This window comes from Phragmites australis, chromosome 20, assembly GCF_958298935.1.
Source record: "Phragmites australis chromosome 20, lpPhrAust1.1, whole genome shotgun sequence".
Lineage (NCBI taxonomy): Eukaryota > Viridiplantae > Streptophyta > Magnoliopsida > Poales > Poaceae > Phragmites > Phragmites australis.
The window spans coordinates 2,677,314-2,799,209 of record NC_084940.1 but is presented as its reverse complement, the minus strand read 5'-3'; the positions used below and the strand labels follow the sequence as shown (position 1 = coordinate 2,799,209).

The window sequence follows — 121,896 nt, the reverse complement described above, 5'->3', positions numbered from 1 at the left end:
GCATCTCGATTCGCGGGGGAAGGCGTGGCACCAGGAGCCTGGTTCTTCGCCAAACTCACGCGCGTTGTCACAGATGCCGTAGCCGCCCTCGCTGCTGACGTGCTCGAGCGTGCCGCAGCCGCCTTCTCTCGTGAGCACCGTAACTCTCGCGTGTTGAACGAACCGATTATTTAGGGATTATGTAAAAAAAAGATTGTAATACCCTTCGATGATATGGTAGCTAAATATTAACGTTATTGTCGTAATTATAGAAATATCCAATCACATAGACGGTCAGATTAAATTTAAACTACCTCCTGTCTACATATAGTATATACCACCGTAAAAGGGCTCAAAGATTAGTAGCGTCTTTCCAGATGTAGAACGCATAATAAACTTAATAAAAAGCGTTTTCAAGCTCTCCACATCGTTGTGTGTCATGTTCATTTCAAGGAAAAATACTAGGGTGCAGTGGTACAAGGTTATTCCATATATACGAGTCAAAGGGTCCCAATATTGATCATTCCGGGTTCCCAAAACTAGAGAGGAAATCTGAAATGTTGATATCCGAGCTGCCACCTTCGCTCATGGCCTTTCTTGCCCTGTTGCTCCAGTCCAAAGCTTTCTTCCTGAACTCCTTGCGCATTTCCCCTTCCATCACCTCCCGCACGCGCCTCTCCACCTCCTCGCTCCTCACCACCCCTTTGGCGTCTGGCTGCACCCGCACACCGACGCACCACACATCTTGGATGTACTTGGCATTCGTTGTTTGGTCTGACCAATTCGGCATCGCTACCATGGGCACGCCGGCGCTAAGCGCCTCCACCGTCGAGTTCCAGCCACAATGCGTCATGAAGCAACCGATGGACGGGTGCGCTAGCACCTCCAGCTGTGGGCACCATGGCACGATGAGCCCCCTAGACTTAGCTTTGTCAGCGAAATTCTTAGGCAGCTTAGCGGTCTCCTTGGCTCTGACAACCCACAAGAAGGGCTTCCCGCTGCTATACAGGCCCTCGGCTATCTCGGCCATCTGCTCAGAGCCCAGGGAGGCCATGCTGCCAAAGGAGACGTACAAGACAGAGCCGGTGGGGTGGGTGTCAAGCCATGCCTTGCTTTCCGCCGCCATTGGGGTGTGGAGGTGGACGCCGTAGGATACGTCGTCCGGGAGGCGGTTGTCGAGGTACGCCGAGGGCACAGTTGGACCCACTGTCTTGGCACCCCACGTAGACGCCAAGTAGTCCGCTTCCTGTGTGAATGTATTGGAGAATGGCTCAATATATGCACACTGTCCAAACATATGTTAGCATGCATCCATGTCATTTTCAGTCGTGCATTTGAGCTCACTAACCTGCGGCTCCAAGTCATAGAACGAGTTGATGAGCACATGGTCCACGGTGTCCAACCCCAGGAACTGGTTCACCAACAACTCCCGGAAACACGGGGGGTAGTTCGTGTCAGCCAAGAACGTCGGCATGTCGGTCAGTTCGAGCTTGGACGGCAGCCCGGCCAGCTCCGGGAACTCCCCCGGCCGCAATGGCGGGGGCGGTATACGTCCGGCCCACGCGTGCGCGTACAGCGCGTCCACGGCGCACGTCTGCGTGAGGAACGCCGCACACGCCGCGCCGCGCCGCCTCGCCACGCCCTGCGCCCACGGCAGGAACGCGTCGTACACCACCACGTGCACCGGCCGGCCCCGCTCCGACTCCGACCGGAGGAGCTCGTCCAGCGTCTCGGACCCGGCACACTCGAGCCGCTCGAAGTAGGGGCCGCCTATTCCTCCTAACTCGTCGGGGCCGCCGTTGTCGCAGCCGTCGGAGAAGACGGCGACGTGGACCGAGCTTGGGGTCGGCTTGGTCGAGTTGACGACGAAACGGGTCGCCGCGAGGGTGCACCGGACGCCATTGCGGCCGGCGAGCCGCTTGCCGAACTGGAGCAACGGGTTGATGTGGCCCTGGACCGGGAACGGGAGGAGAAGGACGTGGATGCTTTGGTCGGAGCTCGCCATGCTCATATTAATGTAATAATATTATCAGAATTGCAATGTCGATGTTCTTAGGAATTGCGTGTGACTGTGTGAGTGCCTGTCTCTATATATAGACGTCCTTGCATGCTCTTCCGTGGCACAACCAAGCTGATGAAGCAAAACCCAAGTCGACAAGGGTGTGATGGTTTGTTTGTATGTCATGTTTTTTTATGGATCGTACGTATAGTTTGAGGAAAGCAGCTTGAGCGGATGTAAGACTCTGAAGAAAAAAAGAATTAGCTATTTATCTCTGTCTGTACAGGTTGAGCTGAGTTTCTGTTTGATTGATTGAATCTGAGAACATATAAATGGATGTAAGAATTAAGATTATGATTGATTGCTCGTATGAAGGTAATTTTGTAATATTGATAAGTAAATCTATTTATATAAATAAATGTAATAATCTATAGAGAGAAAGCTTCTCTTTCGAGATAGACTATGAGTACATTTACATCTGTTGAAACTAACTAAAATAATATATACAAATAACTAAATACAATTCTCGTTAAAATTACAAGAAGCCGCCAAACTAAAATCCCTGATTACGGATAATAATGACGCACAGTGTTTCGGCTAGAAATCAGTCTCTGGATCTGCCATCCACATTCAATTGACAAGTGCACGTGGGGTCATGCACCTTGTTACAACAATGACGCACAGTGTTTCTGCTGGAAATCAGTCCCTGGATCTACCCATCCACATTCAATTGACAGCTTCACGTGGGGTCATGCACCTTGTTACGGGCCCCAGCCAGAATAACGAACAGGTCACTTCTCGCTCCAGTCTCTCCTACCTGACAACTGCACGGGGGTCATTGCCCTCCTACCCGACAACTTCACGTGGGATCATGCACGGTGACTTTTCTTTATCTCCTGGTGCTTTCTCTTGCTCCCGGTGCTTCACTTAGCACCTCGCCTAACAAATTGCTCCAACGCATTGCACCACCACCAGTTTTTTTGCTAGAATTAAGAAAGCCCTATTAAACGATAGTTTTAAATTTTTAGTTTTCGAGTAAAATTTATCGAAGTGATTCTCTGAAATGAACTAAAAAGTTAGAAAGCTGAAAAAAACAGTTTCCTCTGATTCACTTTTCGTATAGAATCACTTCCTCTATATATTTTATTTTAGAGAATCATTTTCAGTCATAGAATCACTTCTTTCAAAAAAATCACTCTCTGTAGAGAATTTAAATCAGAAAAAACTCTAACAAATAGACCCTAACTCTCCTTCTAGCACCCTTAAGGAACACACGGTGGAGCTGCCCTCGGCACATCTCAACTATTGGGCAAGTTTAATTTTTAACCATAAACTCTCAAGTAATAAAATGAAAATTAAATGTTGTAGGACCAGCTTAATTCTTATTTATAATGCTGCCTCTAGTCACAAATGGCTACCATTTTAGACAACTGACGGTCTCTAAAAATACAATTCTGACCACTAGTTTCTACAATATATTATTTTATAAAACTAACTATAATTACAATATTGGATTTTTTTTTTGTCTCCAGAACACTAAAAGAGTGTGATTTGATATAAGAACACCTTTTAATTCGATTTCGCCCGTAGAACACTACGATTACGTGGTTCTGATTGTAAGACATATGGGGCAAAAGACCATTATGCCCAAAGCTTCATTCTGAAAAATTTCGCAAATCTGAGGAAAAAAATGCACGGATGAAGAATAGTGTATTACAATATTCTGCAAAGTTTTCAGGATGAATTATAATCTACGTATGGAGAAAATAATTTCAGAAGGTGTGGAGCTAAAGGCATAATGATCTTTTAGAAAAAAAAATTCATAAAATCACATTGTCCTACAGTCAAAATCAAACTAAACGATATCCTAGAGAACAAATCATACTCTTTTAGTGTCCTACAGACAAATATCTCTTATAATATTATGAAAGTAATTTTTGAGATAAATCTATATGAAAATTTTGAAGGTTTGACTAGAAGTATGTTAAAAAGGACAAATTATGAAAGTAATAACAGAAATGCAGGATAGCCCGCACAATTTGCGCAACTATGTTTATTTGGAAATTATAAAAGTGGAGAAGTTGGTGTAGTAATTATAAAACTGGGATGAACGACGCTGTGTTTTCTTCTCTGTTTTTGAGAGGATGAGTAACGATTTCTTGAACACCGGCCAGCACTTCCGCACCTGGACGCAATGCGTAACGTCGTCGACAACTCGACATGGTGAAGATGCTGATGACGCCATGACACGCATGTCACCACTTGCGCTCGACGAAGCTGCTACGTCATCGGTGACGATCGAGCGCGTGCTGTCCATGGAGGAGAGCCACAGAGCCAAGTGTGAATTCTCACGCCCCAGAGAAACGGCGCGGATGCCGTCTAGGTCACTGAGAAGTTGACAGACAGCACAGCTCGATCGACCTGGCATCTTCTTCAGTGTAGTTACAACTTTAGAAGAGATCTCGGCACATCTTGAAAGCGATTGCATTTACGAGAGGTTCTTCTCAATCTGAGTGATTAGTACCACCCACTTGATAGAGCTGCTTTTTTAATAAAGGAAACAAGTTCCGGTTTTTGCATCGGACAATGCATGCAGCCCAATTCATTATTACAACATTTCAAATTTATGAGCCCAAGCATAAAGATTATAAAACATTAAACACATAACTTATAATTATACAGTCATCTATTTTTGACGAAGATTTGCATTATCACTACTTTAAACAGTGACACGCCTTCAAGATATCCTCCCATTCTGATTCATTTTATAGCAACCTCCAGAAACACAACCAAAAAGTACCCTGAAAATTTCATGCATAATAGTCATAGCAATTTTTTATTAAAAACAATATCATTACTGTATAGTCAAATAGAACAAAAAATGACAGCCATGCCTACTAGGAGCGATCTATTAGTACCTATCATTGGTCTGAGTTAATATCTCATAATATGTCATATACTTATTGGTTTTTTTATTCCTAAGGCAACAATGATTATGTGCCAAATGGACCTAGCAAAATGACATAAAAAAATCAGATGATGAATGCTTTCGTTCTGATTGCAAAAACAACATTTGAGACTACCTTTCCAAATTTTTTCTAAGCTATCCTTAGTCAAAATAACACCTCTACATAAGTACCATAAGAAAACCTTGATCTTGAGTGGAAGCTTAAGCTTCTATAGACCCTTTGTTGTGGTGAAAATAGGTAGAGCTATCATTTGATTATATATAGAATGAATTGAAAATAAATCATTCTCATACAAACCCCATTTAAAGGTATCTCCTCCATTGCATAGTTGAAAATGTAACAATTTGAGCATCATATCATGCTAAGCCATTAGCTTGTCCCCAATAATAGGTCTACGGAAAGAGAGGTTTAGCGGTAAGGAATGTATAATTTCTGTCACTTTAGTTTGCTTTCTTCTAACCACATTATACAATGATGGATACTGTTCACTCAAAAGGAAAGATCCTAACCATATATCATTCCAGAATCTAATCTGGTATTCATCCTTAACTTGAAAAATCCTCTATCTAAATAACTCATGTTTTACTTTCATTAGACCAGACAAGAAGTGAGAATCTCTTGATTTGCCTTGTACCTGAGTGATAGATTTACCATCTAGATATTTATTACTAAGCATTTGTTGCTAGACTCATCCTCATTAAGCAATCTAAAAAAGTCAATTGTTGAGCTGGTCCAAAAGCTCCATCAAACAGACATCAAGTTATCATTGTTCACTAATACGGCCGGCCACGTTATCGGCCAAGTTGACCCTCGAGCGCCTCTCAGTTCGTTCGCCCCCATAAGGCCAGCCCTGATGATTACGCTCATCTTGCTCGTCACGTCGTAAGCTCATATCGCAGGATCCTCGCGGTTACATGGAGGATTCACGTGGGAGGAAGAAGCACACATAGGGCATGTTTGGTTTGTGCCTCTATTAGCTCTACCAAAATTTGGTTATGATGGAAACAGGGCATGATCAAAATTTTGTTAACGTAGGTGTTTGGTTGTAGGCGCCAGGGCCGTACTGCTAAATGTAGGGGCCCTGTGCCAAACTGGAATTGTGCCCTCTATATGAAAAGGAGCAAACTATTTTTATTGGATACAAACATAGTATCATTTACTTTCATTTGAAATAAATGTTTATCTCTAGATGTAAGAGGAATATTCGAGAAATACCCAAAAATGAAGTAACGTGCAGCCAGCAATTTGGTAGCCAACCATTAAATAATATTGGTACAATAATGCAGCCTAAAAATCAAGTTTTGTTCGGTTGTGGTCCGTGAAGAGTATATGTTCTACGCCATGCTATGTTGACTTGTTCTCCCATTAAATTGACAAAAAAAAAACCTTTAGTTTATGCTATTATTTTTACGTTGACATGTCCAACTGAACCGGTAAAAGAAACTTTAGTTGCATCGATCTTATATTTCTTTAGCTCTAATATCTAATAATGCGCTACTTAGACACTATTAATTAAAATTCTTATTGCATCTTTTGGCATTATTTAAAACATAGTTTGCTACTATATTTTGATATATAATTAAAATCTATTAGACACTTGACAATGACTGTTGTGTAATTGCCATATCACCGTATTTTAGGGTTGCTCAATATTTTTGGAGCATATCTCTATCTCTGGGAAGGGGATTCCTGAATGAATAGAAATTGACAGTAGGTATTTAGAATATCTCGTAAACAGGAAAGTTTATCTTCAAAATAGGAAGAAAGACTCTGACATACGACGCTCTTCCTATATATACGAAGTCTGGGAACCCTGTGGATGATAAGTCACACAAGCTACAAGACATTAGAAGCCTTTCACAGCTTGATCTTCTTTGACTACATACAGAGAAGCCGTCGACTAGATTAGATTTATCTAGGTTAGTCACACTCCCACTTTGTAACAATCAAAAATCAATATAAGATAAATAGGACGTATGGCTATTATCCTGAGGGAGGTTTGAATTTATATAAAAATCTCATGTGTATTCTTTTGATTCGTCTACTCAAAATATCCCCTATCTCTCCTACAAATTTATTAAATTGGCGGTGCATCAATCATCAATAACATTATTATTCAAGTGTTTAAGCAGGAATGCACTGGGCGGGGGTAGAGAGAGATTGTGCAGTTTTCAAGAAAAGCCTGCGAACGGCTGATTTGCTAAGTAATGGAGTGTGGACTTGATTAGTTTATACTAACTGTAGAGATTAACTTAGTATTACTGAGCTAAGCAGAAAATCGGGAGCCCTAAACCGATGGGGGCCTGTTCCGTCGCCCACCTCGAACATGCTGATCGACAGGCCTGGTTGTAGCCATGCCAATACCATCAAAAGTTTCTCAATTGTGTCTATGGTATGTAGGCTCCACATGATAATAATCTTTTTAGTGTATAAATATATTCAATATGAATCTTGATTTGGAGATTTAATTAAAAAAATGTGATGCATCAAACGGATAGTAAATCTGATACAGGGTTTAGAAGAAAAAAATCATTTGAAGCACACATAACCAATAGGCTCAAAAGTTAATGCAGTCAATCACATGCTACCACCTCACCCAGGACCCTCCGGTTGGCAGCCAATTTTTTTACGGAGGTTATGGGCGCCTCCCACTTTGCCTTTGTTTTGGCGCAAAGACAATAGGGATGTTAACAAAATTGGTTTGGCTAGTCAATTTTTTGGTGTCCAGCCAAACAACGGCCAAATATATTGGCATTACTATTTTTCTTGGTAGGGCTAGCATTAGCTCAAAACCAAACATGCAAATAGTCCCCATGGCCGGCAACGCAAGTGACCAAGTGTTGCTCGGTTGGACCAAACACCACCCCATCCATAAATCCCGATTTCACGGCAGAGCATACATCCAAAAATCCTAGAAAAATTCATGGTGACAAGGAGTAAATTTCCACCGTAGTGTTCAAAATTTCAGGTTCTAATATGATGTGTAGGTGGAGAACTGAAAAAGAGAAACGACATACTCGGGTGGTCGGTAAATGAAACACCACGACCACCCTGGTATCCCTAAAATTTTCAATTTGACAGCGCTACAGATTCGAAATAATCATGAAAAAAAATCATATAAACGATGCACGAAGATTCTAAGCATTGTGCAAAATTTCAAATTCCAAAACTACTTCTAGCGGGAGGAATAAAAATAAGAAATGTGTATAGGGATGGTCGTTAATTGAAATAACGACCACCCTGGCTCGCGCAGTGCGGTTGATCTCGTCCGCATAGTGGTTTTCTTATTCTCGCATTGAGGATTAATTAATTTTTTACTACTTTAGTCAATGTCACACTCTCAAAGACCACTCTCTTAAAATGATATACTAAAATACCACACAAGCCTACAGAACCTTGCTCATTTACCATTTTGAGATATTTTTCTCCACCACTTGGTAGATTTTCTTTTTTGCACCTGGTAACATGGAACTGAGGGAAAAGACATTTTTGCCGCTCGGTCCCTCGCGCTGGCACCTCAGTGCGGTTGGACTTGGTCGCGCCTCTCCCGTGCACAGTTCCTGTCCTCAGGCTCGCCGGAGCTGTTGTCCTCGGGCTCGCCCATGTGCGGTTCTCGCCGTTGCCGACCACCTAGACGCGACGGAGCTGCGCTGGGACTCCCAGTTGGCACGCGGCATGGTAGGACCCGAGGCGACGGCGTAGCAGGGAGTCGAGGATGAGGAGGCGACCGTAGAGGCGGGAGCTCGCGATGCGAGAGATGGCCGCCAGCGCCGGTCCAAGCCGTGGCCCTGTTCGTGGCATCAAGCTCGAGGCCGCCGACCCCCGCCTATTGAAACGGCCGAGCAGCAGTCGACGATGGCGAGTCCCGCCGACGATTCCTCCTCTTCCGCCACGTCTTCCTCATGTGCGTGCGAGTGGCAGCCTGCCGCTCCAGCCCTACCAGATCGGCCCCACCTCGCCGCTCGTTCGACGGCACCCGATGGTTGTCCACACGACGAACATCGTGATGCTCCCACCCAAGCTCTTCGGCGGCGCGCTGGACTAACCAGCTGTTGGATCAAGCCCTTTTAAACTCACGCTATTACTGGAACTCGACGCGAACACGAGGAAGAAGAAGGCAACTCAAAGCGAAGAACACGCAGGAGCTTGACAAAGCGCTGCTTACTTGCAAGCAAGCCTCTCTCTGTTTTTTTATTTTATTTTTACATGCATCTTCCAGAACTGAGTAGCTCCTTCTCTAGATTAGTCACCAGTCGAGTAACTTCTTTTTAGGCTGCTAGTCAGCACTACACAGTACATATTAATATATTACAGAAACTGTAACTCCTATGCTACAGAGTAACTCATACCAACTTCGTAACTTAAGCTTAGACTACCAGCTGAGCACAAAATCAACAACTAGATTACATCTAACACATCACCCCCTAATCTAGTTGTTTTTCTTTCACATCTCTTACTCCAAGTTTTTGACGCAGTTCAACAAACTTGGCACGGCTGAGTGCTTTGGTTAATAAATCAGCCAATTGATCCTCTGTTTTGATGTATTCCACTTCAATTCTTCCATCATCGACACATTCACGTATAAAATGATATCTAGTGTCAATATGTTTGCTCCTATCATGATAGACTGAATTTTTGCAGAGTGCAATCGCTGACTTATTGTCCATCAATAATTTGACACTCCTTGGTTCTTCTCTCTTTAGATCAGCCAATAAGCGACTTAACCATATTTCCTGACATGCAGCTGTTGTTGCAGCAATATATTCTGCTTCACAGGTTGAAAGTGCCACAATTCTTTGTTTTTATGACATCCTAGTAATTAGACTTGAACCAAGGAAGAAAACAACTCCTGTAATGCTTTTACGATCATTTATATCACCAGCAAAATCACTATCACTGTAACCCACAAGTTTGGCCTCCAATTCGCCATTTTTCTCATAACAACATCCAAAATTTAAAGTGCCTTTCACATACCTCAATATGTGCTTTACTACTGCTAGATGTTCAGTGGTTGGAGCCTCCATAAATCTGCTTGCAATGCCTACTGCATATGCAATATCCGGTCTTGTATTCACTAAATATCGCAAACTTCCAACTATTCTTCTATACTCAGTGGCATTTGTTGGTGATGCTTCACTTTTCTTGCTCAATTTCAGACGATTCTCCATGGGGGTATGACATGGATTACATTCTTTCATACCTGATTGCTCAAGGATTTTTGCTGCATAACTAGCCTGACATAAGGTGATCCTCTCCTTGGTTTGTTTTACCTCAATTCCTAAATAATAATCAGCAAGCCAAGATCATTCATACTAAAGAGTTTCTTCATCTAACTCTTAAATTCAGTAATATCATTAACACTTGATCTAGTAATGATCAAGTCATCAACATACACACCAACCAGCAAATCAAAATCACCTTTGACCTTTCTATATACAGCATGCTCAAGTGGACTTCTCTCAAAACCAAGTAATGTTAATGTCTTGTCCAACTTGTAATTTCATGCTTAGGAGCTTGTCGAAGCCCATAAAAAGCCTTTCTCAGCTTTAGCACCTTCTTCTCATGTTTGCTGTCAATAAACCCAGGTGGTTGTGACACAAACACTTCCTCACTTAACTCCCCATTGAGAAAAGTAGATTTAACATCCATATGATATACAGTACTTCCCAACCACTATGAGCTGCCATTGCAATTAGTAGCCTCACATTTTCAATTCTTGCAACCGGTGCAAATATTTCATCATAATCCACCCCCTGACGTTGAGCATATCCTTTAGCCACTAATCTGGCTTTATGCTTCACAATATTTCCTTGTGAATCTTTCTTCGATTTGAATACCCATTTCAACCCAATTGGTTTACACCCAGGTGGCAAATCAATAAGTTCCCATGTACTGTTTTCATGGATAGATTTCATCTCTTCCTCCATAGCTTCCTTCCAACATTTTTCTTTCATGGCTTCATCAAAAATTGCAGGTTCTTCTGACCCCACAAAATATAATTCATCAAAATCAAGTTCAACTTGAGAGGTTCTGTCAAGTACCTCTTGAAGAGGACGGAATCCTTGTGGCCCATGGGATTGAGGCGTTGTTGATGAAGATGATGTCTCACTAGCTGCTGAAGTAGCAGCATGCGGTGTGCTTGCTGTAGGACTTTCCTCATGTGAAGCAGTACTAATTGGTGTAATTGTCTGTGTTGCAGCACTAGATGACGGACTAGTTGACTCAAAGTGTGGCTCAACTCCTGTGTTCTCCAAAGGTATATCACCTGTAGGAAAGTTAGTTTCATAATGCACAGTAAAAGATTCTCCGATACCTTGTTCGTCATCACTTTGCACTGACTCTGTCTCTCATTGCCACTCTTTATCTTCTTCAAAAATTGCATCTCGAGTCACATGTAATTTATTTGCCTTGGGATCATATACTCTATAAGCTTTTGTTCCTGGCTCATAACCAAGAAACACCATTGGACAACTCCTGTCTTCAAGCTTTTTCAAATGAGGCTTTACCACCTTGACATGCACCAAACAACCAAATGTCCGGAGGTGGCGTATACTTGGCTTTCTGTGAAACCAGGCTTCAAATGGCGTCTTTCCTTCCAGGCTTTGTGTCATACCTCGATTAAGCAAATACACAGCAGTTGTTACAGCTTCTCCCCAAAACCTGTTGGGCATATGCTTGTTCTTAAGCATGCACCTTGCCATGGACATATGCAACACCATTTTGTCACTCTGCAACACCATTTTGTTGTGGTGAATATGGTGCAGTAAGGAATCTCTTGATTCCCTTTGCTTCATAATAGCTCTTGAACTCCTTTGACATAAATTCACCGCCTCTGTCAGTCCTCAAGCCTTTTAACTTGTGACCTGACTCAAGTTTATCCACTGCTTCAATCTTCTTAAATGCCATGAATGCCTCATCTTTGCTTTTTAGCAGCATAATCCATATGTAACGTGAATAATCATCTACCATTAATAGAAAATACTTCTTGCCTCCTGGAGTTGCTGGTGTAATCGGCCCACAAATATCAGCATGTACCAACTCTAATGGTTGTTTAACTCAGTAATGCATGTATTATGGAAATGGGATTCGATGTTGCTTGCCTGCCAAACATGCTTCACCCAGCTGCCCAACATGGTTGATAAATGGCAAACCTTCAACCATCTATGACTGAGACATCTCTCTAAGTGCTCGAAAATTCATATGACCATACCTTGCATGCCACAGCCACTCCTTCTCTTTGTATTTAGCCATAAGACAAACTGGTTGTGTGTGCTCAAGATTGAGCATGTACAGCCTGTTTTTTCCTCTCTTTACCTTTATAAGAAGCCTGCCGTCAGTATCATAAACCCTCAAGTAATCATCTCCAAGCACAGATTTGCAACCATTTTCCTCAAGTTGCCCCAAACTGATAATATTGCTCTGTAGTCGCGGTATATAGTAGACATCAGTGATGGCCTTGTGCTCCTTCTCAAGACTCTGAAACAGGACAATGCCACGTCCATGAATTTTCACCATCGACCCATCACCAATCTTCACAACACCTCCAACTGACGTATCCAGGTTCACAAATGCGTCACGGTTGCCGGTCATATGATTACTCGCACCGGTATCAAGATACCAAAGGTGTTTATCTCGGCTCTCTTCATCATAAAGCATTGGCATCACCTTCTCTTCATTAAGCAGTACACTCTGCATCACCTTTTCCAAAGGATATATTAGTTCACATGTCTCAGCAAGTAATAGTGCAGGTTCATTATCTTCCTTCTCCACTATAAGTGACTTCTCTTCTTTCTTTTTACCGCGACACTCCCATGAGAAGTGCCCGAAGTTTTGGCAATTATAGCAGCGCACTTTCTTCTTGTCGAATTTAGGCTTCTCCTCTATGGTCCGCTCACCATCGCTACGACCACGGCCTCGTCCACACCCACGACCCCTGTCACGGCCACGAAAACCTCCTCTTCTGGTGCCACTGCAAGATGCATCACTTCTGCTCTTCTCCTCCGTAGCTCTCCACTGAGCTCTTGTGAGCAATAGCTGCCCACCCTCACCTTCATCAGTGGTACGGAGGCGCTTTTCATGCACTTTAAGATGCCCAATCAGCTCCTCCACAGACATGGTTTTCAGATTAGCAAATTGCTCAATTGAACTAACAAGTTGAAAAACCCTGTTAGGAAGAGAACGCAGCATCCTTTTCATCACATAGCTATCTTCCAATTCATCTCCAAGCTCCCTGATTTTGCTGACAAGAGTGCCAACCTTGAGAGCAAAATCCTCCACGGTATCACTGCTCTTCATCTTCAGGCTGTCTAGCTCCTCACGAAGCGTCTGCACCCTTGCTTCTCGAACGCGATCAGCCCCAAGAAACATAGTTTTCAGAGCTGTCCAGACCTCCCTTGCACTCTCCTTCTTCGTGATAAGGAAGAGCACGTCTTTCGGAATGGCGCTGAAGATGGCTGCACGTGCCACCCTGTTTTTCTTCGCATCCATCGTCGCCTTAGAATCTTCGGGATCTACAACATCCCACAAATCATTTGCCTCCAACACGGCCTGCATCTTGATCGACCAAGCCAAAAAATTGCTTCGCGTCAACATGGGATACGAAATCCCACATGAGCTCTCCTTCGTAGCACCACTGCCTGATATATCTCTGGTCGCCGGCTGGTACTTGAGCTTCGAATGCCAATGATCACCTCTTCACCAGCCACACCCGGCTCTGATATCAGATGTTGGATCAAGCTCTTTTAAACTCACGCTATTACTGGAACTCGACGTGAACACGAGGAAGAAGAAGTCAACTCAAATTGAAGAACACGCATGAGCTTGGCAAAGCGCTGCTTACTTGCAAGCAAGCCTCTCTCTTTGTTTTCTTATTTTATTTTTACACGCACCTTCCAGAACTGAGTAGCTCCTTCTCTAGATTAGTCACCAGTCGAGTGACTTCTTTTTGGGCTGCTAGTCAGCACTACACAGTACATATTAATATATTACAGAGACTGTAACTCCTATGCTACAAAGTAACTCATACCAACTTCGTAACTTAAGCCTAGACTACCAGCTGAGCACAAAATCAACAACTAGATTACATCTAACACTAGCAACGTGCCAGCGGCAACCCCCACTCCTAAAGCCTCCGCATCGGCACACTCCCCGCCCATGCCCTCGGCTGAATCATCCGACATGGCACCTGCTGACGCGTCGGCGAGTGACGAGGCGGACACCAAGAAGAACAGCGCCACCGAAGTGCCGTCGAGATGGGGATTGGCCACCAAGAGAGATGAGGGAGAAATGAGAGAGAAGGGTAGAGTGGCTATTTCCTGTGATAATCCATGTTGGTAGGGGCCTAAAAAAGAAAATCATCAAGTGGCGAGAAAAATACCTCAAAGTGGCAAAATCGAGAGGGTGGTTTTTAAGAGTGTGCTATTGGCGAGTGTGGAAAAAAAAATCAGCCCCTCGCAACGTCTCGGTGACGGGCACGAGGAGCTACGGCGCCGAGATCCGGAAGGGGATCATGCGAGGGGAGATGGGAGGGAGCGCAACGAGATAAAGCAGATCAAGAACCCCACGCAGCGGCAATCCACTTCTACAAGAGTAGGGACAGCCTCTTAAGGCTGGGGAGCTCTCCGTCCTCTGTGACGTCGACCTGCTCATCCTCCTCTTCTCCCCCTCCGGCAAGCTCTACCACTACCTCTCCCCCACCGTCCCGCTCGTCAAGGAGCTCGTCGAGAGGTACGAGGCCGCAACACACACTAAAGTTTGGACAGATATACGGCAGGAGAGGCGCGCCGTGCTGGAGAACGTGGGCAGGATGTGCGAGCTGCGCTGGAGAAGGAGCTGAGGTTCATGACGGTGGCCCACGAGGAGCAGTACACGGTGCCATCGCTGGAGGTGCTGGAGCGCAACCTGGAGGCAGCCATGTACAAGGTGCGCTGCGAGAAGAACCGCAAGATTGGGGCGAGATCAACTACCTCGAGAACATTATCAAGGGAAGGCAAGAGGAGCGGTACGGATTGTGCGACAAGCTTGCTCATGCTCAGACCATGAATGATGTGGAAGGCGGATCCACCTTCAAAGAATCCAAGAGAGGATGGATTGGCAAGCACACCAATCGAGAGTGGATCGTGATCTCTATTTATAGCAGCAGGATTACAAGGTGGTCGTTGAAGATCCGATATACATGCGCACGTTCACGCACGACGCAGACACCGCGCTTGCCCTGAGACACGGTCGCCACTAACAAACTCAACACACGCGCCCACTACCGACCTGACCGTGACACGCTACAGGAAACGAAAACGAGTACAACACTGAGTACAACACATCTTCTAACACACCTAGCTAAGCAATGGCTTGGACCTCAAACTTGGGTTCAAGTAGCAATGGATGGCGGATCGAGTACAGATGATTCTGTGGGAATTAGTTGAGCGCGAGCCGGCCGAGCTCTAGCCCCTCGCGCGTGCCGGCCCACGCCGCCGCTCGGCTCATCTCACATTCTCACTGGACTACTTGTGGACGGTACCGGAGAGGCCGAAGCACGGTGGCTGCCGTTGTTTCGTTGTGCTGCCATGGACGGACTCAGCGTGTAGCCGGCGAGGGCAAAGACCCCGTTTAAATTCTTGTTTTTCAGTGAACTTAATCCTGTTTTCGTTAAGTTACAAAGATCCGCACGGCGTCGAGCAGCACGCCTCCCGGATGATGCATCCTACGGTTTTCACCTCAGTCCGATGACGGCGGAAAGCAAGGCTTGGTTTTCACCTCCGTCGTGTACGTCTCCTTTGGCAGCCTTGCCGCACCCAGCCAGGGCCAGATGGCCGAGGTGGCTGAGGGGCTGTACAATAGTGGGAAGGCCTTCCTATGGGTTGCCAGGGCCTCGGAGACTTCCAAGATACCCGAAGGCTTCGTTGACAAGGTGAAGGAAATGGGCATCATCATCGTGACATGGAGTCCGCAGGTGCAGGTGCTGGCACACCCCGCCGTTGGATGCTTCGTGACGCACTGTGGGTGGAACTCAACCATGGAGGTGCTAGGAATTGGCGTGCCGATGGTGGCGATACCGCAATGGTCGGACCAGCCGACGAACGCCAAGTATATTGAGGATGTTTGGCGAGTCGGCGTGAGAGTGCATCGTGATGCAGATGGGATGGTGATGAAGGATGAGGCAGGTGATGGAAGGAGAAACGAGGGAGGAATACATGAAGAATGCCCACAAACTGGAGCGAGAAGGCAAGGAAGGCCATGAGTGAAGGTGGCAGCTCGGACAGCAACATGCCAACATCGTTGAGTTCCTCTGTAAACTTGGATGGAACTAATGATGACAGCACAGAAACATCTGGAGGAAATAAAGATCTTATACCTTGGTTTGGGAGTTCATAGCTGTGATGCCTCATATGGCCATTTCAACAGTAACATTCACTCATCCTAGTTTGTCAACCCACCCAATCTTAGTTTAATTGTTTTTTCTACCATATCAATCCTATTTGTCACGTATAAAGTTCTATCGACGCAGATTCTTAGCTATCACCTCAATAAAATACATCACTGCCACTTCTATAGAGGTTATACGTTTTCAGGAAACAAGATATAAAATAGTATATCCAAGTTCAACTACACTTACATTTAGCATCAAATAGCTGCGAAGGCAAAGAAGCCCTCACATTCATGGTCGTATCACAAAATAAGCCACAGAATCGTGAGACATACATTTCCCCCCGGTATTCCAATCAGGAATACCTTCAGTCCACCAAAAAATCTAAAAGGAGAACGAAATCTCCCATGGGCCAAAACTACCAAAGGCCAATGTATGTATTAGAACTAGTGTACACGTTTTGTACCGCAATTAGTGTACACCCTAGATCCTAGTCCTAGTGTTACTAATGCACACATGTTACATGAACTTACAAGAAGGATGTGGAACACCGTTTCCAGGTTGCAGGCAAAGGCCGAACGCTGCTCTGTTGGATATGTACCTTCGGTGAAGCATCCAGGATTTTCATTTTGTTTGCAATCAGGTGCTCGGAGCTGAACTGGGTATCTTGAATTGCTTCTTTACATAATGTGATGCCTCTGAATCATTTCTGTGACACAGGACCCTAAGCAGAGTTTTGGAGTCAGTTCCGAATTTGCTTTTGCTCCCTTGAGTGACTTCTCGCAGGTCATCAATGAGCACACGGGTCTGCAAAAATGTGGAGAAGAACAAGAACATAAATAATGTCATATAACTTGTCTTAACCATGACCCTCTTTTATGAAATCACCGAGTTTCTGATGAAAATGATAAAATTTAACATCATTTTGGCTGATTTTTGGGGAAATCACGTTTGAGTGAGCATACAGGGCCCCAAAGGGTTTTAGGCCCTCTAGAGCTAGGCGACTATGGAGTCACTGCTTACCACAGCCGATGTTCCATTCACTATTTCTCTACAAGTATCATGAGAATTAATCCACACTTTACCTCTTGTTTGATCAGATTTATTACAGGACGTACACGTGAGACCAAATTCTCAACAGTTCCCCGAGGCAATCCATCTCCACCAGATATAAAGAATTCCTACAGCAAATGGACGATTACTAAGATAATAGTTTATTGTTTGGCCAGCAGACAGCAAAAACAGAGTTCAATTATGGCAGGCGTAATTAAAATGCATCAGTTACAGAATGGTAGCCACCATTCTAATCTCTCTTAAGAAAATAAATTACAACAAAACCGGCAAAGATAAACTATGCAAAATGATATAACCTTCAGAGTTTCAAGATCTTCCTCCAAAAGAGGGGCATCATTTGGAGAGAAGACACGCGTAGAACCTCCATCCAGTATCACACGAAGTAGGCCATCCTGACAATCAAGATAATTTAAAAAATACGTAGTCCAGAACTTGTTATGAAACCCCATTCTCAAATTAGTAGCTGAAGAGAATACCAGGGACGCTTGCAGAAGTCCCGTAACAACACGATCCCGTAGTTGCTCCACAATAAAGTCACAAAGTTGATTAAGGACCTGAAAATTGGGTGGCAGCATAACAAAAGGTGTGCCGCAGTTCACAAGAAATTTATTAACCAAATAGCAGATATAATTTTTTTTACCAGTAACTACTGTTAGACAAAGGTAACAAATATGCATGTTCATGTTTTTGAGGTAAAAGATGCTTCACACTTTCGTCGGATAGAAATTGTAGCGTAACAAGATCATTCATGTTCACAGTCATCACTACAGACAAATATGGGCACATCATTGCATGTTCACAGTCAAACATGATCTTTAGCGGTTGGGGTGCACTCACATATAAGAGTGCCCACAAATTGTACAGGCAAAACATGGCATGTCAATAGTCAAACATGATATTTTGCATGCTTATCAGTTTGAAAGGAACAGAAAGAATAGCAGAGAAAGTGCATTCCATACAAAGCTGGTCAGCTAAACCAAAATAATGGAACAGATAAAAGTGAGGCACATGCCAGTTGTTAAATAATTCAGAGTTTGTTTTTTCAATTATATGTACATGAAAGATTGCCAAACTTACTGAATCAAGCACTTCCATTATAGTGTCCAATCGAGCTTGGGAAACACTATTTTTGTATAAATTGTCAATAAATGGCTGCTGCAGGTCCCAGAATATAACCTTTGTCCCTACGAAAGAAAAGAAAAGCTTCAAATTTTAATACCAAATAGTGATCAGCTTCCAGGGAAACATTGATTTTACATATTTCCTTACCAGTAAATTCACACAAACGATCAATAGCAGTATTGATTTCTTTTCTACAGCCATCAAATTGATTTTTCTGATTGGAGATAACACCCTTTGATTTTTCACTTGTTGACCGTCCTGACAAATAAAATACAAGCATATATGATTGGATTTAATGTACAAGGACTGGACAAGGAAGATCAAGTAATATATGAAAGTCATCCGACTATCAAGCAGATAAATAGTATGAAACTACTAGAAAAATTCAAAGAAGAGAACATACTGATGTTAATTTTTTCAGTTTTCTTCCGAGCCCACCGCTCATTAATGCTGTCCTCCAACTTACTTAACTGGCTGATACCATACTGCATAAAAACGTACTTCCGGTTGGAAAGTTCTAATGAAGATTAAGACTTAAAAAAATAAAAAGGGAAGAGTGGAAAGATTAGAAAGAATGCTGCTGGCTCCATCAATGTAAATTCTGGCAAAAGCAAATACACTACTGACACCATGATAAAATACACGGTGTCATGTCCAGAACTCTGAATTGTAGATGATATCATGTAAATTACTGATATTAAACCAGGATATTCCTGATAATGCACCATATTAGTTGTAGCTAAGTTCAAAAGGGAAGTAACATCTGACTAGGAACCATGAAAGACATAACTAACTACAAAAAACATATATAATGTGACTATAACAGAACAATTGACTATATTTGAAACCAACAACAGAAATATACAGAAATGCTTCTCCTATGCCAATGTTGATCGTTCCAAATGCATTTTTAAGAAGATTTCTGATTCCCATGTAACAGGAGACCTCATTTTAAATCTGTCAAGAAAATGACCAGGACTTGTCATTCTGTTGTAAATAGTCGCGATCTATGGTCAATAAAAAACTCACGTATAGACTGTTGAGCCGCACACAGAGCTTTGGCATTGTAAGTTGAGTTATTTCACTTGCTTTCCTCTCATCTACTGTTCTAACTTCTTGGACTTGGACCTCTTTCTTTATAAAAGACTTGATTCCAAGCTCCTTTTTATATCGAGTAAGAACAGGAGCAGGTGGAACTAAATCTTCTTTATCAACTGCAAGCAGACAAAACCATCATCACTCGACGGCTAGAGAAATGGAGTGGTTTGAACTAAAAAATCTGTTAGCAAAATTGAAATGAACACTTCTCTGTTCATACTGAAAAGCACATATCTATCTTAAGTATACATTATTGAGCAGGCGTGCACAAGACAATATTTGCCTTTGACGTCAACAAGAAACACCATGAAGGAAGAAAAGAAAACACAAATAGCAGTATGAACATATAAAGAAAAAGTATTTCTTTAGAGAAAAGAACATGATCGTGCAAACCTATTGGTGCAGTAACAAGCTGTGTATAAACTTGAAATGCCTTGTCAAGACCACGGCAGAGACCATTTAATTCTCCATCTCGCATGGGAACCTTAAATGCAAAAAATTGATCTGCAGTCTGCAATAGTTTGCAAGGATTCAGTGTTTTGCTCTTTAGAGACGGGTGGAAAGCAATTTATAAACAGCTCAATCATCAGGAAAAAATAATATGGCAGTTGAGTTATATATATGTTGTACCACAAAAAAAATAAACTTAGGAAGGAAAGAACATGGAGAACATTCATGGAGTGTAGGTATAGTAAATTTGGCAAACTCATTATTTCAAATGCTTTAAGACACAAACATATCTTCATGTACACAAATCAAACCCAAGAAAATTGTCATTTATCGAATATTTAGTGTCTAATTTTCTTTTCAATTGACTGAATTTGTTATTTTTCAGTCACTTTTTCGAACCACTACATCAACATCTAACAACTCACATAGTTTTACAATTATTAGCTATGCAATTGTAGTTTAGGTGAATGAGAGATAAGAAATTTCAGGATATCGGGCAAACCCTCTCTTTATCTATTAGAAATTCTAATTACGTAGCCTTTAAGTTAGATTGATTTGTTAAGGGCATGATTAGATCAGATTTGCTAGATTAGTGATTATATCAGATTTCATTAGATCCACTTGATAGTGCTGGCTCTATACATAGGTGACTAGCCATGGTGCTGCATTAACGTGCCTGCTACAGTGCCACAACGGCCCAAAGCCTGACCATGACAGAGAACATTACATTAAGTTGTTGGGCATAGTGCAAACAAATACAACAACAGCCTTTGTCCCAAGCAAGTTGGGGTAGGCTAGAGATGAAACCCACAAGATCCAACTAAAAAGCATAGTGCAAACAAATAAACAAATAATTTTTGCAAAAGGTAAGCATGCAAGATAACACTTCGCCAAGGATATTCTTTAACAAGTACTACTACTAGCCTATGTGTAGATTTAAAACAAAAAACAAAAAACTATATGTAGGTGCTCTAAGGAATTGGAACTCCAAAACTGCTCATATTTTACCTAGACACCTTACTGTTATGCCGCGGCATGGGTATCTTGAGACAGTTTATTATTGATAACTGAATAGCTAAGTTATAATTAAACAACTAAATTATTTCATCTGAATCAACATTTGTTTACAGCACAGCATTGCCAACAAAATATCAAAACAAACTAGGAAGTGCAAATAAAATAATTTCGAGACTATGGCATAAAAGATCTCTGTTTGAATCAAAAAGAACCTTTAGCACGTCAGGAGAAATTACTGAACGGAATTTTGAAGCAATAATGAAGGACAAAAGGATCAAAAGAAGCACCTCTTCTATGATTCTATAGACTTCCACAATAGAACTCCCATGGCGTTGTTGTGGGGATATAGGGTCCCAAACCTGTCAAGCATAAAATTTAGAATAGAAAAGATAGAACACAGAAAACAATAATTATAGTTTGTGTACTAAAATAATGTTACGAAGAAGCTAACAGAAGGAAATGTAAGCAGTGATCAAAATAGCTCAGACCTTTAGACAAACTCACAGACAGAGAAGTGCAATCATATATGTTATATAGAACTAGACTAAGTCATGAGCTTCAAAGATTCAAGAAATCCTTCAGTTCTGGACTTATTCATAACTGGAATGGACATATATTCAGGCAGGAAAACAGAACCCACAAATAAACACACAAACTTGCAGTGTCAACTGAAGAACTATATGCATGTGCAGAAGCACTTATGTATTTAATATTTTAATGAACGCCTTAGAATCATAACAGGTTCACATATCATAAACGTTATATTGTCAACCTTTAAAACATAAAGCTCAAGTAAACATGAAATAAACTTGTCACTAAACAGATATGTTTTTACTTTGTAGAACTCCCAACAGCTAGAACAAACAAACAGGCTGAAAGATACCTCTAAAGATATAAAGAACTTAGATATTTTAAATCGTATGGTGAATGGTTGGACTAGTAATAATACAGAGTTGGTGCGAGGGAAATATGCAAATAAAACAATACAAAAATAAACTTTAGTCATAAATGTGTTACCTCTTGGTCAGCAGCCCTTTTCACCCAAGTTTCAATTCTCTCAAGTTGTCCATTGACCCAGCGTAGAACTAAAGTGCCAGATTTATTTTCAATCTGAGAAAAAACAAAAGCATAGAATTAGGATAAACAACTCTACAACAACAACGAACTTCAAGACGTAAGAAATTATCTATCCTTTACTGCACAGCACACATTGGTTGATAAAATGGCAAAGAATGGAATGAATATCTCATGTCAAGGAAAACAATCAAGCAAAGACGTGGATGGTTTTTTGCGCTTTTCTGAGCTTTAGTAGTTGAGGAAGGTCGAGCTGACCTGATATGGAGCTAGCTTTTGTCTGCATATGCTATCCAAACTATCATCTCCCACAACAGAAGCCATCACAGACATTATGTACTGCTCCAAAGCATCAGCTGCCGGAAATACGGAAACCACGTCCTCCGTAAGGTGTTCGGCATGCTCAAGAAACGGTCTCTGGCACAACATTTCTATGTAAGCATGCAGAATCACAAAGTTATAAACTCATGGTCATTAAGAAAATATGCCAGATATAACCCACCAATTTGTTTCCATAAAGTTTATGGACAAGGGAAGCAGAAACAACTGCTGCCTGCGGATGCCATTTTGACAAAACAGGCGTAAAAATGGTTGAATCTTTCTTCAGAAGCTTCTTTGTCTCCTCGGCTAGAGATGCTAAAACATGTTCATGTGTTGTGTCCGCTTTGAACTCTACAGAATGCGCCATCTGAAAGCAAAAGAGAAGAATGTTTCTTCAGCCAATGTAACAGTAACATATCTCTCGTAAAAAAGGACATAGTGAGTTAAAAATATCAGAAGGAACTACACAGGTCTGTGCTAATTCCAGATGGTGTTATCTGAATATGAATGATGCTGTCCAGTTCAGGTTTAGACAGCATCTAATCCAGCATACTCAGAAAATTAACTGGGTACTCTGATAAGGCCTGCCGGGGAAATTTTTATGAGTTTTCAGTAGTTAATGCAAATTGATCTGTGTGCACTAAGGTGGGTGGATGTAAAAGAAATAGCAATTGATGATTTTTCTAGTAGAATAGATACTCAACAGCATGACCAGTCCCGGAGGAGACAAGCCAACAAAGATGAATCGGCGGTTTGACGATGATGGAGATCGATCCGATGGCAAATGAGCTGAGACAAGGACGCTCCAATCGGGCCAAGGAAGATGTGAATGTGGTGGGTGTTTGCATGCAAGTGCAACATGCATGGAAAAAAATGCCAAATGCAGCCAGAGAGAAAACAAAATCTAGTTTGGCTGTTATGAATAGCACTTCTATTCATCACAGGGCTCTAGGGCTGTATACATGCAGCCATACAGGTATAGGTGGGGGGCAAATATGCAGGAAGCCCCTTATACAGGTATGGGAAATACAAAGGACTAAAAGACAATATACATACATACATATATGTATATGTGTGTGTGTGTGTAACAAAAAGCACCACTAAAAATCCTGTAGACCAAATGCCAAGAAGTATCTGCAGAAATGTTTAGGCAAAGATACAAAAACAACCATCCAAACCATACATCTCCCAATATTTAGGCTTTTATAAAAAAAATAAGAACAATTGTCTAATATCTCCAGCTGCAAAGAATCTTGCCAACATTAGCAAAGTATCATATGATGTTTCCCTAAGAGTCAAGGTGATCAAATACAACACAATAAAATGTCAAAAGCAATGTACGGGTGCAGTGATAACTGATAACAATTCAAGGTTTCACGCATGAGAAAGCAAAAGTGTGCAAGTGGTCTATAACCATCTCATGGTAAAATGGGGGAGGGGGGGGGGGGATTTCAGATAGGAAATGGAACGCATAGGAATTAGAACTACACTACCGAAGGGATAATTGCAGCTGCAAAGAAGAGTCACCTTCACGAAAGCACTTTTAACTGAAGAAGTGATGTAACGGTCAATCTGATCTCTGTCAGGAGACTCCATTGCCTGATGCACAAAAGCAAATGTGAGCGCATAATTAGAATTTTCTATAGGTGCAAACAGTGAAGACAGTTATGTTCTCTATATTCTGCGGTGGTTGTATTTACTACTCGGAACAAGAAATTGCTAATGTATACTGCCACAGGTGAGGGCACGAACTGTGATAAGAAACGAAGGTAAAGTATCGGGTATCGGCACCTTGTCATTTTCTTCACCAAGTATCCGCCTTGTAAGCATTGCCACTGTCACAATATCGGCCATCATGCTGGGACCCTGTAGATGTAAAGAAAGTCTTAATGAGGAAAAAAATAATGATCTGTTGTTGCAAGCAAAGGAGAGATCAAAAGGTCCAACACGATTTATAATGTATGAAACTAGTGGACTGGCATATGACAGATGCTGAAGTCTGAATAAAAATAGCAACATGCATACATGGAAGAAATGGTGGATTAAAAGAAAAAGCATGTGCTAAAACCTATGCATAGGAGCGCAACATAATGACATATGAAACATAAAAGAGACCAATATGAACAAGAGATGAAGATCATAAGATTAATAAAAGAAATGATGGAATTACGGAATGTGGAGTTTCTTATTAGAGTATGAAATCTATCATTGTAATTCAGTCATGATTAACTTAGCTCTCAGCAATAATGATGAGTAACTTTATGCATCTGCGTGTTGCGCATTTAGTAGCAAATAACAAATGAACAAAAGACTACAGGACGCGGGACATGTTACACCAATGATCTCCAGTGAAAGTGACAGTAAATATTTGCTACATAACGTAACCAAATTAACAAACCCAAACAAATTCCTTGTCAAAACTACAGGATTAGCTTCCAAAGAGTAAAAGATATATTTTCCATGGCATAACTGCTCATGCATGCAATGGAGCACATGACCAAACTTGTAGGTGGGGAAACAAACCTCTGAGAAATGTAGATGGTAATCATTCAGTTTCTTGTCCACCCATTTCTGAATTGGAGACAGGAAAGACTGGAAAAATGTGAAGTCTTGATAGCTACCCTCAGCATCAACAGAACTACGCAAACTTTTCAAGTGTAACCTTTCCTGCGGACCACGCTGTTCTTTCAAAGGTATCTTCCTCAAATGGTCGATCACAACTTTCAGGAGTCCTTGCTCACCTGTAAAAACAAACTGTGTTGCAGAACCTACATTAATTATCATACTCTTATGGTGGCAACTTATTTCATGAGCTAAGTCAGTAGCACAGTATAGAGCAGGAAATCCAGTTCAGTGACCTATTGTTATGAAAGGGACTCTATTGGTCTCAAGAGAGACAAATAAGTGAACATCCCAATGGTTAACATTTTTGGGTTTGGTTCTACACTAATTAATTATCCTACATCATGACAGACTTAACTTGAACTACACTACTAGGAAATGCATCAATTTCCACAAACTGGCAAAGTCCATTGGGATTTTGCACGAAGGGGGTCGTTTTCAGATAAATGTGTCTGACGTATGAAAGCAAAAAAACTTGAACTTCCATCGTGAACAAACTCCTTCCTGCTTTTGGCTGATGTGGAGCTCTTAAGAAAAGGCACAAGATGCTAAATTAGGCTCAAGTCAGTGAGCAGTTGATTGTTGTTGTAAAGATGTTTAGGGCCCAACACAGATAAAAACACATAATATTCCACAAATGTAGCTTTAATTGAGACTTCTTAAATATGGATTTACCTGTCGAAATAATACCCATGCATAGCATGTATCATGAACTGTCTCTGTGATTCCTAATATCCGCCAAGTAGATTTTAAAAGCTCAAGGATTTCTTCAACCTCCTGGTGGATTAAAGCAAAAACGTAAGAGAACTATCGCAGCTAATGGTGAAATTAGTCAATGAAAATCTGCAAACATGGATTTGAAGTACTGACCTCTGTAAGTTTTCCCTCATCCAAGATGTCAAAAACACTGCCAAGCATCTTCTCATACAATGCTACATTCAGATGGTATCCATCAGCCCAATGACAAACCTCACCAGTAAGATCACCCCGAGCAGGCCTTTCAGAGAGAGAAGTAGCAACTTCTCTCAGTGATCTTAGGCATTCTGTACGTTGAACCTCCGCAGCAGATGGTGGCAGGGACTAGCAAAAATACATCAGGATAATCATCCATTTAATGGAGAGTTCATACAGTGGCTATAAATACTCAACCATAAAACTTTCATTGAGTAGACATAAAACCTCAGATTCTTCAATCTTTCTGAAAAGGTTCCTTGCCTCGTTGACTTTCCGACCTAACTCTCCAAATCCAACAACTGGATGGTTTATAAGCCCTTCCTCCAGCATGTTTAACTAAGCAAAAAAAATCAAATGAAGCATATAACATTAAGAAATGCAGATATACAGTCCAGTTCAAGATCATTTAGAAACAACTGCACAAAGGGATGGCTAACCTGTCTCTTCTGCCAACGAAGATATGCTTTCATGTCAGAAAACTCAGCTCTGGATATGCAGCACAATAGTTCCAATGGAATCAAGAGATTGTCCATCCGTTTTCCAACTTTGCCAACCATAGCATTGAGTAATCCTTGTCTAGTTCGAATATCCATAGACTCTGTTATCTATCCAAAAAAACAGGGCGAGAAGGGGGTCAACAGATGTAAGATTAACATGTTCAAAATCTTTAAGAAACCTGAGCGCACATAAATACAACATAGGAACTGTAGTCTTAAACTTATTAAGATGTACACCATAACTTGAAACATCTTGAATATCAAACCAGGCGCCAGATTGGATTAGCCACATTAGCATTTTTAATATATTGAGTAATTTTCCTATAAAATGTTCAGGTGAGTTGTGACCTACTCAGGAAACAGTTATCTCTCTTTGATTAACTGTCAAAAAGAAAAAAAAGAAAACTTTGAGGTGCAAATATTTCTTCGTTAAAATAAGTTAGTATTTGTTATTTGCGGTATTGAGTTACTCCCTCCGTCCCAAAATATAAGGCGTATTAGGATTTGGAAAAGTCAAACTTTGTAAATTTTGACCATCAATTAGTCAAATTATACACGTTTTAATGTACAAAAGTTGTATCAATAGATCCGTATCTCATAAATATTTTAATATGATATTGATTTTGTAGCAATTGATAATATATTGCAAAATAAATTAATGGTCAAAGTATACTTTCAAAGATTTTTCCAAATCCTAATACGCCCCATATTTTGGGATGGAGGGAGTTTGGAAGTTCGTATTAGTAGAGATATTTTAGGAGAGTAGGATTAGGAGAAGTAGGCAAGTTGGATTCGGTTAGGATAGGTTAGCATAATTGAGTTCGGTTAGGAGAAGATAGATTTGGTAGGAGAGATTGTAATCGGATTGGATTGTGATGGAGTCTGTTTAGGAGTCGGGCTGATGCCATATAGAGTCAGTTTAGGATTCGGCTGAAGCTCTATATATAAAGAGCAGCTGCCCCCTTCACGGAATTAAGCAATAAATAAATCTAGTTTCTCATCCCTATTCTCTAGTTCTCATCTCCCTGTTGTTACCTCTGTTCCTCATCCCCTTGCTGCTACAACCGACGCCCAGACATCCTACCTTCCACCACAAGCAGGAAACCGGCCAAGGAGCAGCTGGCCACCTCCCACAGCTATCCTATCAGGTCATTACCTCAAGGTCGTGACAATATTGTATGGCAACTATGATATATCATATGGGCACTAATGACAACTATGACATATCATATCATATGGACAAAATAAAAGAAAGAAAAATGGATCAGACATACTTGACCAAATTACACTTCAAAAAATATTGACGGAACTACGAAGTTCTTCGTGAAGTCTTGTGCAGCCCTCAAAAGGAAGTTTAGAAGGTACTAGTGTTCAAATGTAGTAATATAATTTAAATTGCTTGAATTAATTAGTAAAGAACATGAGAAGACACAAAGGTAAAATGAAAAGCTGCCTGCTAATCTAGTCATCAGGAACAGAAAGTTAAGGCATCATACCTCAAGTTGGGCTCGCATGGTTTCAAGCAAACCAACTAAACCTGGTTGCCGTTGAGTGTGAGATTCAACACTTTCACTCTTACTACGACCAAGTTTCCTCATTAATTTGTTCTTCTTCTCTTTCTTCTTTTCTTTCTGTGGAACTATAAGCCCCCTACGTGTACAGAAATAGGCTAGGTTCTATCATACTCCAGGAAGACTTGCGATCCTGTAATGAAGAGAACTATGTGGATGTAAAGAATTACAAAGGCCTACCCTGAAGCACCAGCAGCAGCAACAAGGATCTCATATGCTGTCTCACGAAGATCATCAATGGTGATACCTGAAAAAGTAGCATATATGCCAATAACTTTCTAGTTCAAAGTTGAACAATGTTCAAGAAGTAACTGATCAATAATGACCAAGTTATCCCAATTGACTAAGTGAATGCATTTATTTAATTCAAAAAACTAAAGTAAGCATACTACATGACTTGCATGCTACAAGGAAAACACCAACAAAATACTCAAAAGGGAAAAGGAGCAGATGGAAGATCCTCAAAGCATGTAATTCCACCAACATGATGATTATCTAAACGAACATAAGACATAGCTACTTTACTTGTATCTGTTATTGAACATGTAATATCATGATAGCTGTTCATCAATTCATAATTATTACCTGTTTCAAATAGTGGTAACCGCAATGAGAGATCACTGGCATCAGTTTGATGTCTTCTAGAAGCCATTCGGCTATCAAATTCGTCTTCTTCATCCTCAAAGTCTTCGATGTCATCTATGGTTAACTCCTTATCGGTTGGAGAATCAAATGATTGTGATTTTGCTAAGTTTGTAGTTGCATCTGGTGATGACACATTAACTGGTGATGATTCCACAACTGGCGGTGGTATCACAACTGGTGATGGTGCAGTGGCAGGGACATGGGGTGGTTCTCTTGTTGGTGCCGGTCCTGAATGTTCTGGTTTTGTAAGCAAATAGAACTCCTCTACAGCTCCAGTGTTATTCTGACCATAAATAAATAAATAGATGTTAAGGCGTATGGATGTCATATGAATTTTAATGCATGCTCTGACTTTCTATATCAAAACTGGGAAGACAGGAAATATCAAAATGTTCATAGAGATGCAGTTTAATGGAAATAACTAAACAAACATACTTTGCTAAAAGGCAAGAAAACTTCCAACAAATAAGAAAAAAGAAAGTTCTACGGGAGTGGGCCAGGCGGTACCAGTACTATCCAAGCCCATAACAATAAGAAAACCAAATACAAATCAACTCACCACATATGGGTAATCAAGGCTATCATGGAAAAGGCGGATGGCGTCTCCAAGATCAAGAGGTTCACCTACATTATCAAATCATTCTCAGAATAGATGTGATAATACAAAAAGAACTAAACTCTGACAAATATATATTTCACCTTTCTTAGCACAATTGAGGACATAATCAACACTGACTTGATCTATATCAACATCATCCAAAGAGATTGCACCAGGTGGCATTACAACTTTCTTGATCAAGTTGCCAGAAAGAATGTAGTTGAGTAATACTTGGCGGTCACGGCGATAACGTTGCAACAGCTCAACAACATTTTCTCTGGTTAGGTTGAAACATAAAAAAGTTACTTCACAATTGAATGTAAAATCCCTAAATGAAAGAAGGCTCATTCTGTGGCAATCATTACTCATCCATATTCTGTGCAGGGAACACAGCACTCTGAGTTTTAAAACCCTGATCGCAGTGCTACCAAGTTGCTTGCAACCAGCATAACTGCCCTGGAAAAAAACAGCAGCATTATTGGCAATTATTTCCAACATGTTGTTCACTGTTATATTAAACAACCACATACAGCATGGTTACGAGAGATGTACAACAAGCAGTTACAAAAAATAAGTTGAACTATTGAAGTATTGCATATGTGTGAAAAATAGTCAGTGAGCTGCAAATATCATCCAAATATCCAATGGATAGTACATCTGATTTTATGGGTTCAACTTCACTAGTTGCCACGCAGTGGATGTTCTTGTGCATATTGAGATGATTCGCATGGAATTCCACGCTGACAGATTCATCACTGTCCTCACTAAACAAGTCAGATATTCAGTATCCATGACTCGGAAACGGAGATTGCACCGCCACAGCTCTCAGAACACGCTCGATCCGACCAAATTTGCCCCGTCCAGATTGCACCAGAGAACTCGAGCCAAAACGAGAGGAAGTACAGAATGCCAAGCTAACACCGCACCCTACTCACTCTGGAACGCGCACAAACCCCCAATGCCCAACCCACTCGCCCATTCCAGCCCCGCGCAAGCGCCCGAGGCTAAGCGACGAAGCCGAGCTAACTAGCCGGTTCCGATTCGAAACCACGGCAGCTCCAATGGGGGGGGGGGGCGGGACCGCGGGAGGCGGGGATGGATCTGGATGGAGAGAGGTGGGACACGAGGCGGGTCGGGGTACCTGTGCGCGGAGCGGAGATCCAGCAGAGCTTCTCGTGGAGATCTCGCCGCTTGCTCGCTCGCTCGCTCGCTTGCAGCTAGGGAGGCGGGACTGGAGCGCGGCGGGTGGTGGTGGGCGCGACCGCGCGAGAAGTAGGCCACGGCGGGGGAGTCGATCGGAGACGAGGAGAAAGCGATACAAGATGAGCTGGCGGACGTGGACCGGACCGGTGTTGGATTTGGATGCAGCGCCCGGGACGAGCGCGACATTCTTCTCGACTTTTTTTTATTTTTATATTTCGAAAATTAAAAAAATTACAAATTGACGTCTGTTAGAAAAAATTGCAGAATTAGCCTAAGATCGCCAGATGAAACGACGATAGAGTAGATTTTTCATGACTATTTTGATAGTCTTTTTAATTTTAAGAGCATCGAAATATTGTATTTTTATATTTTTACATATTTCTATTGGAAGTACGACATCTTTATTTTTGGGCGATAGCAGATTAGTTCTGCAATTTTTTTAAATGAATGAGTTTTGCATTTTTTTATTTTCGAAATATAAAAATAAAAAATTCCAGACCTAGCCTACGCGGGCCGTGTATCAGGCCTGAATCACGGCCCAATGATCTGGATCGCGTGACTGTGAATTTGGGCCCAATATAATAGGGACAAGGCTGTCTGTATATCTTTTTCATTTTTCGGGAGCACTGGGAGATGAATCGAGCCACACTGCTGCAGCAACTGGTCCCACAACACATAATGCCAGACTTGGGTCATGATCTGGTCGTCTGGGCGAGCAATTTGCAGAGATAAATGGGGAGGATGAAAGGCTCCCTTGGTTTCGGAGGCGAAACCAGCCATGGGCCAAGCACCGAGCTAGCTCATTTAAAATTAGATTAGATCTCAAAGATCTATCATTTGTACGATAAATTTTAATAAAAAATTGGATCCAAACATCATGCTGAAGCCCATGCTGTTATTATAGGTCTGATTGCGCTCCTGCTTAGTTTTGTGTGCAGGATAATCTCGCATTTTCATAATAAAAAAAAAATCTCGCACGTAGAAGCCGGGCCTTGGCTGGCCGAGAACCGGTAGCTGTGAAGGGTCTTCTAGAAGTTCTAGGCCGATCAGTGAGCGAAACGACGCATTTGTGGTCAATGGAAGCCAAACGTCAGATGCTGAAACGGAGAGCTCTGACAGAGAACCGACCGGAGAGTCTCTGAAGATCACTGTCGGTATCTCCTGATTCAAATTTTTTAAAGAGAGTAATTTTTTAACAAAAGTGATTTTGTAGCCGGGAGTTACTCTATAGTGATTTTATAAGATAAATTTTAGGGAGAAAATAATTTTATATAGGAATTTGTCGCTGAATCAGGAACCGAGGGTCCCCGAATTCCGAGGTCAGGCCAGCAATCCACCACATGGCGCCATCCCGCAGAGTCTCCTCCGCGAGGTAAAAAAGATTAAGTCCCGGGAGAGGATGCTCGGGGCCACAGTCGGTGTTCCCCGAGTACCCAAGTTCCCCGATGATCTGCGAAGTCTAAGTGCCGGGAAGAAAGTGCTCGGGAAGGTGTACGGTGGTCCCGAGCACCCAAGTCCCCCGACGGTCAGGAAAGCTAAGTACCGAGAGAAACGTGCCCGAGGCCGCGAGCGGTGGCCTCCTGGGCACTCAAGTATCCCGAGGACCCACGGAAGGAAGTTCCGGGAGAGAGTGCTCAGGGCTGCGTGCAGCGGCCCTCGAGCACTCAGTCCCCCGAGGATCCGTACAAGCGTGCCCGGGAGAGAGTGCTCGGGGGTTCACCTCCCCGAGCACTCGGTTCCCCGAGGACCAAGAAAGGACATTCTCGGGAGAGAGTGCTTGAAGAGAAGAGCAGTGACCCCCGAATACTCGGTTCCCTAACGACTCAGAGAGCCCCCTGGCATGGCCCCCGAGGGGCCCACTGATGAGGTGTCAGCCAGTCAAAGGCCCAAGACCGCATTTAAAGAGCGCGCGTAGCCTGTCACCTCCAACTGCTCCCGCCACGCTCGGTGTCAGTTCCTGCTATATTCTGGCTGAAGGCGTGGGGTCATTGAATGCACGGGTCCCATCCCGTGCCATCCGGCTCGTCTCGGGATAACGTCGTAAGGGTCGAGGCGTTCCATCTGCCGCGCTGCTGTGGTAGGAGAACAAGACAGGACGGGCACGCCGGGCCGCTCCGCGGCTGCCCTGTGGGCCCTCTCCACTGCGGCCGTTGCCAGTGCATTTATGGTGACGGATGACCGGGCGTGGGACGCATTTTCACCTCCGATCACTTCGCACAGAGGCTATAATGACGCCCTTTCTATTTATAGTGTCTTGGAACTCGTGCCCTCCTCCCGTTCAGGGCACGCTACTACCGGCGGGTATTTAAAGCTGCCGGCAGCTCAGACAAAAGGGGGGAGCTCTCAGGCAAAAGAAGTCTTCGAGGTAGCGAAGAGAAGATCGAGAGCACCCAAAGCTAGCAGCCACGCAGACCGAAGAATAAGGAGCCTCAGGCTCTAAGATAGATAGATATTTTTGTAACCAAGAACATCATTGGGGGATATTTTTAAGGCATTTATAGTATCCATACAGGAGTAGGGTGTTACGCCTCCGTGCGACCCGAACCTGTCTAAACACTAGCGCATTTACTCCGTTCCGCATTAGATCATTCCACCCCACCGGTCATCGTATTCATACCCATTTATTTCTCCGGCGAACATATTCAGGATCATCCCCCCGGCCGAATCTCTAAAAAGGGGTCCCCAGGATCCCTGCGACAGGAGTTAACCCTCCGACAGAAATGAATAGAAGAAAACTAATTTTTTTTTTCAGCTTTTAGCGTTTAGTTTATTTTTTTAAAGAATCACTCCTACGGATTTCACTTATGGAGTTAAAAATAAAAAATGTTGTTTGACTGAGCTTCTCTGATTTCACTTGGAGATCTACTCTGTGAGCTCTGCCAAACAGGTCCTAGAAGTGTGTCTCTTCTTCTCCGTATGGGAGAGATGCAGATATATTTAACTATTTATCATTTTTATTATATAACAATTTATATTTTACTGACATATGAGATCATCTAAATCACTGATAATGAAATAAAGTAACAATGTCATTTAACAAATAGTTAAATGTCCCTATACAACTGAACAACTGTACGAGGTCCTGCAATCACGCATATTTCTGAACACAGGGCTATATGAGTGCGCTGTAGAATTGAGGGACGAGATTAAAATGCCCGGCTGTAAAAAAAATGAAACAGGGTGAATATTTTGGCGGCAGATATGATCATAGATAGGTTGACGATGGGGAGCTGAACTTCACTGCCGAAGAGAGGCAGCAGTGCACTCCTCTACAACCAAAACCCATGCAAGCACGGAGGGAAACGTGTGCCGGATTGCCCAGAACCTGGAAGGCAGGCAGTGAAAGTCCAACCTCCTTTCTGCCTGCAGAGTTCCCTTTACACTATTGTTTTCAGTGCAGTAAATCGATGAGCATGCACCTGGAATTCGACTAGGTCTGTGTGATCTACTTGAAAGATGCCGAAGCAATCTCAGCCATGCCCATTCTGGGTCTTGGGGCTTGGTGATTGGCTTGGCTCGTGAAAAGCCACGGTTTCTTTTGAGGAGTCCTTGGAAAGCAGCTTTGAGGAAGATGATGGTGATCTCCATGTGTCTGACTCAGTGTAACTTTTGGAAGCATAAGTGAAGCCTTCTCCTTTTTCTGGTCTAACGGCAGAAACGAACTTGGGTTGCAGAGGAACCATCAGTGAAGCCTTCTCCTTTTTCTGGTCTAACCGCAGAAAGAACTTGGATTGCAGAGGAGAAATTCTTCGCTTCAGAGTTTAGAATGTTGGAATTCTTAGTGTGACAAGGTATGGAGCGGCAATGATGGATCCGACATTTTAACAATTGATATATATAGTTAAAAAATTTATTTGATAATCAAGCTGTGTTGCACATTTGTGACATTAAGAGTTAATTGTGCTTTGAGATGGTAGAGTTTGATAATGATGAAAGATTCAGAAGAGTATAAATGATCTGTAGAGTTAAAATACATCACGTAATTCTAAAAATATAACAACTACTGACATCTACGTATATTAGATATGATATTTGGTCAACTTTTGCAAAAAAAAATTATATCTGTACGTCCTTGTCCTAATGTGTGCAGGCCACTGCGCAGCGGTTACTACATAAAGTTACTGGGAGCAGTAAGGTCGCCGGCTTGCTAGCAATTGACTTTCGCTGTCAGATTAAAACCAGGTCAACAAGTGATAATGAAGGCAGGCTAATTTAATCCAGAGTCACCTAACCGGCCGCTCAAGTCCTGATGCGGATGCAGCAGTTTAGACACTCTCTGACATCTTTGCTTAGTAATGGCAAATTTCAATTTCGTTTTAATTTTTTTCGTTCACCGACAAAAAGATTCAAATTCGTAAAATTTCACTGAAGTTTCGATCATTTTTCATCTTTACCCTGTAAGTCTCACATATCAATAAAAGAATATTATAAAATTAAATATTTCGCTCCCTTTAAAATTCTCGACATTAATAAAATTTCGATGAATTAATCCATAATCGCAAGTCCCCTTCTTTGCAACTGCTACGAGTACATGCTACTACTATATTTCCTTATGCATTCTCCTTTTTCTTTCTTAAAGCTTGCAATGGTTCCGGAAAATCAAATAATTCCATTTTCCCCTCGTAAATAAAAAACATATATAATTTGCGTTGCTTGAGCTCAAAATGCCCACGGAGTCCACTTTTAGTCCATCAATAATGTTTGTCAACATAGATTACCATCACGTGTGAGGCCTCGATATTTTGGAACCGAAACATCGACATCGAAAAAATTAACGTGTGGGGTTCTTGGTGTGCCTTTCTTTTTTGCTTGCTCGCACCAGTGATGTTGAGAGCCATGGCTGCCATCATCACCCAACCGCAAGACAAAAAGGAAAAAAAAAAACAGCGTGCATGTGCGACTGGTTCCATGCATATGTTATGTCGCCACCAGACGAATATAGAAAAGGGTTTGAGTGAAAAGAAGAATTTTTATCCTTATATCACTCACTTTATGTGGGGCGCTGTCCCTTCGTGGCACGTCTCTGTTCTTGGTGGTCATCACTTACCCTCGAAGCGTCTCCAACCCTTTAAAGTTGAGATATGAATCTCGTTTGTGAAAAAAAAAATCACTCACTTTATATTCTTCCGCTATAAAAATTTGTCACGGCTCTTTATAAAGAACTAGGGGTAACTTACTGCTTGCTACCCCTAATCCTTAGAAATAACATTTGTTTGTGACAAAGCCAAATTTGGCTAGCTAAAATTAAGGTGTTAGCTGAGTTTTACCCAAGTTTGCCATACAAAATTTCCATCCAAATTTTTCGGGGTAGGACATTTCTCCTTTTGATGTGTGCATCTTTGGATGAAGAGGCCAAAAAAAAATTCCATTATCAAAAAGATAAATTTCACCCGAAACCAAATGGAGCTCAATTTTCTAGACATTGCTAAAATCTGGCTTGGCAATAGCATAGCTGTAAACCAAAGATGTCTTAGCAACGAGATTTCGTAAAAAGAGGGGGTAAAACGAAAGAAAAGATTAAAAAAAGAATTTTTTTACAATGATCCATACTACTTAGAGGTAGAATATAGTATAAATTTAATCCGACGATTCATGTAATTAGATATTTTAGTAATTATGATAATTTTGTTAAGATTACTCACATGCCATTCCGACACAATCGTGCGCCGACCCCTCACCTCCGGCCGTGCCGCTCCCGCTCCTACCGCCCCTCCTTGCGCCGCCCCCTCACCACCGTGGTGGGCACCGTCGACACGCCAGCCCCGCCCCTCCCACTCTCGCATCAGCCGCCGATGCGCCAACCCTGCCCCTCCCGCTCCTGCATCCGCCACCAAATCTCCCCTCGTCACCGTGGCCAAATCATTTTTCCTGTTATTTTCTCTAACTTGGATTCGTTAATATCTGTTGACATGGGCTTGGTCTGTACCTGCCTTTCCAACTCTGCTAATTTCAGATATAGAATCAGTGATTGGAGTTGAGATTTTAACTGTCTATGAGTCTATCGTATCTCATATCTCATGCTATAGGTTCAGCTTGTTTTGGGGGTTTATGCACTGTGCGCTCTAAACAGCATTTTGTTTTTCTTTGCGTTAGACTGCTTAATTATTTTTCTACATCATTTGTTATTGCTTCGTTGGGACTCTTTGGCCACTTGATTCGGCTGTTTAGCCTGTCAAGTGAAGTGCTGCAGCCATGTCTACTTGACTGAAGTTTTTTACTACGATTCTTCATGACCCCATGTTCCTTTGCCCTGTAGTTTCATGAATGTCATGGTGCACATCTGACCTGGAATTTCGGCTTCTGCCTGACCTTTTGCTACGCTGAATGCCTTATTAACCATGGCCATTAAATAAAAAATTATAGCGTAATTCTTTTTGTGGATACTTAATTGCTGTTTGGTGCCACATCTGAATTATTCAGCAAGAATGAGAGTGTATAATTAATCATTCAACGTTTTGCACAGCTTCATTGCTCGCTCAAAATTCAAAATAAAGATACATCTATTAGTTAAAAAAATTCTTTAGGTGATCCTGCATTCCTGCTCTCCATCTCCTGAATTAAACCATGATAGAAGTATGGTATACTCATATTTTACTACTAGATTGTGTATTTGGCTTTTATCCACAACTTGCTTAAACCTGTCATGATTAATTATAAAGCAGGGAAGAAAAAGACAGCAAAGTCACACAGTTATTCCCTCACGGGTGAAAAATCAAGAGTCGAAGGCTACCGAACGTGCGCTCACTCGTTCGACCATCGTCCTCCTCGATGATAAGCAGGGGTGGTAGAGCACTCGAACCTAATAAGTGAGCTTCCAGGTCGCGGAGAGGGACCGGCGGAAGAAAAGGTTAGAGGTGGCCATCTTCCAAGATACCCACTAGCGCGTCCATTTCCCAACTTCTTTCCCTTGGCTGGTGCAAGAAAGATGGGATTTTTCGAGCTCTGAGACCACTTGTTCATCTGATTCTTGTGCTGTGGATCCCGCTCGGTTCCCTGCCAGTTCTGGATTTTGGCTTCTCGATTTGTTGTCTGTTTTCTCGTGGTGAGGAACTCTTTTTCTCACTTCTTGTGTGATAAGTGTTTTTTTTTTTCATTTTCCGTAGGAGATTTCTTTGATATTCCTTCGATTTGTTGTTCTTCATTAGGATCATGTGTAAAAGACAGTCTATGTGCTGATTTTGCTGATCCTTTTTGCAGTTTGGGGTGACATGTGAATCATCCTTTCGTGCCTTTGAAGGGTAGACAAAGGCCTTGAATCCAAAATCGGCAAGCTTCTTCTGCCTGTTGGCCTGGTAACCGCTGTAGGATACCTATATGGACAAATTTGGGAACTATCCCTAGTCTATGTGCCAAGCAGCCAAAGTGGTGTTCTTGCAGATCAAAGCTAAGGGGGCTGCAGCAGTTGGTGGGGAGACAGGAGAGAGGCTTGTTGGATTCTGCAAGAGCATGCTAAACTACTGGCCATCTTGTTGCGATCTGAAGGCCTGATAATTTTCCATCAACCGGAACTGGATTTTCCAAGTGAACGGATAGAGGGGTTTCTTGGATTTTACCGGAACACCTGTCAATCTTGGGATTTGTCACAACACCGTTGAAGTGAACAAGTAGTTAATTCTTCTGTTCTTCCTTTTGGACATGGAGAAGCAACCCAGCACCCGGCATGGTGCTCTGGAAAAATTGAAGAGCTTCCGAGGGATAGAGAAGCAAAGAAGCTTCAAGTTTCTGTCCATGGAGAAGCAGCAGAGCTTCAAAAGGAACAAGGACAGCCCTGGGAAGCGGGGTGACACCGCACTCCATCTCGCGGCGAGGGCTGGCAGTGTTGCCCATGTCCAGAAGATCTTTGCGGAGTGCGATCCGGAGCTGGTAGGGGAGTTGGCTGCCCGGCAGAACCAGGACGGTGAGACTGCGCTGTATGTGTCTGCTGAGAAGGGGCATGTCGAGGTTGTGTGCGAGATATTGAAGATGTGTGATGTGCAGTCAGCAGGGATCAAGGCCAGTAACAGCTTTGATGCGTTCCATATTGCAGCGAAGCAGGGCCATCTGGGTTAGTTTTCTTTCCTTCATCATTAATTGTAATTTATTATTGAATTTGATCCCAGTGAGTTCGATGTGCCGAGTCAACTAGTTGATGATTAGGCTAGTGTGGATTCTCTGGCTTGAACTTGCAGTTCTATGTGACCATACATATTAGTTCATTTGTACTTGCAGTTGGTATGCTTATAAAAATTGAGTTGCATCTCATTGTCTTCTGCAAGTTTCAATGATCTTGAAGGATTTGGTCTAGGTTCCAACCTACCATGTCTATCTTTCTTGGTTTGACACACAAATTGTTGATGTATGATGCGTTGCAGTTTTCTAGGATCTTGCTGAAAGTATTGTCGATGTGATGATGTGTCTAAAAGAAAGAAGTGGCAATCCTTTTGGGCACCAGATATAATTTACTTGGCTTTTAGATCTAGCGATGAGATTACACAATTGTGCTCCCTAGTCCCTACTACTTGTTTGGTCTGCCAGGAAGTCAGGAACTTTCACTGAACCAATCAGCCTATGTAATTTCAAATATTTGGGTTAGTATGCTGCGGTGAAGAGCAATACCGTTTTAACTCATAACCAATCAATACGCAGGCTATTTTATTTAACCTTATTTTTTTTAAAAAAAACATTTCTGATCATTTTTTTTTAAAGAAACAGATTCATAAGTCAGTTCAATTTGTTGGTCTTGCAGATGTTTTGAAGGAGCTGTTGCAGGCCTTCCCCGCATTAGCTATGACAACAAATTCTGTAAATGCCACAGCTTTGGACACTGCTGCAACTCAGGGCCACATTGATATTGTTAATCTTCTGCTAGAAACGGATGCAAGCCTTGCTAGGATTGCAAGAAATAATGGCAAGACAGTATTGCATTCAGCAGCAAGAATGGGCCATGTGGAGGTGGTCACTTCACTGTTAAATAAGGATCCAAGGATTGGTTTCAGAACAGATAAGAAGGGACAAACTGCATTACACATGGCTTCAAAAGGTCAAAATGCTGAAATTCTGCTCGAGTTGTTGAAGCCTGATGTCTCAGTTATCCATGTGGAAGATAGCAAGGGGAACAGACCATTGCATGTTGCAACTCGGAAGGGAAACACCATTGTAGGTGATCTTATCTCAGAAAATCTTCTATTTTCTGTCCGACGTTCAGTCTTCCGGTGTAACATTGTTAACACTTTGATGTTGTGTCCTATTTATGGTTGAAGTTATGTTGCTCAGGAGAAGTACTAAAGTAAAGTTGATTAGATACATATATTCGCGAGAAATCGCTTGCCTAATACCGACAGTGTCAAATGTTTTAAAAAGAATTCTAAAAAGAATCTGCATCTTTTCCAGGAATAAAAAAAGTTTAGTTCAGGATATACTAAAAAAGTGGGATTACTTTCTTCCTTGGGACCTAAAGAACTTCTAAGCAGTTTTGACTTGAATATTGCTTGATTTTTAAGAATTGTATGCACTTAGCATTTCAAAGAACTGATCACTAACTTGTACTATATCTGATATTTGTCTATTCCTTACAGATGGTTCAGACCCTAATATCAGTTGAAGGGATTGAAATCAATGCGGTTAATAGAGCTGGAGAGACTGCTTTTGCTATTGCAGAGAAAGTAGGTAATGAAGAACTCGCTAACATCCTGAGAGAGGTTGGTGGAGTAACTGCAAAAGAGCAAGTAAATCCTCCTAATCCAGCAAAGCAGCTTAAGCAGACAGTCAGTGACATTAGGCATGACGTCCAATCACAGATCAAGCAAACACGCCAGACCAAGATGCATTTCCACAAAATCAAGAGGAGAATCCAAAAGCTCCATATTGGTGGACTAAACAATGCAATCAACTCCAATACCGTTGTTGCAGTGCTTATTGCCACCGTTGCCTTTGCAGCCATATTCCAACTCCCTGGTAATTTTCTGCAGGATATGTCTCAAGCACCTGATCCGGACATGACCTTGGGGCAAGCATTGGTAGCCAGCGATCCAGCCTTTTTAATATTCTTGGTCTTTGATGCCTTGGCTCTCTTTATCTCGCTTGCTGTTGTCGTCGTCCAGACCTCTCTAATTGTTGTTGAACAGAAGGCGAAGAAGAAGATGGTCTTTGTGATGAACAAGTTGATGTGGCTCGCATGCCTGTGCATCTCGGCAGCCTTCATAGCACTAACCTATGTTGTCGTGGGCCATCATGATGAATGGCTGGCGTGGTGTACAATGGCGATCGGCACTGTGATCATGGTGGCCACTCTTGGTTCCATGTGCTATTGTATTATTGCTCACAGGATGGAAGAGAAGAACATGAGGAAGATCAGGAGGTCATCCACAAGCCAGTCATGGTCCATATCGGTTGACTCAGACACGGAGCTACTGAACAGTGAATATAAGAAGATGTACGCACTTTAGGATAACGACCATGCTTGTTGTCGAATATCGACACCCATTTGCCTGAGACCACTCCATGCATTCAGTGGGATTGACTCGAAGTATATTTAGGCCTAGAACATGGCAGCTATGTGCAACTGCAGCCTCCTTGCACAAACGGAGGACTGAATTCCAGTTGATAGGAGTAGCCACTTTTGCAGGCAAGATACGAGTATTTGCCAAGCAAGATGTCTACCTCTTATGCTTACTATGGTGGATGACTATGAAAACCATAAAATTGTATCTGCATAGTAGAATAGTATAGAATAATTTGCCCTTCTGTCATAAGTCAAGTGGTCATGGATATCTTGTGCAACATTAGACTGGAGAAAACTGAGGCCAAAAACAGTGATCACTAATGACTTTCTGGACTTGGACTGGAGAAAATTGGAACAGCCTAATGCTGATTGTTATTTGTTTGAAACTTTGTTGGCTGTTGTGTTTATGCGGCATTTGCAGCCGTTGTGTCGAATATTAATGGAGCTAATATTACCCGGTTAAGATCGGTTAAGATATGACCAGAAAATCGACAAAGTCACCGCTCTTCCCCTGAAAAATAAGCAGATATTTAGTCAACATCTACGCATCTGAAGCTTGTTCTTACGTTTCCAGCCGGTTAACCGCTGCCTCAACGGCACCACCAGATCGCTGAAGCTACCTGGACACCTGGTTGCTTATTCGCCGTAGTCACGTAGAGCAATTGAACACTGCGCACGCACATAATGACTTCTCGAATTGACGATTGGACCTGATCACTTCAGTCCCAGCAATCAGTCGGTTAGACTTCTGCAGACAACTCCGCTCACCGCAGACGACAGGCGCCGACTAGATGGTCAGGAAGAACAAAGCAAGAATTTTTTGTGGAGAGCATTGGATTCACATCTCGATCAGTTCCAAGTTTCAACCCTTCTTACTCGTGTAACTGTCTCCAGTGTTCTTCATCCTTGTGGTACTCGTCAATCTTTGTACTCCTATTACACAGATACTGACAAAGCTGTACATTCAGATGCTTCTATGGAAGTGAAGTCCCGATGAAGATGTAGACGAAACCATGAGTTGAAAATTAGCAGAATTTGCGCAGGTTAAGAGTAGATTGGTGCGCAAGTTGCTATCTTCTTCTTTGCTGCAAGGGTCAATTCCTTAGACTAATTGCTTCCAATATTTCAACTCCTTGGCCCCTGTAGATTAGGAGTTATGTTTACTGAATGTATGAACGATTTAACTTATTGAGTGACGAAATCTTTTGTGTTGCAATATGGTTCTCAACATGTGATTGTGCATTCACACAATGTGAAAACCCCCCGTGATTTAACACTTGGTAAAAACATCAAGAAATTACATAGTGTACATCACTAGAAGAACTTTCAAGTTACGCGTGTGTTCATAAATAAGGCAACTAAGTGCAAGTTTATCAAATAAGTGTATTTGAATATATTGGGTGGAAATGGATGTTACTCTCTCTGCATCCCTTCCTGAAATAAGAATGCCCCATCTAATCTTATCAGCTGAAACCACTGTCCTCACTTCTTTGCATGCCTTCCAAGCTTTGGCCTCTGCTCCTTCTCTCCTGCTCTCCTTCCCTTCGCTACCGCCTCGGTGGCGCTGGCACCCTTACGGGTAGCAGGTACCGCCTCGGCGGCGCTGGCGCCCTTACGGGTAGCACGCACAATGCCGGTGGCAGCTCTATTCCTTCCTTTCGGTGCCACTGTATCCTGCAAGTTGTCTACCTGCAGCTCGCCGTTGCCGCCCGTTGTTGCAGCAGGTGGGCATGACAGTCTCCTGGCGATGCCAACATCTGCCTTCTGATCCTTTGCACCAACTGAAGGATCTTTCGACTGAGCTTTCACCGCAGTTGCTGTAACGTTTTTCAGTGCCTTGTCCGGTTTGGCCCCATTCTTAACGGCATTCGTGCTGCCCGGGCCTGAAGATTTGTTGCCTGAGGTTTTCCTGCATGCTTTGTTGACTGTGATAATTGTTCTAGCTGCAGGAATTGCATTGTGTTGCCTATTTATCAGAGGTGTATAGCTTGACCTCTTATCTATTCTGTAAGCTGTGTCCTCCTCTTTGGATAGAACAGGAGCCCCTCTGGTGAGGCTTTTCTTTGATGAAGAGCTGGGTCTCTCCGTGGGAGTTACAGATTTAGAGGAGCTAGAGGTTGGGGATTCAGACCTTGTTGATGTAACTGTTGCGTCAGGCTTGCTTGAGAACTGTCAAAATTTCACAATATAACACTATCATGAAGGAAAAAAGAAAACAACATCCTCTTTTTTACAAAAAATGGTACTATGTACAAAAATCAAATATTCTCTTTTGGCTTCATAATAACTTGAGCAAACGCAATATTACAACGGATATTTGCTGAAAATGTTAGGTACTACTGCAAACATTCCTCATACCCTTGAAGTTCTGACTGGCTGAAGTATAGGCAGCTCCTTCTGAAAAATCATCTGGGAGGAGTTAGCTTCCATCTCAAGGGAGGGAAACAGTGGTGTGGCTGGAGGAGTCTTGAGCCTGAAATGAACTGCTGTGTTTTACAACACAATTGAACCAATGGGTGCGTGTGGATATGATTTAAACTAGGGGTCTCGATGTGTACCAATCATAATCATGCTTTTCGCCATCTGGCAGGAGGTAATTTCTCTTTCCTGAAGGGAGCTTGAACATGCGACCATCTCCTCCTATATTCAGTCATCGGAACCACAGTTCTAGTCAGATAGGTGATTCTGGAAAGCTAACTAAATGCACTCTTTCTACATGTTTCGAAGCATATGCTGAATCAACCACTTGAAATTTCTTATTTAGTCAAACGTTTTGAAAATCTCTACTAATGTGAGCTTTAAGCCAGCACTGAAATAGCTTCATTTCTTACCAACATGAATAGGTGAAGGACTAAAAAGAGTAAAGCCTCACCTTGAATAGCTTCGAACTCCACCGAGAACATTGGTTCAAGAAGGTTTACATCCCTCTCTTTCTCATGCTTGTACAGCTCCCCAAACAGAACCAAGCTCTCATCTTCATCTTTCCGGACCGGGATCACAGATGTGCCCTTTGCCATGCCAGTGAATCTCTTCACGCGATCCATCTTCGGGGACACAGGGCGTTAATCACAAGGACTAAAAAAACCCACCTAGACGCTGAGATGGAGAGCAGGCGCATATATCACCATCTTGGACAGAGGCTGCCGGAATACTCAAAGCACCAAAAAATTGTGCCGGCAATGCTGAAACTTTCCATGAAGCTCCACACGATGTGTACAAATGTAAGAGATGTGTTAATGAAAGGGACGGGCGTATGTGACCAAATGGAAATATTGTCAGAGCGAATGATTCATTTGGTGCGATGTTTCTTTCTCCTTGGCCTCCATATGGCACAGATGTGTTCAGTTTGGCCTTCCCTGAAGACCATCTCCAACTCTTTCTTTCTTGTACCGACTGTTTTGGCAGAACCGTGTGTCTACGGGACAGGGTATGATACCACTGTACCGGTCACAACCTGTCCGTCGGAGAGTACTGCTAGGGAAGGAAAACACTTAAATAAAATGTATTTAATGAGAATAGACTGATTTGATGTGTATCTGTCTCGCGATTAGTGAAGACTGATCGTAAGAATTCCTTATGTGGTAAGGATACTGGTCGTAAAGATGCAGACTATTTGTGTGGTGGGATCCTGATTAAAAAAAATCTTTTACCAACTTATATTAACCGGTGTGAGCTTTCAGAACAGGACCCCTATTCTATAGGCGGACAAGTCTATGTATAGTAAGTTTTTTTTTCATCTGCACCTCTGATTTGGATCGCGATTAATAGTCACCATCCAAATTTGGGTCCGTTTTTACCGTTAGATCGCAATAGTGCGGTTTGTATAAGCAAAAAATACATACGCATGCGAAGGATTTTATGAAAAAAGGCTTTAAAGTACATTTTGCTATTATTTATACTCCAGTTGGATCACGATCATTAATTGCGATCCAAACTTGGGATCATTTGGACCGTTAGAAAAGATCGTCCGGCCATGATCTGCGTAGTAAAAAGAAGTCGCCTAGGGAATTTTACGAAACGCCCCTTCACTTCAGCATCCCTTTCCAGTCCACAGCCCTGGTTCGGGAGGCGGCCGAGCTCTCCGGCCAGCGGCGGCGGAAGCGCGAGACGGCCAATGGGCAGCCCCTCGTGCGGCGAGATGGTTCCTCATGCGCTCCGCGATGGTGAGTTCCGGCCGTCGTTGTAAATCGTTACCTCACTTGACCTCTATCGGCGGCGATGGCGCACTCATCGGTGATGGCTGGTGGGTTCGCAGGACATGGACATCACCAATGGGCCCGAGCTCTCCGACCGCCGGCGTCGAAAGCTTCAGATGTGCATCTCTTGGTCCGGCGAGAAGGTTCTTTATGCCCCCTGGGTGGCACCTGCCGGCCATCATTGTAACGACCGGCCGGACCTTACTCGGCGGCGACGGTGGGCTTGTCACTTCGTCGACGATGAAGGGTTTTGCAGGACATGGACACCACCGCTGGGATGTGGACCTCATCAGATTCTTGGAGTTGCACTGCACCCTCTCCCTACACCTTGGAAGATCACTCTCAATTCGATCGCTCCAGAATCGGAACACAAACATATATATACATGCAGAACCATGCACGTCTGATCTGATCATGCGGCAGGTATCAAAAGAAACTTTTGCATTCAGTTTTTTTTCTAAAAAAATGTTCAGAAACAAGCTGTGCCTCACAGATTGAGTTCAATGGAGAAGCTCTATTGAAGTCGCTAGAAAAATCAGATGGTAGAAACTAGAAAGGAAATGGGTCCAGTAACCTTGATATGAGCAAACTGCAGAACTAAATTTGGAAGGACTTGAGAAATTCTTGCTGCACTGAGCATCACTGCTGGATCTGCGCTGATGCTACAACAAGTAGGTGAGACGGAGTGGCCGCGCCCGCAAACATGGCTTCGCTAGCATGTAGGTTATAGAAACGATGAGCATACATACTACTACATCTGTTCTTTTTTATTTGCCCTTTTAAAATCTATATAATCAAACTTTTAAAAGCTTAATCACTAATATGTTTGAAACTATCAAGATTGGCTATATAGAAATTATATGACTAGATTGGTCTTTATAAAAGATTTTTTAAAAGCGTATCTTTATTAGTATATATTGATACAACGTTATGGATAGTAGTAACAAAAACACCTCCAACACCGTGAAAAATCAACAAGACAAATAAAAAAGAATTACGGAGCTATCTAACAAGTAACAATATGAGAACAGATATGAGAACAGTATAAGGCAGAGAAAAGCAAGTGCGATCTGTATAGAACATGCGGTGGATAAAACTAGTATGGGAACAGATAAGATACTGCAGTTCATATCCGTGCAAAAAGAAATACGGAGCTATCTAACAAGTAACAATCTCTACAGCAAATTGTTTAGTAAGAACTTAAGCTAGCTCAAAATAAACCTACCGTCATGTTTTTTTCAAAACAGAAAAACTACCGTCATACCACGGCACAGAGGACTAATAACTGGTACTGGAGAGACGACATCATTCCATATTTCCATGACACCATACTCTAGCAATGAATATATTTACGTAGTAACAAACTGCTGAAGTGTGGATCTTTCCTACAAGCACCCTAAAAAGTACACATATAGAATCAATCTAAAATATATCAATACTAAGGAGTAAAAAAATATGGCATAACAAAAGATAAATTTATATACACAAAATTCACAACATGATCATGTGTTTTCATGAGAGGAGAATGAAGAGTACCGAGATAAGATGGTAGAGGGGATTGTATCGTTCAGAGTTGGTTGTCTATACCAACGTTGTGAGGAAGATCAAGATGGTGACCGATTTTATGAAAGGATAAAAATAATTCTCGCACAGTACCTTGATGTAAAGATAACGTGAGGATGCGACCTCCGTGGTAGATGGTGGAGGCGACGTGTGGGCGGCGGCGCACCCTCTCTAGAAAACTAACGTTGTAAACAAAGTGCGGGAAGTGACGCATCCTTTATAGAAACCCGACGTTGTAGGCAAGATGCGGGAAGCGGCGCGCACTCTATAGAGAAACCCGGCGTTGAATATATGGAATGAACATATTGAACGTTTAAGTATAGAAAGCAAATAATAGAATATTGAATGTATTTTTAAAATATACGGAAGGTAAATATTAGACGTCTATGTATGAAAGGTAAATAATGAGATATTAAATGTAATTTTAGAAAGAGAAACGAGATTCAACCTCATATGGTGACTATTTGATCAATTCGAGTGAATGTTAAAGATCAATCAAATCTGCTATAACTCTGTATTTTATGGGAGTATAGGAGAAAAAAAAAATCTTGCAAAAGCTCTTCTTCTCGGTAAACCTGCCTTTCCGTCTGCAGGACAGCTGGACCGAGCTAATCATGCAACAACAGAGAAATGAAAAAGGTACAGAATAAATAAAGGGATTTACTATATTTTTACCCGGGTGATTTGAAGCATCTCTTCACCCGAATTCTTCTCTTATCTCATCCTCTTCTCTGTATCTAGTGAGCCTTCAAGAGGTTAAGGTTTGGGGGAGAAGCTCTCTACTGAATTCTGACGGGCTAGGGCTAAAAATCTCCTGGCTTAAAAAGAGTTATTGAGGAAGGCGGACCCGACGATGAAGACAGTGATGTGAAGGGGCCGCCAACTAGTGACGGATGACGGTCGGTGGAGAGTCAGTATTGGAGACATCAGAACTAGAGCGGCTAATGAGGGAGCGACGGTTGATCCGCCAAAGATGCGGCAGGACATGTGTCCTTAAGGCATTTTTTTTACTTTCCCATCAGTGCACATCCAATGGCACTACACGTAAGGGCTGGTGCCCTTGTGCATTTTTTTGCTTTCCCTAGCGTCCACAAGTCGTTCAGATTCACATGTAAACGACAAAGTACAGAAAAAGGATGAGATTAACAGTTAAACATGGGTCGGTTTATTAATTATTACGCAACCCATTTTCACATATTCCAACAACCAGGCCTGAAGATTGCTTTGTGTTTGCTCCAGAACTATTACAGTCAGTGAACATCTCTGCCTGCCATAGTGCAATTCGCATGCTCTTCCGCAACTCTGTAAGCTACAGGCAACCTCTGCTAGACGCCAGGTTGATTCACTTATTGGGACGCCTTGAGCTAGGTCTGCGCCTTCCCTCTCTTCGACTCGTATGTCTGCCTGATTGCATCCCAGAACGCAGGCACCGCCTCAGAGTCAGGAACTTCTTTGAAGGATGGGAGATAGTTTAGGTCCACTATGACATGGTCTCCGGTGCCTTCTTGAACCTGCATATCCAAAGAACACTCACTTAACCGATACCTTGTTATTATGCTTTCGCATTTTTCATTTTTACGACTCCTAGGTAGAGTGATTAAGAGAACATAATGACTTGTAGTTCTGCTGAACGCCAGAAGCATCATCCATACAAAGGGCCAGAAGATGTACTTACAACAACATCAAATCCAAAAATTGTAAGCCCAAGCAACTCTTTTAAAAAATTTGCTGCCTCTTCTACTAGATCGGTGTCCAGCGATTTGTTATCTTGCACCCTGGTTTGCAGTTGCTGCTCCTTAGTAGCCACCGGAAGAGTCTTCAAACTGACAAGCAAAATTGAAGCGTAGCTCAGTGTTACAGTGTCATGCTCTTAACAGTCGAATGGTAATAAAGCAATCCAGAACTTTGCGTGTATGTGTAATTTTTAAAGAGTACCTATTAAATGTAAGAGGTTCGCCTCCTGATGATGACTTCAGAAAACTTGCATTAGGCATCGAATTCCTAACAGCATGGAAAACTTTGTCTCCAATTACATAAAATTTGAAAATCTTGGATCCATGATCGACATATTCCTGTAAAATGTTCTTGAGCAGGTGAGTTGCTGAGAACTGCACCATGAAAGCCATAACCAGAATGAAGGAAATTCAAGAAAAGGTGCAAGGTTGTACTTGTACCTGTAGTACAGCTGGAAGAGGCACACTAAGGTTGCTAATCTCTTCAATTTGAAAAACTAATGCCTGCACACAGCAAATCCTGTGCTTCAGCTGCAAGAGGAAAAGAAGTAGCAAACTCTGAATTTAAAACAAAGACAAAAGGCAACCATATTGTGGGCATCAGCAACTCCACAAGCTACTTGTGGTTTCACGATGATTGGAAAGGATAAATTAGTTTCTGCTAGTTGCTTTTGTAATCCACCATCATGGAAGTTGTCAACCTGTTTTACAAAATAACCAGTCAAGCAAATGATACTCTTGAACAAATAAAGCAACATCACTTTGGAGAGCATATTAACATGAGCATTCTGTGCTTGCACGACAACAGACAAAACACCTCAAAATAGGGACCAATCACTTAAAAAGTAATCATATTAAAATGACCTTCAAAGAATGCGCTGCTCGAAGTTTCGGCTTTCCTTCAGTGCCAAGTTCTTGCAATCGAACCAGAATTTGTTGGATTTGAAGCCGGTCAAGTAGTGGGTAAATATTTTTAAATGGATCGATGATGCAAAATTCAGAGTGCTCTTCCACAAACCTGCTTAACATAGAAGGTTACAGTGAATCAGGATAAGGAAGTCTAACAAAGCTAATTGAAAAGTTTTTTTGTAGAAGCAAATATTATTGACCATTCTTTCAGTTTTGTATGCTCATGTAGTACATGAGACACTCTAGTTGTTGCTTCAGTCAACCTCCCCGACCAGGAAATTCATAGCAAACTACTATCACACAGGTGACAGGTCTGTTCACAAATAAACTCAAGTAGCAATCTGTCTTCCTCAAAATCTCCCCACCCCCCCCCCCCCCCCGCCCCCTCCTTTGCCTTTTAGAAACATCAGCAAGTTATTAGCAAGGTAAAGTAAATTGTTCGAGCTGCTTTACAGCATCATGATGATGAACTGGGAATTAACATTGTTCTTGAAAAAATATTAGAAAGCTGAATTGCTCCAATAGACTAGTATCAGTCTTTTGATTATCAAAACTTGGTAGGATAAAGATAGCTTGTCAGAAATCGCGTATAAATAAATCAGAGCAAAAGTAACAATAGAATATTACAAACACCAATTGGCATAACAGAATTACTTGGCTAGGCATTAGAAAAAATTCACATGTACATCCATGAAATTACTTTGTGCAGATCTTAGTTGAGTTTAGTGATTAACCTTATGATTTCAGACATTCCAGAAGAAAATGAAATCCCTTTCGGAAAATCGGTGGAGTATTCTGGATCAATCTTGAAGATCTCATCAGTTACTTTGTGGATGAGCAGGTCAACTTCTTGCAGTTGTGGGGTTAAAGGAAGTTCAAATGAGAGTGGAACAAAGCTTAGACCGTCCTTACTAGGATATATGGGGAATGCTCCTCTCTGTAAGCAAGGTGTTAAAAAACAATGATGATCTAGCAGAGATCCAATACTTAGTGGTTAATATTCAGTAACATGCGGTCAGAAGCTTGCCTTTGCAAAGTCTTCTTCGCGGGATTGTTTCATTACATATCCAATCACCAAAACAGATGAGCTACCAATTTCCTGAATCAAAGGAACAGATACAATTCAAATTAGACGCACTATATCATTACAAAAAAAAAGTGTTCGTAGATGCCAAGGACAAACTTTACTCTTTTTATCAAAGCAGCCAAAGTGAGAAGCAACCCCTGAAGCCTGCCAACATTCAATACTCCAGGATCCTTCATGCTATGCTCATTATCTGGACCGGAGAAGAATATTAGTTGTCCTCAACCCTAACAAGGACACATCCTTCAAGTATGCAAAACAACATATCACTGCATTCCCATCAAGAATGAAATCCCAACGCAAAATGACCATCCAAAACAGCATGAGAATGAAATCTGGCTACTCATTCCCAATATATGCTTACCTACAGAAAGAACTCTCCAGTTCTGATTCTGAAGCTCAAAAAATAAAGCTTTGTCAGCTCTCGAAGTCGCATAGAAACAAGAGCATGTTCTGCTCCATTCTACCATTAATTCATTTAGAGAACAATTCCCACATGTTACAGGAAGCGGCATATATCCAAACGAGTACAAGCTTGCGATCTTTTTGAGAAAGACTGACTACTAGAAGCCAAAAAAAAAAAACAGGGAAATGTGTAAGCATAAAACTCTTTCAGTTGTCATAAAATTTTCAGAAAAGCACACCTGCTAAAATATAAAAACATCAGTATTATGATATTATCACAAGACGAAGCACTGTGAACTTGTACAGAAATAACTTCAAAAGGGAGGTAAATGGGGTACCTCATTAGTTGGTATGTCCTCCGGATAGCAAATCGCCTGAAAAAAAATACAATGGGATGCAATCAGCTGTCTATCCATTTTAAACGTGATAAATTACATGCACGAAATTTCAAATAGATACGGGAACGATATTTCAAATAGACAAGGGACAGGAATTAAAATATAATGTGCAAGCAGTGAAGACTCCTAACCATTTTTTAAGACAGACTCAATTAGGTCATAAGTATCTCAACGACAAGGGTTAAAAGCATCACACGAAGCTGTGAGTCTAGCCATGTGCAGATGCTCATTGTTTGGTGGGTTTATGAGCTGTTACAAATCCCACTCAGAATCTCAGAGGAAGCATTTAAACAGTTGAACTATACTTGAACACAATAAGCAACATGTCCAGCTCATAAATAGCACCCATATCACTTCAAGGGAATTAGATACATGGTAAGAACTTTGAAGCATATCTCATCAATGAACAAAAGAAACATGCAAAAGATTGCGCCTTTAGCCAACTTCCAGGGACCATAAACCATCAGCGAGAGCACTTCCCCAAACAGTACAGCGCAAGTGAGCAAAAAGAGATTCCAGCCAACTCGTCCTACGAATCAATGGCAAATCGCGCGGGATAGACCAAGAATCAAGTCGCTCGTACCACGTCCAGATTGGAGTAGTGCAGCCGCCGAAGCAGCGCGTCCGCCCCGGGCCGCAGCCCCGCATCCCCGGTACCGCCGCCCGCGCCGACGGAGGGATCGAGGAGGACTGAGGACTCCAGCACCAGTCGAACAGGTCGCCCCATAGCCATGGCCGGTGGGAGAGGGTGGACTCGGATCTTGTTCGCTGTTGGGCGCCGCTGGAACCCTGGACATGGACATGGAGAAAGGAGGAGAAGTTCCTGAGCCGGTGGGACCAGGTGTCAGTGCCTCCTGTGGGCCCCACGGGTGCATGGTTGGCATCTGGCGGGAGGATGGATGGCAAACGGCGGCAGATGGAGCAGAGCACAGCGCAGCAGTATACGCTTGTTTTATTTTTTTTCTTCACGCTACGTATTCTTCATATGTCTAAAATCAGAAGAGATTTCAGGCCACGTTCATCTCCGATTAGAGTTAGGGAAGAGGAATTTTTAAGATTCAGTTTTGGAGGATTCGTAGATTCAAGAAGTAGAAGAAACTCTGAAGCAGGCAGGATGGTCAGATGAGGGAGATAGTTTGTGGGTAGGGTGGCGAGGCGACAAGCACACCGCCGATTGTAGGAGGTGGTGGATCGTCCGTGGGCTAGGGTGGAGCGGTGGTGTTACGACACACTAGGTTAGCGCTGAGTGAGCTACGGGAGCTGATCTGGCGACATCCTCACCGTTGGAGATGGACGAACGGGAATGAATGTTTGAGAAGAACAATGGCGAGAAATAAAGACAAACAGTCGCACGATTTATGTCATGGCCTTTAATTTTGTTGTTCTTCTAAGCATCCATGCAACAAAAATTACACCAACACATTTATCAGGTGAAAATGCAGTTTCCCCCATGCTATTTCACCTTGCCATCAGCAAAAGGCTCCTGTACAAAATGTCAAAATGTGCTCGCGGCACACGCACACACGCTACATACGGAGTACAGATTCCTACGCACCCCCGACGCATGCAAACAGGCGCGTGCTACTGAACCTCCGGGATCTGGACACACCGCGTCCGTCGCCGGCCGGCGGGAACTGCTCGGCCGGGAGGCCCTCCGGTGGTGCTCGGCGGCCGGCCCGGAGACGCTCGCCGTGCGAGAGATCGAGCTCGTCAGCCGGAGAGCGCGCGACGAACCGGCAGCTCTGAGAGTGGCCGTAGGCGGCGCCGGCGAAGCGCTCCGGCCGCCCCTGCGTCGGAGGGGCGCCGGAGGAGGAGAGGCGCTCGTAGTCCATCGTCCTTCTCTCTCTCCTCCGCTTCTTGATCGCGCCGCAGACGAAAGGGATGAGACCCTCCACCATCATTATGCAATGGTCTGCGTCGATACAAAGCAGCAGAGATCGAGCGGCAACAGAGTTTCTCTTGATTGATCGAAGCACAAGACCGATCGCTTTCTTGCTAACTTGGTATGAATATGAGGAGGAAATGAAGTGGCATAGCAAGGATTCTTATAGGAAACCAGAACCAGATCATGCATGATGTCAGAGTTTGCATTGACTTCCCTTTAGCCACTGTTTTTTTTTGTTTTTTTGGTTAAGTTAGCCACTGATTGAGCCTGTAATTGTGGTATCTTTGAGATTTTATAATACTTGGCTTAGTACCATAGAGATATGACTGCATATGCAATTGGATATGCATGCACAATGGATGCGAAGGACCTTGTTTTGTATATTTCCTTCATGACACGATTAACTATAGAGAAAAAAAAAGAAAGTAAACTGAAACAGAGGCTTCACATGCACTTGCATAGATCTCGGGTAGTGATCAACATGACTCGCCCCAACTGATTACAGATGAGCTGCTGCTTATCTGGAGCGGATTCATCTAACATGGGGGGGGGGGGGGGAGGAATCGATAACATCTGCATGTGCACTGGGATAACCATTTCAAGTAATGTACTCGTTCATTTGTGTAAACTGCATAGCCCATCATGTCCTCATGCCCATCCGCATCCTCAGTACACTAGGAATTCTTTTCAATCGGTTCTTCCGCAAAGCTCAGTTCAGTTGAAGCAATCTGTATTTTTTTTAATGAAATAGTTCTTCTATTAAACCAAAGGTGCCGCCAAATCGTTAGCAACCAAAACCTGAATACAGTTTGACAGAATGATCAACACGAGTTCAGCTTCCACATAACACACGCTATCTAGCGGTGCTAGATCATGCACTCATTCCTTCCTTTCACGCTATCGCTCCGTTCCTCCTCACAAAAAGGGAATTTGGGCAGGGTCAAATAAATTGGCTGGAATCATTGAGGACTCACCAAGCTCACAACACGTAAGGCCCATAAAGGATCTAACCGCCCTTCACTCTTGTACCTGGTATATATGCGATTGTGCCACAACACATTAGAGCAAAGAACACGGACAGGCGCAGCCACGCCGTCACGATATCCTCCACCTACTCGCAGATGATCGGTGGCCAAGCAAATCCTGCAGTGTCCATCATCCATGGCGTTGTCATCTTATAGATCGCCACCCTACAGCCATGTCGGCGCCGATGATCATCCCACACGCCCGGTTAACCCTTCTTCTCCTCCTAGCTCCTCGCTCCTTATGAGGGTCGCTGGTGGCAGAGTTTTCTTTACCAGTAAATAAAATTTACCGGGGTCACGATAAACATTATATATTGGATTTATAGAAATTAAATCAAAAACATTTGGCATGAAATTGCTAGAATTGTCCGTAATCAATTAATCACCACAAATTGCATATAACAAAAAGAAATAAGACAATATCATAAATCCATATCACATTAGATAGATTTATTACACCAAACGTAACAATATCATCCTAAATACATAGTCCTTTGGCATGATTGAGAAAAAAAAAACATAGCCCCAAATGTTACATGTTTGAACTTTGAAGCACATATCATCAACAAAGTGCCAAATGAACAATTGCATTGCAAAATATCACCAACAAAACATTCACACAAGCACATGCACCAATAAAAAAATGCATTGATCATTACATGGAATTCTATTAAGATATTATATGAAAGTCGAATTTCTTCCAAGAATGCAACATCTTGTCCTTCCTTGGAGGCGTGCATAACTATAAATATTTACATGTGAAATGTTCAAACTTTGATCACTAAATCAAATCACAATGCAAATATTAACATATGAACTAGTAAAGGAAAAGAAGTTCATCTTACATTTTAGATTTCGTAGACGCTCCTAAGGAAAGTTGGCTTCTTCTTCCTAATTGATCTTGGACAGATAGAGGTTGATTTATCAATCCTACCACCTACAATGTAAAATATAAGTCTATATGCACATGTATATCATATGAATTTAAATGTCACATGCAATTGAGTTAAGTTATCAAAACCACTGGCTCCAACTCCATCACCATCAACATCACCATCATGTTTGATTTATAATTTGATTGGAACTCGCCATCACCTTCATCATTAAAATTGATGCCCCTGACTCGGCATAAACCGAGCTACCATGTGAAGAATCTGATTCATAATCAGATGCAATACCTTCTTCCTCTTCCTCCAAACGCATTATTTCTCTTACCACACTTTCTATCAAGAGAAAATTTCCTCTTAAATGCAGCCATTTTTTTTCAGGAATATCATTGGCATGTGACCACTTCGCCAAAGCTTTTCCAAATCTATCATTGGCGTGCCCCCTAAGCATAATGTTCACCCGAGGTTACAAGGGTACTCTACTATGTGCCAAATTTATATCAGAGGGAGCTTTTGAAACGCATAACATGTCAAGTGTGTATTTTGACTACCTAAATTACTTGCAGCCCTACTAGTACTACCACCACCACTTACCCTACCAAAAGGTGGAGAGCTACCACCAAACAAGTAAAGATCTTTTAGTGACTCTTTCATTGCCATCTGAAACTGTCCCTCTTCATCCACATGGCATTTAGAAGGCCCTCGTCTTCCAACACTCGCCATGGCATCATCAATGGTTGGAGTTTGGAGACAGGCGTCATCCGGCTATGAAAAGCACCAGTGCATATGGCATCAACTTCAACGCAAGATCAGTATTCCCTGCTCCTCCGGCTTACCGTGCGTCGCCCTTTTCCCAACCGAACTGCAGTGCTATGCCGCCGAATGGCATCATGAGAGCCCCAGCTCCTCACGTAGTTTCATTTCCAACGATAGCAAAGTTTGGAGATAGACAGCAACCAATGCGGTGCTCAGTAAACAAAACTTCTATGGTGCTGGTCATTGAAACACCAATCGGGGGTGCCTCCCTGCGTTTCATATAAATTCAGCAAACCAGCAAGGACACCACACCCCACTCCGTCACGAACACGAATCAGCGTGCGCACACAACAAAGTTCGAGCAAATCAGTCGTACAGGCGACGTAGAGCACGCACCGGGCACTAGGCTTGGTGGTCGTGGCTGGGCTGCCACTCTCCCACCTCGACGTTGGACATGTCACACGTGTCTGCCTTATATATCCTTGCTTTCACCATCCTATTCCTTCCCCTCGTCGGCTTACTACCCAAGCTCACTGGGTGGTGTCAATTGCTGCTAGCTGCTGGCTGGGAAGCACCTCACCGGATTACCGCCCCTGCTCAACGGCATATTCCCCCACCTCACCCAGTTGTTGCATAGAAGAATTCAACTACTGGTCGGGGCACACATCTTCGTCGCCGGGGTCGCCCACGTACGACGGTGGTGTTGAGCCCTTGGCAACGCCCGAGTACTGCTACTGTTGTTTAATATCGCTGTAAGACTGCTGCTGTTTGTAAATGTATGACGTTTTGAACTTCTTCATAGTCTATGCACAATTTGCCAATTTTTTTAAATCTTTTTTAGGGTTTTTTTTGGGCATGGACGCTTTTCCTAATTGTAAGCAGGACGCTGTGGACTTGGGGCCGTCGACTCTATTTCGTTGGACGCTACAGATCGACCTAGAGCACTCCCATATCCCTGTCACAGTGACGAACCCAGTATTTGAACAGGGGTGCTAATTTGTAAGTACTAAAATTTTCATCACTTTTCAATACGCCGATGCAAATACATATAAATATAAAAATAGATAAATAGTATGAAAAATTTGCAACGTACCTAAATAAGTATCAATTAACGAAGGTAAAATTCACTGGCCATTATGACATGATTCCATGCTATATTATGGCAACCTATATATGCAAAATAGTATGTATAAATAATTATTGCATCACATTTGACAAAAAATATAAATATAAATTCAAAAATACAAAACATACCACTACGTCTTTTGAAAAATATCTCTCCATCTCTAAATCTCTACAACATCACCAAATATCCGATTAAACAAACTATCATAGTATCATATTATATTAGAATTGATTTGCGATTAAACAAATTATCTCTCCATAAAACCATAACTCCATGTCTACATCTCTAGTTCTATATTCTCTACAGCCTGAAGCTACTGAACTACCTCAAGTTCTCAACAGACAGTCATGCAATACTACTATACTAGTACTAGTACACTACAACTACAAATCTACAACAGTCAACAGCTCAAATCTTAATGGCAGTGCTCAAATCTTAATGGCAGTGGCACGAGCGAACGGGCACAAGGCAGCACCAGTAGGGAGCCCGATCTCATCCCACAGCAGCAACAGTCTCAGCCTGCCGCCTGGACGCCTGCGATCTGCACTCTACAACTGAGCACCCGAGCAGAACTGCCGCCTGCCGAGCTGGGGTCTGGGCGCCACCGGGGTCGGGTTGTCATGATTTGCCACCTGTCGGAGTGTCAAGTAAGTGGTAAAAGTCATGTCTCTGTCTCGACTCTCGACACTAGGCTTTAAGGGTGTAGAGAGGAAGGGGATGCTTGATAGGCTAAGGGTGCTATACATGGGTTGTTTGGTCCAAATCCATGCGCCCTTGAGCACAGGCCATAGATCCACCCTATCCTGTCAGACGTCGGTCTTTCACAATGTTCAGAAATTTATCAGCCTTAAAAGCAACCTAGGAGGCCCAGAACTAAAAGCGTACTACGTCAATAAAACCTAACTGTGCCACGGGCTATAAACCCTACAAGAGAAAAGAAAAGAAAGATCGGTGAAGACAGATGGGAGACTAAACAATGTAACAGCAGATGGATCGATCATGGAAAATTAATGCTTGTTCTACCCATTCTAACTTACAAAACGAACTGCTTCTACCTGAAATCCAAGTCATGATCTCCTATGCTGTTTGGATTAGGGCGTAAGCGAACTGACGACAAAAGAAAAGATGTTGCCGTCAGAGCGTTAAGTTTGTGGATGCTGTAAAGAGGTGACGTCCATGAGGGGATGCACGCGCTCCAGGTCCATCACGTCCAGCGGAATCCCATGGTCATGCATGCACAGATAAAATAAAATAAAATCGTCAACTTGACCACAAGTTTTTTATATGAACATGATAATAAATATTTGCAAAATTACTATATTATGAAGACACTTTCCAAAAAAAACCAATAATGGTATTATTTCCATATAAATCTAAATAATTTTACTCAAATCAATTATCAAAGTTAAAAAAGTTTAACTGCACGTATTCTATAATATCATACATTTACAACCAGTGGTACTATGTATCTACAAATGATACTACGAAATCGTTCGAGTCAGTCCTTTCGAAAAATTCACTTCAGTTCGGTCCTTTCTTGTATGTGGTCAAATTTTCACACCATAGTCATTTAAAAAAATTCGTCCCATAGTGGTGAAGACTGTGAGGGTCCCACAAAACATTGGGCCGGACCGAACGAACATGTTGGACTAACACAGGCCTAATAACCCGTTAAGGACTCGTCTAAGCCCACAGAAAATAAGACCAATAACCCGTTAAGGTCTCGCCTAAGTCCACAGAAATAAGGCCCAATAACCCGGTAAAGACTCGCCTAACTCTTGCACCTGTATATACATCGTGCCACAACCACCCGCTAGGGCAGACACGACACACGATCACACGAACGCGCCGTCCTGATCTCCTCCGGCTGCTCGCGGCCGAGCAGAGCTCGCAGCGTCCGTCGTCCATGGCATCGCCACCTTACGGATGGCCATCCTACTCCCCAACGTCCCCGTCCTACCGTCCGCCGTCGCCGTACAGGTACAGCCATGTCAGCGCCGGCCGTCCCACGCGCCCGATCAGCCCTACTTCTCCTCTCGGCTCCCCCTCCTCGCCGGGGTCACCTTGGTGGCCGGGGCCGGGCTACTACTCTCCCATCTCGACGCTGGACGCACCGCTGACGCCGTCCCCTTCCTCGCCGGTTTACTCCCCCTGCTCGCCGGCCTATAGGCGCCCCACCTCGCCGGTTTACTCCCCCTTCTCGCCGGGAGGTTGGGCCTCGCCGGTTTACTGCCCCTGCTCGACGGCATATTCCCCCACCTCGCTGGTTTATTGCCCAGAATTCAACTACTGGGATCATACGTCTCCGGCGCTGGGGTCGCCGGCCTACTGCCCCACCTCGCCGGTTTATGGCCATGGACACTGCTCAACGGCCTACTCCCCCACCTCGCCGGGTTATTTCCCAGAAGAATTCAACGACTGGGAGCACACATCTCCGGCGGACGATGTTGAGCCCCCGGCGTCGCCCGAGTACTGCTACTGTTGTTCGACACCGCTGGAAGATTGCTGCTGCCAGGCTTGTGACGACGCCCCCGCGCGGTGAGCCGACGGAACACGCCACCTCACCACCACAACTACCGCCGGCGTCACAAGGCAGCCCTGGCCAATAATCCCGCTGGCACCGCAGGTTCACGCCGGCCGTCGCCGAGGAAGCAGATTTAATTTTGTTTCCATTACAATTAGGTTTCGTTGCAATCTTGCGTTCTGGGACCTTTTGCCGTGCTTATTGTGCCGGATTATCGTCTCTTTTTATTCTGCCTGTGATGTGATAACTTATCATAAGCTTGTATCTTTTTTTAGATAATATATGATCGTAAGCTTTTATCTGAAACAGATAGTTTCCTCGGTTTGGTTTGTGAATTTGTGGCAATTGCTTTGCGTGCTGTTTATCAGTTACTGAAATCTAGTGATAGCACTATATCATGTGGATTAATATTTGAGTATCAAAAGAAATAAAGATAATTGTTTTATTTCTGCATTTCTATCACAATAAGATGGACTTTATCGAGGAAGAGAATGGATCAGTTATTAAATCTTGGATAAAAATTTCTTTTACCCACCTATCTGGGCACAATATCTTACTAACAACTTCTTCCCAACTAGTTTCACTATAAATAAGATAATACAATTAAAATTATCTTCAACCAATATTACGTGGACACCCGTATCCAAATTATTTGTCAAATTGGATACCCCGAATCCGAGTCGGATATCGGATTCCGAGTTGTATTTGGTATGTCCAAATTTTCTTTACCGAATTGGACACCCGTATTCGTGTCTAGTTAACACTGCCTTCAACACAAAAGTGTCAATCATTTTCTTAAGCTGTGTGCCTTCAAGTCTCGACACCTCTGAGCATGAATGAATGACCCAGGAAGTAGTCCTCTAAGTACAGCAAGGTGAAAGCTGAAGGCTTTGACATTCTCTCATTAACCATCCTCTGCAGATTGGCCCATGTCTAACTCACTACCAATATAACAGTTTTCTTTTTTTTGTTGCTTTGCTATGAGGATTGCAAGGCTTCTTATAGGACGGGAGCAGAATTTTTAGAAAAAAAAAGAACAGGACAGGAGCAGATCATGGTGTGTTAAAATATGTTACCTTCTTGCTAGCTAAGGACCTATTTATTTTAGTTTTAGATCGTGAAAATACAATACAGTCTGTAAAATCTGTATAAGTTTTTTTTTCCAACAGTGGATTGTAGAATTTTGTAAGTATAACTTGGATTGTGTATTGTGAGAATAGCTTTTATATTGTGACCGCTTATTTTTGCTTTTGCTTTTGAGACTGAAATCTATAATCAAAATAAAAAAACAACCAGAACCTAAATATACTTTCCTTTTTCTTTTTCTTAGTCCCCTCACCCTAAGGTACAACTGTAATATTCAAGAGAAAATCTACGATTTGCCATCGAATAACTACTGATTCTACAATCCGCCATCGAATAAATTCTGTTTACTTCTATACCATCGAATAAATGTTTCAGTTCTTTATATGCCATCAGTTTCCGATACTACCCTCCGCTGCACTGTTTATAAACAGTATGAACAGTACTCGTGAATAAAAAAGTCACAAAAAATATGTCGATTTTTGTGCACGCTCTATAATTCATAATCAACCCGTTTTAACTATATTCACCTAAAAATACTGTATAGAATTCAAACTAAAATTCTTCAAAATGTACTACTTTTGTAACTTCTTGCAATTTTTAAGCCTCATAAAAATTTACAAAAAATCTGAGAAAATTTACTAATATTCCTCTAATGTGATGTAATAATTTCTAAAATTATCTCCCGCGGTGAAAAAAATTAGTTCTTTGTAATGCAGAGTATTACAAAAGTAGCTCATTTTGAGAAATTTTAGTTTGAATTTTACACAGTATTTTAGGTGAATACAGTTAAAATGGGTTGATTATGAATTATAGAGCATGCACAAAAATCGACATATTTTTTTGTGACTTTTTTTATTCTCGGGTACTGTTGATGAACAGTATAGCGGAGGGTAGTATCGGAAGCCGATGGCATATAAGGAACTGAAATATTTATTCGATGGTATAGAAGTAAACAGAATTTATTCAATGATGAATTATAGAATTAGTAGTTATTCAATGACGAATCATAGATTTTCTCAATATTCAACGTACAAACACACACTACACCCATCCGCTCTGCTCTGTGGCTCATACGTAGGAGAGACCGGAAATTATTTGGTGAATAAACCCCGGTGAGACGGACGAGTTGCGATCCCGGGCAGGCTGCCCGACCATCTTCAGAGCAAAGCCACCCGAGCTGACGCTCGCTTCTCCTAAATATGCTTTTCTTGATGCTGTACCGAAGTCACTGATTGAGGATGTAACTATTGCATCTGCAAGAGTGCAACTTTGCATGCATGTGGAGAGATCCAGTTTGTATGTTTCCTCCCTGACGATTAATTCAGGAAAAAGAATAAACCGAAACAGAGGCTTCACATGCACCTACAGTGATCTTGTGTTGTGCTCAACTTGACTTCCCAACGGATTGCAGGTGAACCTTTACTTTGCCACTTTCTATTGATGTGTTCGTGTTAACTTCGTTAAGTGCAGAGTCAACCGCCATTCCCACAGAAAATTTTCAGGAGTCAATACGTGTCGGTAACCTCAAGTCCTCAACCATACTGTCCATACAGTATGATCTAAGCTTATCTAGAGTAGGTAGGAGCGAAACCATGTTTGCAGATCAATAGATGCACCCACGGCAAAATAAAAATTCAGTTGTTTCTATTTCATTTTTACCATACATGCACCCCTATAGTCTAAAATCATATACTCACAGACCAAGCTGTCAGAATAACAAGCCCAGGCTAAACTCGTGAAATAATGCACTCCTTCATTTTTCTCTAGCTTTGCTACAACAATGAAGTTTTATAGCCGTCGCAATGTATCATGCTTGTGTCGTGCATCAGCAAACTGTATTGTGAATTATTTTCACTTTAGTCCTTTTTGAAGAGAGTTCTGAAACTCTGAATCCTAACGTTGGTATTTTCGGCTCGAGGCCTTGAGGGAGATGAGGCTGTGAGCGCAGCACAAAGGGGAAAAAGTGCATATGCATTATAACAAAAATATAAATGTTAAACACACGGTAATATTAGGTACAAAGATATGGATATGTCATAGAAGCACCGCTGAACAAATACATCAGGAACGATTCCATAGTTTAATTTCAGATGAGATCAAAAAAAGAGGAGTAGATTATCCGCTAATTTTTCTCTTAATTTCTTAATTTATTTTTATTAGTAAAATATGTACTATATTTGTAGCCAGTAACAAGATTAGGAGGTCGGATGGTAAAAATGAGTAAATTATTTAAAATTTAAAAAAAATTATTAGATAAAATGAGAGTAGGAAAAAAGGTGAACGTAAATCAACTTAATATTTTATATAGTAGAGATACATGCCGTTTTTCAAGTAACCAAAAATAAACCGCTCCACTCAAGGAATAAGCCGGGGAGAAGGTGCCAGCATCACCAGCAAGTGTGTTGGCCTGTGTGAGACATGCTGCCACTGCAAAGGTCAGGAATGTCCTGACGATTGCTGCAAACTGCTACTTCCTCCGGTTCAAAATAAATGTTGTTTTCAACATCAACACGGTTACCAAAATAAAACATTGACTACTATTTTTTTATAATATATTGATAAAATATAGTAAAAATATATTATTATCAAAATCTTTTCAAGACAAATTTAACTGTGTTATTTTCAATATCTAAATTTAATACATAAAAAGTAATTTGTACTAAAATTTTAAAAGTAACCGGTAAGAGACACTTATTTTAGCCCGGAGAAAGTACTGGATATTACCAGCTAGCTTCCTTTTGATACGTTGTTTTGCGATTTGGAGTGTCAGATAATATGGCGAACATATGAGTCTCTTACTGGTTCATTTAGGAGTATTTTGGGGATTTAGGGTTGAGAGAAGGAGGAGCCATGAACAAAGGAGGGGGAAAACACTCTGGATCGATCCTTCTCCAGTTTCTTTTCTTATCTTTACACCATTATTACATTTTATTCCCTGGTTTTCTTTATAATTATATTACAACTATTACACAAGCCAACACTTATATTCTTGAATTGCCTGCAGTGTTAGGTCTTATGGATCGGAGGTGCCAGATAATTAGCAACTAGACATACTTTGGGCCTGTCATGAAATTTCATCTTGCCGTCAACAAAATTAATGATACGGTATTGATTCCTGCAGAATGCTCGTAGCACGCATAATTTCACCTGATTTTCTCAGCAGGTCTTGTCTAGTACAAGAAATACTCGCGGCACACTAGCGTCTCACTCACGCATACAGAAATACAGATTCCTGCGCACCATTGACGCATGAAAACACGCACATGCTACCCCATTTTCACTAAGAACTTAACGGAATTCACCAATACATCCTTAATTTTACATCTCCAAATCCGACAATAGCTAGAACATCATAACCAACAACTAAAACCTAGAGACACGAAGGAAGAACCAAGTTCTAACCACATAATAATCTAGCAAACAGAACACAACTCTAGCTTTACCAACCAAAAGAACTAAAGCATCTGTGCGCTAGCCCGATTATTGAGCCCGAGCACTTGCACTGGTATACACGTAGTGGACGCGCACGAAGCAAACTCTAACTCTGCCTTCAGAAAAGACCGTGAAAATAGATCTCAATGTTTAAAAGAAAAACAAAAGAACTAAAGGTAGACGACAGTTTGAACTGAGAACACTCCAAAGTTAATTGTCACCTCACGCGCATGCTACTGAACCTCCGAGACCTGGACAACCCGCGACCATCGCCGGCCGGCAGGAACGGCGCGTCTGGGAGACCCTCAGGCGGTGCGCGGCCGTCGCCGTCGTGCAAGAGATCGAGCTCGTCGGCCAGCGAAGGCGCGACGACGAAGCGGCAGCTCTGACTGTGGGAGTGGTAGGCGCCGCCGGTGAAGCGCTCCGGGGCCCGCCCCCGCGTCGGAGGAGAGCCAGGGGAGGAGACGAACTCGTGGTGCGCCGTCCTTCTCGTCCCCCTTCGCTTCTTGATCGCGCCGTAGACGAAAGGGATCAGCCCCTCCATTCCCATATCGCAATGATCTGCAGTTCTGCACCACCGACCCGAAGCAGCAGATCGAGCAGGAGATTTTTCTGGAGCAAGCAGGAGATTTTTCTTGCCTGACCGAAGAAGCAGAAGATGGATCTCTTATTGCTCGCTACGAGGAAATGAAGTGGCATTGCAAGGCTTCTTATATTAGTATCTGTAGTATCGCCAGATCGTGATGCTACCTAGAGTTTAGTTTCCCGATTAGCCACTGATTGGACATGTCAATCCGGTAGCTTTGAGAATTTTGTATTAGTAGCCTTACTACCATTGAGATACGACTGCATCCGCGGTTGGGATTGTCATTATTGAGCTGCATGTGTCAATCAACTCACCAAAAGCTTAAGATGATAGAAAAAGATGAGTAATTCATCTATATTTCAACAGTCATGCATCATGCATGCAACGTGTGTAGGATACAACTTGTAATCTTGTATGTTTTCTAGCTCCGTACGTGACAATCCATTGAGATTTTTTTTAAAAGAGTAACTGAAACAAAGCCGCTTCACACATGCACTTTGCAGTGATCGATCTTGGTAGTGGTCAACATGCATGGCTTTACAGCTGAAGGTTCATGTCTCTGCACACAACTACTCCATGCTATATTCATATATATGTATGTACCTTCATCAAATGATGCAGAGTTAGCCGCCAGGAGTTAGCACATGCATGTCGCCGGCACATGTTCTGAACCATATATTACAGCCTACCGCCTAGCGCTTTTTAAAAACATTGTTTTTTTATTCATTCGTGTAAATGCCATCACTCCAGAAACATGTCCCCGTATCTTTTTTTTAAGTAACCGGCAGAAGAGCTACCTGCTATATTAAGTGGAAGAAGAGAAGAGACTCATGGACCAAAATACAATCATTATACAAAGAGATTTAAAGAAGGAGGGCGGCTCATGGACCAAAATACAATCATTATACAAAGAGATTTAAAGAAGGAGGGCGGAACCGCATTAGGGTCCGTCCCCGATCCACATAATTGAAAGTGATATTCTCGCACCAAGATGTCCCCATTTCCGAATTTTCTTTTGTACAACATCTTTAATACTTCTTTATGTTAGTTCAGTTCAATTCTACAGCACGTTTCTAAGAGGAATTCAATTCAACTCAGTTTCTGAAAAGAAGAAGAGGAATTCAATTCAAATATGGGCGGAACAAATATAAAAGGCTGGGTTGGACCATGCGAAATTTTGTCGCTTGAACAAATATAAATATGTTTTCTATTTTTATACGTGGGCCGAGCCCAGTTTAGGAGGCCCAACACAGGCCGAAGAAACGTAATCCTGGCCCGGCCCGGCCCGTCACTCCGGCCGCCGGGAGGAGCGGAGGAGACGCCGCCTCGCTGCTCCTCGGCTCGCTTCCGCCTTTCCCCTACCGCAAGCCGCCGCAGGTGAGGGGATCACGACGAGAGAGGCGGAAGAGAGATGGCGAAGTCGTGCAAGGGGTTGGCCATGGAGCTCGTCAAGTGCCTCAGCGAGACCGACTGCGTCAAGGTTGGTCGGCTTCTTCCTTCGTCTGTTCCTTGTCCCCTTGTACCCACGCCCGCAGCTCGCCGTGCCCTGCTTCGATTCCGATTAGGTGCAAGCGCGCTTAGAAGTTCCGAATTTGGATGCAACCCGCAAGCTAGATGGCTCTTCTTGTCAGTACGGGGGAGGGGAACGGGAACGGATGATGCTGATTCGCTGTCGGAATTTTCGGTGGTGCTTGAGATGACGCGGGCAATTTATAGTCTCTTGATGTGGTTTCTGTGCAGGTGCAGAAGAGGCCGTACAAGGAGTGCGCCGGGGAGAAAGTGCCCAACATCACCAGCGAGTGCGCCGGCCTGCGGGAGACCTACTTCAACTGCAAGAGGGGCCAGGCATGTCCTGATCGCTGTGGATTTATCATTGCCACCTTTCTTTTGATAAGTTGTGTTGTGATTTGGAGTATCAGATAATACGATTGTGCAAATGAGTGTCTTACTGGTTCATTATGATCATTCCCCATGTGTTTAGGGTTTTGCGTGAATGTCAGATCAGCACCGCGTGCATTTTCATTGCTGATTCTTGAATTGGCCACGGTGTTAGGTTTTATGGAGGTGACGAGTAATTAGCAATTGATAGGTTTTATGCAAGTAATTAGCAATTATACATTCTTTGGGCCTGAATTGAATACATGTGCCTCAGCCTAAATAAGATTGTGTTCATGCTACTATGTTCATCATAATCCATTTGTTTGTGGAATGATCAAACACACTATCTTTGATCTCAGTCCCATAGTCTATGGGGTGTTCTGATCCCAATACATATTTCTGTCACAGATGATAGGTTAGGTTTCCATCTGTATCTGAGTTGAATGTTAAAATTGTTCAGGGATTTGAAGTGACTGTTACATATCAATATGTGTGCAGTATGTATCCTAAGTAACAGTTGATTGGCTACATTAAATTGAGAAAAACATGAGATGTCTGTTTTCCAGCTGGAAAAGGTTTAGAGCTCGGTTCTTTTTATGTTCTGGTGGAGTTTCGTCAGTTTTGTTTTAGTTACATCACAGTGTTGCTCCTTTTGGATGAACCTTTAGCAGTTTCTTAGTTTTTATGTGTAGCACAGCTTATAAGAGTAAAATGAATGGCCTGTGTACACCAAATGGTACTAGAATTAAATTACAATCTACAAGTGAAAAGGAATAGTGACCCTATAGTGCAGAGATGCTAGTCTCTCCCTTTGATCTTGATTGGACGACCTGAAAAAAAACTAAATCTTGGAATGTGGTCAGAATTAGCCTCTTTCTGTAATTACCACCGCATGCCAAACATCCTATTAATTGTACCCATCACTGTTGATGAAAGTAGATTGAGCTGGGAAAGGTCGTAGTATCATCAAGTGAGTACAAGAAGAACAATGGCCAACATTATGTGCATTCCTGGTATCATTGCAGCATATGGACACGTACCTTCAATTACTATACACCTTTGATTTATTTCACACAATAAATACAATGCAATGTCCTCGTTTTTTTATGTACCCTTTTGAGTAACACCAACAAAGAACCAAAAATACTATCTGGAAACCCCAGGTAGTCCTTCTCTACATACAAACATAATTGTGTGTATTATGTATTCGTAATACTTCTGATTGACAGCTCATTTGCTTCTTTCTATGATAATATAATCATACGGTCTCATCTATGAAAGTCAGATAGCCTTAAATGTACAAGTTTCTGAATGTGACATATAACCTAGCTTAGGAATACTGCAGATTGCTTTGGCCCAGTATCATTACATCAGGTGTTAAAAGTTGTTGATTTATCCATCATATTGATGCATGCATAGTTAGCATCTTTCACTATGATGCATGGATATACTTTCATGTTCTTCCATGTTTTCATTGTTTCATTCGGCCTTTTCTACTGTTATTTTACTAGTTTGAACTGAATTGCATATGCAATTGTGCAAAAATGCTAATCTTAACTTTGTTAATGCTTGTGTCAGGTTGACATGCGAGCTCGGATACGTGGGAACAAGGGGTATTAATGGTGTACCTGCAGTCTATCCATGCAGTTTTGGTTTCTAGCCCAGTTTGTGACCTTGAGGTGTAATGGTGTCATAATGTAGTCCATCTGCGTTCTATTTTTGATAGGAGAGAGGAACTCAGAGCACATGGGTAGTTTCAATTGATGAAAAGTAGTTTCCTGTCATAATGTAGCCCGTCTGCATTTTGTTTGTTATAGAAGGCAGGAACTCAACTCGGAGCACACGCGTAGTTCCAATTGATGAGTTGAGAGGTGGTGGATCTAGATGCTGCTGTCTAACTTCTTGTCTTACCGGAAACTTTGTTCCATCATACCATTGATGTTCAGGTGGTGACCTGTTGCGATCTGTCTTGTTTCTCCTGTGCAATGAACTGAATTTCTGGACCTTTCTAGCGAGCTGCTTCATATCTTAATTCAGGGACATGCTTGCGAGTTTCTTGAAATAAATATTTCCCATGGGGTGTGTGCCTTTTATATTTCTGGAGGTAAAGAATGGTCAGGCCTGTATTTTTGCCGAGATGCACACAATGACACAACGCACCGCGTGTTGCAAATGTTTTGTACCAAATATAAGTGTAACAATTTTTGGATCTTTACAATGTTTTGCAGATCATGAGTTCAGATCTTTACAATGTTTTGCAGATCATGAGTTCAGATCTTTACAATGTTTTGCAGATCATGAGTTCAGTAACAATGTAAACCAGTCCACTGTTGCAATACAAATAAATCAATAGAAAAAAATGGTATAAGGTGCTAGCCTCTTTGCCATTTCAAGCCGGGTTTATAGGTAGATACCAGGATATCAGCATTATCACCAGATATTTCCCGCTATTTCCTCTACGATGAATGATGTGCTGGTGTGTGCCCCTGACCTGCCAAAAAAAAAATATGCTACACTCGATTTGACCTGATCGGACGGCGGCGATCCCAGTAAAGCGGCTTTGATGCTTTTTCGCGCCACCGCGAGGCGTCCGTGTGCCGCAAAGCGAAACCAGACGTCTCCGGCGCAAGCGACCCGCCATGACCTCTCGTCTGATGGTCGCCGTTCCTGTTTCCCAGCGACCCCGACACCGTCCCGTCCTCGCCTCCTGCCCCTTAACCCAACGACCGGTCACAATTAAGACTGTTAATCACATGTGATAAGTGACTAGACGTTTATGCTCTTTGCTATTCCCACCGTCCACGAGTACGAGAGGTATTTTACTGTGGCCTGATCATTAAAATTAGATTTTAATCATGATTTTCTTATAAAATATATTATTTATAGCTACAACACTAATATAGCGCGAAGCATTTTGAAATATTAATCTAGTTGTATAATTTTCACCAGACATACTTAAAATTTAAATAATTACTAGTTAAAATATACAAAATTTGACCAACATGTCTTCTATTCTTAGACGGAGGAAGTATCTTATAAGGAGCACGGGACATTCTTTTTTTTTTTGCCATCGGTGATCTCCGAGTGGCATCCTATTTACCGTCCTGCTTTATGCATAGATTCAGAGTGACTCGTATGTCATCTCAGCAGTAATTGTCACTTTCTGAGAGTGACAATTAAATAATTATACTGTAGAGTATTTTGTAGGTCACGTTGATTTTATCATAGGGCCATATAGCTTCTCGAGAGGATTCCCGAGCTATTTGGAACATGGGAATATGGGCGGGATATTATGGAATGATTGCATGAATATATCAGGATTTCCATATTCCAAACAAAGCTGATATATACATGTAGGTTTTTTTAGTTATGCAAAGACTTTTGGTATTAACTTGACAAAATCTAGGCATCAAGATTTGGATCACAAATCTGAGCTAGTTGGCATCAGATGCTGACCAGCTAGCTAGCCAAAAAGACTAAATATTGTTCCTGATGTCGGATAAGAACGTCCTTCAAAAGCTGATATCACACGCAATGAAGACTTTTGAACGATTTGTAATAAACCGTCCAAAACCGATGTGCCATCAACCTGCACATTGCAAGATCACTTGAACAAATCTGATGTAGCATTGATAGACTACAGTTTACGACCTTTCTGATGCTCTGGCAAGAAAGTTTTCGTTTATATTTTTTGCTACAAGCTGGAGGTGCATGCAAGCAGTTAGCAAGTGTTATCTTACTGACTTGATTGAGCAGTTTTTTTCATTTCTTTTGGATCTGCAGGGCTCTGAGATGCTTCAATCACTGCAGATGTGCTGGGTTTTTTATTTATTAATTCATCTGAAATTAGGGATCCACGATCTATGTCATCGGTATTTTCTAAGATATCGCCTGCATTAGATCTTTGACTATTTTGTTTTCTTCAGTCACGTTTCCTTCATGATGTGATTAAGCTATTACATCTGACATTGTTTTGTTACATCAGAAATCCCTTGTGAAACATCGGAAAATATCCTGTTTCTCATTATTTTCTGGTGTGATGCGGCAATATTGTTGATTATAATTTGCTGTAACTTATTGATGAAATTGGATGTTACAGCATCTCTTCATTAGTTGATCATATTATATAGGGAAAATTTGCTACCGGACGCACTAGAAGTGTGGCTTTTGTCACAAGATATAATTTTTTTAATGTATACTGTCGAACACTACTAAAATATAATTATTTAACGGAACACACTCTAGCTATTAAAATAGTCATTTCCTGCTTGTGAGGAGAGAGAAAGGGTGTGAAAAGTCTATTTTACCTTTGGTTAAGGTGGGGCTCACACATCATTTTTTCTTCCTCTCCTTTGTTGGTTTGTGGGCCTGCATGGTAGTGTGAGGAGGGGGTGCCAAAAGATAAGGCTAGCGGCTTCTGTTTGTGCATCTCACAGAGAAAGGAGAAAGAGAGAGAGAGAGAGACCGAAGGGAGAGGAGGCTGGAGGGGTGGAAGAGAGAGGGAGGTGAGGGCGCGCCATGAAGAGAGAGGAGCTAGGGTGGAAAGGTGGCCGGTCGGAGAGGCGCGAGCGAGCGGCGTGACGCGGGCTGAGCGGGACCCAGCTCGACGGCGCAGGAGGAAGATCGCAGCCCTCCCGAGCAGCAGCGGAAGCCACCGCCCTCCCACGCCTCCTTGGTGGCGTGGAGGGTCTTGCCCAGGAGGATGACACCAGGGCACAAGGGGGAGTTCGTTTGGAGTGGAGGTGACGACATGCGGCAGCGGGAGCATGGCCGACGACGGCAATGATGGATGGCGGTCATCAAGCTCCGGTGGCGACGCGCTACGGCGAAGGGGGGGGGGAGGGAGAGAAGGGGCGTTGGAGGCTCACCGGCTCGCGGGCAACCTTGTGGCAGGGTTGGCCTGTACGTGGGACGGCCGGAGCAGAGCGGTCGATGGAGGCTAATATGTATATATACTTTCTTGATCTTAGTTAGTCTAATTAATTGTAATTTTTTTAATTTAAAGTGAATTTCATAATTAGCTAATATGTTAAACTCGGGATGTTACACCGTATAGGATAAACCAATAGGCCAGGACAGAGCTTGATGGAGAACAGATGGGACTAAAAGTTACGAAGGCCACTTAATTTCACCACTTATGTACAAATAAAAGGCAATGAACTTGGTACATCTTTTCTAACCTAGCCTCTCTACATCTCTCTTGATGCTCGTCACTGCTATAGAGGCCATTGATGCCACTAAAATTTTAATATTCACACAAGGTGGATCCAAAATTGTTATGGCACATATTTACTTCTAATAAGAATAAAGTGTGCATATTTCGATATATACACTCATAACATGTATTTAAGGAGATGACTAAAATACGACAGGCCGCTCCATAAGGCATCTCCTGCGGAGGAAGCAAATTTACAGATTCAGTAGTACAGTGTTTTGCGGGGGTCACTATTCACGTACTGTAGCATCTTCATCGGAATCGGTAACCAGTGCTACAGTGTCTCTACAGTACTACGGAGAGAGAAAATAGGACTGCAAAGCTGCGGAGTTACTGTAGCACCCGTAACACTGTAGCATCATTGTAGCAACGCTGTTCACAGAGACTGTCAGTGGCCCGGAGGAAGAAAACAACGTCTATTATTGTGCTGTTCACAGAGGCTGACAGCAGGACCGGAGAGAGAAAAAGAGAAATAGAAGGTAGAAAATAGGTAGCTGCTGGAGATGAAAAAATAAATAATACTGTAATAGTGATAGGGGATGCTGTAATAATATTTTTAAGGATGAAAATTTGAGATAGTTGCTGGAGATGACCTAAACCCATTGCGACACCAAATTGCCTCCATCACGTCGGTGACAAAGGCAACCTGAACCTGCTTGCCTCATGCCGTGACCTACAAATACCGTGCACCTGACCTATAAACACACGGTCAGTACCCTTGAAATAAGTGGCAAAGCTAGAGCTAAAATGATAATGATATACCATTTAATAGTACATCAAGTAACATATATATTTTTCAAAGTAACGTACGATAAATATGAGTCGGTACATGTTAATTCACTTTTTTTTTCCTTCTACCATGGTGCATGTGTACTGTAGTAACACAAGGTAACTTCGTCCCTGCTTGAAACTCGCAGCCGACGTAAGACCATCTCCAACTATATTTCTTTCATTTCGTTCACTTTCTGATTCACCTACTCGTTCTTATTTTCTTTATTTTCTCTCATTTCTAATAGTTTCATTCGAAGGGATTCGTAAAGGGAAAGAAGAGATAATCCCTTCGTGATGAGAACCGTAAAGAAAAACCGTTGGAGTGTTGAAAGGAACGAAAATCCCTTTTATGAAGGGATTTTGATTCATGACGGAAATCCCTTAGAGATGGTCTAACCATCACACCCAATCATCTTCCACACCGTCCCTCTACAACAAGCTATCAGGATCCTTCTCGTAAAATAAAAAGAAAAACAGATATTGTTGTCTTACCCTAACACTAGCACCCTTCACCCCCACCTCCACCTCTGACCGCTAAACTTAACCCTAATCCTAGCCTACTCTTGACCCACGCTCGTTGCCAGAGAAAACAAAGGCTTCCTGACAACTTGGTGGAATAACAAATTACATGAATCAAAGTAATTGAAATCCAACAACTTAATCACACTCCTTTATCTCGATTGTCTCGAAGGTGAACCGGTGATGATTACCTTGTAAATTACTCTGGCATGATGATAAACACACGAGTTAATGAATGATCTACTGGCCACTACTCTCCCATGCCCATCAATCCACTGCGTACTAGATCAGACTTCAGATGACACCATCTTCCTCCTCCGGCCGGCTCACCCTCCACTACGGGACGTCACCTCACTATCGTCACCGAATCGCCATCGGCACCGCGCATCTCAAGTCTAGCTCACAGCACCACACACACTTCACTATCCCAGCAGAAAAAGATGAAAAGATCCCTGCTTTTTCGCTTTCATGTAAGCTGTATATATTTTCCTCATGTTCGATTGATAAATAAGCATGGAGAAACAAACCATCGACAACAACATTTCATCTAACTAGATTTACTCCACAATAATACACTTGAAACATTATCTAAGAAACATAATACACTCGAAACCGTATCCATATCTACACGTAAATTACTCTCTAATATGTTATCTCATAGAAGAACAAATGGCATTTTTAAATTTCGTAATGCCTCGTGTAACTGAGAATGTGACAGGAAAAGAATGGTGATTGAGACGAACACTTCGGAGAATGGTAGTAGTAAGTAGTAACGCGACCTTTTTCGTCGGCTTTTGATAAAGGTGGATGCTGCACCTGCGCGTACGTAAACGGCTGGTGGTTGTTGCAACGGGACACTTCAGATTCTGCACTGAAGGATGGCGAGTGCGTGGTCCCGACGGCGACAGCGACAAGCACTCACCGCCCGTCGTCGTGCCCGTGCGGCTTCGGGGAGAGAACCCAGTGCTGGCCGTGGGGCCGGACGGTGAGCCCCTTCACCCTCGCGAACAGCGTCACCGCGCGGCGCACGCCGCGGTCGTCGGCGGAGGTGAAGTAGTCGTGGCCGAACATGACACCGCCGGGCCGGAGCACGGCCCAGGCCAGGTTGATGTCCGCCCACGCCGAGTGGAAGTCGTGCCCGGCGTCCACCTCGATGAGGTCGGCGTAGACGCCCCACTCGCACAGCGCGGTGAGAGCGGATGCCGTGGAGAAGGGCAGCGGCAGCACGCGCTCGGTGGCGTCGCGCCCCGCCACGGCCACGTTGGCCATGAACTGCGGCAGCAGCAGCGCGTCGCCGTGACGCTGCGGCGGGACGTCGCGGCGGAAGCGCTCGCGGAAGGCCGGCCACCCGCGGAAGTCGTCGATGCAGAGGATGGCAGGGGAGAGCGAGAGGTTCTTGGACACGGCAGCCATGTGCAGCGCCGACGCGCCCAGGAAGGCGCCCAGCTCGACGATGGTGTCCGGGCGCACCGACTCGATGAGCTCCGCGAACACGGCCCCAGTCGAGCCCCACCCGCGCGGGCGCGCCGCCGCCGGGTGTAGCAGCGCCTCGGTGTGCGGCGGCGGGAAGCTCGCGTACGGGCTCTTGCCGTCGAACAGCTTCTCGAGAAGCGTCGGCAAGATGGCGTCGCTGGGTATCGGCTCCCCGCACTCTTCTCTGAACCGGAACAGGTCGTGTGGAGGCGACCGCGAGTAGCTCGCAGCAGCCGCACCGGTCCTGTTCGACTCGGACACAGTGGTGGAGGCGGTGAGGTGCGCGGCGTGCGGCCGTATGACCGTCTGAGATGGCTTTGGCGACGGCCGGGTGGACGACGACAGGATGCCAAGGGAGTATCCGACGGCGAAGACGATCAGGAAGGAGGTGAGCCGCGCGAGGTGCGGCCGGAGCCTGGCCGGAACGGCGGAAGACGACGTCGCCGACGGTGGACGCGGCTTCATGTTCATGTTCACGTCACAAGGACCCTCTCTGTCTCCGTTTGGGTTCTTCAGGACTCTTCACTTATCTCTCCTTTTATTCTTTGGAATAGATTTTTGTTCAAAGATTAGGTTGGAATTTGTATTTATAGATAGGGAGGGAACGAAGAAGAGCTGCTGCTGCGGCTGTTTGTTTAATACTACCTGTTCTTTGAAGGGAATAGATAAAACAAGGTAGTATATAAAAAGGTGATCTTTCTTTAGATTAGAAAAGGAGATTCTTTTTGAGATTATCTCTCCTTTTATTCCGTTTGGTGAGTTTTGGGTGGAGAGTCTGGTGGCAGTTAAGACTAGGAGTAGGGACCTGGGTTCAGGTATGAGGAAGCACAGGGAATTTTGACATGTGCATACATGAAAAGTGAGCGTCAGAGGTAGTGCTGCAAGATTTCACATGTTAGTGTGGTCTCCCTGCCAGGGTCCTGGAGTATGTTCCTCCTCCATGCAACTGCTATCCAGTGGCGGAGCTTGAACAAATTTGTAGAGGGGTCAAACTTATAGATACATGATTAATTTAGTGCTTTTGTTTGTGAGCAAGTGATTATAATTAATTTTTTACTTAAACAATTTGTTGTAGTAGGAGGGGCCATGGCCACCTTTGGCCATCTAGGAGCTCCGCCCCTGCTGCTACCGTTTGTGAAAACATTGTGATCTGTTAGTCACTCACTGTACATGTGTGAGGCTGGGTCAGGTGATCAGGTCACAGGCTAGTGCCCCGGGAGCTCTGAATTCTGTCGAGTGAAACTCTGAAAGGTAGGCAGCTGCACCAGTGCATCTGCAGGTGCAGGTCTGAAACTCAGGAGGGTTCCTTGGTGCACACACAAGGAACAGAGGTGTGGTCTTGTGGACGAATCAGTGGTACCTGCAAGGAGCAGCTGATTTTTCAACAGGACGATGGAATCAATATACTATACTATATATTAAAGCTCCAATAATTAGCGTGTTTCTAAGTCCAAGTACTGTAGGTACTGTTTATGTGGTTCTACGTATGTGTATATATGGATATAGATATATATATGTATACATATAGGTATATATGTATATATCTGTGTATGTGTGTGTATACATATCTGTATATTTACATGTATAATATAATTTTTTGGAAATTCTAGAAAAATAGCGAAAGGTATAATAGTTATATTGATAAATCGATTGAAATAATCTAAAATGCACAGAAAAATATCTAAAACTCAATAAAATATGAAACAAATTTTGTTAGGTTCGTATTACTGTCGTCTACATATTAAAATTATGTGCATACATAAAAATAATACTGTTTTCTCTATAATTAAATGAATATGTTAAATATTAATAAATTCATAAATAAATATTGAGATACCAAAATTGGTGAACGTGATTTTTTTAGTCTTATTTTTCATGTTCTATGAAGAAAAAGGACGCGGTATAGACGCGCCAATCCGTCTAGTGCAACTGATCGTCTCGTTGGCGACGATCACAAGATTAGTTTCGTTGTGGAAATTGGGCTGCAGTTTTCGACCAAGTCTCTGGCTGCGTCGCACAGACATTGGTCACTGTCCATTTCCTTTTTTTCTCAGCCAGGAGCTGACCACGAGACAAACGCTCGAAAGAACAAGCAACTTTGCAAAGTTGCCTGCTCCTTCTCGTGCTAAAACTTTCTTAGACTTTTGATCGAGTCTTAACAAGCCTGAGCGAGCGGCGAAGCTAGCGTCGGAGAGAGGGGGTGCAGGACTCTTTACTGTTCATCGAGCTACAGTAATTTACTGTTCATCAAAACTAATTTTAGTAGTATTTTTGAATAGGAGGGGGTGCATATGCACCCACACCTCCCAACCTAGCTTCGCCCCTGCCTGAGCCCGTGACACCACAGCCATCGTATCTATTTTCCCACGAAGAGAGCATTCCGGCTCAAGCACGGCCAATTCGTCAAACCTTTCACTTTCAGCTGCGAAAAGAATTCGTCGTTGCATGTGTTAAAGAAGATGTCAAATTCGGTCGGGATGGCATTGCCACGATTAACAGTGATAACCACTGTGTCGTTAGGTGGAACTGGACCCCTTGGATGCGACTGATAGTTATCAAGTGCTGGCGCACCTGCGACCACGGAGATCAATGATCGATGCAGATCGCTGATTTGCCGGGGGCCGGGGTCGGGTGCGTGCTGCTGGAAGAGTCGGATGCCGCAAGGAGCTGACAGAAGAACTGAACAAGCAGTAGCAGCAGCTACAGCTGCAGATATCGCCTGTGCTGCTTCTTGATGATGAACGTACGTAGGCTCCACTGATCACGAAGAGCTGCGGTCGAAGCGCCAGTGTGATCTGTATCGACGTAGCATGTCAGCTATATCTTCGAGCAGGAATCATTGGAGATTTTGGCCTTTTGGGAGGCCAGAGGTGCCAAGGATTTGAGAGGAAAGGTAACTCCATATAGGGCGTGGATACACGGATTATCTTATCTGTTCGTTTCTTCCATTTGATATTCATTCATCTATTCTATAATTTTTTCACCTACCACTTCGACACAAATATTAACACAAATGAACAATCCTAATAGCCTCCTACAGGGGCTAGTGGAATTTTTCCTTCCAGGATTTGAGCCAGGAAGTGGGTAAGCTCGTTTAGGTGTTTAACCCTGGATTTCCTGCATATCAGGCGTTGTTTCTAGCCTTCACACTGGATGATGTTCGATATTCATGCGCGGTGTAGTGAAGGCGTAGGTGTGGGTGTAGCAGGTGTGGGTGCGGACGTGGATCGGGTTTGGGACACGTGGCACCTTGCATTTGGGTGTGGTATGACTAGATGTGGAAAATGTAGATTGATTCAAACTTAAAATACATTTTTCTCTTAAATTGTGCGGCTGTTTCAGGAACCTTGTCTAAAATTAATGCTATAGAAACATCAAATATTTTTATTTTTATTTTTTAAATTTCAACAGTTCGAACATAATGTTTCAACAAATTGAATATATTATTTCAAATTTCTAATCCATTGTTTCCGGAATTCGCACATAAAATTTTGAAAGGTTTCATAAAGTATTGAATCTTATTTAAAAAATATGGAATAAATCCACATAACCTCCTCACTTTTTCGAGCTTGTCCACTTAATCCTCTTAAGTATAAAACTAGCTATTCAACCCCTAAAGAATTCAATACCGTTTACATCACCCCAATAACGGTTTTTGAGATGGTTTGCCCAGGTTGGCTGCTGATATGGCATTGGTCTCACATGTGACTATGTGAGAGGCTTCTCTCTTTTCTTTTTCATCTCTTCTTCCCTCCGAAGCTCCGGCAATTGTCAAGATTTTGAGCCCGGGGAGGTCGCCGCCTGGGTGTCTATTGTATCGCTTCTGCGTGCCACACCTGCCACCGCATGTGTGTGGCTCGTCATGTCACCGCAGCTACTTGCCGGCTCTTCGTTGTGCGGCTGCTCCACTACCCGAGCTACCTGCCATGCACAATGCGGTTGCTCGCTGCACTCACCTTGTGAAAAGCCGCCACGTTCATAGGACCGTCGGCTCGCCGCTAGATCTAGAGCTTTACTGGCCGGCTCGCCCGCTCAATGCCAATCTGGTGCATCGAGCGCACCGCCACCCACCTCCGGGCATGGGCGCAGCCACGATGACTGTTGATGGAAGCCTATGGTCCAATACATATATTGGACCATGGTGGCCTCGTGGTAGCGGGCGCGCCTCTGATGGCCTCTCCTATCTTTGTTTCTTTGTTGCTCAGGCGATATTGCACGAAGAAGGAAGAAGAAGGGACACGAAAAGAGGTGATAGGTGGTCTCTAGCACAAGGGAGAGCAAGAGAGATGCGAAAGTACACTACATCGGCAAAAACAATCTCAAAAGCCACATAGGGGGTGATTTAGACAGTATTGAATATTTTAGGCTTCAAATAACTGGTTTTATACTTGAGGAGTTAAGTAGACGAATCTGAAAAGGTGAGAGGATTACGTAGATTTATTCCTAAAAATATTGAGTGCATATGAAAAATGTCTCAATAAATCATATATAAATCGTTGAACATGAAATTTCAAATTGCCGAAGTAGTTTTCATAAATTTTTTAATGCATAGAAAGATCACCAAAACATAGCTCTATATAAAAGTGAATTATAACATCTCCAACAGATACTCTAAAAATCCATCCTCTATAATACTATTACATTATCACTTAATACTATTATAGCATCCTCTATTTTTTTTATCTCCAGTAGCTATCCTATTTCCTACTTTCTATTACTCATCTCTCCTTTTAAACCCACAGTCATACACTATAAACAGTGTTACGATCCTTAAAACAATCGACAAATTTACCGTTCTCCGACTGCTACAGTGTCACAGACGCAACAAACGGAATCCGCTGGAGAGTGATGCTGCGAGCAGCGGTCGGCAAAACGAGCGGTACAGGAATGCGACAGATTTTTGCGGGCGCTGCTGGAGCTACCCTTACGATGATTAGGGAAAAGAAAAACACACCTGAGGGCCGTCCTATACTGTGCACGAGAGCATGCTGCTTTCCATAGCCCTCGCATACTGGGCCATGCGATTTGAGGCCTAGTTTCGGCCATCCGATGTATAGGGGGCCGTTTAGCCCAGCCCATGGCTAAAGCACGGCCGAATTGTCGAAACGTTCAGTTTCAGGTGAGAGAAAATTAACTCATCGCATGTGTTGAGGAACATGACGAATTACGTCAGTGAGAACTGTGGATGCGATTGGCGTTGATTGCCACATCGCATATTCACATTTGCCCAACCGGTTATGAAAACTTGAGTCCCGTCTCTTTTGCATATCCCAGCACCATGAAAAGAGACCTTTTTTTACGGTGTTCACAGCTCATTCACTTTATGTTGTCCTTTTGAAGAACACTGTTCATTTCTCTCATCATAATTTGTAGAAGCTGAAGTTTCCAATGAAGGTTAAAGTTTTTACTATGTGGTTTCTCAGTCGAGTTGTGCTTACTAAAGATAACCGGACGGAGAGGAAGTAGAAAGGTGATAAGCAATGATAGTTTCGCCCAGGAGATGACTTAACCTAGTGATTTTCATTGAAAGTAGGAATAAAAGTTGTACAGGTTACAACCAAAAACGGAAACAGAAAAAGTGAAGGAATTAAGGGCTGTTTGGTTCTCATCCCTAAAAAGCCAAGTTAAAATTTAGCCATATCAAAATTTGGATCATGTTAAAATCGAAGTAACTAGAATAGTATTTGGTTTAAGACTGAACCAAAATTTTGGCCAGCCAAAAATCGGGGTGACCATTTTGGATGCTAAAATCATGTCTAGCTTTGCTATAGAAAAATTTTGACCGGTCAAATTTTTTCAAAGCACAGCCAAATTTTGGCTTGGACTGTTAGAGGCGAAAAAAAAACCTTGAAGCCTGACCCCTACCCTAACCCTGAGCCCCGCCTCGGCCACACTTTAGCTTGCGTGCTGAAGCTGGAGCATCTGGACGAGGTCGAGGCTGCTGCACTTGACGATGGTTGTATAGCGAAGGTGTGAATCAGTCAGGCGGTACCACTCGTGGGGAGGCAAGTTGTCAACGTAAGTGCCTCCAGTGTCCAGCTGTGTGCAGGTTTTGAAAATTCGTCGAATATCAAGAGAAATTTGCAAATTTCCATCAATTCTTTGTAGCTCGAAACGGTAAATCATTTTCGAATTTGGTACAATTCAGAAATTTTGAAATTTGAATTGGAAAATATGAAGAAAAAAAAACTAGAAACATCCATTAGATTTATATGCATTTTGGCGATGCAACCGAATGAAATAATAGGGGGGAAAAAGCAAAAGGTCACAATTGTGTTGTTGATGGCATATGCTATAATGTTGATTATTGTTAATTGTGTTGTCTACAACTTAAAATTATAGAAAATGTCATGCCAAAAAATTTCATGATTTCCACATTTCCCCTTCATTTTTCTAGATTTTCTAACATTTATTGCGCAATTCTACAATTTTCAGCAAAAACTGTTCGATTTTCATCTCAAACCGTTCGGTTTTTGTCTCAAACTGAGCGGTTTTCGACAAAACCAATCAGTTTTCAAGTCGGTAGCTTTCCAAAAGAAATGATTGGTTTTCGGTTGAATTTGCTCGGTTTTTGGCGGAATTCGCTTGGTTTTCGGTGGAATTTGACAAATTTTCATTCTCTATTTGATCTAAACCGGTCGCCAGATTCAAATTTTGGTTTGTGAATTTTCTTCAAATTTTGTTGAATACTGCTCGATTTTCGTAAATTTTGTTAATTTGCTGAGGTTCACATTCAAACCTTTGAACGATTTTGTAAACCCTGGCTATGTGGGAAAAGGTGCGTCTTACAACTGTGAGGAACCGAGGACATCGTGCTACTCTCTCGCATCCGGCCGCTGCTGTGGAAGCTGTTTAGACCCGTGTAAGATACAAACATGTGACTAGTAGCTTGTAATCACCAATAAGTACTTAGGAGATCAAAATTCTTGTCTTAGACAAACCTGGTGTAGGATTTGCGATGTGCCCGTTGCTATAGAGTTGGAGGCTTCGTGAATCTCTTCGGTAAATGTGCGTGCATAAGTTGTAGATCTAATATATATCTTAAGATGTATACGGGTGTATATATATAAGGTACGATGTGTGCTTGATGTGCCTTCAGATACTATATCTTATATTCGGTGTTAAGGCTTAAAAAAACTAGTGTAAGATCGAACAAAGGCGATTGCCAACTGGACCCTCCTGTTGCTCGACGCACTGCAGTAGCGCGATGTGTTGTGCTCGATCCAGCGCACCGCGATATTATACTCTCTGTGCTACGGCTCCACGAGTTATGGAAAATTTCATATGTTCAAACAATGAAAATATTTTCGCACCTTCATACCGCAAATTTAATAGTTTTCGTGCCACGTGCCGTGATTCCTAGTTAAAATTGTGCGCATTGTTTCTCCTGGCTCAGGCCGCTGCTGATCTCCTGCCTCATCCGCGCCCTGCCTCCTAGTGATCAGGTACCCATAGGATTGCAGATGCATCGTCGTTACACCTTCGCGAGTTTTCCCTAAGCTTCAGAGGCGAAAGGAGACGCCTAGACGATTCTTCGTTTCGGCGTCGATTCCCGCATCCTCTTGCCGCCAGCGACCTCTCCGGGCGCCAGAGTGGGAAGGGGCCGGAGGAATTGACGCCCGGTGTAGGTAGTAGGCTTCTATTCTAGTAGTTTAGCTGTAGATCTTTTGAAGTTGGGTTTCTGGAGCTTGTTGGGGGTGGCGGCGGTGTTGGTGGCCGAGCTGATGCTGCTGCTGGAGGCGGACTTGCGTGTCGCTGCATCGCTCGTGTCTCGTCCGTCGTCAACTGCGTCTGCTTTCATGGATCAAGTCACTGCCGGCTCCTTCAAGGTTATCTCCAGTGCTCAGTTTTTAGTAAAGATGCTTTTGTTTTTCATCATTGGATTACTCTCTGGCATGTGTGTATTCTCCCTCCAAGGGATTTCTGGAGTCGTTGTCGGATCCAGTGTTTCTCCTGTGAGGTTTGTCCTCCACCTATCCGGGAAATCGGATTGGTGTCTAGAATCTACCCGCTCCGGCGATTTTATTCTCTTTTGGGTTGCTTCATTGTTCGATGATTTGGGATCGTCTGTGATGCTTGATGCGTCTGATCCTGCGTCCTTCGACGATGCTTCTGCCAGTAGCACTGAAGTGCCTGAGCGTTCAGCGGTTCAAATGCATGTCTTTCAATGTGTTACTCGTGGCATGGAAACTTCAAAGCTTGTTCATCGGAAAGGGTGTCAGCTTCAAGCTGCAGCTCCGATCGCCAGTGACGAAGATGACCGAGAGACCCTTGCAAGGACCATGATGTATTTTTTTTTAATCTTTTTCAGCAATGTCGTTGCAAGGTCTTCGATGTAATCTTTTACATAATATATGAATGAAGATCAACTTGGTTTCTCAAAGAAAAAGATACCCATAGGATTTTTTTTTTGTCTTAGATCATCATAAGGGAGTCCTTTCGTAGTTTATTCTCTTTATTACTCCAACAGTTTTTCTTTACGGTTTCTATCACGAATAGATTCTCAAGTTCATTCTCTTTAGATGATATTATTTCTTCTTTTCTTTTATAATTTTTTTTAAAAAAACTGTTATAGATAAAAAAAAATTGAACGAAAATGAAAAAGAGAATCATGAAGGAAATGAACGAAGGGAATATAATTAGGATAGTCTTATGTTTTCATGTATACCACGCCGGCCGTCCGATCGACTGCGAAGGGCTCAGCCGTGCCCATCGGCTCCAGCTCCACTCCCGCACAAAATCTTCCTCGTGGGCCCCACGTCATCCCTCTGTCTTCTTCTTCATCCAACTAATCATTTCCTCTTTTCTGAAGCGCCTGTGAGATAGGTAGGCATGCCCTTTATCTTTTGAGATCTCTTATCTTTTCCCTTTGATCTCTCCGCCCAAATCAATCCAAAATCGAGCACCACAAAGCCTTTCGTTCCCCTTCCACTCCATTCTTCCGCTACTTCCTCGAGTTTGCCCGCCGCGCCCCGAAGCTCCTCGGAGCTCTCGTCGCCTTGCTTGTTCCCTTCTTGTGTGTGATGTTCAGGATACTTTGCCATGCTTGCCCACTAAATTTTGAGCCGTGGTAGCGTAGATTGAAGAACTGGATGTGTTCCAACCGGATGGATTCTAGTTTCGATCGATCTGCAAAGAGCAGGCGTCTGGAAGGGCTGCCGCTGCGCCTGGTCTCCTTGTCCACCAACACATTTCACATTCTACATTTTGTAGTTGCTAGATCAGCGGCAGAGCATGAAAATATGGCATTTGATGCAGACAATGAATGAGTATGAACACATTTCACACTTGCTTGTTTCAATAATTTCAGTGGCAACAACGACGCAACTAATTGTTGAAAAATCCTGATTTGCTTTTAAATGATTTTCCAGGACAGAACAGCTGAATCAGCTTCAGGCCTTCAGTATGGAACCTTTAATTTTGTCGGTGAGAATTCTCAGTTCCACACCGAGGCTGTTCGCATGACATCTAAGCTCGATAAGAGATATTGCGCTCTGGTTGAGGTAACACTCAACTTCATGTTTACCTGTACCTCAAGGCTCTGTAGCATCTAAATTATTACTAGTTTCTAAATACAAATTTTATCTACTAGCGTGTATTATTTCCTTGCCAGTATTATTGTAAATAAATTAATTCCACAGTTGCCGTGTAGTAATTTTGGCCATATAAATGATCTGACATGCACTGGTTTGATCACTTCCATTCTATCTGTTGGCAGATGCGCAATTCTATTGCTTCATGCATTGGTAGCCAAACATATGAGAGAAATACAAATATGGGAGATTTTGATGTTTTTGCTAATTGCTATGTTCCGCTTCATGGTTCTGTGCAACACAATTTAATAATTTGGATGGCTCGGGTACTACATATTTAAATGTTTTTTTATCTTCGTGTTCTGTTGGAATCGTCAAGTGATCTAAATATTTGTTCTTTTTATCATGGTTTCAGGTGACGAGACCACTCGGGCAAACGAATATAGAGCTGGTTCGTCTCTGTTTCATTCCAATTCAATTTTTATCTGAAAATGGATGTTATCGTAAATCATAGAAATTTCACTTACAAACCTCTCTCACAATTACCATTGCAGCACAAGGAATCACAGTACGGGGCGGAGTTGCTTTTTTACCTGTTGTACCAACATAAAAAATATGTTACAAATGCAAAAAGTCTGGAGATCTTTCTCGTGATTGCCCAGAAAGTACGTCTGAGATGGATCCAAATGATGTCAGCATTGGTAGAAGCAGAGTTGTAGACGAAATTTTTGGTTCAAACGCCTCATCCAGTGCAAACATCGTCTTCAAGTCTGTCCGATCCACATCCAACGGCAGAGGAGACTGAGCAAAATGTTTCCGGAGGAGAAAGCTATAAATACAGCATCGATTTGTAAAGACTAGAAAGTTGTAATTACATCAATGCTGCAATTCTGTTCATTGATTCAGAATTTGTAAATGTATCAATGCTGCATTCTGTAATCTGTGGTACTGGCACTGGCGTGATTTTCACAGAGCTCCCACGTGATGGCTTCCTGCGCGGCGGGTGATTCGGGACGGCGGCACCGTGATCAGATCCCGCGGCGCACTCAGATGTTTCGGATGGAACACGATCGCGCGGCGTAATCAGACGAAACGACATGATTAGCGGCTTCAAATGGAACAAAATTGGCTTCCTCTTTACAGAGCGCGCGCGACTAGGTTGTCCGGTCTGGCCACAGAATGTCAAAATTGTAGCTAGCTTATATATATATATATATATATATATAATGTTTAGGTCCAACTTAGTTAACTGCACGTCACTTTTAGTTACAATTAAAAAATAGAAAACTTATCATCCGTAAGATAGTAAGCTATAACTAGACGTAAATAAAAAAATTAAGTTGCAATAGCGTTATAGATGAGTATAATTTCTAACGAATTTCTTGTCTAATGATGTATAACTTAAGGAATACGATTGTAATCGTAGCACAATCTAAAACGTAACTTATTAGCTTCTCGTGTTGCAATTATGTACTTCTAGATACGAGGTTGTGACTGGTTTAACTAGCGGATTATAACTGATAGTTGTTTAAGTTGTAATCGGAGGGTGATGCAATAGTAGATACAGTAGTTATAGGGATACAATATACTTATTATGTGTGTATATATATATATATATATGTTATTCTATATCCTAAGTGTAGTATATTATTCTATACCCATTAAACAAAATTTCAGTACTACCGAACAAAATTTTAGTAATAAAACACGATTCAATAATTACTACTAAAATTTTATTCAATAGATATATAATAATATACTACACCATAAATGCAAAATACTACTACGGTATACATATGTGTGGAGAGAGCATCGATCTCCGGCCTTTTGGACGCACTTGTTGTATCAGACAGCGACCGATGCCACTGTTTCCCCTCGCTGTTGCTCCGGCGAACAGTAGCCTACTCGATGGAGCCCGTCTCCAGTGAACAGCTGCCCCAATGGCACCAAGTGTGACGCATCACACGTACGCGCGCATGCACGGTCGCGGAGACCGTAGAGTTCTAACCTTTTTTTCTTTTCCCTTCAACTTTTTTGATCAGGCCTCTTTCTCTGCCGAGTACGGCTGTTCGTCGATGGTACAGCACCACACGCTCAAGATCATCGCGCGTAGGAAGTCCCTAGTACGTTGTCGTCGTCCATTCTTATCTACCTTTGCTTGTGTTGGTGAGTGGTGTCCTGTGACTGAGCTGCCGAGCCCCCAACTGATTATTAGCTGTTCTTGGACAGATAAAAACCTACGGTTTAATTCTTGTTTGAATCGTTTGGAAAAGGACACGAGGTGTTCTGCCTTCTGCCAAATGACTTAGCGGTATCATATCTAGCCGAGGGGAGACAAAAAGCTCAGCTCATCATTCAGGACACCCTGGTCCTTTGGGACAGTCGTCCTGGCTACTCCGGCCTGTATATGAATGCTGTAGTTAACCTTTTTGAGCAACATAGATGTAAACATGCTTATATACAAGTACTTAACTTCAAACGAAACAAGTGGGCCTTGATAAGTCATGATATGCATTACATTGACAAAGGTACAGAAGCTCCTGAACAATCCAATGCTCACCCGACCAAGGTCCTCAAGGATTCGCACACACTACCCCTGCCTTTTTGGAAGAAGGGACAAAAAAGCCAAGCGTAGCAGGACAGAGGCATCGCTGCCAATCTGCTGCTGCAATACATTGAGGCCAATCATTTACTTGGTGCCCCGTACAAACAATTTTGTCGGTTCAAAATAATTTACTTTCAATGTTTACACTCAAAATACTCCTATGTAGCAAAAGTATATCACGTATATATGTTGGTAATGATGAGGTCAAGAACATCCCATACTCACATCCGTCTAAGGCTACAGGCCTTTGAAAGTGCTATTGGAAGTTTGGAACAGCACAACACATCAAAGTGTCCTTAACATGGTCATATATTCCCATCTTTTTTCATGTGATACAAAGGAAAACAAGTTAAACCCACCATCCAAATACGTTTAGTTTTCTTCCGGACGATGCCCAATAGAAACTACTGATTTCGATCATGCTGCATGGCCTAGCCCACTGATTTCGATCTGCTTAATTGGGATCCATCATCCAATGTATGTTCACTTGTTAACACACTAGTGTGAAGTGTTCTTTGGGGAAACAAATTAAATAATTAGTGAACACTTCCAAATTAATGAAACTTTCAATTTAGAAACTTGAACTTTTTACTCGGGTTCAAACTTTTGAATAGAAAAAATGAATTTCCAGCTCAAATTTTTAAACAAACAAACAAACAAAAAATGAATATATAAGAGGAACTACATGTGTGCTACTAATAAAAGCAGAAATAGGTACCAAAATTTGCATCAGAGTCTCAGAGAGAGGACTCGAATTGAAGTGGTCTAGGGTATATCCACGCCCATGACCAACTAAGCCTTTCTGATTTTTTAAACAAAGACTCATACTTGGGATTCAAATTTTGCAAATGTCAAGTTAGTGTATGCGAACTTTGTTCACAGCCAGTGAGGATTCACAGATTGATCAATACCTTATATCCTAATATGAAGGTCAGAATATATCCCACCACAACTTGGAAAAAAACATTTCATTATCCCTGAATCCCGGTGTCTTACTATCTTCTTCCTAGTACAGTTGCAATCATTTTTTAAAAAATCACAACAATTTCTTAAAGACTTAAAGTAATATATATAGTACTACCACCGGATTGATCCTAAGACCATCCCAACCATATTTCCTTCATTTCGTTCATTTCCTGATTCTCCTTCCCGTTCTCGTTCCCTTTATTTTCTCTTATCTCTAACAACTTCCGTTCAAAGGAATTCGTGAAAGAAAATAAGAGAGAAACTGTTATAGAGGGAATGACTTTGAGAATTCCTCGTGACAGAAACCGCAAAGGAAACCGTTGAAACGCTGAAAAGAACGAATATCACTTCGTGAAGGGATTCTCATCTATGAAGGGACTCCTTTGGGGATAATCTAAAGGACGCATAGGTAGTTTCTCAGCAACCACACATTCATCCAAGCATGCAGAAGCTTAAGCTAGGCCCCAAAATGACATTCCAAAACAAGTACAGACCTGCACCAGCGCGCAATCCTCACGACGTACACAGACACACAATAATTCGATCAACAACACATACACACTGTCGTCGATCATTGGGCGTTATTTGGACCCATCGTCAAAGTCAGATGGATGTTGGATCCAAAGAGAATATAATGCATGCTTCTGTGTTTGCATGAGCATGACACACCAAGAAAAAATTTATCAGAGGTTAGCGATAAACAAGATTATCGGATTTATCGGGATTTTATCAACGATAGACAAAAAATTTTGGACAAAATTTGAAAAAAATGACTCAATTTATCTAGAAAATCATGTAGATTGCATCCAAATCATTTGACATAAAAAATAACACATAAATGAATTAGTATTGGAGGGGTTCGTCTAGCAGCCTACGGCCTGCGCGCCGACGTTTTGTTGCTCGCATGTTGAATCCGAAAATAAAAAACATCAAATTAAAAAATTACCGAAATATTTGGCCGATAAGTAAATTTATCGGCCTCTGCTGATAAACAGGATTATTGGGTTTATCGATTTTTTTCGACGATAAATTTTTCTGGACACAGCCCAGGTCCTTGAACAGATATAGCTAGTGCACTTTATTCCATGGACAGGAAGAGACAGCCACAGCAGATGGATTAGCCAAGATTTATCCATCGTTTTTATCCCCTTGATTAACATTAGCATCTACGTACGCACCTCCCGTGCCACGCGTTGAGCTCCAGTACGTGACTCGCGCACTGTTCGAGCACAGGAATAGTGGGTACTGCACGGGCGGACGGGTGGAGACGAGCTCAGCTGGGAGTAGCTAGTCGCTGTCCTGCATCATCTGGAGCAGCGCAGCGCGTAGGCCGTCGTCGTCCTGCAGCGCGGCGGGCACGTCCACGACCACGTCCTGCACGGTCATGCCGTGCACGCGGCTGACGCAGGCGTGCTGGACGTGAAGATCCAGGGCCCGGAGCGCGCCCATCAGCCGCGCGGGCGCGTGCGGGCTCGCGCTCGTGGCGCGCACCGCGGCCGCGTCCGGCCCCATCATCCGCACCTCCACCGCCTCGTCGACGACGCCCGTGCCTTGGACGGCGCAGGAGGAGGAGGAGGCCGCGACGCTGGGCTCCCACCTGGCCGCGGCGGCCCGCCTCGACTCGGCCTCGAGCCGCGCGACGCGGGCGCGGAGCTCGGCGATGTAGGCGGCGGCGTCGGCGAGGAGGGAGGCCTTGTCCATGCGGGAGACGGTGGGGACGGCGGCGCGGAGGTCGCAGAACCGGCGGTTCAGCTTCTCCCGGCGCTGCCGCTCGGCCTCCACGTGGCTCACGGTGGCGCCGTCCGGGCGGGGACCGGGCTTCCGTCCGCGCCTCTTCCCCGGCCGCTGCGCCGGGACCGTGACGCTCGGCTCCTGCTGCTGCAGCAGTGGCGGAGGAGGCGGCCGCCGCTGCTCGGAGAGCTCAGAGTCTGGGGAGAGTGAGGACCCCATGGGCCACAGCTCCTCTCCGTTGTCGTAGCCCTCGCTCTTGGCCACGACGTCGCCGAGCAGCCATTGCTCGGGGACCTCGCAGGAGGCGAACTCGATGACCGGGTGGCCAGCGTGGGAGAAGAAGGATGCCGGCGAGTGCGGCGAGAAGGAGGAGCACGGCGAGAGCAGCTCGTCCATGTCACTCGCTGCCCGAAGTGGTACGGACAGAGCCGGTTTGGTCGTGTGGCAATAGCAAGTGGTACCTGTGGCTCTGATTTTATACCGCAGGCGACACACTTGCGATTATGACCTCGGTTAGCAGGTTTTGTTGTGAAAAGGGACCTCTTTTTGGAAATAAATTCTATGCAACGGCTACATACGTCTGCTAGTGCAGCACCATCTGAATGACCACCACTTGTACTCAACATGAATATCAAAGTAGTTAATCTTATCAAAATGAAAAATTATTCTACAAACTTAACATATATGATTAGTGTTGAGTAAATTTCACCACTGCTTTGAGATAAATGTTGATAATAAATGATGGCCATCCAGATGGTACTTATACGAGGAGACAACCACCGCATAGAATCCCCCTCCCCTCTCCTTTTGGCCTCTTGGAAGTTGGAAGTTAGAACACTTGGCCCATTAAAAAGTGTAGATAATATGGAAGACCATAGTGAGAAAGTGACATGAGTTGGTCAAATAATAGAATAAACCAACATAAATCACTGAATGTTGATTTTGCAAATACGTATTTGAATTCGCTTGTTTGCTTTCGAGTGTCGAATGGCTCTCTCTTTCCGAGGCCTGACGTTTTTGTACCTGAAGTCAGTCAAGATCAAAGTCAGCGCGTAGAGACACTCATGCCGAACATCGTACATATATACACACATGACCGCGACCACCGCACCGCCCAAAGATAGAGATCGCTAGCTGCTACGTTCGTCGCGGACACAGTATGTACGTGAAGTGATCGAGTGCACGCAGACATTCGTGACCAGCTTGCGTGTTGCGGAAAATTGGAAAAACGGACCGTGTTCTTGGCCACGGAATCCGAAGAATGAATGTTCGGTAAATTCAGTTGAGGCGTTCACGCACGCAGCAGGTCGCTTTTTAGGACAGGACGACGACACTGTGCGTGAGAAACCGGAGCCTACGTACATGGATTGCCTTGGTCTCCGATTTTTTTAGATAATGGAACAAAGTTCCAGCCGCCTTGGTCTCCGATTGATTGGATGGGTGATCAACAACTCCTACTGCTCGTGTATAATATGCCGATCCATCAATCGAGTATCGTAAACAAGACCGCAAGCTAGTTTTAGTTGGATCCCTGAAACTGTAGGGAAATGCAACTCCGCATTTTTTTTTACGCATGGCTATCTCGGTTGTTCATCTCTCCAACCTAATATTCAATCTATCTTTTAACATGAATTTTAATATAAATAAACGGTACTAATAGGGCTATGGATTTTTTATGTTCCCTGACTATACCCTGGACACGTCGACCCTGCAACGGCAGCGTCTCCCAGTGTCATATACACACGTGTGGCCATATATATATGCATATGTATGCATGACTCGACTGGTGTGCCACGTTGTTATATAAAGGCTTCAGATAGTTGTAGCGTCCAAAGAAACCTGATCGATCACACAGATGAGAAATTCCAGTGATATGTCCTCGAAAAAGAAAATTCCGGTGATTTTTCAGAACTCCTCGCTCCACTTATGTACAGAGAAAACACGTATATATTTTCGGTCCTCACTCTTCTGTCCACGATCGGCCCTTTTAGTATTACAAGTAGCAGCTTAGACTCAAATTTAAACACGTCGACGTGCATACGTACTGTGCTAGGAAAAACCTGCAGAGACCAGCTTCCATAGCTCAGATCCAAGCACATCAACCCCTTCGGACTTCAGCTGAGTTCACCATGCTCCCTATAACCTTTCTTCCTTGCTGGCTCGATCGCCCCTGTAAAAAAAATCCCAGACAGCCGGCAAGCGTTAGAGAAGTCTAACCGTACGGTGGCTCGCCGGGCGACGCAAATCGCCTGCGTGCCCGGGACGAGACTTGCAGCGCTTTGGGAAAGCAGCCGGATGCGCGCAGCCGCCAGCAGGCCAGGCGGCCAGTCCATCCATCATCCATGGCGCGGCTCCGGCGGTCCGGCGGCCTCGAGGCCTCGCCCTCAAGAGACTCCGGCGCCGCGCGCGCGGTCCTGGCTCCTGATATGATCTGACCAGCGTTTTCGCGCTGAGCTGCTGCAGCCTGCAAGTCTCAGGGCGTCACAGGGCAAATGGTTAATGTCCTAGCTTGATAGTACTAGTTGGATCTAGAGATAGTTTACGGACCCAATAATATTCTGATTTCAATAAACGTACATTTATGCGTACATTTGTGCCGATTCACATTTATTTCCTGAATAAACGTATTTTTACGGTCCAGCGGCGAGTAAGTGCTACGACTAGGCACACAAGATATTCCAAAGTTCTAATAATTCAGTCCCCCCACCCCCCGGGACTTTTTTCATTCAAGGATTTTTTTCTTTCTTTTTAATCAGTATATACTACTTATTGTGAAGCTCAAAATCTTCTTAAAAAAGGAGAAGAAGACCCACTGCCGAGGTTTCGTAAATTGACGATGCAATATTTGTAATGGGTAGGGATTCCTCTAAGAGATACCGACTGAAAATCAAATAAAATAACATGCAATATAGACAGGTTTGAACCTTCTAGATGACAATAACCCTATATCATATATGGAGCTTTCAACCTTGTATTATCTCGAGAAAAGAGAATTACAATATGAGGTTTCTAGACCTAAGCTATTCAACGAGTTATTTGAGCTTAGTCAAGTTCCAGGAGTGAACCGATCCGTGAGAGAGATTCATCAACCAAGACTGGACGGAACCGGTCAGAACAATAGGGAAGTAGTTGATCATAACCTTCTCGTGTCTTCCGGCGGCCTGCACCATGGTGGTGTAGATCTGTAAGAATTCTTCTGGGTTGGTCGAGCTGTCATACTGTTCGGCTAGGATCAGGCAGAATTTGTCTGGCCAGCGCACCTCCCGAGCTTGGCGGATAGGGCGTTACACCCTGTCCCGTAACGGGGTGCCGCTCATTGCTGGGCGGCAGCGCGTGTCTTGGGGCAGAGACGGCGGTCTCTGGGTCCTGGCGATGGGGTGGAGCCGTCCGATGCCTCCCTGCAGGGGAAAGGCGCACGGTAGGGTTGTTTGCCCTTTTCTAGCACCCGTCGGGTCCTATTCTCCTCCTCTCTAGTTGCCACTTGGCTCTGGATTATGCCACGAAGGTCATGTTGGCGCAGTGAGTCGCGTAGGTTGGAGGGTTGGCCACCCCGACTTGGTGGTGGCCCACGGGTGCTCCCCGTGGTTGGGGGAGCACAGGACCTATTCTGTCGCGGGTCTGGCTGTGACCCATGGCGACCGCGAGCCTCACCGGACCTCACGACAGGCGCGGTGCATGCTGACGTGGTCTGGCGCTAGGCAGTCTCGACCTGGAGGGCGAGATCACGTAGCCATGGTGCCACCGGCGAGCCCTTCGGTACGGGCACCAGCAGGTGGCTGAGGAGAACCCGTAGGGTCTGGAGGTTCTGCGCCGGTGTCATGGTCTCGTAGTTGAGACGCTAGGCATGGAGCGGTGATAGGTCGCGAGGTGGGGAGCCCCCAGTGTTGGGGCAGCATGATGGCCTAGGTGAAGACGTCACCGTAGAAAACACTCTATGCAGGGGCTCCTCGGGATGGTGCTGGGAATGATGGGACTGTCTTGAGGCACCTGCCTGTCCGGCGCCAGGCTCGTTTCCCTCTGGGCAAAAAGCCGGGGGTTCGCCGTCGGTATTTGAGGCGTGGGGCCCTCCAGCGCCCCCTGCGGAATGGGCCACCATGCAGACCTCATGTTGGGTCTCGGAGCTTCCTGATTCCGGCTCGGTGTCCCATGCCTGGAGTACACCTGGTTTGTCCGGATGGTACCCTATGATGAATACGTCACGGCGGCTGGGGTCCTCGGAACGGGACTCAGCAGTTGCCGTGGATTCGGCCATGGGTAGCCTGATCAAGTTTTTCAAACTTGCTGAAACGGCGAAAACGTGCCCCCTATCTGGCGGGCCAAATGTCGAAGGTAAATCCCTAGCAGTAATTCTGGGGTATGCTGGACAGTGGGTGCATGAACGGTGTTTCAGGGACCGGATGTGTCTGTGTGTAGATGGTGGATTCGGGGACACCAGGGGTTATACAGGTTCGGGTCTCCCGAAGGATAACAACCCTATGTCATGTGTTTGTATTATCATAGATCTCACTTGGTTACAGATGGTGTTCTAGCAGTTTGCCAGAATTGATTTCTCTACCTTACAAACAGGGTCCTCATCCTTTTATATAGTAGGGAGGGGGAGAACTTACATGTGGTCTCTACATAGATGGCCCCTGCTCATTCTAACATCTAACTCAAATCATCATTATGGAGGGCCACGCATGCCAACTTGCTCTGACGACATTGTATGTCGTGCTGTCGTGCGCCGTCGTGCTTAGCCCGTAGAGCCCTACCTCGCCGCATTTAATGCAACGGGATAGAACGATGCCCTTCTGCATCGTCCCCGTCCACTTGCTTCTCTACACCGTCCTCGTCCACTTGCGTCTCTGCGCTGTCCCCGTCCACTTGCCTCTCTGCGCCGTCCCCATCCACTTGCCCTGTCGGGTGGCTGACAATGTCCCATCTGTCGTGTGGCGCTGCGCTGGTCTGTAAAGTCTCACTCCGTAGCCTTTAATGCTACAGGACGGGACAATACCCCTCTGCACCGCCCACGACTTTATCCGCCGGAGCCGGTGCCTAGTGAAGAGAAACTTTCGAGCGGGTACCAATAAATGCGCTTCAGATGGGTTGTGCCTAATCTCGCCTGCAACCAGTGGGGCTGGTCGCGGGTTTATGTGAAGGCGTAGTGAGATTGATCGCTGAAGGCCTTGCACTGGTCGCGGTAACCCTACCCTGATCGCGTGACCGATCAGCTTTTTAGGAGGCATGTTCCCCTGGCTGTTTGCACCCTTCGTGGGGCCTGTTAGTTAGGGTACCCCTTTACTCAATACACCGATAGCTTCCAATCATTCTCTGACCCCAACTCCATGACAACATAGTAAGACCTACCACCTCGACCAGCATCAAACCTTCCATGTACGGTTACATCACTTTCATCTACATCAAGATTCATAATTGACCTAACACGAACAACAATTTCATTGAAACAAGACGGGTCCCAAATTTCAACACATGCTCTCTCATCTTATCAAACTCCCCATTTACATTAACCGTGCCACCACAAAACACACGGACAATCTGGTCCATCTATACAAACCATCCAAAGATTTCACGTATACAAAAATATGTAACACATGCAAATTCTATATATAATCAATTTCAATCCCCATGCCTCATTATTGTATCACAATAATTCAAAATTACTCATATATATAGAAGAACATGCATTGCTCATATACATGGAGCCTAACCATATATGCCTCAATTACCTACACTCAAATAATTGCATGAAACAAATTTCACACGATAAATACGTAACTATACATCCATAGCACGATATTTAACCTCTAATCTAACTTAAAATGTACAAATTTCATAGATCATCATCACCAAAATACTAAATCCTACCTACGTTTGACCTAAGAATGCAAGTAAAAAAAACCTAAAATAGATAGAGGGAATGGACGAGCTATAGGATACTTTCCCGTGAAATCCATTTTGAATCGGGTCCGAATGGTGGAGGATTGGTCGAGGAGACTCTTATCGGCGCACTCAATCTGGGAAGACAGAAGGAGGAAGAAGAGCATGCCGGAGGGAAGGGTCACACCGGCTCTCTGTATACATCTCAGTCACGCTAAGAGGCTTGGCATAATAGCCGGTTATGTCAAAACTATTGATATAACTCAAGCCTGTCACGTTGGCTGGCTGTCGCGGTGCCATACTAGCGTGGCATCTTGGTAACTCCAAAGAAGTTGGCATGATAAAGGTGAGGGGCGTGATCAAAGAACTAGTTTATAAAAGTTTGCGCTCGTACGTGCCAGGCACGGCAGCAGCTTGCGCGCTCAGACGAACGCCGCGCGTCCGTCTGCCGATGTCATCACATCGAAATCGCAGCTATATCATGGTGATTATGTGGCTGAATCCGATGGAGATTACGTTGCTGGATACAGGCTTCGCGATCGCTATCAAGCTGGACTGGTCCAATCACACCAATCTTTCCAATTGATTTGTTTGTAGATACCGGTCTTGTCGATTTGTTGGCGTCACTCTCACTCATGTCGGCTAGCTGCTGCTGCTCCAAATGTGATTCGTTTTTGAAGGAACTCAAAATGTGATTCTAGAAAAGGCAGGTTGCTAGTGTTCTAGCAGCACATACCACTACGTTACGTTATCTAACCCATTCATTCCGTTACTTCCACGAGGCAGATCCATGGGGCCGTGAGCTTTGCTGTCATACTATAGGACGTGCGCATGGACAACGGTTTCTCTAATATATATAACTATATTATGACGTGACCGGTGATAAGTGGGTCAACTTTTAGTAGGTCTAGTGTGTTAGTGACGATGTGACGTATCAACGGTGACATCAAAGTGCGCATATATGCATGGCACATTGTGTCTTTTACCGCAGATGCTGATCTAATCGCCTTTTATTTCATGATGTCATGCAGTTTAGACTGCAGATAGGGACGAGTTGATGAGGACTGAAGTTGTACCGCACACGATCGACCTATCTCCGTTCGTACGTCCATTCACCGGACTGGACTCGATGCGCGCGAGCTTCCTATTAAGCACAACCATGATGGATCTATGGTTCACACACGATGAGTATATTCTTGACGCGTAGCGCACAGGTCCATCGCAAGCGCTTGCGCTACATTTCTACTTGATGGGTGATTGGTTGTCCGTATAAATAGATCTTGGTTTGATGGATACGTATAATTTTAAAGAGAAACTTGTTTGGGTGTTCGCATGTATTGTTTTAGTCTGGTCTAACAGATGCAAATATACATCCGTAGTCTGGCATAGAACTCCGTAGCTTGGCCCGGCGAATGAAGGCTGTTGCATCTGCTCATGCAGGGGGCTCACTTGTCTGTGTCACAAAATTATCTTCACACGAGAAACCAATTAGAAGCTCAGCTCTTGCATCCGTATAATCAGATTCAATCAACCAAATAGAAACTCAACTCAGTCTGTCCAGACAAATATCATCAATCAAACACTATTCTTTCAACAAACATGACTCCACTTAACATGCGTATACGATCCATACGGGCAACAACACATACGGATAACCAATCACATCCTTAATACAAGCAGCGAGCAAAGAAGCGAGCCAACCAGCATATCCCACGTGACCCACCATCTCACCAATCCAACAGTCATGTATGAGAAATTTTCGTTGATCTTAATCTTTAAAATACGATATTCCTTGAGTCATAAATTGGATTTGCGATCTGTTTAAAATATATTGTTGGAAAAATACGGTTAACAAAATGAGATCTCTAAAGCCTACTTTCTAACAAAGTTTTCAAAAATGACGATAAGAATTTCATAGTTACGACCGTTTAACTACGAGTTGCAATTGATTGCAATCAGGTCACTACGAGTTGCGGTTGATTGCAATTAGGTCACTACGAGTTGCTATCATTTACGACCATGTCACATTGAGTTACAACATAGTCACTATGAGTTACGATTGCAATCACTATAAGTTACTCACTTTTACTCTGAGTTACAATCAATTGCGATGGGGTTGAAACTTATGATCGAATTGTGATGGGTTAAAACTTATGATAGAAAGTGCTATTAATGATATATCACAGCTACTTGCCTGGGAGATTGTAATTCACCAGATTTAGGGTCGTGAATGAGGGTGCACAGTGGCGAAATCCAAGATAATCATATGTTGTAACTCGTAGTGTCTTTGATCGACTATATATGATTATAACTCCATTTCTAGGAGACTGTAACTTACTACATTTTAGATTGTAACTGGATGTGTGAGCAAGGTGAATCCATGATTGCAAGCGAATCGTAACTCATAGTAATTGTGAATTCATGGTTGCAGTTATTTGAAAATTTGTCAAAACATATCTAGGATCTAATTTTGTTAATCACATTTTCTTGAGTAAGATGTTTCAAATAGATCGTCAATGGGAGTTGCACTTTGAAGAAAAATTATTTGAAAGATTTCAATTAACAAAAGATTCCTTCTATGCATGGCATCTTGATTGGTGGATTGATGTCACTCGTGGCTTACCATGAGAGGTGGGATGGTGGGAGGACTGCTCACGAGTGCAGTATGACTGGCACAACCACCTCTAACTCATTGATCTCGGAGTTGAAGGTCTGCTAAACAACCCTATATACACACATGGGATCAGAGTCCTCTTCAACCTAGATGGTTCAGGTGCAGACGGGCAGAAGCCTGGTGGCAAAGTACTGAGGTGGGTGCTGAGCCGGAGTGGGATCGAATCCCACGTCCTGCACGATTCCCCGATAAGGTCTCAAAGAAGACAGAGTAAAAGAGATCCAAATCTAAATAAAAAAAATTAAAGAAACCTAGATGGTTCAGGTGATAGCTAGATGCTGAGGAACCGTTTGAGGCCGGGAAGATGAATGTTCTATGTAGGAATCGCGAGGAGGGCAAAGCCAGTGAGCCGCACAGGATGGGGGTGGACGAGCAGACACACCGGCCCTTGCACGCGGTGGGGGATCACTCGCCGTCTGCCGCCTTGCACGCGGTGGGGGTCACTCCTCGTCTGCCGTCTCTGCTCACATGGGCTAGACCTTTTAGAGCAGCGATTCTGCCATCAACTCGGATACATCATATCCGACCTGCACGAGTTGCAGCACGGAGATTCCACGACAAGACCTGCATACGATCGAGCGATCTTGTTGCGCTCGTACGCGTAAATACACATGTGGGTCTCGAAGGTGGGCCGGTCGGCCGGAGGATCGCGTCGATCAACGATCGCAGCAGAGGCTTTTGCACGTCGGGTGTCCGAACCACCTCTTGGATGTTAGGTCCACCGGAGCCCGGCGACACCGGCGGACGGCGACAAAAGGTGGTGCCGGCAGTGGCAGACTGGTGATCCCAGGTCTACGCTAAGGGCATCTACATCGGGCGTCCATATCGCTAGATGACTAGGATTTCGCGCCGACGTGGAGGAGAGGAGAGGAGAGAGAGCGCCTGATATCGCTTCGTGAAGAGCTAGCGATAACGCGCGATCTGCCGAGACTCTCGATGTATATGAAACATGTATATGAACGTGCTCAAAACAGTTAAAACACATTCTGCCGTAGAGTAATTTTTCCGTTGGTGGAGCTCCAGAAAATGACGGGGCACCTGAATACGCAAAAGCAAAACTGAGTTTTCCTTATAAAAAAAAAAGTTGGAACATGTTGCGCGGACGTACCCAAATGACCAACACACAAATTAAACATGTTGCCGACATACAGTAAAACCTACTTCGAAATAGTATTATTCTTGACTGAGATGCAGAATGAAGAAGACCCTTTTGATATATAGCAAAAACATGTATATGCACGTTGTCTTGGCTGTCATATATGATATAGATGGACCGAGTGGTACATCCTCTAGAACATGGTCGTGTGCGTGTTCCATGTATTCTTCCTTTTCGCACATAATAGTTCTCAGCAATATATAGTGCTATTCTAAGAAAAAAAATAAAAGCCATATATTAAATTGCTGATGTTGCTGATTCTGTTATCATATACGTTTTTTTCCTGAAGTGGTCGGTTGGTATTTACACGTCATATATACACGTATATATGTACCCATAACCCAAATCGATTTGTAACTAGATGGCGGCTTAAGTGTACGTTAGTTGGCCAAGAGTGCAAAATACTGCTATATCACAAAACGGCATGCACGTAAGTGGTTCTGTTTGATTCTTTTTACCTATTTCAACTGTATTGCACTTTGCACGCGCACCCACAACTTTAATTTGTATGCACATAAGTTTTTTTAGCCCAAAGATAAAATAAAAATATACGAGAGAAATTGAAATCGAAACGAGCTACGAGCTGACATATATAATAAAACAAGGCTGTATACATCATCACATGATACAAAAGGTCGGAACACTTTCTATTTTCTAAAAAAATACGGCCAAGCTTTCCTTCGTTTTACCGTACGTGTAAGCAACGTTGCGGTTCCTCTCCAATTTTGCGGCCAGGCGAAATCGGCTCTGAAACACTAGCTTTGCTTGCGTCGATCAGCACTGATCGACCTGGTCGGCGACCCCTTTTGTGGTTGTGGCAGGTCTGCATCCGCGTGCCGTCTGCGGTCTGCCTGGCCCGCCTTCATCTGAAACTCTGTCTGATTAATTCTGATCTGCTGCTCGTCCCGTTCCTGGCACATTTGCACGCATTGCGCTCTGCAGGCGCTGGTCGACTGGATGAACGATCGACACGCGGAGTGAGACGAGCTGAAGGCCAGGAGCCACACTGCAGCTGCAGCTGCAGCCAAATGAAAACCGGCAGGCGCGCACTGGACCAACAACGACTTGACTTCGACACGGAGGACAACGTCCCAGTCCCAGTCCCAGTCGATCCGAAACCGTGGGGAAACCGTGTCATCCCTCAGCAGTCAGCGCCACTTCTCGTTCGACGTTCGACACGCCGTGCTGACGAGGCAGCTCATGAACCCGTACGGTCGGTCTCCAACATACGGCGGTCTAGAATTCGCATGATCGAGCGAGCCATCATCGTTCCGGCCGTCTGTGTACCATGTGCACACACCGCACCGACGCCGGCCATGAAGATAGCACAATAGATAAGTTCTCCAATAGGTTAATTATAGCATCTTTATATTAATTAATTAGAGGCTTCTTTGGACACCCTCATGTTAATCCTAGGTGGAGACTTGCTAGAAAAATAGAGAAATTCTAGAAATTCTCACAAAAAAGTAAAACATATTGTCGTTGATTTGACTGCTTAATAATCTGTAGAGATGAATCTACTAAACAGCAAGTACCTTAAAAAAAACATATAACAAATTAGATGGAAGATATTGTTCGGAATACAACTCAACAAGTCACGTACTTAAGGCAACAGGACTCCAATCATGTACACGTAAAAAAAAGGAGCAAACTCGGTCATCAATTTAGGCACGTATACATATTGGAGTCCTCAAAGTTTTTCAACTCTCGCACGCTCTAGCAGGGTAGATCATGATATGCTTTAAACATTTTCCAAACTTTCCTTGCGGTAATCAATTTAGTCACGTATACATATTCATTGGAATCCGGATGGTGTTTCAACTCTCGCATGCTCTAGCAGGGTAGATCATGATATATTTCCAAACATTCTCCAAATTTTCCTTGCAAGGACTCTATATAATATCATGTATAAGTTTACATCAGATCAAGAGAGAAGTCTTGTGTAGGCACTGGCGAGCAAATAAAATCCAAGCAGCTGCTGGAGCGTGCCAGGGAGACGAGGAGGTGCCATTGCAGGCAACACCAAGCTTGCGGACACGGTCATGGAGTAGGCGCATGAATAGCAAAACAAAGTTCTTGCTCGATGCAGAATACCATATAGTGGTGTTAGCATGTCCTAGAGGCCTCAGAACTCACCTAGGGCAAGCTCGAGTGGACGACAGAAGAATGAGGAGAGGCGGTGGGGGCACGAGATGGAGGCAGGAGTGTGGCCTCGGTGTGAGAGGAGGGGGCGGTGAACTTGGGCGGTGGTGATAGCGTTGGGTTGGGTGGCAATAATGGTGAATTTAGAAGGAGATTCAGAGGACTAGAGAAACAAAGGAGTGATGAAGATATGTGCGGTTGGGCTTGGCTATTTGGGCCAATATTCATGTTAGCAGAAAAAAGATCGAGCCATAGGGAGGTAAGAGAAGCGAGAAGATCACATTCATCCATTTTAAATTAGACAACCATAAGAAAAAGTATGATAATGAAAACAAAGCTTACCACAATCTTGATATAAGTGAGACATAAATAGATAACAAGTAGTTACCTAAATTATTATAGGATAAATTCTTTTTAAAATGACCAATATTGGAGATTAAAAATTATACTTTTATTCGTAGTATATAAAAGAAGTGTAATTAATTCTAAATTATCGCTATATGCTTCAAGTTCTAATTCTTAAAAACATAAAAAACTCTTTCCTATAGGAACTTTATTTATGTGTCTCATAAAATACTAGCACTTGCAGGTGCATGAATTGATAGACTAGTTATCTCTAAAAAAGTATTATAGACTGCATGTGTGCTAGGATGCGTAGTCAACTTTTATATCTCTTTATTAACTCTTCCTGCCACATAAGCAAAAAGCAAGGGGCCGGGAGCCAACTAGCCATGGCAAATGAAACAAGCAGCTGGCGTGCATCGGACGCACTCCGGCAGCATATGTCCAGGCACCTCTATCGTGTCGACGACGAACGACGACGCACGCAGAGCGCGCTCTCGTCACTCGAGGATTCGACACGGAGTATCAGGCAGTAACGATCGTTCTCCTACGAACCGTACCCTATGTTAGTAATCAATTAGTAACAAAGGCACATTCCAACATTGTAGCCACGAGGTTGATTGGAGAAATTATATAAAGAGGATTATTAACCTTGTTAATGAAAGATATAGGGAGCCGTTATATGTTAGTACGTATGCATTGAAATATTTTCACCATAATTGTAGTATCCAAAGTGCAAATTTAAAATGTCACAGTGAAGTCAACCAACAACAAACCATGAATATGCATAATCCAGTGACATGTATACTCGAGACTCTAGAGTAAACAATATAATATTTACAACAAAAGAATTATAGTATGAGCACATGGCAAGAAACTGACATTTGACGGACGATACGAAACCATTATATACACACACATACAATACCGCAGATTTTATCCCGCTACCGGAAAAACAGGAACTCCTATTCCGCGGATTTTACTCTTCTGGAAAACAGGAAATTTTTTATCCCACTGCCAAAAAAGCAGGAACTTCTATCCCGATGGCACGTGCCAAATCAGAAAGTGGAAATACAAGTTGTTATCTTCTCTCCTCTCTAACCCCCATAAACCGCCGCAAATCTCTAGATCCGTTTTTTAGTCAATATTGATAGGGTGATTTGACAGGGTTGTGAATCCCTCCGTCTAGTTGTGCTCTCTCCCTGATGTTCACCAATGAGCCCAGATGTCGTCCATCGGCGCAAGCTCTCTCTCTAGTCTCCACCGTCGACTCAATTGATATACTCGGCAGTGGTGCCGTGGCGGGTACATGCGTTGCTCGGCCGTGTTCGCGCTCCTGGACCTCAGTGGGCACTGCCGCGACAGCACCACCCACTATTCTTGTAGTGCTTGTCGGGCATCAAGGTCCATCATGGGTACAAGTAGTGGCACGGTAGTCGTCATCCCCTCACCATCTCCTTCAATCCAAGCGTTAGGTTTCTTTTATGTAAGGTTTTGATCTTAAGTTATTGTAATATGTTAAGAATTTTTTTCTGAAATCTTTTCTAGTACAGAAAGATATGCGAAGAGAAGAAGGGAGGGCCCCCCTGAGAAGGATTGGGCCGAAGTGGCTAAAGGCGAGAGAGAGGCTATGGTGGGTTGCGCCAGAGGAGGAAGAATCTGGGCCTTGGCTGTTGCATGGACTGGCTTGGCGCTTGGGGAAAAATGAGAGAGAGAGAGAGAGAGAGAGAGAGAGAGAGGGGGGGGGGGGGGGCTGGGCCAGAGGGAGATGACATCGGGCCAGTGTAGCGAACATGACCCTTTTAGTGTATGTATGTGATTTTGGTCATTAATGATAACATAGTAAATGGTACTAATATGTTTGTTAAGTATATGATTTAGTAGGTCTCATGGATGCAATACATGAAGAAGTCACCAAAGCCGAACTCAAGAAAGATTGAATTGGACGAGTTCAGAGAAGATTGTACTGACCAGATGGTCTGGTGCTCAGAAAAGATAACACACCGGATGGTCCGGTGCTCTGAAAGTTATACACACTGGAGTATTTTTCATCTTAGAGGAGAAAATGAAGATTACACCGGGTGGTCTGGTTTTCAACAAGATGTTCACACTGGAGCATTTTCCAGGAGTATTATTTTGGTGCAGAAGATTTGTTCACACCGAATGATCCGGTGCTCAGAAAGGATATACACACCGGAGCATTTCTCCAGAGACCTGTTAAATACTGAAGATCTACACGTCGGATGGGCCGGTGCTCGGAGGTGTACACGTCGGTTGGTTGCACCGGAGCATTTTTCAGGAGAAGGTCTCAACAGCTAGTTTGGAGTAGTTGTACACGCCGAATGGTCCAGTGTCATAAAGATCTACATGCCGGATAATGAATAGTATAGAAGAAGTGGCTCAGTCGGCTAAAGTATACACACTGGATAGTCCAGTGATGGAGTTCAAACTAATGCCGAAATATCCAGTGTTCACAATGAGTTAGACTGTGGTTTCAATGGCTAGTTTTCTACTGATGTACATATCGAATAGTCCGGTATTTGTACTATTGTTAACGCCAGATCATCTGGTGTTCAGTCTTTTGTGACCGTTGGAGCAATGGTTAGTGCGTGGATTTGAGGCTATAAATACCCCTCACTCGGCCATTTGATTGTACTGGAGTACAGAGAAACTCATAGACACTTGAGAAGACATCCAAGTCACTAAAGTGCTAAAAGTGATCATCCAAGGCAATTAAGCACAAGATTAGGGAGTTATTAGTGCTAATAGGCCTAAGGAGAGTTGTTGCTAGGTGTTGCTTCCTAGAGAGGGGATAAATGAGTGATCCTATATTGTACCAAGTGATATGCCAATACCTTAGAATTTTGGTGACTTGCCGGCATATTGGGTCTTGGTGGCTCAAGCTTGTTGACCCTTTGACTTGGTGTGGAGTGGTGACAAGACTCTTGTATGAGGATGCAGAGACCCTTACCTTGGTGGCTCAAGCTCCGAAGTAAAGACAGTGGCAAGTGACTGGAAGAGAGGCTTGTGGTGAGGTCTTGCCTTAGTGTTTTTGTGGCTCAAATTACTTGAGGCCTAAGTGGCTCGAGGGCCGTGACCGTGTGCCATCCGGGAGCTATAGCCTAGGTGGCTGCTCCAACATGAACTAGAGGTGACGTTTATGCCATCGATACCACGGGATAAAGATATCTTATGCCAAGTTTGCTCTCTCTACCATCTTTACGTTCCGCCTTTACATACCTGCAATCTACCTTTGCATGTTTACCTTCATAGAGTAATTTTTTAGGATTGGCTATAGGTTGCAAACTTTTAAACGGTAGAGTAGACATACTAGATGAACCTATAGAATATTTAGATAGAAATTGATATAGGTCTATCTTGTCACGTTTTTGGAGCTGGTTAGTTTTAAGTGTCCTAATTCAACCCCCTCTTAGGACGTCACCGATCCTTTCAGCTGGCCTAATCTTGGGCTACTCAGGTCGAGGGGAATATAAGAGGAGGAAGAGCCGAGATGGGTCGGGGAAAAAAAGCAAAGGATGCCGGCCCGAAATGCAGAGGAGGTCGACATTTCCTTATTTCTTATTTTTTTCATTTTTTTCTCCTCTATACATGTATATATAGATATACAATACATGTGTGTTTATATATACGGTGATTCTATTATGCGCCTAGGCGCACTGTAGTTCACTGTTGCGTCACCCCTAGTTATAACTCAAAAAATTATCAGTTACGACTAAGAAAATAATCAATTATGACAGTACAGATAGTTGAGTTACGATCACATGACAAAAGGTATATAATTACGACTAGAGAATGTATCCAAGTTATGACCATATATATTTGTAGTAACTGACCTATCTTGTGGATCGTAAACTATACTGCTTTTGGGATCTTAATTGGAGTGTGTGTAGTAAACAAGTTACGATCATATGACAAAAGGTACATATTTACGACTAGAGAAGGTATTTGAGGTACTACCATATATATTTGTAATAACTGACATATCTTATGGATCACAACTATACTGCTCTTAGAATCGTAACTAGGAGTGTACGCAAAGATGAACTACGTTACGCCTAGACACATAATAGATACACAGTATGTACACACACACACACACACACACACACACACACACACACACACACACACACACACACACACACACACACACACACACACACACACACACACACACACACACACACACACACACACACACATTTACAGCGAGTCTATTCTGCGCCTAGACGCAACAGTGAACTATGCTGCGTCACCCTTAGTTGCAAAAGCCACCATCGCACCACCCTAGTTACGACTAAGAAACTAGTCAGTTACGACAGCACATATAGGTGAGTTACGATCACATGATAAAAAGTGTATAATTATAAGAAGTATTGTAGTTTACTACCGCGCCACCCTCAGTTACGACTAAGAAAATAGTCAGTTACGACAACACAGATAGTTGAGTTACGATCACATGACAAAAAAGTCAGTTACGATAGCAACTATACTATTTTTTAGATCGTAACTGGGGTGTGCCCAGAGGTGACCCAGTTGTGATCACAGTTACAACTAAGAAAATAGTCAGTTACCACAGCACAGATAGTTGAGTTACGATCATATGACAAAAAAGTCAGTTACGATAGCTACTATACTGCCTTTTGAATTGTAACTGGGGGTGTGCGCAGAGGTGACCCAGTTACGATCACATGACAAAAAAGTGCATAATTACGACTAGATAAGGTATTCAGTTACGATCATATATATTTGTAGTAACTGACCTATCTTGTGAGTCGTAACAATACTGTTTTTTATCGTAACTACGGGTGGCGCAACTGTGAATTACAGTGCGCCCAAGCACATAATAGATATACAATATATATATATATATATATATATATATATATATATATATATATATATATATATATATATATATATAAAAGAAGCATATTTGGTACTCCTGAGAGTATGTATTCCCACATGCGTACCTCATTACATGGGGAGTATCTAATGTGATAAATGGTATGTATATGGAGTATGTGAGTATATATGATCATTCAAATTGTGTGTATAGTTTTTTTAGGTAGTTTGCACATATTTTGTTGAGTGTATTACATTTTATGTACAAATACAAAGGTATTACGAAAATTTAATAAATTTGATAGACTTTTTTTCTATTTTTTCATGTAGTTTATATTGGAGTATCTTAGAATGAGTATATAAGTATATTCGTAGTGACAAAGTAGTATATCTAGTTTATTTATGTGGTATATCATAGTAGTGAGTATGTACTACCGGGGATACAGACTATTTTTTCTATATATATATATAGAGAGAGAGGGGAATGATGATTAATCCTGAAATAAGAAGGATATACTCTTCTCCAACAAATAAACTATCAACCTCAAAAAAAAATTGAATATATATATAGAGAGAGACACACACCGCAGGCCTTTTATATGGCCTCCCAAGGGGTATTTCGAACTGTCAGTGTAGTTGTCAGAATGATGCATCATATGAATGGTTTGGTCATTGAGCAACAATTCCTTCCTCGCCTGGTGGGCGTTTGCGTGGGACTGTGTTGTGGAGTTTATTTGGAGTATATTAAAAAGTACTTCGAGGGGTTCAAACCGAGTTTTAATTTCACATACCATAAGTACATCAAGCGTGTAGAACATTCCATACCCAAACTCTGAATTTCATATTGATCAGACGCGTGTATATATCGGACGGTTCATATCTTTGGTGGTTGGTGCTTCATAGCGAACTAGCTATCAAATTAGGAATATATAATTTATAATATCCTGAGCTAACTAGCTTTTAGTTTTAGATTGAAATGGATACTATAATGCATTCGTATTTCCAAATTAATATCGTGATTTTTAATTACGAATTTCGGAAAATAACTATGATTGGGTATAGGAAGTCCACGCTCATTGCAATGATGAAGTTTGAACCATCTTAGCTAATATAACAGCAGATACTATGCTAATTCTCACATGCATGTTGAAAATTGACATGTAAAAAGTAATATGCTTTGAATAATTACCGCCCGTGCAGACGCATGGCCGGGTTGATTATTACATTAGGAGGAAGTCAAATAAATCACAGGAATATATATAATCCTGCACCAACCAACACACAAGAGAACACGACATATGGTGCCTCGGACGACTCAACCAGAAACACCACGCAATAGATCGACATGGCACTCAGCACTGAGCCTTATTAATCAGAATACCGATGCAGGAGCACGCACGTTAATTACTAGACCATATCACCGTGCTCGTCCTTGTGCTCGAGTGGCTGGCGAGTAATCCCCGCGTGAGTGCACAAGGCCCAGAGGCAGGTGATGAGGCCGCCGCCCCAGGAGGCCAGCGCCTTGGCATGGCCTCCCACATCGTTGGATGGTGCGAGGTAGACGAGGAGCCCCACCCAGAAGTTGGCCAGGTCCTTCCAAACGGCGTGGTCTCCCCCCGACGATCCAGCTGCTTGCCTCTCGAGCTCACGGAACAGCTTTACACCACTCCGTGTCATCGGGTCGTGTATGTCCTCCTCCTTCTTCTCGAGGATCTGCTCTGCATTCGCCTTCCTGCAGTGATGGCTTGGCGCACAAACTACGCCGCAGCATTTCTTCGACACAAGCTCCAGGCAGCTCCTCATATCCTCGTGCCTGTCGGATGCCCACGCCTCGTCGTCGGGCAGCAGCTGGGGCATGTGCGCCACCAGGTACATGCAGTACTTGGACAGCGCAGACGCAACTGCCTGGTGGCCTATTTCGTCCTTCGTCTTGTAGCGATGCTCCGTCATCTCAAACAGCTCCGTCGCCAGGTGGCACGCCAGGATGATCTCGGTGGAGGTGGGCTCCCTGTCAAAGTGGAGGCCCTTCATTTGTGGCAGTCTGACGATCCCGGTGTGGAGATCGACAGCCTTCAAGGTACTGATGATGTCTGTTGTGGCTCTGTTCGGAAGTTTCTTATGGGTCGTCCTTGCAGAATATTTGTCAAGTACACCACAGGCATCAACGATGGATACCTGTTGGATCTTCATGCTGGTTTTGGCTAAGAATGGAAGTGTATAATATGAACAAAGGCGTGCTGTGATGATGGAGCGAATAAAGGTCTGGGCCAACCGCCCATACGAGCTGTATGTGCACAGCAAGCGCACTATGTTCCAATTGGAGAACACGAATAAGGTCCAGAATTCGTATGTTTCAATGGCAATGACGGTGAGCGCAAGCAACATGGTGGTGGACAGGAAGATGGATGGGAAAGATGAGGGGATGCTGGACAAGCCCATGGTGGCACAATATATTATTGCGGCCTCATGGTTTTCGATTAGTATAGTTAAGATGACGGCGACGAATATCAGCAGGAAGATCATGGAGAAGGTGGAGTTGCAGAAGAAAAGGATATGTTGGGCCATCACCACAGGGGTAGCCGCCTGCTGGTAGTAGTTATTGAGGAACTCGAGCTCCAGCTGAAGCACTTGGAAGGGCCTTTGAGCTTTGCGGTTGCAGTCATAGCCCTCGAGGTTGAGGAGGCCTTCGAGCATCACCCTGCGTGCCATGGTGGAGCCGACCTCCACCATGGGGTAGTGCTCAAACCTGCGCCGCAGCATCTTGAAAAGAGAGAAAGAGAGGCATAAGTCCTCAAGGTGCTGCCGCCTTTTGCCACGGAAGAACTGTAAGACCTCTTTGTCGTCTTCTTTCATATGCCATATCTTGCTCACTGTGATCAATTTCTTTTTTTCCTTCATCTCCCTGGCGTCGATGAGGAGATGCACATGCTTCTGCTCGTTTTGGTCGTAGTAAGGGGCTTGGGCTTGGTGCTGTGTCACGTGTCACCATTAGGGTTTTGTTTACCGATAAATAAAATTTATAGAGATCTATCACAGGTAAACATGATTTATTAGACATATCAGATAAATTTTAAAATCATTTAAACAAAATTAAAACAAAATAGTGATAAATATGATAATTTTTTCTATCGGGGTTTACTGGTAGTCTCGGTAAACTGGATATACTAGCGTATCAACCCGTGCGACTGTACAGGCTAGAAATTTAGCTTATGGCTGAATTGTAGATATTTGTGTTAATAATGTTTGTATGCTAAGATACATCAACTATTTATATTTAAATATTAGAATGTAAAATATAAATATTTTTTTTTCATAAGATTGGAATCATGTTTATTATTTGTGAATAGATCTAATTTATAATTTTTATTTTATGTGTTATGCAAATTGATTTTTATTTGTTTCTTGATTTTTTGAAATTATTATTATTTTTAATCTCGTCACCGTATCTCATATTATGTTTTTTGAAATACATTATAAATTCTTTGATATTATTTTTGTATGATAATCTGTAATATGTTTGCGTTCTGTTGTTTTAATTTTGTAATGTTTGATTATAATTGATTTGGAAAAGTGTGTTGATTTCTAACGTAACTAAGTTGTAGTTTGCTAACGTAACCTTGTTAGATAAATGATATCTACAATAAAAAAGAAGAAAAGGTAAGGCAAGAAGTAGTCTTAAGGTTAGACTCTATGATTTATTTTTTTAATCTTCTATATTATTTCGTCTGGTTGTTGATCCATACTTGTTAGATAAATAGTATCTACAATAAAAAAGAAGGAAATGTAAGGCAAAAATTAGTCTTAAGGTTAGACTCTTGATCCATACTTACAGTTAGTCAATAAATTAATTCGACGGTTGTATGTTTTACTTTTTTTTATGAGAATTTTTAAGATTTTCTTAGGATTAATGTGGAGGCACTAAAAGGAACTTCCGATTAGTAAATATAAGATAAGATTGGATATACCTGGCCGGAGTTTTTTTCTATGGCCACGATGCGCCTTCCCACACCGTAGCCATATCCAGGGGTAGTGGTCAGCTTGAGCTCTGCCGCTTCCGCCTTGTTGCGCACCAAGAGCGTGTCCTCGCCCATCACCGCGAACTTGCAATCGGACATGTTCATCTTCGAGTTGTCGCTTGGTTGGTTCTTCTCCGGATCTTTCTCTTCCTCCATGATTTGCTGCATGTACCCTGCAATAAGAAGAGGGTTCCTCGCTGTATGCCAGGAGCTGCTGGCCTGCCATCTGTTGACCACCCTCTGCACCAGCTTCACAAAGCCCAGAGACCAGAGGATAACAAACATGGCCTTCACCGAGTGAGAATGCATCTGGTGCAAGTTAGAGTAGATGAGGTAACCGACCCACACCAGGCGACTCGCCTCGTCCGAGTAATCCATCAGTGTGAACCGGCCTATGGCCCTCGAGAACGAGGAGCCATCGGTGGGAAGCATCATCCGCTGCACCTTCTTGCGGATGAGCTCGACTAGGAGCAACCAAAGGATGATCAGGAGGAGCACCGTGTCGTCGTCCTGACCCTCAGCGTTGGATAACACAGAGGACAGGAGAGGAATGAACTGGAAGAAGGCGAAGTGCAGCAGAAAGCGCGCGATGGGGTCAAGGTTGTACCGGCCAAGGAACATGCGCAGCGTAACGTTGAACCGCGGGAGGAACGTGCGGAGGAAGCCGTTGATGAAGAGGGTGGAGCCCATGAGCGCCATGAGCACCACCGTGAACATCAACTTCATCTTCATGGCCCGCGTGTCGCCATTGACGGAACCGGCCCCTTTCATGTAGCCAACCGTGATTTGGTCGCACCGTGTCTTGTTGTAAGCCCTCAAAGCCAGCGGGAGGCTAATAATCCTATCGAAAGGAAAGCCCATGCTGGCGTGTGCTTGTTGCATGGTGAGCGCCTAATCGCTATTGCGTGGCATGCAAACAAACACACGTTAGCATACGTATATATAGGCATTGGCATGCATGAATGTCCGCAATATTGACCAATAAGCTACATATCTCGCCATTCTTTGCTTCAACCGTGCCATCGCAGATGCGAGGAAATGATTCGTGCTGGCCCATCAATCTTTACTTTATTTTATAGGGACCATGCATGATGCTTTGATCAGGGGTAAAAGACGGGCCTTGAGAAAGGCTAGCTTGGCACCTCCCCTTTGGCTACATTGCGCGCGCAGCAGTCGCCCACGTAAGAAGCTTATTGAGTCCAGTATCACGGGTGCAACATACATTGCACGTACAGTAGATAGCTAGGCAGTGAATCCAGGGAGAGCTGCTTGCGAGACAATTAATAGTCATAATAGATAAAGTGGCACTACTACAGAGGAACCTCATCATAGGCTGTTTTTAAGAGACATCACAAAAGTGACACTCTGTGATGATGTGGGACTGTCATTGATAGTTCCAAAATCATCCGTTACATATGGTTGCACTAGAAACCATCAGTGATATTAAAAGATATCGCATACATTTCGTTTAAGTAACCATATGTGATATTGCTTTATCATGCTATTAAAAAGATAATTTTATTTTTTCACTCTTATCTTTGAAATTATTTTTTTGCCATTTAGGTCAAAATCATATTTCTTTTTGCCACTCATTTGTACCAGCTCCAGTGGCAAAAAATGAAATATCAAAATTTAAAAAACATGCATTTTGGCAGCCCTTAGGAAATGCTAGCCATGCTCTCTGAAAATGTTGACAGATTTAATAGTTATACAACCACAAAATATCACAACATTTCACACAAGATCACTTAAGCACAAAATATTCACACACACTGGCAACAAAGCAATGCATATTATAATAAGATACTTCGCTATTATAGTAAGACTAACTCCAGCAGTGACTTCAAATTTACAGAATCCAGTGCTTCAAATCATCTCCAGCAGAGTCTGTATCTAGTGCTACAGTATACTACAGTGTTAAGGACAGCATAGGGACCTGTAAATCTGCGGAGTTACTGTACCAGTCATAAACTGTAGTGTACTGTTCATAGAAACTGGCAGTGGGTTCACCTCGGGTTACTGTAGCAACACTGTAGCGGTCCTGTTTACAGAGTCTGCCAGCGAGACCAGAGAGAGAAAAATAGTAGTAGAAGTTAAAAAATAAAGTAAAAAAATAAGGGATGCTATAATAGTAATAAGAGATATTGTAATAATATTTTTAAGATAAAAATTTAAAGTATTTATTAGAGATAGTCTAAACAACCAAGAAAAGAGGGACGCACAAACGACAAAGCTAGCTTTACTGCTTCTTTGGCTCTCTCCTCTGTACTTCAAATTCTTTTTTTCTCTTTAACATACGGTAATCAGTAGGAACGTGCCCATCCTATTCCTTTTAAAAAAAAGCTAGCTTTACAGCATTACTAGCTAGTGGTTAAACGGTACGAATGAACAGGCTATTAATATTTAATACTATAATCATTTCCTTAATTATAAAGTAGATATTTTATTCATGTAAATGACGGAAATACCTAGTTAAATATGTTAATGGTTTTAAAATCTAATTAGTTACGGATCGGAGGCTCCTCCTGTAGTTCTCATGCGGCATACTTCTGCATGCACATATATCCCTTGCACTCGCACGTAACAAAGGCATGCATATATTGCCTTTAGTCTCAAATAGATGTCGCTTAGGTATGTGTATAGTTATATTTCAAAAACTTCAATCACTAATATACTTAAAAATATTTAGACTTCACATGAAAATATTATTAGTATATAGTTTCATCATGAAAATTTCTTTGAAATAGTTATAACTTTAATAACTTTTGATAACAAAAGCTTAGAAAAAACAATAGTCAAATACATATTGGAGACTATATCAATGTCCTAAATAACGGGTAGAAAAGGAATAGAGGTAGTATATTACAATGAGATACGTGTCTCTCATAGTAAGCAACCAAAAATGTGATGCACAAAGAAAGCTAAGCAATACATAAAGGAAAGCAAGAAGCAATACATAAAGGAAAGCAAGAAGCAATCGGGTAGTACAGGGAGAACAAGGATACCTAAGCAATACATGAAGGAAAGCAAGAATCAATCCTGAAGGGAGAAGAAGGATGGCATTCGATCGCGTCGTCCACACATATAAGCGTGTTTCTTGATCTTCAACTTGCGCGTAATGCTGTTCGTAACGATCTCAGATTATGTCACACGATTAAACTTAATTATGCATCATTAGTGTAATAATTAAATTTGAGGTAAAATATTTTGGCACACTAGAGTACTTCGTTCTGAGTCAATTGAAGGAGAGAAAAAAATTGAATTCGCAGTTAGAACGAAGCTCCTTTCTCTTCCATATGGACCCCACATGTGGCCCCACCATCCCAACCACCAAAAGGGGCAGCCCCCACCTGCCCTGTCTCTCCTTCTCACTCCACTCCCGTGCTCCCCACCAGCCAAGGAAGCAAGGGAGCTCCCCCTCTCAAGCTCTCTCACTCTTCGGTTTCCTCTCTCTAGAAGTCGAACCGAGATGCGCATGTGGTGTCTACGCGTTCTCTAGCTCGTAAGCTATCCATCCCTCCAATTTATTTTCGTTTTCCTGGAGGATTCAAGTCGATTTTGGTATCTTTTGGTGTTTAGGGTTGAAACGTGAGGAACACCAGATTTCTTCGTCTCCCGAGCGTTTCACTCTGTTTCCTTCATCATCCGGCGGTCACTAACCTTCACAAGCACCATGGTTAAGTCTCTTAGGCTTCCCATGGCATGAATTCGTGATTTGGTTGTTCGATTTCGTGATAAAGCAAAGTTCATGAGTTCTTGATGCTTTGGACCAAAATGAGGATTAGATGAGATCTGAGTTAGGAATCGAGTTGTTGGGTTGATGAGTGAGTTCTAGACCTCATAAACTACCTCAAACATGTTCCACTTTGGATTGGAGAGGCTAGCAAGTTGATTTGGCAAAGTTTTCCCCTTTTTAGGAGCAATTCTGGATAGTCCGGATACTTCGCAGAAATTTACAGATATTCCGCAAAAATGCGGAGTATCCATAGGGATACTTCGTAGTTACTGTTCATCAGACGGTTTGCGGCTTGTAAAATTTATAATAAATTCTCCGTAGCTCTAAAAATTATGAAATCAATTTTGTTGGTTTCATAATAACCTTCTCTCCCTATTAAAAATGTTTCCAGCCATGAATTAGTTAATTAACTTTCTAGGATAAATTAATTATGTTAAGGCTTCATTAATTCACCGTTAATTCTTTACAAGTCCAAAATGGGTGAATCCAATTTTTCTAGTCTTCTTATGACTTGTGCTAACTAGAAAAAGTTGTTCATGCAATTTAAAGTATATTTTCATGACATTTCTTCATATGCATATTGTGGCATGCATTGTTGAACTTCATTCATACTCATCATTTCACGCGCTCTCCCTTTTAGTGAACGAAGGACCGGAGCGTGACGTGGGTGTGAGCGAAGGTGGCAGTGAGCTCCCGTATTTCTGTGAATTCTGTGCGGGGAGTGTCAAGCAAACCCAAATACAGCAAGACATTACTACCGAGCAATTGCATACTCAACACATAACAAACCATCAAAATCCACAATAAAGTGGCTAAAAGTTTGAGGCAAGTGATTCCATATCGACAGAGGTATTTCTAGTCCCCCAACATCCAGTTAGTATAGGCCTGTAGCACTGCTCAGTCTTCGTGAAGGGAGAGGCAATTGCCCTACTCTGTGCTGAACTATGGAGAGGCGGCGCTTCTCGGCGGCGATGATGTGATCGGTGAAGGTGGGGATCCATCGGAGTGTGGGCGGCCGCACACGTGCCCACCTCGACCTTGCAAGCAGCTCTGGAATAGTTGTTACGTTGGTTGAAGTTTCAGTGTGGCCTGTTAACGGAATTGAGCGGGTTTCATTTTGGCCTCCCAGTTCTCAAAGCAGACGGTCTCACCTGCGCCGAGCCGCTAGCCGCTAGGGCTGGCAATAGGACATGTGTGTTTGGATACTCACGGGTTCTATCCCGATGGGTCCAGGTTGGGATCTATATCTTTATCTATGGGTTTGAGTGGTCAGATATTCAAAATGGGTTGGGTTGGGCTCAGGTTTTAAGTTTTACCCGTGGGTGCCCACGGATCGTCTGAGATGTTAGATGCAATCATGCAATACAACCCGAGCCAACCTCTTTGCAGCCTAGCCCACGCCACCTAGGCCCCATGGCATCTCATAGCACCCCACCGATGCTATCTAGTCCCCATGGCATCCCCAGTCCCCATCGCATCACATAGCACCCCATCGTCACCACCTCCCACCGCCGTCGCTCGCCTGGCCATCCCCGCCCCGCTGTCATCGCTCGCCTCGCTGTTGTTGCCCCATAGCTCCCAATCACCGCTCACCATCGCCTGCCCGGCCACCGTCTCTCAGCTATCACCACCCAGCAACTGTCTCCTGCCTAGCCGCCATCTCTTGGCCTTCGTCACCGCTGCTTGATGGCAATCGCTCGATCGCTGCCACGCGCCTTGCCGGTTGACAGCCATCGCACCGTTGATTTGAACCCGACGGGCACCTGACGGTTTCGGGTTTGGGTTTCAATTTTCACCCATTTGCCAATTTAGGTTTGGGTTGGGTTGGAGATGGTGGGTTTCGGGTCAGGTTTGGTTTTGCTCTACTCGGATCCGACCTGACCCGACCCATTATCAGTCCTACTAGCAGCGCGTCGCCAGGTGACGTTATGCAAGGGCGTGCATGGTGCGTGGTGCGTGTGTTTTGTGATCGGATTGGAGCGCAAGTAAGGAGTTTTTCAAATAATATTATTTTATTGAAAAAGTGTAAAAAAAATAAGTCAAAATCCAATATTTGTAGAAACAATACATGTCAGCACGCGGAGTTTTGACTAGAGACAAGTTGTCACTCCACATGCCGACATTCTACGTAGCATGGGGCCTGGGGCCTGTCGATAGGTCATGTGTCCTGCAGATGATATTCAAAGAAAAATTCATAACTTTTTTATATGATCTCAGATAGAAATAATCTTCTACAACTTTGTAGTTGAATAATTTTTCATTTGAATCCTTTTATATACATAAAAAGTGGCTAGAAGTTCTAGATCTAGTTTTCCAGATCTGAAATTTATAACTACTTTTTGGACATATAAATAGATTCAAATGAAAAATATCTAACTATAAAGTTGTATATCGCGTCTAAAGGCACAATTTTTATATAAATATAATCTCCATCCGAGATTATATAAAAAAGATGTGATTTTTTTAAATATTATCTAGAGACATATGACATGTTGGCACGTAGAGTATCGATAGGTCCTCAGACTTACTACCACGTAAGTTGTCGGCACATAGAGCGCCAACAGAACCCTAGCCGACATGTAGCTATTTACGCAAATATCAAAATTTGGCTATTATTTTTATAATTTTCTAATAAAATAATATTATTTTAAAAATTTCCGTAAGCAAGGGAGGCAGGGAGCGGTGAAGTTGACCCCGCGGGGCGGTCCCGCCTTATCGGAACTCGGAAGTGATGTTTGTTTCTGGTCGGACTCGGTGCTACTGCTATGCTCCGAGAGGAAACGTGCGATGCTTGCGCTGTTCGTCTGGTGCGGCTGTCTCGGCGGGCGGCACGGGTGCGCGCGAGAGAGCTGCCGGATAGCCAGCCGTACACCCGTGCCAGACACTTACGCTGCCTTGCTCTTCATTTGCGTGGCCACAGCAGCTGCTACGCCCACGTGCCTTCAGCGCAGTCACGGAATCCCCAACACCGCCGCGGCCGTGTGCCGCCTACTGAACCGCCCTGTGCACGTACGCGGGACGCCTGAGCCCCGGCAAGGTCCTCCATTGCCGGAATTAGAAGAGATCCTGTGGAGAAAACGTAATCCAACGGAGGAGACGAACATGGGGTTGAGTAGCAAGGTGGCGGGGATGCCGCTTACTGCAGACGGTGGAGGATGACTGATGGGTCAATATCGGGCACGAGGAAGATAAGAACATCGGGTTAGTGTAACGGTGAGCGGCAACGACGGGAGTTCTATCGGAGATGAGTGAAAGAGAACAGGAGGCGAGGGAGCAAGCACGACTATTGTTGGGGTACGCAGGGCGTGATCCAAACAGATACGGCGAGAGCTCTACTCATAAGAGAAGACTCAAGCTTAGAGACGGAGCCTGTGAGTGAAAAAGAGAGAGCGAGAGAAATATCGTTTGTATAATGAAAAAAAATCACTGGGTCCTCCCTCTCCTGCCCTTGGAGGGTATATTTATAGAAAGAAGGGGCAATGAAAATTAACAGTATGCCCCTAAGATATTATGTTACAATCATATGCCTAGAGGAGTATTTTTATTATTTTACCCCTTCACATACCACGTAATGGCTAAGATACTGACAGCTATAGTAATACTATAGTGCACTATCTAAATATCTCCAGACTAAGACGTTCCCCCAACAGTACTCCTCATCTGCGGCTCTGAGGTTACGAGGGGCGAGCGGATGATCAGAGAACTAGCTCCAGCCCTACCTAGATGTTAGGATACCCCGAACAGCTTCTCGTCTTTGTAAAACCTCTCGGTGATGGCTGCAAAGGGCGGCTGTCGGTGTATCAGGAACCAGGGGTCCCTGAGTCCCGAGACCGGGCCGGCCATCCACCACGCGTCACCATCCCGCGAGGTCCACCCTGCAAGATAAGAAGAAGCTAAGTTCCGGGAGAAGGTGCTCGGGGCCGCCGCCTCTGGTTCCCGAGCACCCTAGTTCCCCGATGATCCGCAGAGCCCAAATACCGGGAAGGAAGTGCTCGGGAGAGAGTGCTCGGGGCTGCACGTGGCAGCCCCCGAGGACTCGGTGCCCCGAAGGTCCCACCGAAGTGCTCGGGAGAGAGTGCTCGGGGCTGCACGTGGCAGCCCCCGAGGACTCGGTGCCCCGAAGGTCCCACCGAAGTGCTCGGGGCTGCACGTGGCAGCCCCCGAGGACTCGTTTCCCTGAAGGTTCGCGCAAGGTCGTCCGACGACTCGAAGAGTCCCATCGTTGGGGTGTCAGCCAGTCAAAGGCCCAATACCGCATTTAATGGGCACGCGCGGCCTGACATCCTGACATCCTGACATTCTCAGCTGCCCACGCCCCAGTGTCAGACCCTGCCATGCACTGGCAGGGGGGCGTGGGTCCATTAAATGCACGGGTCCCGTCCCGTTTCACCCGGGTGCCTCGGGATAACGTTGCCAGAATCGAAGCGCTCCGCCTGCCACCCTGCCCTGGCAGAAGAACAAGACAGGGAGGGCGCACCGGGCACCTCTGAGGCTGCCCGGTGGGCCCCCTCAATGGCGCCGAAGGGCCTCCACAATGGCGGGTGGTCGGATGCGCGCCGCATTTTTCCACCGCCCCTGTCACTTCGCCAAGACGGAATGACGATACCTTTCTCCGTGGCGCCTTGGCACTCGTACCCCCTCTTTCCCATTCAGGATATGTTGAGGTCGGCGCGCCTATAAAAGGAAAGGATGAAGAACACGTAAAAGGCGCGCAAAAAAGGTGAAGAAAAGAAAAGAGGAAGCTCTCTAGAGGCACAGACCGAAGAACAAGACAAAGAAAAGCCCGACAACGCCCACGCTTGAACCAGCTCAAGCCGAGCTAGAACACGAGAGCCTCAAGTTCTCTGTAAATAGTTCTCCCCTGTAACCAGATACATCCTTGAAGAATTCCCTTCAAGGATAAATATAGCACTCACACAGGAGTAGGGTGTTACGCCTCCGTGCGGCCCGAACCTGTCTTAACCCCGGTACATCCGTTTTTCTCGCACTAGGGCGATCATCTCCCACCTGCCACTGCATTTGTTTCCGTTCCCGCTTATTTTCCAAACAAGCTTATCCAGGATCATCCCCCCGGCCGAATCTCTAAAAAGGGGTCTCTCGGGATCCCTGCGACAGGAGTTCATCCTCCGACAGCTGGCGCGCCAGGTAGGGGGGAATATGCCTGGATTGTTTGTTTCACTTTTTTCCACAGGAAAAGATGGCCGGTGGGCACCGTCTCCAGCGTTCCGGCTCCACTTCCAGTGACGGAGCACTGCCCGACGTCAGAAGGAGCCCAGTCGCTGCTGCATGCCAGCAGCAGCCGCCATCTGCGGGCGCGGTTTTTCCCGCTCAAGGGGATCAAGGCGCTGGGCCCTTCAGGGCCACCGCTGCCGCTGCCGACTCACTTTCTGACCCCCAGCAGGTGGTCGGGACCCCGACCGCTAGGTCCGCCTCTGGACCACGTCGAGTGCCACCTCGGCGCAGGCTCGCTTTCAGCGAGGCCAGCCCAGGGAGCGCGCTGCTTGCGGCACATGCTCTCCTTAGGCACCCGCCCGTTCAGGCCACGCCGAACACTCCGGAAGGTCGGTGGATCCAAGATGTCGTTGCTTTGGTCGGCACTGCTCGTCGCCAGGTACAGGCCGGGAGTCCTCGCACCACTTCCCAGCATGGTGCCGCCAGAGTCGGCTCCTCAGCGGGCAACACCCGCACGGGCCGAGGGGTCTCTAGGCGGAGTGCCGTCCCCCTGGCCGTATCTGAAGCCCAGGATCTTCGTTTGCGCCTTGACGAGCGCAGGGGCCACGAGGATGCCCGGGTTACTCTCGAGCGTCAGCGGGAGACCCGGCAGGGGGTCGGGGCAGAGGACCAGGCTTCCTCTCTCCCGGCCCAAGGCCACCGGGGATCCCCGGTTCGCCGCCACTCGCCACCAAGGACCCCCGCTCGCGCTGCGGGATACGGCACCGGCTGCCGTGCCTTCACCGCCGAGCTCCGCCGGGTCAGGTGGCCTTCCAAGTTCCGCCCCGAGCTGCCGGAGAAGTACGACGGGTCCATCGACCCCGTCGAGTTCCTCCAAATCTACACAACGGCCGTCCAAGTGGCCGGAGGCAGCGAAAAGGTGATGGCGAACTACTTTCATGTTGCCCTGAGGGGCTCCGCCCGCTCTTGGCTTATGAACTTACCCCCAGGGTCTATCGGCTCCTGGGATGACCTGTGCCACCAGTTCATGGCCAACTTTCAGGGCACGTTTACACGCCCCGGTTTGGAGTGCGACCTTCACGCCGTCCAACAGCAGGAGGGGGAAACGCTACGGCGCTTTATACAGCGCTTCAGCCAGGTTCGCAACACCATTCCTCGAGTGGCCCCCCATGCTGTTATTGTTGCTTTCCGGCAGGGCGTCCGCGATGAGCGGATGCTCGAAAAGCTAGGTACGCACGAGATCGAGACCCCTGCGGAACTCTTCGCACTGGCCGATAAGTGCGCCAAGGCTGCGGAGGCTAGGGCGTGGCATGCTCCTCGCCCCACCTCCGACCAGTCAAGTTCTTCCCGTTGAGCCAGCCCAGGTCCCCGCTCATAGGGTGCCGCAAGAGCCCGACCACCGGCAAGAGCGCCGGCCGGGTGTCGATCGACGCCCCGTCAGGGCCCCTGCTCGTGCTCCTCCTCGGGCCTCCGTACCCACAAGGGCCTCGGCTCCAGCAAGGGCCTGAGCTCCAGCAAGAGCCCCGGCCCCCGGCCGAGTTCCTGTTCCAGCGAGGGCCCCCGTTCCCGCGGGGCCCGAGCCAGGTAAATGGTGTCCCATACACCAGACCAGATGGCACGACCTCACGGAGTGTCGTACGGTCAAAGGACTCGTGGAGCAGCGCCAGAGGGAGCGCGACGAGTCCCGCGGAGGAGGCGATATTGAGGTCGCCCCCAACAACGCCGAGCTCGGCTTCCAGGAGCCCGAGCATGCCGTCGCCTTCATCGACGGGGGCGCTTACACACCCTGCTCGCGTCGTGGCATCAAGGTCATGCGACGCGAGGTGTGTTCGGCAACCCCGAGCGAGGAGGCCACAAGGCCCCTGAGGTGGTCGGATGCTCCGATCACGTTCAGCATGGCTGATCACCCCGCCAGTACTGCAGCCGTGGGACGGCTACCTCTGGTAGTGTCTCCCACTATCTGCAATGTCAAGGTCGGCAGAGTGCTGATCGACGGTGGTGCCGGCCTCAACCTCCTTTCCAAAGAGGCTTTTGAGAAGCTGCAGGTGTCCTCCCGACGCCTAAAGCCGTCACTCCCCTTCTGTGGAGTGACCCCTGGGCACTCCCTGCCCTTCGGGCAGGTTGAGTTGCCTGTCACGTTCGGGAGCCGGGACAACTTCCGCACGGAATGCGTCCTCTTCGATGTCGCGGAACTCCCTCTCCCCTACAACGCCATCCTCGGGCGTCCGGCGCTTGCCAAGTTTATGATGGCCGTGCATTATGCATACCTTACGGTTAAGATGCCCGGCCCCGCAGGCTCTATCTCTGTGATCGCCGACTCCGGCGGCGCCATCTCCTGCACTGAACAATCATACATGGCTCTGGTCTCAGCGCAGGCCGAGGTCGATGGCTCTACAGGGGGCCCGGGACCCTCTTCATCCAAACCCCGACTCGCCGCCGACACCTCTGTTCCGACGAAGGAGGTCGTGGTGGGCGAAGACGCTACCCAGGTTGTCCGTACCGGTAGCGACCTGGGCAGCAAATAGGAAAGCGCGCTCGTCGCCTTCCTCCGGGCTAACATAGACGTGTTTGCCTGGCAACCGTCCGACATGCCT

The 121,896-nt window shown here is 43.9% G+C and overlaps 12 protein-coding genes and 2 pseudogenes across 13 annotated transcripts; 6 read left to right on the top strand and 8 right to left on the bottom strand.

Moving 5' to 3' along the window:
* Positions 1 to 399: 399 nt before the first annotated feature.
* On the bottom strand, positions 400 to 2,027 carry LOC133901861 (UDP-glucosyltransferase UGT13248-like). The gene is made up of 2 exons (XM_062343397.1): positions 1,328 to 2,027; positions 400 to 1,225 (listed from the first exon to the last, which is right to left on the bottom strand). The coding sequence occupies exons 1-2, from the start codon at positions 1,988 to 1,990 to the stop codon at positions 500 to 502; spliced, it is 1,389 nt and encodes a 462-aa protein (XP_062199381.1). The 5' UTR covers positions 1,991 to 2,027; the 3' UTR covers positions 400 to 499.
* A 12,073-nt stretch (positions 2,028 to 14,100) lies between these two features.
* On the top strand, positions 14,101 to 15,321 carry LOC133902330 (MADS-box transcription factor 32-like; annotated as a pseudogene).
* Positions 15,322 to 15,323: 2 nt separating this feature from the next.
* LOC133902329 (UDP-glycosyltransferase 74E2-like) lies at positions 15,324 to 16,317 on the top strand (annotated as a pseudogene).
* A 220-nt stretch (positions 16,318 to 16,537) lies between these two features.
* Positions 16,538 to 30,690, bottom strand: LOC133901358 (protein unc-13 homolog). 2 transcript variants are annotated; one of them, XM_062342710.1, is made up of 27 exons: positions 30,494 to 30,690; positions 29,718 to 29,808; positions 29,454 to 29,629; positions 29,314 to 29,378; positions 28,695 to 29,037; positions 28,290 to 28,356; positions 28,035 to 28,188; positions 26,479 to 26,646; positions 26,267 to 26,377; positions 25,958 to 26,167; positions 25,763 to 25,864; positions 24,989 to 25,219; positions 24,257 to 24,331; positions 23,993 to 24,064; positions 22,647 to 22,832; positions 22,403 to 22,561; positions 22,088 to 22,180; positions 21,358 to 21,429; positions 19,997 to 20,114; positions 19,535 to 19,719; positions 18,909 to 18,990; positions 18,653 to 18,763; positions 18,461 to 18,567; positions 17,860 to 17,937; positions 17,680 to 17,775; positions 17,395 to 17,490; positions 16,538 to 17,116 (listed from the first exon to the last, which is right to left on the bottom strand). In XM_062342710.1, the coding sequence occupies exons 2-27, from the start codon at positions 29,723 to 29,725 to the stop codon at positions 16,949 to 16,951; spliced, it is 3,333 nt and encodes a 1,110-aa protein (XP_062198694.1). In that variant the 5' UTR covers positions 29,726 to 29,808; positions 30,494 to 30,690; the 3' UTR covers positions 16,538 to 16,948. The 2 variants fall into 2 exon arrangements, with proteins under 2 accessions (XP_062198694.1, XP_062198695.1); XM_062342711.1 differs by having other exon boundaries at positions 29,718 to 29,803.
* A 6,560-nt stretch (positions 30,691 to 37,250) lies between these two features.
* LOC133902232 (ankyrin repeat-containing protein At5g02620-like) lies at positions 37,251 to 41,424 on the top strand. Its single transcript, XM_062343841.1, has 4 exons — positions 37,251 to 37,597; positions 37,753 to 38,599; positions 39,281 to 39,690; positions 40,110 to 41,424. The coding sequence occupies exons 2-4, from the start codon at positions 38,191 to 38,193 to the stop codon at positions 40,977 to 40,979; spliced, it is 1,689 nt and encodes a 562-aa protein (XP_062199825.1). The 5' UTR covers positions 37,251 to 37,597; positions 37,753 to 38,190; the 3' UTR covers positions 40,980 to 41,424.
* A 942-nt stretch (positions 41,425 to 42,366) lies between these two features.
* Positions 42,367 to 52,176, bottom strand: LOC133902233 (inositol-tetrakisphosphate 1-kinase 6). Its single transcript, XM_062343842.1, is given in 17 exon segments — positions 42,367 to 43,204; positions 43,394 to 43,508; positions 43,594 to 43,672; positions 43,908 to 44,110; positions 44,197 to 44,246; positions 48,171 to 48,305; positions 48,470 to 48,617; positions 48,730 to 48,866; positions 48,969 to 49,031; positions 49,115 to 49,228; positions 49,392 to 49,545; positions 50,171 to 50,373; positions 50,464 to 50,535; positions 50,625 to 50,713; positions 50,885 to 51,080; positions 51,264 to 51,299; positions 51,907 to 52,176. Coding segments are annotated over 17 exon segments (2,631 nt in total). The 5' UTR covers positions 52,057 to 52,176; the 3' UTR covers positions 42,367 to 42,517.
* A 599-nt stretch (positions 52,177 to 52,775) lies between these two features.
* Positions 52,776 to 53,321, bottom strand: LOC133902535 (uncharacterized). Its single transcript, XM_062344152.1, has one exon. The coding sequence runs from the start codon at positions 53,222 to 53,224 to the stop codon at positions 52,871 to 52,873; it is 354 nt and encodes a 117-aa protein (XP_062200136.1). The 5' UTR covers positions 53,225 to 53,321; the 3' UTR covers positions 52,776 to 52,870.
* Positions 53,322 to 58,908: 5,587 nt separating this feature from the next.
* Positions 58,909 to 59,544, top strand: LOC133902327 (DNA-directed RNA polymerase II subunit RPB1-like). The gene has a single exon (XM_062343922.1). The coding sequence runs from the start codon at positions 58,909 to 58,911 to the stop codon at positions 59,542 to 59,544; it is 636 nt and encodes a 211-aa protein (XP_062199906.1).
* Positions 59,545 to 64,186: 4,642 nt separating this feature from the next.
* Positions 64,187 to 64,604, bottom strand: LOC133901196 (uncharacterized). The gene has a single exon (XM_062342476.1). It carries the CDS (start codon positions 64,592 to 64,594, stop codon positions 64,262 to 64,264), a length of 333 nt encoding a protein of 110 aa, XP_062198460.1. The 5' UTR covers positions 64,595 to 64,604; the 3' UTR covers positions 64,187 to 64,261.
* Positions 64,605 to 65,954: 1,350 nt separating this feature from the next.
* LOC133901192 (uncharacterized) lies at positions 65,955 to 68,574 on the top strand. Its single transcript, XM_062342470.1, has 3 exons — positions 65,955 to 66,110; positions 66,371 to 66,475; positions 68,087 to 68,574. Exons 1-3 carry the CDS (start codon positions 66,042 to 66,044, stop codon positions 68,126 to 68,128), a joined length of 216 nt encoding a protein of 71 aa, XP_062198454.1. The 5' UTR covers positions 65,955 to 66,041; the 3' UTR covers positions 68,129 to 68,574.
* A 4,895-nt stretch (positions 68,575 to 73,469) lies between these two features.
* On the bottom strand, positions 73,470 to 75,201 carry LOC133901168 (uncharacterized). The gene has a single exon (XM_062342445.1). It carries the CDS (start codon positions 74,955 to 74,957, stop codon positions 73,932 to 73,934), a length of 1,026 nt encoding a protein of 341 aa, XP_062198429.1. The 5' UTR covers positions 74,958 to 75,201; the 3' UTR covers positions 73,470 to 73,931.
* Positions 75,202 to 83,229: 8,028 nt separating this feature from the next.
* Positions 83,230 to 84,967, top strand: LOC133902012 (uncharacterized). Its single transcript, XM_062343582.1, has 5 exons — positions 83,230 to 83,755; positions 83,858 to 83,989; positions 84,205 to 84,345; positions 84,435 to 84,470; positions 84,574 to 84,967. The coding sequence occupies exons 2-5, from the start codon at positions 83,948 to 83,950 to the stop codon at positions 84,736 to 84,738; spliced, it is 384 nt and encodes a 127-aa protein (XP_062199566.1). The 5' UTR covers positions 83,230 to 83,755; positions 83,858 to 83,947; the 3' UTR covers positions 84,739 to 84,967.
* Positions 84,968 to 88,743: 3,776 nt separating this feature from the next.
* LOC133902224 (transcription factor MYC1-like) lies at positions 88,744 to 89,751 on the bottom strand. Its single transcript, XM_062343830.1, has one exon. The coding sequence runs from the start codon at positions 89,715 to 89,717 to the stop codon at positions 88,878 to 88,880; it is 840 nt and encodes a 279-aa protein (XP_062199814.1). The 5' UTR covers positions 89,718 to 89,751; the 3' UTR covers positions 88,744 to 88,877.
* Positions 89,752 to 107,557: 17,806 nt separating this feature from the next.
* LOC133901206 (uncharacterized) lies at positions 107,558 to 111,294 on the bottom strand. The gene is made up of 2 exons (XM_062342489.1): positions 110,344 to 111,294; positions 107,558 to 109,348 (listed from the first exon to the last, which is right to left on the bottom strand). Exons 1-2 carry the CDS (start codon positions 111,274 to 111,276, stop codon positions 107,786 to 107,788), a joined length of 2,496 nt encoding a protein of 831 aa, XP_062198473.1. The 5' UTR covers positions 111,277 to 111,294; the 3' UTR covers positions 107,558 to 107,785.
* Between the last annotated feature and the right edge of the window lie 10,602 nt (positions 111,295 to 121,896).

Excerpts from the sequence above, each read along its gene's own strand:
- LOC133901861 (XM_062343397.1), bottom strand. The coding sequence starts at position 1,990 with ATGAGCATGGCGAGCTCCGACCAAAGCATCCACGTCCTTCTCCTCCCG. Across the intron at positions 1,226-1,327 it reads TCTATGACTTGGAGCCGCAG|GAAGCGGACTACTTGGCGTC; the intron begins GTTAGTGAGCTC and ends ACATTCACACAG.
- LOC133901358 (XM_062342710.1), bottom strand. Across the intron at positions 26,378-26,478 it reads TTCGTTGGCAGAAGAGACAG|TTAAACATGCTGGAGGAAGG; the intron begins GTTAGCCATCCC and ends TTTTTTGCTTAG. Across the intron at positions 25,220-25,762 it reads CATGGGTATTATTTCGACAG|TTTGTTTTTACAGGTGAGCA; the intron begins GTAAATCCATAT and ends TCTGCAACACAG.
- LOC133902232 (XM_062343841.1), top strand. The coding sequence starts at position 38,191 with ATGGAGAAGCAACCCAGCACCCGGCATGGTGCTCTGGAAAAATTGAAG. Across the intron at positions 38,600-39,280 it reads AGCGAAGCAGGGCCATCTGG|ATGTTTTGAAGGAGCTGTTG; the intron begins GTTAGTTTTCTT and ends TTGGTCTTGCAG. Across the intron at positions 39,691-40,109 it reads CTCGGAAGGGAAACACCATT|ATGGTTCAGACCCTAATATC; the intron begins GTAGGTGATCTT and ends TATTCCTTACAG.
- LOC133902535 (XM_062344152.1), bottom strand. The coding sequence starts at position 53,224 with ATGATGGTGGAGGGTCTCATCCCTTTCGTCTGCGGCGCGATCAAGAAG.
- LOC133902327 (XM_062343922.1), top strand. The coding sequence starts at position 58,909 with ATGGCATCGCCACCTTACGGATGGCCATCCTACTCCCCAACGTCCCCG.
- LOC133901196 (XM_062342476.1), bottom strand. The coding sequence starts at position 64,594 with ATGGGAATGGAGGGGCTGATCCCTTTCGTCTACGGCGCGATCAAGAAG.
- LOC133901192 (XM_062342470.1), top strand. The coding sequence starts at position 66,042 with ATGGCGAAGTCGTGCAAGGGGTTGGCCATGGAGCTCGTCAAGTGCCTC. Across the intron at positions 66,111-66,370 it reads GCGAGACCGACTGCGTCAAG|GTGCAGAAGAGGCCGTACAA; the intron begins GTTGGTCGGCTT and ends GTTTCTGTGCAG. Across the intron at positions 66,476-68,086 it reads TCAACTGCAAGAGGGGCCAG|GTTGACATGCGAGCTCGGAT; the intron begins GCATGTCCTGAT and ends TGCTTGTGTCAG.
- LOC133901168 (XM_062342445.1), bottom strand. The coding sequence starts at position 74,957 with ATGAACATGAAGCCGCGTCCACCGTCGGCGACGTCGTCTTCCGCCGTT.
- LOC133902012 (XM_062343582.1), top strand. The coding sequence starts at position 83,948 with ATGACATCTAAGCTCGATAAGAGATATTGCGCTCTGGTTGAG. Across the intron at positions 83,990-84,204 it reads GATATTGCGCTCTGGTTGAG|ATGCGCAATTCTATTGCTTC; the intron begins GTAACACTCAAC and ends ATCTGTTGGCAG. Across the intron at positions 84,346-84,434 it reads TAATAATTTGGATGGCTCGG|GTGACGAGACCACTCGGGCA; the intron begins GTACTACATATT and ends TCATGGTTTCAG.
- LOC133902224 (XM_062343830.1), bottom strand. The coding sequence starts at position 89,717 with ATGGACGAGCTGCTCTCGCCGTGCTCCTCCTTCTCGCCGCACTCGCCG.
- LOC133901206 (XM_062342489.1), bottom strand. The coding sequence starts at position 111,276 with ATGCAACAAGCACACGCCAGCATGGGCTTTCCTTTCGATAGGATTATT. Across the intron at positions 109,349-110,343 it reads TAGAAAAAAACTCCGGCCAG|CACCAAGCCCAAGCCCCTTA; the intron begins GTATATCCAATC and ends CACGTGACACAG.